The 104245-nt window shown below is 40.4% G+C and overlaps 2 protein-coding genes across 3 annotated transcripts; both read left to right on the forward strand.

Annotated features, from left to right (window-relative positions):
• The first annotated feature begins 2786 nt into the window (after positions 1-2786).
• LOC146496078 (polypyrimidine tract-binding protein 1-like) lies at positions 2787-17296 on the forward strand. 2 transcript variants are annotated; one of them, XM_085143975.1, is made up of 16 exons: positions 2787-2927; positions 3710-3763; positions 4012-4042; positions 7303-7363; positions 7511-7683; positions 8083-8229; positions 8493-8666; positions 8894-9004; positions 9196-9376; positions 9490-9567; positions 9734-9891; positions 11329-11362; positions 12424-12516; positions 12797-13013; positions 13242-13319; positions 13592-17296. In XM_085143975.1, the coding sequence occupies exons 1-16, from the start codon at positions 2920-2922 to the stop codon at positions 13722-13724; spliced, it is 1731 nt and encodes a 576-aa protein (XP_085000101.1). In that variant the 5' UTR covers positions 2787-2919; the 3' UTR covers positions 13725-17296. The 2 variants fall into 2 exon arrangements, with proteins under 2 accessions (XP_085000101.1, XP_085000102.1); XM_085143976.1 differs by lacking the exon at positions 2787-2927 and adding an exon at positions 2937-3562.
• Positions 17297-17408: 112 nt separating this feature from the next.
• On the forward strand, positions 17409-102562 carry efna2a (ephrin-A2a). The gene is made up of 4 exons (XM_085143984.1): positions 17409-21846; positions 93416-93708; positions 98730-98795; positions 100317-102562. The coding sequence occupies exons 1-4, from the start codon at positions 21704-21706 to the stop codon at positions 100439-100441; spliced, it is 627 nt and encodes a 208-aa protein (XP_085000110.1). The 5' UTR covers positions 17409-21703; the 3' UTR covers positions 100442-102562.
• Positions 102563-104245: the final 1683 nt, after the last annotated feature.

Raw genomic sequence — 104245 nt, forward strand, 5'->3', positions numbered from 1 at the left:
AAATGATCCCTTCTTACATTCCAGAGGGAAGACAACAGGCATGGATAAGTTATAGTCTATGTATAGTTCAAAAATAATTGTACAACTTTATTTCTTATATTGCCTCTCATCCTTTTTTTCTATGGTCTCTTTGCAAGGCAGTATGTCGTATTTGATGTGTGTATTTTTAAAAAACAAAACAAAAAAGATTACTACATCTGTGTATTGTTGGTGCCTTTGTCAGGTTCATTTGACTGGACTTGTCTGTCTGATGCCATTTTCAGACCAGGGTTTTTCTTGCTGTGCTCCTGGTTACGATGACCCACTTGGAAACACTGCCTTCTACTATGAAGTGTCACTAGTATATCGAATACTACACTCATTCTTTAAGTGATAACTATAAATGAACACAGCTAGGACAATTGATAATATGCAAACTACTGTTAGAGTCTCCAAGAAACTTTGTAACACGTCTTATGAACTTTTTTAAAATTGATGACATCACTTCAACTGACAGATTTAAAGGTTTTTATTTGTTGTTTTTTGTTTTTGTTTTTGTTTTTTAATTCCAGAAATGCAAGAAACTCAAAACCAACCTTGATCCGATGTTTAACATTATCTGGGGATGCAAACTTTATACAGAAGACTAACTGATAGCCTATGTATATACAATACATGCACATGTGTATGTCTGTATGCATCTGTATAGATAGAAATGCATAAAATTGGTGAGCTAAAGCTTTGCTTAATAGTGGGTCTCCAGGGCAGCAGCAGAAAAATCAACCTTGTGTTAAACCAATGCCTGTTCATCTATTCTGTGGTCGTCTAAATGTTTAATCTTGAATAAAACTATTGTTTGTTACAGCAGGTCAAATTGAGTGTGTATGTGGTAACCAAATATAAGCTGAACGATGTGTGATTTTGCCATTTGAAGGAGGCACATATAAGTACAGGACACCCTTCTGTGGAGATAAACCATCTATTTATTGTTGGGCTAACTGGGTAGAAAAATCAAGAAACAAGAAGATGAAATTGAACAATTATTAATGAAAAAAAATATGAAGCAAGAAGAAATAAAGTTAAAGGTGGGATTTAGACAGCTGAAGTAGTCTGAGCATGCGGGATTTGAATTTCTCTGTCTTCTGACGTCATCATTTTGTAGTGTGCACTACACAGAACATGCCACTAGGGAGCATACATCTACTATTTTTTAATTTCGTCATTTTACACTGTTGTAATAAATTCTATTAAGTGTGTGTGTGTGTGTGTGTGTGTGTGTGTGTGTGAGAGAGAGAGAGAGAGAGAGACAGAGACAGACAGAGGGAAAGAGAAAGATAAGAGGGTTAATTAGGGACTCTAGGAAGAGTTGGATGCATTTTAATGGCATTCATAAGTAGGGGGTTAAGTATGCATTATTCAGCATAACTATAATTGTCCTGCTTTATCCTGCATACATATATTACAATGTTTATACCAGATAAATTAAAATCTAAAAATGCTCTTGAGGTTGTTAGAAGTGTATTCCCTTTGATGAAACAAATTTTACTATCGTGTTGTTTTGAGGTTATACTGCTGACAGAAGCATAAACAAAAAAAAATGTCCCTAAATGAACCAGAAGGATATAGCAAGTCATGTAAAATAAAAAATAAAATCAAATGGTAAAAGAGAGTTCTAACACAATTATCTATTGAAGTATGGAGCAAATACATCTTGCAAATCAACACTAAAGACAAAGCAAAATCTAATTGCTGCCATGCTATCAGTCACCAGTAATTACCTTTCTTCTGTGTTGGGTAAATGGATGCTTCAGCTATCCTATTACGAGCCTCGCATTAGGAAAGGTATATAATAAAACAACATAGCTCCCTTTTTATTGTAAAGCCATCCCTACTTATCGCACTGATGAACGTGAAATTAAAACGCAAACCTCAATGCAGCAGCAATGTTTTAAACCATCAAGAAACAAATCAAAGCACATACTACATCACCAACTGTGACAATTTGCTATATTGTATGAATTAAATAAAGTAGAGCTAATTCTGTTTACTTATACACTTATTAGGTACTTTAAACTTAGTGTGTGTGTGTGTGTGTGTGTGTGTGTGTGTGTGTGGTACTTATTAGAGTACCTATATAGCTGAGAGATTTCACCTTTTTGCTTTTACTTTTGCACATTATATATTGACAATAGATCTATACTTAACTGTTACTGTTTTCCTTCAAAGTGGGCTCAATATTGACTCAGAAATGTAGTCTCTTTGCTTTTGCTGCTGTCCTCTCTGCTCTTTTATGGATGCTAATAATTAAACAATTATTTCTTCTTAGGCATGCAAGTAATTAACTGTAATTTGGCATCTGAATTGAAATATTTACTATTTATCTGCTTTTCTGTAGAACAGTACATTTGAAAATTATTGGTAAAAAATATCAATATATTTTAGCATTGAAAAAGCTTGCATACTGGTGGACTGACTATTACAGAAACATAAAAATGATATTGGCAATTGACAGTACGATTAATTTAGGACACCATAAACCTTACACGTGTTAACCTAATAAAGTTGTTAACAGTGTGTTAACAGCCGTGTGTTTGTTGGGGTATACTATTAAACACTTTTTTGATGAAATTGTGTATGAGTAGATTTGTACAATTAAAACACTTTTTTAGGCTGTATTTTTATCTGGGTGCAGCCAAAACAAACTCCTAATTCCTAAAAGAGTCTCTGATACGATGCACTGGAAATTTGCCGCGGCCCTGGTTTTTTCACAAAATGAAAGCCTTCTTGTCCAATCGCAGCTCAGGTCACCGCCCGTTTTCAGCTCTTGGAAGTTCCTGGACTAATCAGCGCTCGCCTCCGTGTGTTCAGCCATTTTGTAAGAAAATCAAGCAAGTCTGCCGCCCTACCTTCGCTTCAGACCTGCAGTTTTTTTCTTGTGCAATGGACGGGTAAGTGAAAAGAGCCACACTTAACACTTATATTTATAAGACAAACCGATCGCGGAGTAACTTCTTATCTTATTTCGGTTGCTTATGGACATATTGTGATGTTTGAAGTACCTTCGCTTAACCGTCGAAATAGAAAAGTTAACTTCAAACTGTTTTTTTCATCAAAACATGCAACAGTTAGCAGGAACGTAAGCTAGCTAGCAGCTGCTAGTCGTCGCTAGCGTTGGCTAACAGTCAATACTAATGTGAATGTTTTAATGCACTTATTTTATTTATTTAATTATCGTAAACGTTAGTAACTCTAAGCAAGAGCAACTTAATTTGAGTTGTGATAAGAACATTTGCCTTTATTTAAGGAAGACAATGATAGCCTCTTGTTTGCTACGACGGACATTAGTTTTTGGCTAACGGTACCTTTGTAACTTGGTTTCACGGGAACTCGAGCGCTAGCTAAAGCAACGTGTCTCATTTCCGCGTTCATTTGTTCGCGGAGCGCCAGGGCCATGTTGAAGATGTCTGGCCTTAACATTTGATTGAATCGGGGACTTCTAAACCGAGTTATCTAATCGCAGTAGGGTACATGATAGCGTATTGTTTAGTTCGAACATGTCCTTCTCTTCTGATCGTCTGATGTCGTAAGTTTGAAGGACTTCGAAAGTAGCTCATAGACAGCTTTGCATTCGTCCCAGGCGTCTAGTTGTAATTATAGGTGTTTTTCTTTTTCAGTTTTTTTTTTTTGAACTCACACAAGTTTACTTGCATCTCTTTTTAAACCGTTATAGCCGCCTAGACGCTGACTTGTACCCTCTGGGATCCGGCTACGTCCCTGAAATTGAGTAAGTAAATTTTTGTATAGTTTTGTCTTTGTGTATGACTCATTTTGGTTCCTGTTGCTCTTTATGGCTTTAAATAAGGAAGTCGTTTTCCTTTTGGGCTAACAGTATTGTAGGATTGTGTGTGTCTGTGTGTTTTTTGTTTTTTCGATGCAGTTGAATGTTATGCCGCATTGATAACAATGACTTAAGGATAGTTTGTGGATGGTTTTCCTTATTTTCTTACTGAGAACTTTATTTCTGTTTTGCAGCAGTGTCCATGACATATCAGCTGGCACAAAGGTAGGCAGTTTTGAGTCATCTTCCTCTTGGTTGCTTATTTCCTTTTTTATTTTACAGTATTGCACTCCTTTACTACAGCATAAGTAATGACTCCCACTTGCTGAAATTAGTATGTAGTGTTTTTAACTCCAAATATGGTCTTGTAACATATATAGTTGTGACTTTTGGTTTGTGTGTGTGAGAGAGAAATGTGTAATATTGTACAAAGGTGTGTTTTTCAGAATACAGTGACAATTTCAAAGAACTGAGCCAGCTCTGGTGGCACGTAGTGTATCACTTTGCAAGCCTCCTCCATAATACAGAATACCTTTCCAAAGCTTTTTCTCACGTGTAATGAAGTTGCAGGTGAAGACTGACTTGCTTTTTAAACATTCATGAAATAGAGCTGAATGGTCAGCACAGAGGTTACAGCAAGACGGTGGAAGCGGATTATTCAATAATTATGTTAGCATAGATTCTCAGAGGTGGAGCTTTCATGTTTTCCTGTTCTGTCTCCGCTTGCCTGTGTGGCTGTTGAAATGAAACTTCCTGTTGTTTATTTGTGTGTTCCTTAATAGTCTGTTGGTCTTATTGGAATGTGGGAAAGCCGAATTCTGCCCTGACTCTTTTTGTTGCTCAGTTGTGTTTCAATTACAGGGCTATGTAACTCTAACAAAACCACAAAGTCTTATCTAATGTTAAATCCTTAGCAAGAATTGGACTTGTAAATTAGTCACTGAGCTGTTGTATTCTTGTGAAACTGAATGTTTGTGCATGCAGACTTGACAGGAAGAAACCACACCGTTTCTTCAGCATGCTGCTGGTTGTTAAAATTCCTGTTTTTGCTGTAATCCTTGGTAACATTGCCTGGAGCAGCTCAGTGTAGGTGGACTAATTGAGCTCAACCTAGATCTGTAGCCATCCTCCCGGCCAAAGGTCTTTACAGTGTTTGAACAAGCACTCTTATACACACCCCCAATACATGGGACACACCCCACCCCCTCTATTCATTTCAGTAATGCCTGTTTCTTTTCATCATGTGCACTAATACACGATTTAATGATCGCTGCTTAATAGTGAGGGTTTAACTCCAGATGAGATTGTTTCTTCTTTTTAACTACTTCTGGATTTAAAGTGCTGCGGTAATGATGACACTGAGTTATGGAGCCCTGCCTTGCTGGAATCTGTAATTATTCCGTCTGGGCAGAGTGTCTGGCATTCCGCGGTCACATTCCAATCTCCCCCCTCCAGCCCCCTGGCGAGGCACAGCTCCCTGCCCCCTCCAAGTGTGAAGGCTGATCACAGTGAACAAACATGCCTATACCTGTGCTTCTCTCCTTTGTACTTTTCCTGAGAGAACACACCAGCCAACCCCCTATAACCCTAAATAAGGTTGTTTGCAAAAGGCAGGGCGCATACAAATAAATCATCTCAGGTTTAGTTTTCCTTACAAGATGAACTTCCCTATGTGCTGCAGTACTGTTGGAGAGTATGTGTCCCTTTCCCTCTTTTGCTGATGCAATGCAAACCAGGTTTAACTTGGTGAATGGGACAGAGAAATTGCTTCTGCTACAGGTTAACTTTTAAAAATAAAGTTCAAAGTATTGCCGTTGTCAGTGAAAGGAAGCTGAAGTTTTGGTGTGTTTGCCAGCGGTGTGTCATCACTCTGGGATAACTTATTGTTATCCTGTCCACATCCTAAGCAAACAAAGGAAGTGAACACGTTGATACATATTTATTTGGGCTGTGTTGGGCTTCACAAGCAAATGCGTGGTCAGGTCTGTTTTTCTTCTATAGGCTTAGCAAGCACTCTGACACATCCCGTTTAAATGCTCAATTGTAACACAAGTCTCCATTTTGAGAGTGACTTGATGCTCCTGCTCTGCACCGTGGACTGTCTTAGCTCTGCAGTTGTTATTATTAGAATGAGGAAGAAGGAGGAGGGAGTCGACATTTAACAGTAACCTACAGTCTCCCCAGAGGAAGTTTAGCGAAACTCTGGAAGCAGACCTCATCTTGCTGCTCTTCCTGTTTGGAACCAGTCTGCTGAGTGATAAGTGTGCCGCTGCCCGCCCACAACCAGCGAGTCAGGCTGGAGCCACTTCCTTCATTTCTCATGGTTTGCATCTGCTATTGGCTGAATTATCGGGACCAATTTCTTCCACAAATTGGAACACACCATTCTCATCTGTTCATTGTAATCAGTGTTGTCTTGTTTTTTTTATTTGTTGTTATTATTATTAATATTTCTAACTTTTGGATCATAAGTCTAAACAGTACACTAACCCATTACTCATTTATATTTTAGACTGATTAGTTCTGTCAGGCTGTGTAGAAGCCAGAGTATTTATACCACTGCTTGTAGTACTGTCTTACTGCAGTGTTGTTCTACTGTTTGGAGGCATGACCAAATGTTGTCTCTCATAAGTTTTTGTATGCAGGCTTACCTGACCCCACCCTCTATTTAGATTCACAAGGTGAAGAAGAATGCTAGCAAACCTGCATGACTGGTTGTTGTTAAAGTGCTGCGGGGCTCTTCAACTCCCAGAGAGTCCCCCGGGCTACATATGTGTGTGCTGCTGCGTAACAATGTCCCTAGTCTCAGCCTGAACAGGACCTTCATTGTAGAGTGTTGTAGAGCTTATGCTGCTGAGCCACTTCTTGTGACTGCAATACTTCATCTCACTCAGCCACAAACACACAACCATGTGAACAGCCCTGAAACAGCACTTTTTATGTACTAGAGAGGGAGTCTGTAAAAGGCAGACAGTAGTCTAGTGTGGACTGGAAGTGTCCCCATCTTGTCTTGCGATCCAAAGGGCTTCAGTGTGTTATCCCTGCTCCTGATGGATTATATGAGAAGATGGGATGTACTCACCGATGGCTATTTGGCCAAAACCTGACTGAATATTGTCCTTCAAGCTGAAAACTACCTGTTCCAACTTAAATGTGTTATGCATAATTGTGTTTTATTGCACATTGTCTCAAAAAATATGGCCTATTGTTACAGTGGCTTGAGGTTTGGCAATACTGTAAAAGGCGTTTAATGGAATGGGAAGTCAGATATTCCTGCTGACATGATAGTTCACTGGATTCCTCCTAGTGAGGAAGGTGGAGTTCTTCTCAAGTGTGTTTGCTCAGTTCTCTTTTGGTTATCAGATTACTTCCTGCTTTATCACACAATGGCTTAGTAATGTGAGAACCGTGCTCTCCACCTGCCAAGCTGTGCCTTCATTGGGTGAACGCACTGAAGTGAACCATTGTTTCCTTTCCTTCTGCAGAGGGGATCCGACGAACTCTTTTCTTCCTGCATATCCAACGGACCCTATATCATGAACTCAGGTAGGGGGTTGCCATGGAGGGGTGAATCCCCTTTTTATTGAAGTGCTTGACATGTTTGTGTTACCATGGTTATCAATCCATTATTCAGGAAGAACTGGAGCCTCCTGTTCCCTCCCTGATTGTATCTGCTTCTGTTTTCTCTTGCAGCCAATGGCAACGACAGCAAAAAATTCAAAGGTGACGTCCGCAGTCCTGGTGTTCCATCACGTGTGGTCCATGTACGCAAGCTGCCCAACGACATAAATGAGGCTGAAGTTATTGGCCTGGGGCTGCCCTTTGGGAAGGTCACTAATTTGCTGATGCTGAAAGGGAAAAACCAGGTAGGAAAGACAGTTGCCTGTCTGCTTACCAAACTGTATGACTTGCAGTTTTGGTTGAATTATTTTTTCCCAGGCCTGAGCCGAGGGATCAGCTTTCTATCCTTCTGTCCTGACCTAAAATTATAACAATGACCCTTTTGTTACATCCTTGTGACTTTGTTGGTAGATAGACACTGCTTCATGTTAAGATTTCCTGGAGGAATACAGCAGATCATGAAACACCTGTTTTCTGTTTGAAGTAGTTCTATAACCAGTAATACTGTAACCATGTTAATTGTGTTATTTATAATGGTTAATAACAGAAAAAAAGAATTGATAAGAATGTTAAATTTGTTGCATTGGGGTGTCACCTTTGTTGTATGTGATGGGATAAACAAAATAAGTATGTTTATGTCCCAGGCATTCTTGGAACTGAACAGCGAGGAGTGTGCACAGACGATGGTGAGCTACTACTCCTCTGTTACCCCTGTCATCAGAAACCACCCCATTTACATGCAGTACTCAACCCACAAAGAGCTCAAGACGGACAACTCCCCAAACCAAGTGGTAAGGGTTTTACAGCAGCGGCACAGATCTGTGCACTTTATATTTATTTTAATGGTTTGCATTTGAGGCTTCATCAGCTGTTTAATTTATTGCTTGATGCTGGGATTCAAGTTTTGGCTCCATACTGAAAAAATGCATATTGAATAACTTATTTACATTTGTTAAAAATATTGTTTTGTTTTACAACATTATGCTGCACACATTCACTCTGTGGTACTATCCTTTCACCACTGATGCTGGGAAGTATTTCTGTTTCTCCTTAGCGTGCCCAGGCAGCTCTGCAGGCAGTTAATGCCCTTCATGGGGGAGGAATGGGAAGTGTGGCCATTTCTGCTGATGCTGGTAGCATGGCTGGAGCAGCGGCAGCCCAAAGCCCTGTGCTCAGGGTCATAGTGGAAAACCTCTTCTATCCTGTTACCCTGGATGTACTCCACCAGGTAAAGGCAGCTGCTACAGTTTTTTGACTGGTCAGAGATGCTTTAAGTAACTAGTCTGGGCATGCCCCACCCAAAAAAAACCATCCCTCAAATCTTAGCTGTATAGCTACTGATTTGACCACTCATTGTCTGGTACTAAAGTGTAAAGCTATTTTGCAGTTCTCAAATTCTTATTTACTTTAGGTGTGTTAAAATTATGACCTTTTATAATCGTGTCTCTCCTGCAGATTTTCTCTAAATTTGGCACAGTGCTGAAGATCATCACTTTTACCAAGAACAACCAGTTCCAGGCTCTCATCCAGTATGCTGATGCCATGACAGCGCAGCATTCCAAGATGGTACACTTGGTTCACTTACTTTTTTTGTCAACATGGGACTAAGATTAGGACATTTTGAAACAAAGCAATAACATTATAGGGCAGTTAGTACACTTTGAGAACAGTCGCTCAGACGTCACTAGTTAAACTCGCCACTGTAAAAACACACCAGATATGTTATCTCAAGTTTAACAGAACACTGTTTTCTTCAGTCTCTGGATGGGCAAAACATCTACAATGCTTGCTGTACTCTGAGAATCAGCTTCTCCAAGCTTACCAGCCTCAACGTCAAGTACAACAACGACAAGAGCAGGGACTACACCCGACCAGACCTTCCGACTGCAGATTCACAGCCCTCCATTGACCACCAGACCATGGCAGCAGCTGCGTTTGGTAAGAATGTAGTCCATTCTTTTCTTGAATTAGAATTCGCAGGATTTACTTCACTGTCATTCTTTTAATTTATATTAATAAAAAAATCTTACTTCTATATCTTGTTGTTATAGCTGCACCAGGTATAATCTCAGCCTCTCCCTATGGTGGCGCTCATGCCTTCCCCCCAACCTTTGCTATTCAGCAGGCAGGTCGGTCCAAAAAATATATTTCCTGCTATTCTGATTCGAATGTCTGTATTTCAGTAGTTTATTCAGACGTACATATAGCAGATAATCTTCATGATTAAATTATTTCTCAGGTTTTTATCTACGGATTGCATTGAGTTGAGAGTAATTTGTGGTTTACTGCTCTTAGGTCTCTCAGTACCCGGTATTCCTAGTGCCTTGGCGTCCCTCGGTGTGGGCCCCACTGGCATGGCGGCGGCAGCGGCGGCCGCTAGCCGGCTCGGCCTGTCAGGGCTTGCTGCCGCTGGGGGCCACAATGTCTTGTTGGTCAGCAATCTGAACCCTGAGGTCAGTACACATGCTATTAAACAGCTCTACTACCTTTGCTTTTGTTTTAGTTCAGTGCTGAGCTTCATTCAACAGTTACATTGCCTTTTGTTTACGCTTGTGGATCCACTTGATCAAATGAAACAAATGTTTTTACGCCTCATGTCTTACCACTTCACGTGATTGCATGAGGAACTACCCTTACCACTATTTTTAATTACAAGGGGGTCATTAAGTCAAAACCTCTTCCCTTTCAGGACCTCTCTGTGTTTGACCAAACCTGCTGCGTTTCTGCCCTGCCACTCTGCTCACTGTGAATTTTAAGTTTATTCAAAAAACTAACTTCTTTTTTTTGTGTTTTCTTTAAAGAAAACTTACCATTTCATATCTTCATTTTTGTCCATTAGTTAAAATCATTCTTGAGTTGTTGGGGAGACAATATTACTTTTTTGGTCTTGTTTTTAAAGCAACACATCATGTACATTAATCTCGTTAATAGTGTATAAATATATAAGTAGTCTTTAAGCTCATTACATTTACTGTAGTTAATGTAGTCAATACACTTAGTTTGGTTATTTAAGGATTCTGTTTAAGTTCTTCAAGAATTATTAAAATTGATGGTCAGAATTTTATGTTTTATATCATTCTCTACGTAATCTAAACAAACATGACATTTAATTTAAAAGTACATATTGTCTCTGCCTTTTTCCTGTATTTCATTGTTAATCTTTTTTTCTCTTCTCTTTCTCCTAGTGTTCCCATAGTGACAGTGCATTTAAATTTAGCCAGTTCTACTGTCTGAAGCACTACATTTCTTTGTGTATACTGACCTTGTTTTGTTTTTTTACTTCCTTTTCTCTCTCTCCTTTCTGTCCCCCTAATCCCTCTTTTTGTTTTTTTTTTTGTTTGTTTTTTAAACCCCTCACTTTAAATCTTGCCAACTGACTGCACGCCCCATGACCAATTGTTCCCTCTCTCCTCCTGTCACTCCTCTGTTATTACTACTGTAACCACCTCCTTCCATCCACCCAACCCTTTTTCCTTCCCCTTACCATTATCCCTAATTTGGAAATCCCCCCACCACCACCACAAATTGAAAACACATACACTACATTGGCACCTCTTTGACACCCTGATTTTCATTTTATTTTATTTTATTTTTTTTGCCATGATCTACCTCTCCATCATCTTTCTTCCCCCCCATCCTCACATTTCTCTTCATCCTCTTATGCTATTCAAATCCTCCTCCTCTCCTCTCTTCATTCTCTTCGTCCCTCATGCCTCTCCTTCCTCCATGGTACTGTGGCCTTCCTGTGGACCTCGCTGCCTGTGGCCTGCGGACATGTCCCGACTCCACTCCACTGTCCTCCACTCCGCTCCGTCTCTTTTCCCCTGTCCCCTGTTCCCTCTCCCCTTTTTGGCCCCCTGCCCCGCTGCTCCCTCCTGCTGTCTCTAAAGAGCGTTACGCCACACTGCCTCTTTATTCTTTTCGGTACGTTATCATCCTTTCATCTCCTTTTTTTATTACTACTGTTACCTGGCAAGGTGGGCATGTCTTGTCTCATGTTGTTGGCTTTTATTTATTTTTAACCACTGATGGCTCATCATCAGAGTACAGGGCTATGGCGGGTGGGGGTGTCTGTTTGAGGGTTTGTATGACCTGTTTTGGTTGTTGTGGGTTTGTGTGAGAACGCCACATAAAGCTGCAGCATTTCATTTAATTTTTAAAAGCTATGATACTTGTCCATGGGCAAAAAACATTTGCACTTTTTCCATCTTCAAAGAGCAAAGCCCTTCAATGTAAATATTGCCCCGCTAAATAGAAATGTGGGAATGATTTTGTTTGGCAACGAGGCAGGAAGCCGATCTAAATTTTAAAGCATCACCATAAAGAAGAGGATAAAAGTCAAACCTTTATTGGTTTTGCACCAGCCAAATTTAGCCATAAAAAGTGGTCAAATTTCATTTTTACATGCTGATTTTTTTTCTCAGTGATTCTCTCTCTGCTGCACTAGAATAATGAAATGCTGCAGCTTTTTTGTGATTATGGGTTGACATAATCTCAGGATTATGTCACAGTTTTATTCTCTTGCAGTTTTTCTCATTTATTCAAATGTAGGTATGTGCATGTTTAGTTTATTTCTGCATGTCTCTGTTTAGACCCTCAAGTTTGGGAAGTAATCAACTCTATCTTCACAGTAGAGCAATCAAATTGATCACTACTACTCATTTTACTAATCTTTGATTTTTGTCTTCAAATCACGATTTCTCCCCTCTTAAGGCATTTTAACATCTATGTGTAGTTAGTTTTAAGAGGGCTTATGTAGGAATGGTTACAGGACACCCATGCAGAATTGAACGTAAAGATTATAGAATAGCCTAACGGTAACTTCAATCACACTGTTTCCTTAGGCTTAGTGTGAATATTTATATCTGATTTGATGGTTTAAATTGTTGTTGTTGCTGTGATTGACTGTGTGGCTCCTGGTTTAGGCATGATGCGTGTAGCATTTGCTGGACTTGCATTGTGATGCTTTTCCCCTTCCTCCTTAGGTGTGTATGGCGATGTGATGAGAGTGAAGATCCTGTTCAATAAAAAGGAGAATGCTCTAATCCAGATGTCTGATGGCACACAGGCTCAACTAGGTAGCGACGCTGCAGCCCTACAAAACACAATTTTCTGTCTTTGATCTACCACTTTCATCTTTTTTTTCTTTTTTTCCTCCTCACATTATTATACTGTGCATTGTTTGGAGCCTTTGCTTAGAAGGGTAATTCAGCTCCTCCTGTGGTAGACGGCTGATTATCTGCTTATTGTTGTGGCTGTTTAGAGTTAAATTAAGTGATGGAGAATGTGCTAACAAATTTGATAGACAACTTGAAAATTGTGTGTTGAAACCATGTTTATGTGACTTATGTTTTTCAGCTATGAGCCACCTGAATGGCCAGCGTCTTCATGGCAGGGCCATGCGTGTGACGTTGTCAAAACACACAACAGTGCAGCTTCCCAGAGAAGGCCACGAGGACCAGGGCCTCACAAAGGATTTCAGCAACTCTCCACTGCACCGTTTTAAGAAGCCTGGCTCCAAAAACTACTCCAACATTTTTCCACCCTCTGCAACACTCCACCTCTCCAACATACCGTGAGTGTTAACCTTAGCGTCATTTCTACTCTAACCCAGCAACCTTTTGCACACTAAGCTTTTTCCTTCAGGTGTTCGTGACATTATTTCTAAGTATGTGGAGGAGGGGGTGGTTTTTATATTTAATCATGCCTTGTTGTTTTACAACTTCAGAAACAAAAACTTGCAGCTTAGTAAACAAACATAAACCTACAAAGCTTTTTAACTTCTCTGCTGTTTTGCTTTCAGGCCTTCTGTGGTGGAGGATGATCTCAGGAGGCTATTTGCCAGCTCAGGAGCAACAGTCAAGGCCTTCAAGTTCTTTCAGTAAGTTTTAGTCTATTTAAACCCAATTTTCTCAAGTTGTTTGTTTTTTGCGGCTGAGTTCTTTCTTCAGAACACTCTACAGCCTTAATTTAAAGCTGGCAATTTAACCAAGAGCTCCTGTAAAGTGTTGGTGTTTTTAGTCTGATAGACACATGAACTAAACCTAGTTTTGAGAGTACAACAAAGCAAATGGTGAAAAACCCACACACAAGTGGGCTGGATCTTACACTTTGAGAACAAATTGTTCAATTTTTTTTTTTTTTCTTAAACAGAAAAGATCGCAAGATGGCTCTGATTCAGATGGGCTCAGTCGAGGAGGCAATAGAGTCCCTCATTGAGTTCCACAACCATGATCTGGGGGAAAACCACCATCTTCGAGTGTCCTTCTCCAAGTCCACCATCTGAGTGCCTTTCCTTTCATCCTCCAAGTCTGTTGCCATCTGAATGCTACCACTCTCGAGGTTGCATTCAGTGGAAATGGCCACCATCACCTATTTATAGCTGTTTCTTTGATGAATGTTGCTCCTTTCACAACAAATCATTCACCGTCATTAATAGGTTCAACATTGTTTATTCATTGTGATTCTCTTCTTAGCTTAAGAAAATGGGGGGGGGGGGGCGCAACTTAATTTTTTGTTGGTTGGTGTTGTAAAGTCTTAAGTTGATGTCAAAGCTTTTTAAATTAAAGTGTAGAAAAATGACTGCCATAAACTGGTAGATGACTTCTGTAGATCTATTGACTTTTCAAAGTGGGGAAAGCAGGGATGTATTAATGAGGGCTCCACTTAGGTAGGTCCTATTTTTAATACAAGCTGTTTCACAGTAATCATTATACCTTTGCTTCCCCACTGGGACAACTCAGAATGCCTGTTATTAAAAAAACACTTATTCTTCTGCGTTATCCTTAAAAGAAAAGCTCCTGAATTTGTACACTGGCATCCTTTCATGACTTACTAAACTTTGCCCGTTTAATTTATCTGTTTATCTGACAGCATTCATTTAGAGACTCCTTGCTTAAACTCTAGCGTTTGTTCTCACAAATCCACAACAATGACGGAGAGAGCCACAATACCTGCAAAAGACTTGTGTGAACAAGTACTGTCAGTAGCAATGCCAGCGAGGTGTAACCGCACTTTGGAATATTCTTTCTGCCATTGTCACTAAGAGCAGGGTGTGTTTGTTGCACAATGCTGATCATAGGACTGTACACCGCTCCTCCCACAGACACTCAGAGATCTCTCATAGATGTTCGAAATATGCAAAATGTTACTATCTACATTATTGCTGTTTAAGGCATTCTCTAGTGAGCTGTGCATCTAACAGATGTACAAGAGACATGCACAGTGATAATGCTGTGACTGCACGCGCTCGTGTGTTGAAAGTCTTACATAAGGTCCAACCTAGTAAGAGTGCTGTTACAGCTTTTGTGGGTTAAGTGGCTAGGGTGTTCATTTAACACAAACCCGACACCTTTGGATGCTGTCAGATTATTGGAAGGGATTGCATGTCTGAAAGGGGCTTATCGCGTTGTCCTTTAAGCTTTGTTACACTTGCTAGCTCTTGTAACAATGGAAACGCATGCATTCTTGCAAATGAAACTATTCATCTAAAACTTGATAAAAGCTTTATTAGGAGGTCGGGATCAAATCCAGTCTAACATTTAATAATATTCTCCCCCCCCCCAAAATAAGTTTGCATATGGGGTCCTGGGAAAGAGGCAACATTCTACAATGAAACATGTTTGTATTTTCATTTTCTTTTTAAATTGGAGGTAAAGTAGAGGCAGCTGTTGAACTGTCCTTTTGAGACCAAATCACTTAAACACCCTCCGCCACAGATGTATGCTTATGTGGATGAATTGTATCCGCACCAGACACACTTCAGCATTCCTTTTTATTACAGTAGTTGTGTTGAGATACGTGTGTGTGTGTGTGTTTGCCTTTTTGAAATGCCACTTAGAACCTGTTTGGCCAGTGAGAAACGGTTTGAGACAAAGGATTAAGTTTTGACTCTGAGACCATAAAACTTATTTCCCAGCATCCATTTTTATTTTACTGTGTGACTTTCCACCTATTTACTTCTGGGGATCCATACCACTATCAAAGGTTATTCAATAGTCCTGTTTCACAGCAGCTGTTTTAATGTGAAATGGAAGTAAACATAGGTGTTACTAATGATATTAATGAAGGTTTAAGTGCAGAGCCACAGTTAATGTGATTAACAACACCCTCCTATTTCATAACAACATCACTGCTATGAAAGAGGTCTGGTTGAATGCATTCTTTCGCTGTCTTTCTCTCTACAGTCTTGTGCCTTACTTTGAATTTGTTCCAGACAGATTTGCTCTGGCTTAATTTGGTAATATATGGCTCTCAATTTTTTTTTTTTTTTTTTGTCCTTTGGTTTGTACCAGCATTGTTAAAATGGGGAAAAGTGGCTCATTTAATCTTCTGTTTCTTGTTTAAAAAAAACCACAAATGTTTATCTCTGTATGCATATAGCCCCATTATATGTATCTAGAAACTATGAATGTAAGTCAGTTAGATGCTTAATATCCTTGCTAGGTGATGTAGCTCTGTTAGGTGTATCGTTGCAGGTGTAGAGCTGTATTCAGCCTTTTTTGTCTTACAGTCTCCTATCACTTAGTCCTCAGGACAGTTGTTTGGAGCCTCATTTAACCACATTACGTTCATATATATGTGGACACCTATATATTCATTTATCTCTTTTAAATGTTAAAATTTACTTGTATCACTTCTAAGCTTAACTGATAGCTATTTGTAGTAGCTGGGTTTGATCGCTATCTCAGTGCCTTGACTCCTTAAGTTTTTAATTTAAGGCTGAAACAGGCACGATTAGTTGATTTTGTTTACCTCTCATTCAGGTGTTTGTATCTTAGCCTGTCTACAAAGATGCCTTTATCCCATTATATTCAGGTAATCGTACCTGTGAGAGGGCAGCTCTGACTCACTTGTCAATTGATGGTAATAACAGTCTTGAATGGTGTTTGAAACCCCAGTATATCTATTTTTTTCCCTTAAATTTATGATACCAGAATTGCAGGGTGAGAGTCCTCACCCAGTACCCTGTCTGTGTACACTTATGCCACAGTCAGGTGCGTTTAGTGCACTTTTTTTCTCAACAATAGATCCACCACGCTGAAGTCTTACACGTTGTCACATTCCTGTGTGCCTCAAGCACCAGTTTCCACAGCCTTGACCACTGTTGTCTTGGACCAGATACAGATGTGCTCTCTCTATTTTTGTAAGATTCTTATGCATGATTTAACAAAGCTTCATGTAGCTGCAGACGGTTATTGCTGTTAAGGACCAAAGTATGTTCTACCCCTGCTGTTTTGTAGCATTCTGATTTCTTAGGAGTATTTTTTTGTCTCGTCTTTCACCCCCACGTTACAACAAATATGAGGCAGTTCCAATTTCTATTCCTCAGATGCTTTGAAAAAAGTCACATTAATTGAAATTGTCTTTTGATTAACAACATATACTGTATATTGTACCCCTTTTTCTTTGATTGACTTTACAAAGAGCCTACTTTGGTAGAGATCGCTTAGAATGAATACTTAATTTAACCGCAGTCCTAGCTGTGATGTTGTGTAGAAAAATTGTATGCCTTTCAATTTTGTTAAAAGCTTTTACTTTTCTTTTTCTTTTTTATATGGGGGGTGGGGGTATTGTATGAAGGGGGTTGATGGTTGTATATATTCATGTTTTTGTACCACAAAATCATTTGGAGTATATCCACATACGTTCAAAACATGTATATTTTGATAAAACAGCACAGACCTATTAAGCTCTCCTGAGCTGTAAAACAGAAAAAAAAACTTTTGTAACACAAAGACATTAAACCTATATGAACACAGAAGTGTCTCTGTATGTGCCCCACTCCCCCCCCTTGCCATTCTGATCTTGTCTCTTGCATCTTCTGCTGCCTTCAATAAATCTTTAGTTTGTTCTTTCTTTCATCTGGCCTCATTTGGTTTCTGTCTCTTCCTCGCTTTCCTTCTGTACCGGTTAACATCTTGTAACATTTTCAACATTTCTCATCCTGTTGACTGCTGGTGGGTTGTATTTTGTCCTTTACTGCGTTTCCAGCTTCATACTCATCCCATCTAAACTTGACTGACTGCTCATCTGGACTCAGCGCAATCCTGTTACAATTCCTTGACGAAACTGTGGTGAGTTAATTGGGGATGCAGTGCTGGATACTCACTATTCTCACTGATTCAGAGTAATCCTGTGCTCTCGTTTGACCTTTTGAAGTTTAGCGGGTGTAACTCGGGAAGGAGGGGTGTTGCTGTGGAAACCAAGGTACTGTATCTCATAAAGTTAATAATTAAGATAAAACTGGAGTATAGCTGCCCAGTATATTTGGTATCCATGTTTTATCAGAGGTACCCTGGGATGCGAGGAGAGGTGAACCCCAAACCCCTGTGAGTAATTTTAGGTGTACACCTTTTTGGCCACTAGGGGGAGGTCTTGTTCTCTGGTGGTGATCAAAGGTTTCTGAACAGAGGTGACTTTACCTGCCACTCACACAATGTCAATAGTTAGTGGCTTAATCTCAAGTGCTTCCCATGGCTTTCTGGCATTATACCCTTCTTTTTTTTCCCCCTTGTCTCGCTATCCTCCTTTTTCTTCTACTACTTCCTTACAGAGCAGTGGAGAGGATTAACCTCAGCTCTTCCTTGCCTTTGGAGGGGGGGACAAATGAGAATAGAACTGAGCCCAGTGGTGTGTATTTGTGGCTGAGACCTGGATTTTGTTGTATTGAGCCAGCAGCTCATCGAGTGCAATCGTAAATATAGCGAGCTCCAGCTTGGTTTGAATTTCACGCTCGTTTTTCCCGTGCCATTACATTGTGCAGAAAAGCATGCCTTGAAGGTCATATTGAAGAAAGATGTCAGTCGGAATATTTGATGAGCACAGCCGAAATGGGGAAAAATCTGCATGATATTTTGGCATGCTAAACTAAGGTGGTGCTAGCCCAAACTTGCATTTTCATGTTTAAAGTCATTAAAAATTGCAACAAGTCTCACGTTTTATGTTCACCTATGTTTTTGATGCTGCCTCAGAGACTTGAGTTTGCTTGCAGCATTTTTCCATTTCACTCTCTACTAAGATTAATTTGAAGCAGAGACCTGTGTGCACAGAAACCTCTTTGGAATATACAGAAACACAAAGACATTACATACTTGGGTGGAAGGGTAACTCAAAGTAAGATGATCCAAATGTAGATACGTAATGTTCTTAGCTCGCAGAATATGGTGCTTTGATCTAATTTTAAACTTTCATGCAGAACATTTTTCTTCCAAGATTGCTCTGATTCACAAGTTACTCGACACCAAAGAAGGCCTTTATTTTATTTTTTTTACTGCTCAACTCCTTTGCACTGTCTAAAGCACACAAAGTGCACTGCATGTGCACTTTAAACATAAGCGTGCAATTTGTGTAATCATACCCCACCTCCCCTCCCATTTGTTTCCCAAATACAGACCCTTGGGGTGTCCCTTGCTTGATCCCGCCAGTGCCCATGTGCATGGGACTAAATGAAACCATGTGGTGTAGTAATTCAACCACATCTGGCAACATTTATTTACATTAGTACTGCGGTCTCTAATCAAGCACGCCCTGGCAAACATAAAGGCCACACACAAATGAAAACCTCATGCTTAATGAATGGGGGCAGGGTGGACAAGTGGTTCAAGGAGCTGTTCTGTATACAATTTCTGACATTTTCAATCCCTAAAGCAGCCATTTAAGTCAGGAAAACGCTGAATTTGAATGGCTGGTTTGTGAATGAACCATTTGAAAACACATTGGACTTTTGAATCTTGGAGCTTACTCATGTCTATAATTTATTTCTCTTGAGCAGAGTTAAACTGCAGTGCAATCACAGGCTTAACCAGCAATATATTCTAGGATTTAACACCACATTAAGGAGGCATGCACCCTTATGCTGACTCTCTGACCAACACTCTTAGATTTAGGTTCACCTAAGAGGCTGTAATATCAGAATCAACTCAACACTGTTTAGTCTGTGTCACTTACATGAGCTTTAGACTCGCATTAAGAGTGTAACAGTTGAGGAGGAAAAGTATGAAACTGAGGTGAAGGATGTCTTTGGTCTATAGTGTTTCCTCTTAAGGAAGCCATCAGGAGACTATCCACCTGTTTACATATGCACGCCTCAGACAGATGTTGAATAATTCATACACAGAGGCGGACAACATGCAGCTGTATTTGGGTTATGGGGGTGCATGGGTTCTCTCCCTGCCTGAATTTGAAGCCCAAATTATAGGCATTACTTTGCAGGCAGAGCAGGGCAGAGGAAAAACTAGGCCACTTTGCATAAAGGGTCCAACCAAGAGACACAATGAGATGTGAAGGATGGAGCAGTAGAAAGCTTGGATTTAATGTAACAAGGCCTTTTAGGTTTGGGAAGTTTGGAACAAGTAATTTGGGTTTGATTTGGGGGAAACTGTCTTTTGTAGGAACATCAAAGTTGGTTAGAGGTCGCTCTTGAAAACCCTTTTACTCGCTCGTGATTCTGCAAATTGTATTTCTCTCCTTTCATTTTCTTAACGTGGTAATGCCCTTCTAAAGAATGCAAATGAACTTGTTGAAAACTGTTTTCTGCAATCAATTCTCATCTTGTTGAGACTGGATTGATCCTCGCTGGAGCTCATTTTGCACAACATAGTCTTATCAACACGTGTTCGAAAACGCATGGAGCGCTTCGCGGGAACCACAAGTGTAGTTACTATTTCGTCTTCCTTTGGGGGGAGACTAAGTACCTGCGATGGATACGTTTTTCGCAGAGTAGCCTGCACATTCTCGCAGGACAGAGGCATCAGGGGCGGCAGGGCTCTGTCAAACAGCTATCTGGAGGTTTATGGCTCACAGGTTTTAGACTCGGTGCTGCCTCCGCTTGCCATTTGGGCCTAATGGACACTGATGGAAAATGACTCCACTGTTCCAGCGATCCATCAGACGCCCTCTTTCTCTCTCCATTCATCAGAGAGCGGCTTTCAAACAGTGAACTTCGTGGGCAATTTACATGCCCCATAAGATGCAAATAAACAGTCTTTAGTCAAATTGATGATTGTGGTGAAAAATAACAAAGTCAACTTCAGCTATAATTTACCGTTTCCCTCTGGGGGGGGGGGGGGGGGGGGGGGTGTGTCTTAATGTCAACTATTTATACCAAGATTTCGAATTCGTGTCACAATAAAAAGTAATTTAACTACCTAGAATGAAGCGTTCAAGTGACTTCAGACTTTCCACTATACATCTCCGGCTGCATATGGCCAGGGCGCAGTGAGTCAGCCAGCCACGAGTCCCCAGAGGGAGCGCAGCACAGCACGGCTCCAGACCCCGCCCGCTCAGAAAGAAAAGCGAGCGGGAGATGGAGAGAGGGGGTGGGGGTTACTTACACCGAGTCGGGGTACCTCTGAGTGATGTTGCCGCTATAGGTGGAGGTTGCACGGGAGCGTGTTGGGATTAAAGCTGTAATCATCGACGGCTCCCCGCCTGCGCCGGTCAGCGTGACGCACGGAAAGACGCGCAGTAGCTGGAGTTACGTTGGATTGGAGCCAGTGGCAGCGGAGGGATCACCAAGTTGAGACGCCGTGAGAGCTTACGGTTGTTTAACAAGGATGCTCCCGTCTTGTAAATGTTATTTTGTGACAAGTTTGAGCAAAAAATAGCGAAAAGGAGCGCGCTTTTGTGTGCGGAATGCATTTTCTTGAACTGCAATAAGAGAAAAGGTCAAGTGGACGCAGTTTTAGGCTGCAAAGAGATTTGCACTGTGGAACAAGCGGAACAAAGCGTGCGCCAGGCGCAGCAGAAATCTGGGTAAACAAATATGACGGCCGGTTCTGGCGTTGTCTTAGGTCTGCTGATGAGCTACGATATCACCGACAGAATTGTAAACCTCGGATGAATTCTGGAGTCTGATTACCATTTTTCTGAAAAGGGAGAGAAAGAGAGCGAGCGAGCGAGAGACAGGACCTAATCCAGGTAGCGCATCTCTCTCTCCGGCTGCGCGTAATGGGAGAAAACTTTCGGACCTTGCAGAGGAGACGCACCAGCAGCATCCCGCCGACGACTACGCTTCCGTAAATACCATGTGAATTCTTCTGTTTTATACCTAATTGGCCAAGTTTGAGAGTGAATTTCAAACATTCAGTATGACTTGAAACACCCCCGAGGTTATCGGAACTTCAAGCATCAAGCCAGTTAACCGCCGAGCCGATTTTATCAAAAGACGCGCAGAAGGACATTGATGATCTAGAAAGGATTTCTGGAGCAGCAGCAGCGCAGTGAAAGCCTGATATCAGTTAGAAATAAAAGACTCCCCCCTAGATGTCTATGATGTTGTGCCAGCTCGGGCAGAAGTGTGTGATGGAGGTGGTGTTGCTGGCCATCCTGTCTTGGGTGTCCGTGTGGGCGGAGGAGAAGATCATATTTGACAGACACGCTGTTTACTGGAATAGCTCCAACCCCAAGTGAGTTTTAGTAGGAGTTCGGCCTGAAGGTGTGTGTGTGTGTTTGAAACATTGTTTATCTAGGCTACCTGCCTGCTATAGATGCCCCTCAAAAACTCTCATTACTCACATACACCTTGAAATCTTTAAGAACCTACACATTTCTCGGTCTGTTGTCATGAGCTGTCTGATCACATCAGTCTTATTTGCATTTCATTTTTATTTAAGCAGCGATTTGGCAGAAAGCTGCAATATTGATGTTTTAACAACACACACACACAGACAGAGGCAAATGAAAGTGTGTGTGTGTTTGTGTGAACCTTGGATATTTTATTCTGTGGCACAGGGAGCTCCTTTTGTTTTAAACAATGAGGGCATCCTGCCTCATCTTCTCAACAGTGTCTAGAGACTCTCTCTCTCTCACTCACACACACTCACACACACACACACACACACACTCTCTCTCTCTCTCTCTCTCTCTCTCTCTCTCTCTCTCTCTCTCTCTCTCTCTCTCTCTCTCTCTCTCTCTCAAAGCTTTTACCTTTCTTTCTGCTAATTTCTGGCTCCTGTGCCAGTCACACAAGTGCACATTATTTCTTTGTGAATTCAAGCACTTGTGCAAAACCCGCATCCATAAATAAACACAAAGCCACACAAGGATGCACGCGCATTAACACACACACAACACACAAATGGTTGTCTTTAGCCGGCTCTCTCTCATTGACATGGGGCAGAGCACACTGGGTCCGTCTGTCTAATGGTTTGTGACAACCTGGCCAGCCTCTTTCTCTCCATCTCTCTCCCTCCAACCCCTTCCTCTTCTCTCCCCTCTCTCTCCTCCTCCTTCTTTTTTTGCCTCCTTCTTTCTCCCAGGTAGATAAATAAACATTGAAAGTGCTCCCTCTCACTCACGGCTGAATTAGTCCAAACTAACTGCCCTGTCTCTCTGCAAAAACCAAACGCGTGCGCACACACACACACACACACACACACACACACATACATACATACACAGAGAGCGCTAACAGGCCTGTCTCTGACTGCATCACTGTTCCACAGAAGGCTTCTCAAATATTTAACAGGCAAGGGGGAACATTTTCTCCCTTTCTCGATGTCTCCCTCTCCCTTTCTGTCTTTCTTTTCGTCGTTCTGTGCACCTGCTTCCTCATCACACACATACACCAACACATTGCAAACGTCACAGGGAAAATTTAAGCTATACTGATGGTTGCTGGGGGCGCTGTTATTCCGTCAGGGTCGTATGGTGAAGCTGAAGCAGAAAGGGGGTACATCAAAAATGCATTGCTGCTAAAGCAATGAATCTAGGCTCTGGAGCCCTGGCGAGGTTGGTTCCCCCTGTTAGACTCTGGCTCTGTCACTGCTCATGCTGCGCCTTTTTCTGCACACACACATACATGCAGGTCCATCCCTTGCTGTAATCCTTTGAGGATTACAGGAAGTTTTATGAGAGACTCAAGACTGGCGAAAAGAGATGAGAATACTGACACTAAAATCATTGGAGCTTATGTAAAATTTAAAGGAGGATCTGGGTTTTTTTATATATATATTTGCGTTGTTTCTTTTTTAACAACTTTGGTTAAATTTGGAAAGTTTTTGTCTGTTAAACTAAGGATTTCTCACAAAGTTATTTGCCAGGTGGAGGATGCAATAAAGTCAAACAAGACAAGAAACAAGAGCAGACAATCAGGTGATCAGGCAGATAAAGAAACCTATTAGGGAGGGGAAATCAAGCTTATTGTAACCACTGTCATTTCAAAAATATAAAATCACTACAATGACTACAAGTCCTTTATTCAAAGTATTTATAAAGTATAGGCACATATATATTTCAGCAAAGAATAGCACTTCCTTGTGATTCTTTTTCGTGTTAAAGATGACAAGCTTTGTCTTAACGTAGCTTGTTCTTCAAGGTGAAAACAGCTTTATGTATAAAATATAATTTTAGGATGAGTATTTCAAAAGATCGCTCACCTATTAATACACTATATTGTGATTTAGTCACCAATAACCGAAGCTCAGAGAACAAATGCAACAGTACTGCACCACATCCGAGCAGCAGCCATCGTCTGAGGCAGTGAAATGACACAAACAGCTTGGAAAATGAACAGCTGTGTGTCTTAATTGATCACACAACATCAAGCACGCAGCTTGTATTGTGCGTTGCCTCTTCACATGTTCATCAAAAGTTTGCTCACACCACAACGGCTCGAGAAGGGTGTTGTCTGCAAGGTCACAAGTACTGGGTTGGAATTTGTAGAACTGATAATCAGTCAATCTGAAGTGCAGCTTTAACTTTCTGGCATGAGGTGACAAATTACTTTGGAAGAAAACCTGCAACCTAACTTTTATTCGTACATACTGAAATATACAAAGATTACATCTGTTGGGTTTTTTTGCTTTTAAACTTAATCAATGAAGCTCTTAAATCCCATGTGTGCTATTAACGACGGAACACCTGATTATTTTTGTTTCAGTCCCCTTTATTTAGCCAAATAAATTTCACCATGCACTGTGCAGAATTAGCAACCAGCTGGAGATGGTAGTTCAGCTGCTAAATGGTTGCATGGAGTATTCAGAGATATGGTCGTGCATGCTTTGTATTGTATGTGTATGTATGTGCTGCCAAAAAACAAAAGAACAGAAAATTTGTCAAGTTTGTTTTAGGATGAGAAGAGCTTTTCTACCTGAAAATGGTTTTACGCATCCAGCGATGAACTTAGGGGTAAATTTAATTGACTGTTGCATTTCTTTAAATGCTAAAGCTACTTACCCAAGTTCCACAAAAAATTGGAAGAGAAGTGGAGCATGAGGTAGAGAAGATGCAATTAAATTTTTCTGCAGAACAAAACTGCAAAACGAGGAAATGTTCTATGTTGGGCTCTCCGGCTGCCTCTGAAGTATAGTCTCTGTGTTTAAAGCATTGATAAAATTATGTCATGACATTCAATTCAACAGCAGCAGCCATCCCTAGAGATGTTGTCCCAGTTACACAGAAAAAGGCTGTAGACCTTCAATGGATTTACCTTGAAGTAACGTTTGAGTAAAATCAAAATCTCAACATAAAAAAAAAAAACGACATGGTGAAACACCACCGGTGTTAAGAACTGACCCATCTTTGTAGTTTGGGAGGCCATCATTACAAGGTATTTTACCCAATACCTGTATTTTTCAGCTGCTGTAGCAAGAGCTTCATCTCTGTTTACCCCGATCCTTCTTGCTCTACTTTTTTCTTGCATATTTCCCTGAGATTAATCATCATCCACACTGACATCTTTTAATTGTTTTCACCTGCTAATTAATTGTGCTGCCAGTAAGTTAGCTGTGCTTTTACGGAGTGCCTTGATCTCAACAAAACTAACCTGGATAAGTCGACAAAAATAAAAATAAGTCAAACAAACGTTTCTATTTAAGAGAGGCGGCATCCTACAAATTGGCCAAACCCTTTAAATCTCTGGCTGTGACTCTCAGCAGGCCCATCTCTTTCAAGGTCTTGCTGGATAATAGAAAATGTATAAGATAATCCAATTCAAATGGCTCTGGCCACTTTTGGTCACGGTGGGGAGCAACACTCGTGCACTCTCAGATTGTTGCCCATTCTGCTATTGTGATGAGATACATGGCGCTGCACAATAACAAAGTACCATAACACACATTATCACAACAATAGTGCAACATTAGAACAGCATCTGGAAATCTCCCAGATTCACATAAAGGGATTTATGCCACATGCAAGAAGGAATGTATGAGAAGCACACACACAGGCACACATGTGCACTTATACACACCAGCTAGATTTAGGTCACAAACTCACACACACAATCACATACAAGCAGAATGGCTGCCCATTGAATACAAGGTTAGGCAGCCCCCATTTTTCTATTTACTTGCTTTCATGCACACACATACACGTACACACATCAATGGAAGCTAGATATGGGGCACACATGCGCAGCCAGATTGGTTTTTCTATTCAGTAAAAACCCATCCTTTTTCCTGTTGCTGGCTTGCACACAAGGCTGCACTTGCACACACACAAATACCGAGCCCCTTTCTGGCTCCCAGGCCCATATTATAAAGCTCGCAGGTGAGGGGCTTTGTTCACCCCGAGCAGCTAATGTGCTCAGTGCAATGGGCTCTCCTCCACACACACATTCTCCGACACACACATAGAGTACACTGGCTCAATGGTCCAGAAGGAGCACCTTATCTAATCCCATGGTTTATCCTTCAAAAGACTTTCTTTTCCTTTTCTTCTTTGTTCCTCCTCTCTCTTCATCTCTGTGTCTTTGAGGAACTCCGTGTCAGTGAGAAGCGCTGATGGTTGACGACACTCTCATTCCATGGGACAGAATCTATCTCCTTGGAGACTCGCACACAGAAATACACGCACCCACACAGCCTTTGAGGAAGAAGCGACTTATGCATCGAGCACATATACTGCCCACAGAAACTTTAAAATGCAAGCTCGGGTCCGTACACACACACGCACCTCATATACATGCGGTCCGTACTCACACCGAGCACATCACAAGTCCCTGCACATAAACCCCCACACACTCACTGTCTTACCGTTGCATCCCCTGTGGCGTACTGTGATATGTGTAGTCTCTAACACTTCCTCAGCCATACCACACACATACAGACACACGCACACATAAGATTTGCATCCAATTTACATGTAGACGTGTAGTCACCCCCGCTCAGTTACTGACAGTTTGTCAGACTCAAACTTGCCCTTGGGTTAAATCTATCTTCCACTGCCACTGCCACCCACTCCACCTCTTTTTCTCTCCATCTTTCTTCCTCTCCATCTTTATGTCTCCCTATCAAGCTCCCATCTTCCACTCTCTCATCTCCTCTCTCTTTTATCACCACTTCTCGCTTATCCCATTGGGATGTGGTTTGCATGTTTTTCTTGTGCAGGACCCTGAACTGTCCACCTCGCCTCAGGCAACATTTTTTCTGTACATTAAAGCTGCACTACATCAGGTTATATGTTTGTGCTTTGACCTATATGACCTTGTATGGCTTTCTTTAAAATCTCAGCACAGCTTTGGGTCATGTTGAGTGAAACGTGTCTCAGAAGTTGTCTTTGGAATTTGTTCCCTCTGGTCTCAAGCTAAAGACGATACTTAGAGTAATTAAAGTCAGGGCTGCTACCTCGCAAATTATTTCTCCCAGCTCAGCAGGAGACACAGTTACATAAGAAGATCTAGTGTAGCAGATCTTAGTCATCAGCAGATTCAATGCAGTGACTGGCAGGAGGGGGTCATCTGAATATCCAGGGGCATCGAGGTGGAACAGTGTGTTTGCTGATATTAAAGCTCTACCAGTACAGCTGTTTTAAATATGGGTGCATGATATTTGATGACACGGATGGTATTTTACGTCTGTTGAATGATAATGCAAGCCAAGAGAAAGACAGCATGCAGTGTAATGATAAGGAACATCTGAGGTAAGCTAAGACACTTTTATATATCTAAGAGGTTCCAATCCTTTTTCATCTGACATACCCCCACAGCCCTGTCAGATGGACAAAAAGTCGTTCCTCAACAGCATCTGACATCTTCAAATGTGTTCAACTGAACTCGTTTCAGACTCGATCTGGACCAGTTTCAGCTTACCATTTCTCTATTATAGTCAGTCAGACAACTTCAAATGATTTATTACAGCAAAGGCATACAGTTAAATTTTAGCATCAAGCTTCCAAGTGCATGACTCCCCACAGCATGATACACATAAAAATAGGTGGTAATGAATAATTATCTCACCAGAGCCTACAGGAGGAAGCTGGGGTAGTGGAAGGCTTGAAACAGCAGGAGCGAATGCTGGTCAGGAGTGTCATTGACATGTCAGAGGAAGAGATGGGAAACTGAGGCTTAAATTTACCACCAGATGTGTTTACCACCTGATTTTTCCTTCACTTTTTTTATGCTTTTCTTTCTTTCTTTTTTTCTTTTTCCAAATTTTGTGGTGGAAACAAACTTCCATAAAATAGTAAGTTAGAAGAGTGAACATGTGTATCACAGGTTGATTTTCCTGACAGAGCTAGCTCATAGGCTTTTATTTATCTCTTAACCCTTTAAGACCCACCATAGAACCAAGTTCGCCAGAGCATATCTTTATATTTTTGCATGCTGTAGTGCCATTTTTGGGAACATTTCAAGTTGCTATACGTTGATACAACCGTTATATCCCAAATTTTAATTATATGTATGCATTAAATCCATAGAAAATAGAGACATTTCAGGTGTTTGAGGTATATGTTGTAAATGCAAAAAAGTTGCACAAAATCGTTTCCAGCCACAGGAAATTTATTTTGAGTGTCTTCATAGTTTTATTTTTGAGATACACCAATTTTTACATGCTGCAGAAAAAACGAAAATAAATATTATAATGCAAATTTGCAGAAAAAACTACATCTGCATCAAAATAAACTATTTCCAACAGTGCAATGTGAGTTCTAAGCCGCCCAGAAACTATGCAGAAAAGCATAAAGTCAAACATGACTTTTTAAAACACCAGTATACGTTTATAGAGGAAAGGGAAAAGGGAAAAATATGACGTCACTCCCGGTTTTGGCAGTTAACGGCGCACATGCGATAGTTCGCGCTGACGTCGTCTGTTCCAACGTAGGAAGTGCTATGAACAGCTGATCGGATCGCAACGTGCTTCTGGCATATCATGTTTTTGTTTCTGCAAGTGATTTTTGTGCAATTTTTGCAAAGCCATATGTGGTGACAGCTGAATGCATAAGATGTAAGTACAACTTCTCTTATTCCATATGCGAATAAAAAAATATTACCCTATATGTGGTTGCAGTTCTACCGGGATTTAAAAATAGTTGCGCAAAGTGAAGCAGTCTACTTTAAGGTATATTTCCAATTAAGTGTTATTGGCAACTTTTTTCAAGATTTTTGTACTTTTATCTTGCATCTAACACTTTCATTTCTTTATGTTGTTAAGTAATAAGTACTTTTATTTAGTATAATTTTAGTTTTAGGGAAGAAAAAGACTAAAGTAGTGATCAAAGTAATGACTGAAAGACTGATTAAAAATACATGAAAAACTATAGTTAAAAAAAAAAACCCCAGATAGAAATATAACTAAAAGTGTGACCAGTATGCGTTCTTATTAGTACATTTCAAGATACTAAATTAATAAATAAATTGTGGAAACAAACCTTCCATATTCCAACTTCTTCAGGTTCACTCAATTCTTTAATAGACTGGGGAAATTGTTATTAGTTTTTTATTGTGGTCTCTATTAGTGAGATAGAAATCTCTTGCCCTGATGGGTCAATACATATTTATTCTGTTCTCCTTATTCACAGTGACCATCATCGGCATCATCATCATTAACATTAATATAATCATCATCAAATGAAAACACTAACCATGACCGTAATCGTAGCCATCGCCCTCACTGTCACCACCTTAATTTTCTTCATCAAAACTTTAATCACTGCTGTTATGTTCCCTGCTGTTTTCATTATCCTTATCATCATCATCATCTTCATAGACATCATTAGCATCACATTCATAATCAACACTGATTTCAGGCATGTAAATAAACACCAAATGTTTTTTGTTTTTTTTTTAAAGTTAAGAAACACATGCTTAACACTCTGGTACGACTACCTGCTTTGGAAACTTGAAATTCAAAAAGCAGATATTCATCAAACAGCATTTTAAATTAACCTGGAGAAAAAATAAACACACAGCTGCAATAACCGAGTGCAGTTCAGATGTGGAAAAGGTTTTGAAAGTAGTTGCATGATTTTTGATTTTTAATTTTCCAACTCCTCAGCCTGGCGGTGGAAAATGCACCCGCAAAACAACCTTTGTTAAAGGTCTTTGTCCTTTGGGCTGTCAGGGACAATGACAACACCAGATGAACTATTACAACCGCGCAGTGAATGGCTGCGTACCTCTCCTGAATCTTTAATCTATCAGCTGTAGAGCTTTAATTTATCTGTTTACAGTTTCTGAGCTGAGGCTGAAGACAAATTTCCAGCCCGGATTGGATAATGATGACGGACTTTATCATTATCACCTCCATTGTCATCCTCATCCGTATGTTCATCATCACTAATGCATTCAGTATCACCTTCATCAAATCGGAATAATCAATATCATCACCACCTTTGTCATCACCTGCTCTTCTCCTCTCTTTCTGGAGGCATATCAGATTAGTGCATACAGCCCTCAGAGTCTTTATTAGAATTACGCAGGATTAGACCTGAGGTGAGGATGATTTTGCAGGTCAGAAGGAGGATTGCTGCAGAGAAAAAAGTTCAAATCCTCTCAACCAGAAGGTGGAATACATGCAGACACCTTGGAGAGACATAAGAATCAATGGACTGAATTAGTTTGCAGCCTCTGCAGCACCAAGCACAATTAAGTAGCGACAAAATCACGAGAGTGCTGCAACATCTGTTGGTTCTGCCTTATTATGTCCCATTAGCATAGTGTAAAATGGGGAGTTTATAGTGCCCCCATTCTGGATAAAACAAAGGTAGTGGGGTGTCCATAGCTGGCTGGGAATTAGACAGTTTCGCCCTGCTTCGTTTGATGGATTACATGCAAATGATTCACTCGCTCCTTCTTTTGTTTGACACTTCCACTCCTGCTGTTTGAAAATCTACCAGGGATCATTTTGGATGAAGATGATTTTTATTATTATTATTATTGTACCAACTCATGCATGTATTATATGGACACAGACATGTATACACACACGAATGCAAGCCAACAGTCTCGTGATGCTATTGTGCAGTCGGACATGCTGAAAATAACCCTGCCAAAAGACAGGTTGTTTTTTTTCTTTTGGATGAATTTGTTTGCCAAATTGCATGGCTTTAAAAAAAAATTGCTTCTCGGCGAATACCAGCATGAAAGTTGTCAGGGTCAGCTTTTACAGTTTAGCCTCACCTCGAGTGGAAAGAGAAAATGAACGAATCTTCTCTTCTTCTTTTCTAAATGCCAATTTTCTCATCCTAAAAGCTTTGCGCGCCAGAGGGCATCTTGAATATTTGGCAAGGCACCATGCTAAACGCTATTGTTTCTCCTGTAATAGCAGCTTCTCACCTGCCGAGACCATCCAACCATGTGCTCTCCGTCCAACTACACTGCTGGACTCTTACTTCCCTTCCCTCCATCTTCTTGGCGTCACAGATTTCCACCGCTTTCCCTCTTTTTTTCGCTTAATTTCTCTTTTGTTTTGACTTCCCGTCCGTTGCTTTGATTCTCAGTCCTCTTCCAGAAACTTTCATCTTCCTTCTTCTTTGTGAAAAAGCTGAAGTGGCCTCGTCTTTGTTATGCTCTCAACTTTTTGTCCTTCTTCATATCCACACTCTGGGTCTAATCCTTCAAGTAGATCTTTCTGTTTCCCTTTCACATTTTTTGTCTGTTTTTGTCTCTCAGGGCCAGTCCGAGGCATATAGCCAGACAGTGGAATATGTGTTATTATCAGTCTCCAACTGGTCTATATGAACACTGAACAGAAGGGGTCCCATCAGAGTATCAGGCAGGCAGAACTGAAAGAGTGCTATTCTTCCGCTCGGGTAACACAATCGGCACAACCAGCCGGGACCTGAGGAAAAGTATTAGAGGGAAGCAGAAACAAGGATGGAGCAGGAATGACAATGCCCATTGTTCACGATGTATTGAGTGCAATCTGGCATGTTTCATATTCTGGGCTGGTATCTCCCTATTTTGTCCTCTTTTATTCATGCTTTCATTCTTTCATCCTGTCTGTTGGCCTCTCTGTTCCTTCTTAAGATCCATGGATCTCTGAGTTTCTCTATCTCCTGGCTCCAACTATTCCATTCTCTTCATTAAAACAACAACTCTCGGGATCTCCCCCAGGTTGTTTCGGGGACTTACATCATCATCACCATCACCGCCATAGTCATTATCATCAACAAACCTCATTAGTGGAAGCTAGCAACAGCAGCAGCAGCTCTGCAGCGTAATATCCTTACTCAGTCTTTCAACCTGCTCCTCTGCATGAACGATCAAACGCGGAGGGGAAGTTAAGTAAACATTTCATATTGCATTACTGATTCAGTGCCATGCTGCTAACATACTAAACAGATCATTACACTCCTATGAGCAGATGAAATGATGATGATATTTTTCCACCAAGCACAGACTCTGTCAGGGCAGGATTGAAAATATGAAAAAGAGCAGTGTTTTGTGAAAAATGCAAAGGAAAGGTTTGATTTCATTTGCTCTGGGGGGATTTTTTTTTTCCTTTTTTGAGAAAAAGAAATCATTTCTAAGACAAGGATTATCATTCTAAGCCACTCCTTTAATAAGAGAAAGAGTAAAATAATCCTGAAGTGAAATGATGAGATTTCTGCCACTGAGAAATAAAATCGTGGGGAAGGATATATTTTTAGTTCTAATTGTTACATGCTTCGACAGCAGGCTGCAGGAAATATGGTTGGCAGAGGAGATTAGCATAGGGACCACAGGTCACCATTGTTGTGAATAGGGAGTGTCATACATTTGGTTAGATGATTTATATATATATATATATATATATATATATATCGCAAGGTAGCACTCCTAACAGATCTTCTCTTAGCAGACACTTCATCCCTGCAGAAAAGCACAGGTGTAATTAATCACGTTAATGATGCTGGTTCTGTGAGGCAGCGTGCACAGTGAGGCTAGCTCCGTAACACCTGAATGGAATGCAGCCAATTGCTAAACTGGCATTCAACAATTCAAACTGTGGACAACTGTCTTTTAATTACCCTATTTGTCTGAGAGATAAAGATATTTACTGTTCAAAAACATCATAAAAACCACATCTAAATATTATTTCAGTGCCAGTTTTTTGGTCAGTTGGTCCACCACGGCTCTGTTTGTGGATTATAGCTCTGTTTGTCCATCAGGCTGTGCATTCAGAGAACATCTTCTGTATAACTTGGTTGTAACAAATCATTATTACTGTTGCCTTCCTGTTGGCTCACAGCAATATAGCCATTCTCCTCTGACCTGTGGCATCTACAGGGCATTTTCACCCAAACAAGGGGTTGACTTGATTCACCAAGTTGCTAAAATGTGGTTCACTGATTGATTACTTTTACAAGCAGCTGAACAGGTGTACAGTCGGGGTATGTCTATAAAAAGTTAAAAAAAAAGGGTGTATGTGCAAAAGCTGATGGGAAGAATATTGTGTATATGTACTGCACAGTAAATACTGCAATAACGATCATGGCATCATGATGGCAGTGATATGCAACAGGTAGCTATGTTGTAGATAAACAGTGATAATGACGCTGATGTTGGTAGTTGTTGCACCGGTATGACAAAAACAATGTGAACGATGGCGGCATTGTTGATGAGAAGAATGAGAAAAATGGCAAAATGATGAAGAAAATGAGCACGGTGGAACGATGATGACAACGGTTAAAAAAAAAAAAAAAGCCATAATGACGGTAATTGAAGTGGTGAAGAGAGTGAGAAAAGCAGAAATGGATAAAAAAAAAAAAGAAGTGATTTTCATGGGGTGATTTTGTTGATGATGAAGCTGGATTACACTGATGCTAGAAGAGATGATGGTGATAATTCCCAATGATTGCACTGGGGTGATGATTCTGAACACAATAGCCGAGTTGTTGACAATAACAAGATTAATGACACTGATACTAAAAGAAATGATGATGACGATGATAGCAGTGATTGTGCGCATATGATGATGATGTCGAAGATAGTACGATTAGTAATGGTTTTGAAGACTAAGATGAAAGGAGCATAATGAGTCACCTCCTCTCTGCTGTTTGCTCCCCCCTCCTGTTGTCCAATTTCAAGACTCCCCACTGCATCCATCTTCACCCGTGTCCCCCTCCTCTCCCCCCACTGAGCGGGTTTGTGAGGGGACAGTCAGAGCGCTCCGTTAAGATCCCTTTTCTTTCGCTTGTGTTGCCTCTCTGAGGAAAATGAAGAAGGAGAGGGCAGATGTGAGAACATTACTAGTTTTTTGGCAGTTTTGTCTTTTCTGCCGATAGAAATGGGAAAATGAGCAGATTCACCACTGATGAGAGGCTTCATTCTTTGAGGCGTCACCTTTAACTCCCTCGCACAGCCGCCGGGAGGTGTTTTGTCACAAATGAGAGGGAGATTACTCATTTATTCTTTTGTGTCCTCCGTTTTTTTTATACTTTGGTCATATGTATGTGTGTGCACATGCCTGCCAACTCTGTGCGCGCGTGCGTGCATGGGTCTTTATTTCTTTGTTCATTTGATGTGGGTGTTTAGGTGCAGCTTAGGAGTGTGTAAGTGTGCAAAAAACGGTCCTTACACCGGTTTGAAGAGTCTAATCAAAGGCTGGCAAAATTTTCTCGCTTCTTGTGTAGTTCCGAAGCTTCCCTATTTTTTTTTTTTTTTTTTTTACTCCCTCCTCTCCCGCCTACTCTCATCTCTGATTACTGAAGGGGTTGCAGGAGGGCTCTGTTCTTCACCGAGTTTTTCGATGACGTCCTTCATAGCTGTTGCACTGACTACGAGCGCGTGTTTCCTTATAGGAGTCTTTGAAGAAGCAGAGCTTGTGAAGAAACTGTGAAGGTCTGCAGTCTTTATTTTCCAACTGTGGACACTGGTGGATAACATGAAGCCAGCTGTGGCACCAATCATCCAAAGCCTGAGGTGCAGTCAAAGACAGGAAGGCAGGAAGGAAAGGCAAGATAGTAGGAGATGTATTTATAGTACATGCACAGTGCTGAATTATATTTGCCTAATAAGGAAAATGGCTTTAAGGAGCTTCCTTGTTTTGGAGATAAGGATGTGTTAAGAAATAGAAACGAACTGTTCCAGTTTAAATAAAGTTTGAATTTTTTACAGTTTTTTTTTTCTTTTTGTCAGCCATGTATCGTAATGAGATTAGTGTCTGATGCAATTACTCCGTGATTTCTTTTTTTTAAAGCGACGAATACAAAGATGTTTCAAATGGATCCAAAATTTAAAAGGGAAGAAAGGGTGATGTGATGGACAAAAACCTGGGGGAAAGATGGATGGAAACAAGGGGAAAAAAAGTGGGATGAGAATGAAGAGAAGAGCGTGAGAGATGTAGAAAAAGAGAGAAAATTGACAGGAGGCGTGTATGGCTGTCTCTGGGTGCAGTGAGGAGTATAGGCTGTGGCATCCGCTAGTGGTGCTGCATACTCCGTGTTTGATCAAACACACTTCAAACACCCTCTCTGACTTCCTCTTGCAGAGGGTTGGGAAACGAACGTGCGCGCGTCTTCTCCTGAATGCGCGTGCGGCTGCGTGTTTGCTGAGGAAAGCGTTATTGATGTTTTGTTTTTCTAAAATGGGTCAACCCTAAACAAAACAAGCACAGTGACTACAATGGCTGAGATGTTTATTGCTGTAAACTGCGGTTTCCTTGCGCCTCCCAATCCAGTGAATAATGTTGACGAATGACCCTGTGTGTGTGTAGTTGTACTGCTCTGTGTGTGTGTGTGTGCGTGTTTCCACAGCTGAGCTTGTGTGCACTATTTCTCTATTATCTTTGCCCCAGTCACGTTTTTCACCTCTATTAAGTTATTCGCCATTAAATGCTCTCTACTTCGACTTAATCTCATGTCTTCATTTTCTCCATGTTCCCCCATTGTGGAGCTGTGCATCTCTACGTCTTAAAGATCCACGACTCCAGAGAGCTCATTAAAGCCATTAGCAGAGAGAAGTCACAGAATAGTTAGGCTTGCTCGCTGTTGTCTCATTTCATATTGCTAACAGCTCCAGTACAGATTAACCAACCTTTGACTCATCCACTTATATCTGCTTGCCCGTCACCTCCTTTAGGTCATGCATGCTGCATAATGTGCATACTGTGGCCCACTATGATTTCCTTAATTTTCCTCCATTAAAATCATGTTACCACGCTCATCCTGTCACATGAAAGTTTGATTAGGAACATTATTGAAGATTAGATTGATGAATTATTGATCAGCTAGGTGGGAAGTCTGTTGTCGAGTAGATTAGACACGAGTCAAGAAGTCCTGTTTGTGTGAGTGTTTAAAACATGCATGGGACTGTATATGCATAGGTGAAGCTGAGTGCATATATGAGAGTTTGTGGTCATCTATTTAAAAAAAAAAAGTGCATTTTATCTGCTAAACGTAGAAGAACCCAGCATGCTTATCAGTTTGAAAGAAAGTGATAACTCAGGCTGAGGTTGATGGTATATCAGTAATGATTCTGTGTTAGAAGATCATTCAAAATGCTCTGTGATGTGAACAATTTCAGAGTCTCTCACCATGTGAGTCTTGCATGGATTGCAAAAAGGCTACAGTTCAAATCTGAGACAAAACGCACAGTTTTTTGCAAAGAATCAATAGATTGTGTTCATTTACAAAACTGTGAACAGAATATACCAACTGTAGTTGCATAATTGTTGGACACTTGAATCAGCTGTAGGTGGATGTGTGAACAGTGTGCTGGATAAGGTGTTAGATAATGTGAAAATGTAATTGTTTATATGATTACAAGTGTCTGCATCTGTAACTCTGCCTGCTAGAATCCATGAAGTCAAAACAGCCGTCCCATCAGAGCCGCAGGGCTCTGTAGAAGATAGAAAACATGGATGTAGTGCTGGAGCATGAGGGGAGTACTAAAAGCTCACCTAGCTAAGCACGAGTATATTTATAAAGTGCGATCAAAACATTCTGGAACAGGTCCATGAAGATCAAAGCCTTACCTGATTAAAATTTAGTCAATCTCCAGTTCAAGGTCACCTCCTCAGGCATCTCATTTTTAGATAGCTGGAAGTCCCGTTCTTACCAGCTCCACTGTGTGTTGATTTCACTGCAGACAATTTGACCTAGATTTCATATCATATGTAATGACCCAGCAGTTTTCAAATAAAGGCTCGACAGTTTCCAAGCAGAAGACTGAGGAGCATGCAGAGTTTTTTTTTTTATTATTTATTTATTTTTTAACATGAATCAGTTCACATGAATTCATCCTCCCGGGGCGACTGTAATGTCCTAAGGGGGCTGAGGGGGAACATTCAGCAGAAATCAACTGAGCTATTTTCTGGCAGCTCTTGTTTGCACAGGGTGCCTTGTAAATAGCTTTTTCTCCATGAATACAATTGTTGGGTACCACCTTAACTAGGGGTGTCAAACATAACGTCCGGGGGCCAGAATCGTCCCAGCAAAGATTCCAATCCGGCCCATGCTACAGCCTTAAAAACATGATTTGGTGCAGAGATTTGAAACTTTTAGCTGTATTTTCATAAGTTTTACCGGATTTCCTAATGATAAAGGCCCCCCCCCACTGCCCATTGTCATGCATACAACACCAAAGTACAAGGACATTTTCTGTAAATTAATAAAAACCTTACAGTCTGAGCAATGATCTATCAGAACCGTTTCTGTAACATTACACGTTTATCATGTCGTTTCACTGGTGAGGCCCACTTTACATCAGAGTGGCCCATGATGTAAAATGAGTTTGACATTCCTGACCTAGACCATTCACAGTTTGCCTCCCTGTCACTGCTTCAGCTTCTTGAAAATGAAAATCGAGTTAAAGGTTCACTTTCGGCACACTGTGAATCTATGACTTGATTTATAGGCCACAAGAGATCGAGTGCACAGGCACAGGTCCAAGTGAACAGAACTGGACTTCTACAAAGTGATCTGAAGATTTTTGGCTTTCATAGCCCCCTGGCTGGAGCACCCTCATATTAATATATACATATAAAGCAGGGTATTATGGTGTTCTCTCATTTATATAATGTAGCACTTGATTAAACACATCTTATCATCAAGATGTTTATTAGAAAGTCCCAGTCCCACTCCAGCCATCCAAAACCAGTCAAGATTATGGTGACCAAAATAGGCAACTATCATTCTGTTTAACTAAAGTTCAATGACTTCAGTTATATAAACCTTATACACCTTTAGTGGTAAGGTTATAGGCACCAACACCAACATTAGTAGGACTTGATGTAGCCCGGAACAGCAGCCACATATTCACACACACAAATGACCAATCAGCATAATTAATCAAACATTCCACAAACATGCTCATTAACATTAAAAAAATGACATATACCCTGGAAGGGTAAACCACATAAAAGCAGACTGCACAGACAGACTGAGAGAGGGAGGACCAAAGCAATGCACCATAAAATACACTTAACAAAAACTCCCCAATAAATAATATTTAAGTGGGCAAGAGGCTACACCAGTCCAAAATTGTAAGTCAGCTTACTTTTGATTAATAAAGCAGGAGACGACCGCTGGAAGTCTTTGAGCAGTGTGATGGAACTGTAGGAAACAATTCATTTGGGAAAATATGTATCTGGGTCATGTGTGGAGCAGCTCGACAAATGATGGAAAGACCGTGTCTGCTGTCACCGCTCTTCAGCTGCTGTACAAGCACTTCATCTTCTGCATTATCCACTAAGAGAAAAGTGTGCCGCCGGTGCTGCCAGGTTGTATTAATGACTTCTCACCAAAAGCATTTGACCGAGACAAGAAAGCACCGACTCTCGTAAACTCATATTCCCAGCTTAAAAATGAGCATTCTTTCCCTTTTGAAGTGTTTATCTTTCTAAATAGTGGCTGCAGACATGGAGGGTTGGGTCAAAGGAGAGCCAAGTGCTAAGTTGCATCGTTATGCTGACAGGAAAAGGGTTCAATTAGCAGTTGAGCTGTCAGGTACTTAACAGTGGCACTTGTTGAGGAGAAACTGATAAAGGGATAGTTTTGCAGAGCTGAATTTTTCCTTCTGTTTTTCATAATGTCCTTTAATATCACAGAAATGATTTTTTTATTGCTCGTAAATTATTTGGATAAAAGCAAGGAGTGGGTGAATTATTCAAATGTTGCATGTAATTCAGGGGACCTTTGGAGGGTGCAGCTTTAAACGGGTGAAACAGAACAAAGGCTTCAAATGATTGTTATTGCCCATAGATGAAGCCACGCTTTTAACCAAGGTCATCACAATTAATTTTCTTCTCTTAAGCCTGGTTATGCTTATAAACTGCATTCATCCACTCCACAATTATGGAAAAGATATGAGATGATAAAGAACTTAAAAAGATCTCCATATTTAAGCTTAGTGATACTTTTGCACTTGGATGTAACTGTGGACTGCAGTAGAGTCTTTGATCAGATATAACTTTATATGATTCTTGGATGATGAGGTAGAAGTTGAACCGTATGATTAAATAGTAAAAAAACAATAATAATAATTTTTTGCTCATTGTGCAAAGGTTCAAATGAGTTTTTAAGGTGACAGGATAATAAATCTAACGACACTACTTTTCGTCTCATCCCTGCTAAGAGGAAACAAACTGAGTCTCAGTTACTGAGCTTTTATTTAGAAGCCCCATTTGTTGACTGCCTCTAAACACACTCTGACCAAAGCATCTTGGGAGCCACTTAGCAAACAACTCGGAGTCAGTAATGAGGAAGGTAGCATCACTCTCCGCAGAGGGTCTCCCTTTTCTTAAACCCATTTTCCAGTTTGCTGATGGCTTTCTGTCTTGCTGCATCTCTTGGCTGTGACACCGACTGTCACCATCTGCATCCAAATTATGCGTGCCCACAGAGAGGCAGGAAAGCTCACATTTTCGGCAGAATATGCCTACCAGGAAGGTTTTGGGATAATCCAAGTCAAATAGCTGTGGGCAACCACTGCAGATCAGATCCTTCCCAGGAAGGGACTTGCTTACCAGGCACGCACCCTTAGGCCACGCTTATGGGTGAGTTTTACGTTGTCGTCAGAAGAGAGAGAGAGAGGATCACTTGGAAAGTTGTTGTCACTTTTTATTGACAAAAGTCAGTTGCGCAGGAAGCCGTGTTTTTGTACTCTGTGAGGCTCAAATCGGCTCAATTACATGTGTACTGAACGCTTGTCTCGTTGAATGATGTGAATCGTCAGACGCGTTTTGTTCTGGGCTGCATTTTATTTCTAACACTAAACTTCCTCTTTTTTTCTCTCTCTCTAATGATGATTCTTTTTTCACTCACATTGTTCAAAGCGTTTCTGTGATTCCCTCCTCGCAACCATCAGAAAGTATGAGTGTGACAAAGATTCAGCCTTTCAAAACACTTCTATTCTCACTGAGAATGTTGGCATTCGCTGTGAAAATCTAAAAAAAGGGGGGAGAAATTATTCAAACATGAGCGTGCATGCATGAATTGCAGGCGGTGACTAGTTGCTTTTTTCCATGTTTTACCCACATGCAGATTATGCATGATTTCTCCTGGGACTGCATGGCACACCAGTGATACGTTTTGTCATAGATATTTAGATATTTATTATCAGCTGGCCCAAATTTTGCTGGAGAATTCAAATCTAAGCCCTTTGCACTGTGCAGATTCACCACACGGATAGAGTGCAGGCCTCAGGCACAGGCAGAAACAGTAATACAAACTTTAGTTTCCCGTTGTCATCGCCGGCTGCATCACTTAAATCAATTGCTATGAAATCTTTTTCAAGCTTAATCTGATTTTTCTTTATCTGTGCAGCGATAACGGCATTAACAACAAACAAGACAAGATGGAAATCCAGATTAAAGATTAACTTTCTGAAGGCGCAGTGTCAACCATACCTCAATTTAGAAAAATCAAGAACAAGCAAAAAACTAAACATGTAACTAAACATTGCATGCAGGGAAAATGTAACATAAAGCATTAAACAGATTAGAATATAATAATATATATAGAGAGGATGAGTCACAGAGGAGTTCAAATGCTAATTTGCGATTGTATTAAGGGACTTTTTCTTCAACATACATGGTGCTTTTGTGGAAATGGTACTAATTTGTCTTCTTTATATGTAGAGAGCGTGAATTTCAAGGCTCTGATGAAACATTGATGTGAGAGGAGAAAATACCCAATTTGGTCGGCAGAGATTAACACAAAAGAATAAGAAGCTGATAAAAGGCCCTCTCATCACTGAAAGCAAACAAATGAAACAAACATGAACGGTACCCCAAAAAAAATTAAATCAAAAGGCAAACCAAAGTAGAAAACGAGAATCTGTGCAGTAAACATCAACCGATATCACAGGCTCTGCCAGCAGATCAGCCGAAACTGGACACCTTTCAATCTGAAAATATGTGAATTTATTTTTATTCCCAAGAAGCTGACTCTTCAGAGACGTGAGGAATTTCTCTTGACAGCAGTGACAGGCAGGAAGTCCTCCCTGCATTTTCACCACAGTTGATTTGGTTTGCATCTCAAACGCAGGATTCTCTCTCACATCCCTGAAGCACTTTAGCTTCGAACTGTTGCCATTTTTCCACCAAATGGACAAATATGAACCGAGGACGGTGCTTTCAGGGAAAAAAAGAAAATCTACCCAAATCAGTTAGCGTGTGTGAGTAGGTGTGTGTCTGTGTGCGTATGTGTGTGTGTGTGTATTCCTCTCCCAGCATTTCCCCCATCTGCAGAGGAAAGAACTCGTTGAACTGTGAACCAATGAGCATCTCAGCAGCAGAAAGATGCTGCTAGGAGCGGTTCCTACATCCAGCTGTGGACCTATGCATAACACACACACACACATTAAACACACGTCTAGTACACATCCAAAACAAACACAAAGTCTCTGTCTTAAGGCCATACAGTGGAGGTGATAGACACTTTATGGATGTAACCTTCTCCTTTCCTCTTTCTTCTCCTTCTACTCCTATTCATCACAAGTTAACATGTTATATATACGGAACACGTTATCTCCTACTTTTTGCTGCCATTTCTTTTTCTCTCTCCTTCCAGCTCTCCTTTTTTTTTTTATATATCTAATACACAGAGACAGGGCGGATGTATAATTCATACCCCCTCTGCCAGCCGTGCTCCTCGCGGTGTGTGTCTGTGCATATGTGTGTGTCTATGTGAGAGTGTGCATGTTTGTGTTTGCGCTGCCACCATTACTTCTCACCCAAAGATGCAAAGCGGAAAGAACGGGTCAGCTAAGTACACGTGTGTTCCTGTGCACTTGTGTGTCTTTACACTGATATAAATCTTGCATGGTCGTGGGAACTCGCACTCGCTCATTTTGCTGTATGTTTCATTACGTGGCTCGGGGTTAAAAGGAGTGAGCGCAGGTAAAACATTTGACGTCTGTTTTCCTTTGGTGTATTTATTGGTTTTGGGATTCACATCTATCTCTGCGTAGCGTGCTCTCCCGCACTGCTTATGAAACTGTAAAAGCAGGCCAGCGTTTGCTCTCTGATGGCAGACATGCTTCTCTGAGCTCGAGTTTCTCTGAAATAGAATTTGGTAGGGCAAGACCCACCTCTCTTCTCCACTCAACCATACACTTACTCATTCCCTCTGGGGAGGAGAGAGGCAGAAAGAACGAGGTACGGGAGTGGGAGGAAGGAGAGAGAGAAGCGATGAAAGAGGGGTATAAAGTGCAAAGGAGGGAAGGGGAGAAAAGAGGGAAATGGCTGGAAAGGGACGGAAGCAAAGAAGAAGCAAGTGAGAAAAAGAGAGGACGGATACATCTGCTCGAGTAATGCATTTAAATCCCATTTTGAGGTAGATAAACCTAACCCCAGTATTTCCACAGGACTGTAATTTACTACCACTTTACAAGTGGGAGATGTTGAGATTAAAATATAGCAGCTTTAATAATATTTCTGTGACATCATAATAATTTATAACTGCAGACTAAAGGTCTGGTAATGCTGTGCTATAATACATTACTACACTATTTATATTTTAAAATGTCAACAAGTTCTCTGAAGAGACCAAGAATTAATCTGTTCGACTAGATTCACTTAAAGTCTCACTAAAGGTCTTGGATAAGCTATTAAAAGTTGTTATATACCTCAGTGGCACTGATGTCATTGAATTACAGTCAAGATCGTTTCAGTTGCGTAGGCTAATGCACTGTAGCTAAGCACAAGAAGCAACAGGGGCATTGGTCAGAGTAGCAGCAAGTAGATAGCTGAGGAAACTCAAGTTCTATTAAATTCAAATTTTTATTATGGGTTGAAGTTGAACTATATTTGAGGGTATACCCTATTGAAATGTAGGGATATATCTGGCTGTGTGAGACTACATTTCTGAGGCTGAGGTGAGGTATGTTTTTAGGTCTTTTTTTTTGTCTGGCAGTCTGTATGTTGGGAAGACAGGCTAGGCTAGACTGTTTGCTGAGGCAGGTGCTTCTATTGATCAGTGGTACCAAAGTAAAATCTCAGCTTTGAGTTTTAACAAGCTTCTGTATTTGAAGTGGAAAATGTCTCCTTTTTTAAAAAAAAAAACAAGTCCAAAATGTCAGAGCTCCTCAGTTTAACCCAAAATACGTGGCACGCACGAGTCTGCGTGGCTGTGCTGCCGCCGCACATCTGCGGCATGCAGAAAGCAATCTATGGATCACTGCTCTGTATGAAATAAAAAGAATCAAGTTTAGTGTATAATAACACAAACTGACCTTTAGTTGAGTCACATTAACATTAACTGCTTTGCCAGAATGAAAAGTTACAGCTTAATGCTCAAGTTCATGTAATGCATTTTATGGCACACTTTATTTCACAGTGATTCAGCGATGAAAGAAATCTGGAATTGTGGAGTTCGCCAGACCTATAAGGCCACCTGTCACATCCCCCCAGAATCTCTCTGAATTTTTAGGGATTGAGCTCTATTGTCAAAAAGGTAGCAGCCAGTTTTTGACAAGAAGAAGGTGTAAAATAAAGAAGACTGATTGTGCTTCCACTTTTGTGACATTTCCTTTTAAATTGGCCTTCTTCCTGACAGTATTCTATGAGTTTTATTGGTGAAGCACTACTTTATTCGATTCCCCTTTGCCATAGAGCACACTTTTCACCCATCCATTGGTGTCACAAAGCTTTATTCAGAAGACTCACCGCTCAAACACAGTATTATGTATTATATTAGTATCATGTATATGGACATTTTACTGTAGTACTGCAGAAAAATCTATCCGAATTGTATGATTCACTCTGGTTTCCATAACATTTCCTAAAAACTAGTGTCCATCTGGACTATCAGTCAGAAAGCTGTGATATTATATATTTATAACTTTTTCTTAACAATGTGGTTAGTGCTGTCGCCTTACAGCTAAAAGGCCGACTAGGGCCTTTTTAGCATGAAGCTCGCATGTTTTCCATGTGCTTTCATGGAGTCCCCACTTCCTCCCACAATCCAAACACATTTTATGCATTTTACATTTGTTTTATGTGTCCAGTGTGTGTGTGGTTGCCTGCTCTAGGGTGCACCCCGCCTCTCGCCTGGGATAGGTTCCAGCTCCCCGCGTTGGATTAGCGGTTAAGAAAATGGATGGAAAATGGATCTTCGGTAGAAACGAGTGACTGGAAGTCATTAACAGGATGGAGAAGTTTGGAAATACTGAGAGAAAGACCTGTTCACTGCAGACATTTTGACATGTCGTTACAGGGAAAGCAGAGGAGTAAGTATAAACAGTAATGATGACTGAATTCCACTTAGGCAAGCCTTTTCCCTGCTCCTGGCAGTGGTGGATTATTGGGATACACACCAGAACTCAGCAGTCATTAAGGTTTTTCATTACAGCTGTGTGTATCTTGTAGAGACGAGTCAGAACGTCTCTGCAAAAGATCTACATTAGTTAGTAAGAAATGAGCTATTTGACCAGCTTTAAAATTAAATGTATAACTTAAGTAACTTAAGTTTTTCTCCAACTTCTGGTGGATACAGATACAGAAATCCATAAAGAGAGGAAGCATACAAGAGAGAGGGTGGAAGGAAAAGAACACAGAGGAGGTATATGTGCAGAGAGCAAAGTAATGTAGAGCAAAAACAAAGAAGAAAAAAAGGAGACCAAGATGGGGAAAGAGCTATAAGCCACCTAAAGCATGTAAAGGAAACAAGATAAGAGCACGAGAGAGTGAGGCATAAAGCGCAGGGAGAACTGTTATGGGATGGGGGGGTGGTTGGGGGTGGAAACGTGCAAAAGGGAAGGCACAAGCCAAGAGGAGAACATGTAGAGATAAAAAGAGAAACAGAGAGTGAGAGGGCGACAAAAAGAAGGGAGAGGGAGCATCGACTCTTCTCCCTCTTATGGGTGACTGAGTATCGGGAACAGTCAGCTGAGTCCATGTCAAGAGGAAAAGAACCTAAACTAGAACGGAGCTTTACATGCGCAGTTTATCCCGCCGCTACAGCACTGTAGACAGCCAACGGACTAATGGACAGAACAGCAGAGCGGTGGGGAAAGATAGACGAGGTAGAAAAGAGACTTGGGGAGATGTTTCAATTGAAAAGTAGAGGAAAAAAGTGCATTCATGTACTTTACTGTAGTTCTTAGTGTAGCTGGACTCGGTGCAGGAATTGACTGGCTCACTATCTGAAAAATTGCAAACAGAGCAGGAAGAGGAGGTTCACATGGGAGATGCTTTGATTAAAAAAAAAAGTCTCAAAACTCATTTAGAGTAACTTGCTGCTGCAGCTCTGTTTAATAGATGGCAGGCAAGTAGAGGAGGGGAGGAGAGGAGAGGGAAAGTTACATCAAAGTGCAGTTGGTGATAGGAATGCATTAGATATAAGCGCTGCCCTGATGTTTGGAATTTCAAAGCTTTAATATTTTTGCTTCCTATCCTGGGATCTTGGTGTTTTTATTACTTTGAGGGTGTTTTTCACTAAGGAGAGCGGGTGACCGTGGCTAATTCTGTTCAATAAAGCAAATGATACGTGCTGCACAGCGCCTCATTTCTCTATTTAATGGACAGCAAAGCAAAGAGAGGCAGAGGTGGGAGAAAGTGTCTCCGAGCTCATTTAGTGTTTTTGCTGGCTGTAGCTGCTTAGTGCTCACTTCAGTGGACATAAGGCAGAGGGGGTTAGAGCGAGAGAGAGAGATACGATTGAAAACCCTCACAACATTTTAGTATGCTCTGCCAGAAGTTTATCAAAAGTTGTATTAGATCCATCATTAGGACAATTTTCTCTTCACTCCACTTACTGTAGTTTTATTCACAAATGGACAATAACTGATTGAGGCATGTTTTTCTTATTTAAATGTAATGTTGCAAACTTGCAAAAGTCTTTTATTATTCAATAGAATAATGTAGACTAGAATAGAATAGAATTCAATTTTATTGTCATTGCACACGTCACAAGTACAAGGCAGTTTGCATCCATCCAGAAAGTGCTTTAGCAATAATATCAACTATATTTACAGAATATAGATCTATTATAGATATGATACAATGTACACGGTATGAAGGTACCTTATGAATATACTATAACTATAAGAATGTACAGGCTATAACTGAAGTGAATGTACAAGCTATGAACAGGTTATATGTATGGTTATAAATATGAAAAGCTATAGCAGATTATAGATATACAATTGCGAAAATTAATAAACAATTGTAAAACTAAAATTAATGTACTGTACAGTATGATCGTCCATGTTATTATTGTGTGTATGATTGTACAGTCAGCGATTTGTTGTGTGTATGTTCAGTTATGGGTAGTTGCAAGTGTGTGTATGTTCAGTCTATGAGTTTTAATGTGGGTGAGGTATCAGGAGGCAGAGTTCAGGAGTCTGACAGTCTGATAAAATACCTGTTAGTATAAATAAATACCAGTTATTGCAGATCAGAGCAAAGCTTCTGTGCATTTACTCAACATTGGACTGTACAATATATATAAATAAATCATATATATATGGATATAAGACAAATTTTACTATATACATATTATTATTCAAGAAACAACACCACAGCATACAAACAGGAGCACAAGAAACATTTTGGTCACTGTTAGGACACAAAAGCAGTTTTTGCTCGTCCAAATTTAGAAACACCAATATGGCAACTCCATAAGAATAGAGTCACTGATCCAAATGTTTTATTTCATTTCTATTTCTTCTCATTTCTATTCATCGCACAGCAAACAATTCTCTGGTGATTGTGAACAACGGAGACCTGTTTCACCACAACCGTTCTAATATGAAATAGTAGGTAAACACAGGTGTTACTAATCACATTAATTACAGCTCTGCACCTAAATGGAGCAGACTCTTTGTTAATGTGATTAGTGACACCTGTGTTTATTGAGTGTTTCAAAACGGCGGCTGTAAAATCGGCTTATAGGCTCTAAAATTGTGTGGTATTTTCATTAAGTATGTTAACTTAAGCAGAATTTGTATTCAAGCATTTAAAGTATCCAAACTGTATTTTGATAGAGAGGCCTTTTTTTTTTTTTACTCCCTGAAGAGCAGAGCCCTGGGAAGGGCCTTGAAGTTTTATCATCAATACGCAACATTATATAACTCCAGGATGAATCAAAGTATGTCAGTCTTGCAGTCTAGCATACTTTGCAGACGAGAATAAACAGTGTTGCAGGAAAGACGAGGAAAGACGAGGAAAAATGTCAACAGCACAGATGTGACATTAATTAAATTTCCACTCTCTGAGACAATACACGCACACAGGTGAGCAAAACCTTTATGAAACCAGAAAAAAAGGTATTGCCAGTATTGCATCTATGAGATCCCTTTATACACAGCTGTCAAAAACATACTATATGCCTAGTGCACACAGCTGACTAGAACATTTCTAAATATGATATTTTAACAGACTTAAAGGCCCACTTTGTGCAGCATGCAACACAGTTGTAAACATTTTTGCTGCAGAAGAATCAATAGGAAAAATTGCTCTGTGGCAACTCATAATACGCCAAGGCTTTACCTTCATCTGAGTGCTCCACTTATAATGCTTAAAATGTGGCTTGGAGCTCAGGGGTTTAAGGAGATTAAGTCCCTCTTGAGGGCATTGATGCCCAAAGTGTTCAAAATGTCTTCAGGTACAGGTGTGTGAGTCCCTTCTGTGCCATGATGGACAGTAGCCTTGGTTTTAATCACCTCAATTTGGAGAGTGATCACAGATGAGGCCACTGATGGGGGTAAACACAGGTACAATTCCTCAGTGTGTGATGTTATAAAAATCTAGCTAATTTTCAGTGAGGCACCATTAGCTACTGGTGACTAGGCTATGAAACATCGTTTGACCGTGATGCTTGGAGTTATTTCAAGAAATAATAAAGATTTGTTAATGTTACATATTTATTTAAACGTATGAAATCAAGTGTTTTATAGATAAATAAACAGGAATGCTATTTGAAATGTTTTAACATCTTTATTTGTTTATGTACTTTTCTGCATTTGTCAGGCGGTGCTGTGATGTCTGACTTTTGTGACAGGGGGTGCTGCAGCACCCACAGCGCCACTACTTCCCATGGCCCTGTTTAAAAGTAAATAATAAAACAGCAACTACATAAAAGCCGGTAGTGTGCTTTAGTAATACATATTCCCATCAAATCAAGTTGCAATTCAAAATAACTGCTCATAAATTAAGATGACACCAAAAACATAACCTGTAGACCTGAGTTACTAAATTTTGTCATTGAAGATGATTTCCTGAATCAAAACTGAGCTTTTTTAAACTTTTAATTCCAAGTAATTGTTGTTTCAATGTAACAAAAACTACTTACTTAACACTGAACCTGCAGTGCCAGGTTTTAATAGTACTAAATCAGTGTGTGTTTCACACACTTTTACAAACAACACTTTTATCTCTCTCCATGCCACTGATTTTCATACCGGTTCTTGTGTAATTTAGCATACCTCAGAATTCAGTTTTCAGCTAACATTTCTTTGGAAATCACCATGTTGATGCAGTACTATTTCATTCCTGTCAAACTGAGTATTTTTTAATGAATCAGCTAAAGAAATGTGAATAAATTACATATTTTTGTGACAGATTGCAAATAGCCAAGTGCATAAGGATTCGATTTTAATTTCTTTATTATATGTAGGCCCAACAGTGGTTCATCGATTGAGTTAGATTCCTTTTTTATGCTTAAATGGCTCAAAAGTCTGATGAAAAGGGAAAAAAAAGTGAGGAAGCAACCAGTGTATATAAAAGTATATTTTAAAAAATTACAACAAAATATGTTTCCTTGGAAGCAAAATATAAAGAAATAAGGGCTGGCTCAAGACATGTGCACGGCCCTTGCATTGTACAAGATCTGAAAAACATCTGAACAATTCCTCTTAGAAGAAGAAATCCCAGTGCAGCCAACAGCGAAATGGCAACAACAACAACAGGCTTCTGCGCATTTTATCTTAGCTCCGTGTACCTGGCAGCATGCAGGGAAGGGAGGGAAAAGAGAGAAACATCCATGAAGAGATGTCAGAGAAAGAGAGAGAAAAAAACGTGTCCTCCTGCCTGTTTAGAGTTTCCTTGTCAGTGTAACTAAATAGCTTTCTATTTAATGGACAGCAAACAGAGGGGAGAAGGAAGAAACAGATACACGGTAATAGGGCTGGATATTGAAAAATGAAACCCTGCACCGTGCCGCTCACTGTACAGCACCTCTGTACATCAAAGAAAGTAAGCAGACGGTGAGAGACGGCGAGAAGAATACACACGGCAGATGCTTTAAAAAGTGTCTCCAAGTCAATTTAGTTTCCCCAAGCCACTGTAACTAAATAGCTCTCTATTTTATTGACAAAAAAGTCCAGGAGAGAAGCGAGAGTGAGAGAACGATGCAAGAGTGATGAGCTGAATGAAAAACGAGCCGCTGGAGACGTAGGAATCCTCTCAACCTCATTTGTGAGCTCTGGTATTTACTGCTGCTATCAGATGTGGATTAGAGGCAGATCACAGAGGCAAGTCGTTTTATCTCATTCACTCGCTGAGTATTATTAAATCATTACTGTCCTGGAGAAAGCTTCTATCTTTCCAGTTTGACATTTTTCTTTAACTAATTAGCTTGTTTAAAACCGCGTGCCCTGTCCAATATGTCTTCTTGTCTCGTTTCGGTACAATAACACATATTAAATGTATATATTAGCCATACAATTCTATTTGATGTCAGTGTGTGGGTAGCTGACGCCTGAGACGACACGGAAAACGATGACAGCGGTAGAAATGTTTTAAATGTGCGGATGTTCAATTAGCGATGTGAGAAGAACTGTGGGGGAGTATTAACACCGTTTTAACACTTGTCTCTCATTAAAAACTGAAATGAGCCATTTATTTTGCCTTTTATACTGCATTAAGCACACATTAACCATTTAAAACAGTGAAATATTTGTATCATCTTGGAGACAAGCATTAGGCTGTTGTGAGTAATGAATAATAATCTAATAGAATAAAGACAATTGCTTTTTTTAAACTGGGTCTTTAATTTCTTAGTAACTAATAATTACTAAAAGATTTTACGATTTTTAGTAACTTGGGTTTTTTTGTTATTATTACAATTTAAATGGTGCACTGTTCATCAGTTCATTTAACTGTAAGTGCAGGAATGCCGTCTTTAGCTTCACTGTAGTACTTTAAAGTAAAACTTAAAACATAAAGTATAATGCATCACTGATATGATGGCTGTGCATGGTCAGTTTTGCCCATTAAATTAAAATATATTTACCTTGACTCAAGGGCTTTGGCTGATGTGAGCCAACTATATTTGGTATTTCATGCACCGACGATGGCTTGTAAAAATATTTGGAAGGTAAATGAACTGAGCAAAAATGTAGTGATGGAGACGGGGATTCACATCTTCCAACATGTGTTTTGATTAAAATGCTTTTCCTGCTTCGAGAAGACAAATTAGAAGTATTCCCAGTGAACATTAACCAAATGTGCAGTTCATTAATAATATATAAATTAATACAAATGCAATTACAAAGAGCCTTGAAGATCATCTGCAGACATCTGAACTGTGATGCTGTTGTTAAGTTGTATCCAGGAAACCAGTAAAATAAAGGAAATCATCAAAGTTGTTTGTTCATCAAAGTAAAACAATAATAAAGAAATTTAAAGAAAGGTTGATGGATGAATCCAGTAGCTGTAGTAATTAGAATAACAAATTGCACCTACCACACATTAGTAGTGACAATAATATAGATATGCTGAAAAATCTTTAAAACTCTAAAAAGTATCTTTATAGAAGGATTTTTTTAGAAGGACTCAAAAGACTCTTTTTTAGGTATTAAATCAATAAAGCAAATTTTCACTCTATAGCTGTGATTATATTAGAAAGCACTGGGGCACATCAAGGGGCACAAAGGTTACCAAGTTCAAACCTGCCTGATCCTGTCAGTCTTTGCTTGCCTCCAACTTACACATACACAAAGAGAAAGCTAGGAAAATTAGCCAGTGAAAATGCTCACAGGAATACACAGTATGCTGGTTTGGGAGCAGTGTGGTGTGAGATAAATTGATGGGGTGAGAGAAAAAGGGGGAGGAAGTAGCAGGAAACACGGTAGCGAAGCAAAGGAAAGACAACAGAGAAAGAAGAAGGGAACACATGCATCGCTCCACTGGGACTAACAATTCCAGTCTTCCTCCAGACCTTCAAGTCAGAGCCGTCTACCACTTCAGAGAGAACATTGCCTCACTAAACCAACACACACACACACACACACACATAAACTACCTCCCCTCTGTGTCTCAACGCTCAGAACAGCTGTCAGATACCTCTGGACTCCTCTGGGGGGAGTGCATGTGTGTTTGTGTGTGTGCACTGTAACTGCATGTCATGCAGCTCCACTGCGTTTATCTATGCATGCTCGAACATTTGTGAGCCAGCATGTTTGCATGTGGGTGTCTTGTAAAGTTTCGATGACTAAGGGGCTCATTATTTTTATCTGTAATATTTATACCCAACTCCAGAATATTTACCGTTTCTTTTTTGTTTTCTTTTTTTGAAAAATTAAAAAGGGACAGAAAACAAGGATTTTTAAAATGCAGTCAAAGCAAAATCTGAGACCAAACTGGATTTTAAAATACCTTTTGCAGTGCAAACGTTAACCTTTTCTTTCCCTCCTTGCTCAGGCTGGCACTGGTGCATAATCAGTGGCTCATTTGTACCTTCTTTACCTTATTTCCCCTCTTCCCTGTGTTTTACAGGGTATATTTCCTCAGCTATGCCTGGCTTCACTTTGAAGGAAGCACAACAAAACATGTTTGCATGCATTTTTTATTTTATTAAACATATTGAGCTAAAAAAAAAAATCAGACTATGAATTGTAAGAGTGGTTTTCCAACATGCATTATTGTAAATCTGTATCTGTGAATAAGAAAGAGCGTGCATAAATCTCACCGTCCCACAGCAAGTGTGTATCTTTGTGTGCTACGCGTGTATTTCTGCATCATATAAGCACAGAGGCGGGGTAACAAGGCATTAGTGGTCTTACTGTGCTTTCTGTCACTTTGAGTCTTGTTAGAGGCTGTTTTAGCTCTGCTAAACTAAATCAATACACAATAGCTATTGCCTTACAACACATGCATGCACTCCCCAGCAACCACAAACACACACACACACACACTGAGGCTGCAAGTGAAATCGCCCAGTCAGCTACGATGTCCAATCAAGAGCTGTTTAAGAAGACAGAGAGCGCTGTTTAGAAGATGTGTGTGCTGCTCTGCAAAACGAGAAAGGCATTTAAAGAGGTGTCGCTCCTGTTAATGACCGGTGCCGCTTGAATTCACCTGCTGCTGTTTCATCAATAATGTTTTAGTGCAGCTGCCAACATGTGCAAAAGTATGTGTACCTTACATTATACATATTAGGTATCTTCTAATTTAACCCCTATTCATCTTAAATGAATAAAATAAAACTATTTAACTAACTCTTTGATTCCACAAGTTTTCAATAGTTTTTTTTTTCAAAGACAGTATCTGCAGCAGAATATTTTATATTATATTCACAAGAATTATTGTCAAATAATAGAAGTGTTTACTTTTTAAAATTCTGGATTTTTTTTGACATGTTTTGTTTGGGGTGCGCCGGCGCAGAGAGCAATTAAAAATGCATACTTTGCTATTTCTGGAGTTGAAACCTCAGTGTGGTACTTCATAACCCGTTCAACCATAATAGTCTGGTGTGTGTGTCAGTGTGTGTGTAGGAAGAGAAGGTTGAACATGTGTGCACCAACCTCTATGTGTATGTGTCCATATGTGGGTGTGTGATGAGCATTTGACTGCTAAAGACCTGAAAAACTGTGAATCAATACTGCTAATGAGAGTCTTAGAGCTGGGAGAGGAGGGATATAAAACCTCTCACCCTGTTCTTTCAATTTGTCTTTCCCTCCTCCTTTCCCACCTTCTTAACTCCCTCTCCCTCCTTCTGCATCTCCTCTCTCTGTCTCTGCTTCTGTCTCCGTCCGTATGCTTCTTTGCTCAGTGGTGCGCACCATTTTGTTGCTTCCTATCCCCCCCCCCCCCCCCCCCCCCCCCGCATTTCTTAGACCCACAAGTATAGGTGATGCTAAATTGTGCCATCATCTCCTCCTCTCAAATGCACTTTCCTCCACTCCTCCACCCTGACAAATTGAATATTCTCTCTAAACACTTTTTCCAGGAGTGGAGGCATCTCATGTTCTGCTTCCGCGGATCTGCAAACTTAACCTCAATGCCCCAACAGCCCATTATCCACACACCAAAGATGTATCCTGCAGCATCACAATCCCCATGTAGCAAAAGACCATCCTGTGGAGGATTTGCAGGGTTTTTTTTTTTGCAAATCATGTAGACTTAACATAATTTCAAATGCAGAGCAATTCCACATTCATTGCTGTAGCCCAGCTAATCCTCCAGTTCTTTCAAACTTTAAAAACTTGCTTATTTGTTTGTGTGCATCGAAGTCTAATCATTCTTGTCTGTTCTATAATTATGGTGAATTATGGTTGATTGAGGTGAAACGGCATCACAGTAACAGCTGTATAACAAGAATCCAAGCCTGTTACAACAAATGTGCAACATGATGTGATTATTTCCTCTTACTTATTTTCCAAGAGATCCGTAGAAATTGTTTGTCCTCAGTTTGAGAGTACCGCCTCTTTGCAAAACGTGACTCCAACATGATTTGTGCACAGAATAAATACTGAGCACACAGGAGACTAATCTGGGACTTCTGTAGTTTTGCATTATCATAAGGTTTTGGGTTTGTCTCCCTGCATGCATTTCTGGTCAAAATTTATGCAGCAAGAGACAGAGATTGATATTTTCTAATGCTGTAGAACAGTTGATCAAATGTTGTATGTGTAAAATAAAACAGCTTTTCAGTAAAGAACCGCTTACCATAGATGACAACAGCATAATGTGGAAATACTTATCTAATGTACTTTAATGTAATCTACCAATAAATGAATTCACACTTAATATTAACTCTAATATACTACACAAGTTTGTGCACAAGCCTAGTTGTTAATTTTTATATTGACTGAAAATGGGATAAAAAACAAAAAACAGTGGATACCTGAGAGCCAAATGCATAAAAGATCTATGGCACAAAGGTAGACGTGTGCATACAAATCACCTCTTTGATAAATCCCAAACACTGGGAAATTGTACACATGCCTAAATATCTGATTTTCACTCCCACCTCTACCTTGGCATGGCTACAGAAATTTTCTTATTTGATCGACTGCATATAAAATTGCTGTTTCCACCTCAAGTTATCACAGTGAGAGAAAAAAAACAGCCAATAATAAATGCATTTTTACTTAATGTGAAACTGACATGGTTGATGGAGAAGTGAAGAAAGAGGAATGTGTGGTTGGTGGTCTCGGTTCTGAAATAAAGAACAGCAGAAAAACTATGTGAGGGGGAAAAATAATTAAGGCTATCAACTCTGCAAATTCAAAGCAAAGGATCCTGGCAGAGTAAAAAAGAAAAAGTGAGAATAGAAAAAACAGGAGGCAAGAAAAAAAGCACATCAGTTCACACAAAAAAGCAGACCATTATGCACACTCACAGCTATTTATAGCACAATTAATGAGAATCATAATAATAATAAAATGGAAACACAGCACACAATAAATGTTTTCCATTTAGGTACGTAAAAAATAAAAATGATTATAAGAAGTTTAGGCCCTTGTTGTATATCACAGTCTGTCCCCCTTTATTTTTATTTTTTAATCTCCACCCCACTGTATTAGGCTTCACCTTCTCTTAAAACATGTGCACATGTCTGTATTTTCACCCCTCCTTTATAAGTATTAGCTTATGTTTTTGTGTGCACACATCGTTTGTGCAAGAAACACTTCAATTTGCATCTGTGGTTTACAGAACATTTAGGCTTATTTCCAAAATGATTTATAGTTTATATGATCAAACATGCAAAACTCAAAATAAGGTCCTGTAAGAAAAAAATACCGCCCATCTAATAAAGAAGTTATGGAGTTGCTGATTAACACAGTCAGAGGAAAAGGGGGGGTGGAGAAACGATAGTTCAGAGCCTGGTTTGCAAGCAGAGGTGGGGTGTGTTTGATAAATGGCTGACTGCGCGCAGCATCGTTTAGAGTTATTAATAAAACACAGACACTGTATCGATCCGTGACAGGCGGGGCGCAGAGCCGGCAGATATGCTCTCTCTGATATAGATTTACATATGGCCCCTGTTCCTCCATATGGATTTAGCAGCAAAGCCCAGAGTATCTGCAAGGCTTTGACTGATTAGGGCTGTCCAACCTGCTAAAGGTGAGAGGAGTGATAGAAATGAGTGGGAGTGAATAAGACATATTTACTGTATATAAAGACAGGGAGGGAGAGGGCAGAAGGGAGATGCCCCCGTTCCCAAATCAACTCGGTACAATGCGGAGAGCTAAGCAGACCAGACAGGTGTCAGCAGCATGGTAAAGTCTCTCTCCCACAGAAGCTATCAAGGGGTAGAGCTGTCGGCATTGAGTTAAAATTTCTAATCATTTCCTCTGACTCCCACAACTTACAGCCCATCGTCGCCATTCATCATCTTCCACAAGACATCTCAGAAAGAAGTTCTTAATTTACCGTGATTATGACTCTGTTTGCATATAAATTGCGGGTAATGATTGGAGCCCTAATTTGGAGGGAGGAGAATGTGAGGAGGGAGGATTTTTCTTTTTTTTTCCCTCCCCCTTCTTTTTGTCTCGCGAAAGCAAAAGAAGAAGAAGCGGATCCCACGGTTCAAGTTTCTTGCTACTTTCACACATACACCCACCAGTATAAGCACATGCAAACACATGCATGGCCTATCTTCTTTCCCCCCATGAAGGCACGTGCAGGGGTCCAGGGATCACCCAGAATGCTTTGCCCTGCATTGTTGAACTGTTCTTTTCAGTGCATTAGAGGAGGGTGAGAGGCTCCACGTTGCCAAAAGATGGGTCAGGCCCTTTCACTGCCAGCATCCTTCTTTCACCCAGGCCTCTGTCTCCCAGGGCAACTCTCTTTCTTGTCCCCTGCATGCGTGTGTGTCTCTGAAAGTGTGTGTTTGCGTATGCATATGTGTGTCTGTGTGTGAGGAAGAGTGCAAGTGAAAGAGGAACATGAAAAGGAAAAGCAGGCTCGATGACTCGCAGCCAAACCTTCTCCAATTTCCTCTCCACGACTAATCTGATTGGCTCTTGTGATGCTCCGACGGTGAAAGGAGAGCAGGATTGGATGATGCTGGTAGGAATTGAGCAGGCAGTACTCCATATTTGGCTGGGAATGTTGGGATGAGGCAGGAATTTGGGCAGATTTCCCCCTATAGAACTCTTTCGGGGAATCACAATGTGTGTGTTGATGCGTTTGAATAATGTAATGTATGTTCAGAGCATCTTCCTTGAAGTGCCTATTTAGTGTTTTCGAGTTAATTCGCAGCTTCACATAAGCATCCTGTCTGATTGAAGGGCAGAGGAAGCTTTAGATTTAGTGGGGAAATAAAAGAGAGAGGCCAGGGGAGAGAATGAGAAAACTCTATCTTTTCACTCGATTTAGGATTACCAAGAAAAGCAGGGGGGCAGTCGGAAAGAAGGGGAGGCAGAGGATAACAGGGAGAAAAAGAGAGAAACACAGGGAATTAGCGATGTCGAGAGAAACAGTGAGGTCCAAATAAATCAGTCTGAGCAAACCAAATCAAGAGGGGTCCTGGGACTCTGAATCAGGTTAATCAGCAGGTATATTTGCAAGTACATGACCGCACAAAAATTCAAAAGAGCTCTTTTTACTCCCACTTTGACCATCCATACTCATTGTGTAACTCTTCTTCAAATTAACGCTATACGGCAAGAAGACAAAAACCCTTGTTAGTCACTTTTTGCGGTGGTGGTGCAAGGGCACAGTGGTGCTAAAGTCAGCAAAACAGCCTCGCAATATCATAACAGCAGCACTTACATGCTGATGTTTAGCAGGAACAGTGGTACCTATGTCACTTGTCTTACTCTTAACATGCTTAAATTTGCTAATGAGCACTACACAAGAGCTGCAGCTGTGGTTAAAAGAACGCCATTGCTTTGTTTGTATTTATCTTGTCGACAACTTGATTGTGTGTTAATTTGGGGGTAACGTTTATTCAAGTTGCTGAGACATTTTATTCACAACTACAACTTTAGCCATCCATTTTTTATTCTTAACCAATTCAGCCTATCTGCCCATCTGCCATAGAGTGAGAGGTCAGGTACCATGGACCGGTCGCCAGTCTGTCACAGCGCTAAAACAAAGAGACAGAAAACCATTCGCACTCATATTCACATAATTTAGAATCACCAATTAATCTAATCCCCACTAAGTGCATGTTTTTGGACTGTGGTGGGACGTGGGAGTACCCAGAGAAAACCCCACAAAAACATGGGGAGAATGTGCAAACTCCACACGGAAAGGTCCCGGCCAGATGGTGGATTCAAACCCAGGCTTATGCTTATGCAGCATTGCTAACCAATGCATGTTCTTCTCTCCAACTTCTCCAAACAGCAACCCAAAGATAAAAAAAAAATGAAAACCTCCAACTTAACAATCATATCTGAAACAACCAATCTAATCAGTTTAGCCAGCCTGTCAAATAACACCGTTTTGTCAGAGCAGTTTGTATATTTCAGTCATGCACAAGGTGTTATGGCAAAGTTACTGTTCTAAAGGGTCTTTTTCCCTCAGCCTAACCAGCTATTGCAAATAATTGTAAAAAGAAAATGAAACAGAAACGAAGCAAAACCGAGTGGAATAAAAGAAGGTCCAAATGTGAACTATAGTGAACTAACTGATAAACCTGCAATCAAAATCAGCAGGATTCACTATCCTGATGGGCCCTAACTGGAAGAAAACGGCCTACCACGCATAGATTATTTACACAACGAGTGTCGAGATACTTGTAATTTAAATAAAAGTGTTCATTAAACTGCATGCACTATACATTAGGACTTTAGCTTGGAGAGTTGGTGTACATAAATAATTGCAGGAAAGTAAACAGTCATTAACTCTGCATTGCAGAGTATAGGCAACAAGATGTTTTACACAGCAAACAGTCCAAATCCAAACACTGATACAGTGCAAGGCACACATAAAGTGATGGAGAGAAAGAGGCAAGTACGATGTGAAAAGGAGAAGAGAAAGGAGAGGATCAAAGGCAGAAAACGAGCTAAGAAGCAGATGAGTAAATAAAATGGATATACTCGCCAGTTCAGCGGAAAAACGCGGCGAGGATTAGGAGGTGTGCAGATGTGGAAAAAGAGAGTGGAATGGAAAGACAAGAATGGGAGATGAGTAAGGGGGGAGGAAATGAGGGAAACAAAGACCTCACAGTGTTAAGAGTGCTGCTGGGCATCCTCAGAGGAAAACAGAGCAGACGCCTTTGTACTTGGAGTGGAAGCTCCAGGTCTTCGTGGATGTGTGCATTAGCTGGTCCTTGAATTAGTGGCTCCCCAAGGTCCCTCTTTCTCTCTCTGTACCCCAAATCTATCATTTTCTTCATCTTTCCAGCTCTGTAAAGCCATCTATTTCCATCGGTTTATCTCTCTAGCTCTTCACCTTTCTCTATATCTGTCCATCTCCACCTCTTCCACTCTTTCAATTTCTCTTCCTCAATCTCCCACACAAACTTTATCTCCTTTTCACACACACAGAATAAACACCAAAATAGAAGCATTCGCTGACCCACAGTAATGCACAAGTTACACAAGCATATGTACACACACATACACACAGGGAAACACAACATGTTGGGGTTTTTTTTTTAATTTTTTCTCAAAGGCTTTCTCTTACACTCAAACTGTCTTTCCAAACCAAGCTGCCTTAGCGAGTCCCCAGGTGCACAACTCTGCATCAAAACAGACTCCTTCTTCTTCTTTTCTCTTATTCCCATTTCTGTGTCTGCAAGAAGCTAAAACTAAAAATCCACAAACTGGAATTGACAAATTACTCACAGCATGTTACACCCAGTTCCTCCTCTGTCTTTTTCTGTTATCCAGTTTCTTTCTTTCTTTTGTTACAAGTTTTATTTCCCCCATCTTCGAAACTCTAATGCTCTTATACGCAAACCAAGCTTTACTTTATTAAAAAGAAATTTTAAAAAGCTTTGCTTTTAGGTGCTTGTGTAAAAAGATACTTTTAACACTGTTTGTATACTTCTCTACTTTTCAGTGTTTGTGTTTTCTTTTCTTTTCAAATATCCACAATAAGCTTGAGTTTGGAAGTGTTCTAGCCAAGCGCCACTCATTTAATAAAAAGGGATCACTTAAGCTCCAAACACTCTTAAGTCTGGGAAATTTGGATTTTTCGCTCAGTCCAGTGCATTATTAGCCCAGTATCAACAGTGTGTGTGCATGTGAGGTTAATGAGACTATAAATTATCTATTTGCAACAGTGAGGTATAGTATAAGTTCATAGTGGTATAAAATAAGAGTAAATTGTGAACTTTTCCCTCAAACTTTTTCACGTCTTTATCATTCATGACACACTGCCTTTTATTTTTACCTGATAATCTTCTCTTCTTTTTTTAAAATTTTTTTTTGTCATTGGTCAGTCTGTGAATTAAAGGGCTATTTGCTTCAGGTCATAATTAACATCATGGCTGAGCTGAGAATGCAGCAGGTCACCAGTCATGATGACTTGATGACCAGTTAAAAATTATGGATACCCATCAGCTAGTTTGCTGAATTTGCCTCTAGGGACTGTTTACGAATGATGATTAAAAACTTAATTAAGGTCTTGTTAAAGATAATAAGAACTGTCATCAGGTAATGGACGATGGTTTCGAGATTTTGAAGATATCAGTGTCCTCTTTAGATGCAATCAAATTTTTCTCAAGCATGATTGGTCCATAGAGCGTTCATGGTTTCCAGGGTTTTTATCGGTTTTTATCATTATTTTTTATCATTATTTTTTTATCATTAACTCGATTTCCCTTTCCTCTTTTCCCGTGTGTTATGAATAAATCTGTACACTACCGTGTTGTGCCATCCCTCCCTTCTTTGTATTTTGTTTCCAAGTAGTGTCTATATATAACACCAACTTAGGCACATGATTTATGATCATTCATTTACCTAATCTAAAAACAATGCCAAAGATAGAATAGTCTGACATACTAAATTCTCAAGGAGCTATTGGCTGAAAACATGACATATCACAGCATGGTGTGTAGTGTGACTTTAAAATTTAAAAGAATAAACTAGATCAGGAGATAAAAGAAGAAGTAGCAGGAATAGAAACAAAAATCTACAGCAGGTGAACAGTAACTGAAAGTCATGTCCTTAAGTAACATGTACAGATGAATAAGAAATATACAACTGTGAGTGTCTACAGCCGTCTGTAAAACACAGTGAAGCTCTGTCATGGTTTGAGGCTACATTTCAGCCAGTGGTGTATCTGGACTATTATTAGAGAATCAAACAAAAGGCAGCCAACATCATCAAAAAGAGAGCATTGAATTGGGGCTGCTCAATTAATCGAATTTTAATCACGATTACGATCTGGGCTTTCAACGATCATTAAAAATGACTGAGCCGATTATTAGCCCCTCCCTCGTGCTTTACTCTCGCGCTACTCTGTGTGGCAAATCGAGTGCACCTCTCTGCATTTTGAACACGTGTCACAACAATTAGGAGCAGCGGTCCCCAACCTTTTTTGCGACCGGTTTATCCCCGACAATATTTTCGACCAAGGAAAACTGAGTAAACGATAAAAACGATAACAAAATAACGCTGAAAATCGATAAAAACCCTGAAAACTATACATTTCACACCTGAGCCTCAACTCTCGCGGCCCGGTACCAAACGACTCACGGACCGGTACTGGTCCGAGGCCCGGGGGTTGGGGACCGCTGATTAAGAGGACCCGAGGGAAGCTCGGAAAGCTAAGCAGAAGTTATTTGGAGAGGAGAGTGACTGCCGTTAGTTGAAAAGAGAGGTAAAAAAAAACTTCAGTGGTGTGGAAACATTATGGGTTCGCGGAGTCAGACGTGGATCAAGTAGACATAGTGTGTAAACTTTGCTACAGTGTTGTAGCTGCACCACAGACCAACACTGCAAAGTTCACTAAACATAGATGTTTACATTTTTCATTTATTTTTTATATTGCAAACATTTGCACTGTTATCAGTATTTGCACACTATTTTATATTATTTTTTGGCAATCTTTATTCATTCAAGTGCAGTGTAAGTGCAGTCATTATTCAATACATTGTTATTGTTAAATAAATACCGTCAAATAATCAAGATCTCAATTTCAGTGAAAATAATCGTGATTATCATTTTTGCCATAATCGAGCAGCCCTACATTGAATATCCTTCAAGAAGCATGAAAAACTATTCCCAAAGACTACTTAATGAAATTACAAGAAATCCAGCCTATTTCCCATTTTTATAGCAAAATATAAAGCAGATTACAGACAATAACCAGAAAGCCCTAGTACCAACGATCTTTCTACTTGCCTATTGATTCTACATATTTACTGTGTGTACAGACTGTAGAGATAGAACATGATAAAACAGCTCAAACTGAGCTGAGTAAGGTACTGAATTCTTCTATCCTAAATTTATAACATACATTTCTATAGCTACCTCTAATAGTTTTAGGCATCAGACATATCTTTAGTTCCCTCATTATGGTCATTGGTGGAAAGTGAATTTAGGTCCATCTCACTAACGTTGCCAACAGGTCAACTGTAGATTGTGCATCTTTTATAAAGTTCGCTAACAGATTATGGATCTCAGACACTTGTTCCGGGAGAAAATGTTCCACCAGTCAGTGCTGTGTGTATTTTTCTCAGGACAGCTGGCATATTGAATGAAACCCTCTCCACAAACCTCCAACCCCCTCAAGCCTCACACGCCTCCTCCTTCTCCCTTTCGCTCCTTTGGCTGCATCCTCCAGCTCCCCTCCCCACCCCTCGCTATTCAACCGAGCTGGCGCAGAGACAAGAAGCAAGAAGAGATGGGATGGGGGGGTAGGGGAGGTGTGTGAGTTGGGAGTTGCTCTGGGGGAGGAAGGTTAGAGAAAGAAAGTTGCACCTACGGAGAGCGCCGAGGGGCAGTGGGCAGAAATAGGGCCATTGGTGAGGGGTTACAGTCTGAAAATGTGAAGTGTGAGCCACTGAGCTGGAACAGTAGACGATAAGGGTACGCCTGTCCTGATGAAGAGCTCCCTGTTGAGTTATCAATCTTTGAGGGTTTGGGGGGTTGTTTGTGTTCGTATTGAATGTTTATGTGAAAAATGTGTCTGACAAGGCTTTGCGATTGTGTCGGTGCACATGAACAACTGTGGATCATTTGGTGTGCTTATGTTTTAGTGTGTGCATGCAATTTGTGTATATTTGTGCATCTGAAAAGTTTGTGCTCCCCCTCGAATGTCTCGGTGCGTGGCAAACATCTCGGGGCGCGTCTGTCAAATGTCTGCGTGTGTGCGTGTGGCCTCCTCCACATCTGTTTATCTCATTGTATCAGTCCCAGCAGTAAGGGCATGTCTTCAGCGAGTCCCAGTCTGCCCATATGTCTGCCGTGATCCGTGAATAACGCTGCCTAGCAGTCTCAGACAGGGCCGGCCCTCTGCTCCACACTGCACTACTCTCTGTCACACAAACACACACACAGATGCTAATGCCTACCCGCACTTATTTATGCACGCAGGTATTCACGCGTCTTCTGATGCAAGCACTCATACACCCACGCAAGTGCGTGCACGCGCGCACACACACACACACAGACGTTTGCAGGCACAAAATCTGTTCAGATAGATAATTGAGGCAGGAACACGCGTACACCAAGACGCACACCTGCACACACAAAATGCAATCAAATCGCTCACAGATGGGTAATTGATGCAGGAACACAGGCAAATATACACATAAAAGCATCACACACATGCACACACAGACACACACACACACACACACACACAGACAACCCCTTCAGCATCACCCTCATTTCCTCCAGGTTAGAACGCTGGGGGTTTTGACATTGAAGACAGGAGAGGGAAGTAGTTTATAAGATTTAATAAAGTCAGATAATAAGGGGTAAGGTAAATAAGGGTAAGGTTAATAAGCTCTGGGCGAGAAGTTGTGTTAGAACACAGAGCTGAAAAAGCAAAGAGACCCAGGTTCAGGCAGATCAAAGTCTTACATCAAGATTACTCCTCTTGGAAAATAAACCACAACAAATTGGCGGCAGCCGAGGACTTCTCTCTGATTCTAACTATGATAGCATCAATTAGCACTTCAAAGCAGCATAAGGGTTTTCTCCAGCTATCTTTAGATGCCAGTAGGCGTCTTTCTGCCTTTCTGTCAATAACACTCAAAGTTGCTCTTGAGGGAGAAAGATATGGGTAGTTTATTGCAGAATGAGAGGGGACATGTTCGTAAACATTTCCAGTATAATCACAGAGGTCAGTATCTCTTTCGTAATTAATTAACATCACTATAAAGAGAGTCACACGTTTAAAATATTGAGACAAATGAAAGGAAGAAAAACGGTGTTGTTTTCTTCTTTGGATTATTCTTAGTGTCACGCTCTTCTGTTATAATGATGTGCATGACTTCATCAAAGATTTACAACATTCTCGCAGACACTCAGCATTTAGATTTTCAGAATCAGAAAAATCACCACCGTCATCAAACTGCACCATAAATTATCTCCGTCATCAGCACCCTTACATTTAACTCCAGACTAGAGTTGTGCGCTCAGGATTGCTGCGTCCCATGCAGTGGGAGGGCAGCATGACCCTAATATTTCGCCCTAGACAGTCTGATTGCCGCTGATTGAGATGAGATTGCAGTAAAGCAGGGCTTGCTATGGAAGCGTTATGATTTCCTCCCGCGCTTTGTCAGCTGTACAGATTGACTACTGCTGTTCATTATCATGGAGAGGCTGTCGACTATTTGGGGAATCCAGTGGGAGGCTGGAGGGAGGAGGAAGGCGAGGGAGGAAGTAGAGGGAAGGGAAAAGGAGGGGTAAATCAAAGCGAAGTTTGGTAAACTTTCCTGAAGGTCGTCCGAGAGCGTGGCTGGGACGGGCCCAGGGGGAGGGCCAATCAAAAGACAGCTTTGTCAACCAATCAAACGGCAGTCACCGTATCATCTTCAATCGACAAAACACGCCGGAGGAATGAAAGAAAGGAAGCGCTAGTGAGCATGCTTCACTCTCTCAGAAGGTGGGTACAGAGAGATCCTAACCTTTATCCACATACTTTATCAGCGACTTGAGCAGACTTTGACCTCCACGGCTATTAACGAGCATTTCTCATGCACACACACACGCAAAATGCAGCACACATACAAATGCACTCTGTCCCTGCCTTTGTTTTTCTCTTCACAAGCACACATAGTAGGAAATTTAACGCTCCTTCTCACATGCATGAACCCACACACACACTGCTTGGTGCTATGGGGCTGTTTACATAAGGCCTTGCCCTGGGAAAGCACTGTCATGCTGCCAATGCTGCCAGCAGCGAAAGAGCGAGTGAAAGAGATGGAGAGTGTGGAGGGGAGGGAGATGGCGGGTGATGGAAGATAGAGCTTTGCCAGTCTGATGTGCTCACAGCCTCGGGGACCAGCGGTCACTCAGAATGAGGGATAAGGATGGATGGAAGGAGGGATGCAGAAAAGGAATGCTAAATGAAAGGAGAAGTGTAGTTGAAGAAAATCTAAGCAAGAGACGGACAGATTTGGATGGATGAGAAGATACGCGAGTGGGGAGGGGGAAAAAGGGAGATAGATTTAAGCGGAGTGAAACAGGCCAAACTAAGCAGAGCAGAAGAATGGACCGACAAGCAGAGAACAAAGGAAGTTAGGGAGAGATTGGCAGGAGGGGAGGATGGAGAGACAAGAGAGTGAAGCAAAAGGGAGGAAAAGAAAGTGGAGAAAGATGGAGATGGAGAAGAGGAATCCCAGAGTCCCCGCAGTTTGATGCCGTTTCTCTTTGAGCCTCTTAATCTATATGAACAAACGCATCAGCCTCATATTCACACACTTTAAACCTTCATGTCCATACTTCAAGCTTAAAATAAAGTTTATTTATTTAGCCCGTAGAAAAGGGAGTGAGGGGGTGAGGGTTGGCGGTGGTGGGGAGACTGGTTTGAGAGGAAGGGAAGATGTACCCAAGGTCAAAAGCACTTAAGTGTGTCCCTCTTTCTTCTTATGTAACCTCTCTCACTCTGTATCTGTATCTGAGCTGCATACTAAGAAACACACTCAAAACACACACACGGGCACACACACAGAAGCATACTAAAGCAGGCGGGAGTGTATCGATTTAGCATGGTGTGCAGATTCCCACCATTGCCCCTATACGCAGATTAAAGGGAGAGGAGAGGAACACACGCACACACACCCTTGCTCCCTTGCGCGCGCACACACACACACACCTGCACACATATGCAGCAAAGCAGCTTTTGCTCTCCAAGCTTTTTCCTTTATCAGTGCAAGCGGGGTATAGTTATTATGCATATTAATTTTACGCATATTTATAATTAGTTCTCAGCGTTAAGTGGTTGTGACAGTATTTTCTAAACATGCGAGTTTAGATGTGCAACTTTTTAGATTTAATTTAACAGGGATGTGCAGGAGTGCGTGTGTAGGTATGTGTGCAGGGGCGCATGTGTGTTTGCATAATGATCATTCCCCTATGCCACAGCTTCTTGGTGCTCTCAGCGTGCCAGCTGTTATCCCCTGCTGAGGGACTGCACACATACACAAACACACACGCTACACCTACGCTCTCACATGTCACACCCTCTCCATTTCAACATTCAACAGTCAACAGTGTGCTTCTGTGTCTTCCTGCATGGCAGAGTGATGTGCGTCAGCCTCGAGAAGAGCGTGTGTGTTGACACAGTCCTGTGTGATCTCTGTGTTCGTTCCCCTCTGATGGCCTCTGTTCACAAGCCACCCCATTAGTGGCCCGCTGGACTCTCAGAGATACTCGGACTACAAACCCAAAAGGAGCTTTTACTGGCTTGCACCAAAGGGACAAGGCACGCTTTGCTCCATTAAACGCATTTAAACTTCTTTTTGTGAGCCTGACAGCTTTTTTTAAAATTTATCTTGGGTTCTGCACTCAGCCTATCACATGCAGTTTGGGTTGTTTCCCACTCTTGCTGTGCATTTAAAAGCACTGAAACTGTGTTTCTTTCAAACCGTGAGTTAGGACCCAAACATCACTCATTTGGTCATTTCTTCACACATAGCATTTTTTTTTCTAACTCAGACTGCAGTGCAGTAACTTACAATGCTTAATTGGGTATGCAAACAACCTATATAAAATTATCATTGTTCTTATAGCCAAACAATGATTGACACTTTTTTTCTGAACTCTTAGACAAGACCACAATGTGCTCTGAAGTAAATATGGGTAAGAAGAGCATAACATGATGCAGCACAATGCAGAAATGATAAAACAGCGAAATTGACAAAGCGAATTGAAGGCTTTACGAGCAGCTTAGGCAATTCTCAAGTCCGTGTTAAGTTGTTTTCCACACTTTACAAGAATGAATGGCACCAACAGGGTTTTTTCAGCAGGTAAGAACAGAAGCTCTGGTATTTCCAACATTGTTGAGTGACTGTGCAGACAATCACTTAACAGAGAAAGTCAACCCTGCCCTTTGGCAGAAGCTTTAAAAAGCAAACATTTCAGGGAGGTTTCTTCAGCTCTGTTTAATAAAATCTCTCCCTGTTTAAGAACATATTCACATGTATTAACCTTGCTGCTGATACTGCCCAAATTCGGTATAGTCACATTATCAGTTCCACTCATGTAGGCACACTGAAGCGATTTTGACAAAGACTGTTAACCATCACTGTCATCGTGCTTGCCTTATTGTCATTTTGATGGCTTCCAGTTTACTTAGACTATAATAAAAAATCTCTTGTTCTCTTTGTCTTGGCTGGAAGCTGCTGATGCGTCCATAAGTATTTGGACAATGGCAGAATTTTTTTAATTTTGCCTCTGTGCAGTGGATATTAGATTAGTCATCAATGAGTTAGCATTAGCTGTTTAGGAATTATAACCATTTTTATACATGATACCCGATCAGAGGCTTAAAAGTTATTTTAAAATTGACTGACATGTAGTTTCATGGCCAGGTGAGGCCTGTTTCCTTATTAATTCATGACAAATTAAGAAGATAAAAGATATGGAGTTAATTTATCAAGTGCTGAATTTTCATTTGGTCTCTTTTCTCTGGAACTCTTAATATCAGGTCCAAATAGATATTGATGCAAATGAGGGAGGCTGTCATTAGGAAGAAAAACCAAAATAAAACAAAACTTGAAGAAAGGCCAATTCAACAATCTGGTGTTTTCTGAAAATGAAGAACTGTACTGGCAAGCTCACCAACACCAAGAAGCCTGAAAGACCACAGAAAGCAACTAAAGTGGATGATTGCAGAATCCATTCATAGAAATGGAGAGAGTTTGGAGCAAGGTGCAAACAAGTCCAGATTAGCCAGAAAACACTTAAAGGGTTTCTAGAAAAATAATGGGAAGAAAAAAGTATGGAGAAGGAGAGAAACAGCTCATGATCCAAAGCACATATATATCATATTATATCTGTTAAACACAGTGGAGGCAATGTTATTACATGGGCATGTATGGCTGCCTGTGGGACTGGGTCACTAGTGTTTAGTGATGATGTGACTGCTGATAGAAGTAGCAGGATGAATTGTGAAATGCACAGGGCTATACTCTCTGATCAGAATCAGGCAAATGCTGCCAAACTTAGCAGACACTGTTTCATGGCGCAAAAGGACAATGAGCCAAAGCAAGCTGAGAAAGGAATCCAAGAGTTTCTCCGGGCAAAGATATCAGATATTCCTCAATGGCCAGGACAGTCACCTGATCTCGACCCAACATGCTGTTCACTTACTGTAGACAAAACTGAAAGCAGAGAAACCCACAAACAACCATCAACTGAAGGTGGCTGCACTAAAGGCCTGGCAGAGTATCTCAAAGGAAGAACAGCATTTAAGGATGTCCATGCATTTTAGATTTCAGGCAGTTATCGACCGCAAATGATTTTCATCCAAGAATGAAAAACAATCCTTACTGCATATTTTAAAACTGAAGCTAATAAATTTTTGTAGAAAAGACAGCTTTTATGAAAGATGTTAGATCTATCTTATATATCTTGGTGGTTTATATTGCATTAACGCAAGAGGGATAGCAGAGAGGGACGAGTCCTTTGAATCACCAGGATGGCTGTTGACAGAATTTGTCATGTGAGGATTAAATTGCAGAAAGATGCAAATACTAAGCAGGATAACTTAGAGCTTTTGGAAGACACTGTGACTTCGAAGATCATATTAATGCTGAGTATTTATGTCATCATTACGATATCTCTGATATAACAAGGTTTTAAGTGCATCAGTCCAGCACTGCTGGAAGCTGCCGCACAATAAAACTATTCCAGTGGTTTGCTGTTGGAAAGTCTTTGATGCTAAAGCAGCAGTAGGAAGTGTTCAGATCATAGCACAGCAATGGTATGTGTTAGATGAAAGTAAGTGTAGCATGGGGAAAAAATCAGCTCCATTAACAGTGATACACTGGCCATGTTTGCTGCTTTGATAATATTTTTCACTACTAATTATGCCAAGACAGGTCTGTTCTTCAACCATTATCATCAAAACGATTGAAATTGCAACCACTTATTCATCCATGCATCCATCTTCTCCTCCATATTAGTCATAGCTTACACCCCATCCAGGGCGATACTCAGGAATTCCCTAGTAAATAAAAAGAGATGAACTGCCTGGCATGCCCTTTGTCTCCTGCCAACACCTCACTTAGAAGAATAGGCATTTTAGCCAGATGTCTGAACCCCCTCAACTCCCCAATGTGAAGAGTCACTTTCTGAGTGATTGAGCTCCTTGTGAAATCTATAAGAATAATATTTAAGTATCTCTCTCGCTTGCATCTCAAATCTTATAATTTTGGTTTCTGTTCTCAGCTGGTGTCCATGGGTGCGGGTAGGAACATAGATCGACCAACCGACTTTGCCTCTCTCTTCACCACATCAAACCAGCACACTGCCTGTATCATAGCAGACACTGCACCGATTCATCTGTCAATCTGGCATTCCCCTCTTCCCCCACTTGTGAATAAGATTTAAAACGGCAAGATTTTGCAAGATAATCCACAAGTAATACAGGGCATTGTAATAGCAGGCACATATTTACATCCACTTGAGATGCACACAGACATTTTTAGGCCAAATATGTGATCTCCCGAGGTGTAGATTTTCAAAAACTGATCTCAGAAGCGTATCAAAACAGCCGCTATAGCCGCTAACAGTCACCTGACAAAGCCTCCACACAAAAATGGCTGGCTGTCATACTTGTCAGGTTGACAAATGGTTGCATTTGTGTCTCTTTCACACACATGTTGACCATTTGGGTTGTTTGAACCAACACTGATGATAAGATCTCAGCTTAGCTTATATATATATATATACACAGCTAGACTAACTACAGTCAGGTATGTAGCTGCACTTTATCTTAGAATAGAGGCTGTTTAGTATTCTGTCCTACTTTGAGTCTCGCCTTTGTACTTGGTTTCATATTTTGTGCTTAGGCTTTAGGAAAAAACCTAACCTTCTATAACTGGTTTTGTGTCTGTTTGATAAATTAGTCTTTGGTGAATGTCTCTAGTAGCGAATGCTTTAAATAACATGATAGGAAAGGAGGACTTTATAACAGAACGGCCATCAGTGTACCTGAGACCGCCTGATTCCCAGCTGATTTAGTTAAGACTAGTGTAGAATAGCATAACTAATAGCTACTTATTATGTATTCATTAAGTGTATACTCCCTGTTAGAGAAAAGCTGCAGGTAAGAATCAGTCTGGACAGTGCAAAGACTTTATTTCTATTCTTTTTCCTTTTTTTCTCTCCCTGCTCTAATTAGTCATTGGCGAAGATAAACGAGACCTTTACCGTGAGACCTTTACTTTCTGGCAAATTTAAAAAGCATTGATAAAAAGATACCTTTTTTGTCTTTCTTGCTTCCCTTCTTTCCTTCCAGCTCCTTATTATAGAGCTGAGCTGTGTAACAGAGCTACTAATGGAATCAGAAAGGCTCACACCATCATGCTAAGATCAATGTAACATGACAGGGAGCTTTTTGCCCAGGTATTTATAGACTACAGCATTATGGCCTCTTGCTCTCGCGCAGACAGTTCATTATCAGGAGCAAATCAAGTCGCTCACAGTGTGTGTGCGCTCATGCTCAGGGATGTAGGGGAGCCAGTCAAGAAAGTGGAAAAGAATGTCGGTGGCTCTTGCTTGCTTTTTCAGCCTGTCCCTGGTCACACTTAGCATGTACCGAGGTGTGGGTGGTCAACCATTAGCCATCTTCCAATCACGCTTCATACCTTTTTCACTAAGCCACCTCTGCACAAAAATCCACTATATTCATTCCATTTAAAATTGAAAATCAGGCCATGTCTATGACATCTTAGTAGAAACCTACCCTGGAACTGCATTTTGATTCCCCACTCTTAGTGTCACTTAAGGAGCAAATCCGAAAAGAAGATTCCTGAGAGAACAAGTAAGAATTCAGTTACTTAAACTCTATTTATAAACTTCGCTGTGCTGATTGGCCACTGCATAGCTGCTCTTGTCTTCATTGGATAAAAACACATGAAAGAATCAGAGAGCATGCACACGGACGCAGATGCTGGTGAATGCACTCACACTCGAGCACACCAGTACGACCACGCGCCCTCAAATGTGCACAGATACCTCCACCAGCTTAGCATGCATGTCTCCTAATTAACATCCAACCCCCAAGCTGTAACGTACAGTACAGACTTTAACAATAAACTCATCCGCCCTTCTCTCTCTCTCTCACACACACACTTCTCTGCTAATCCTCTACGTGTTTGCTGAGAGGCATCCCCGTTTCCTACTTCCCTCCCTTCCTCTCTCACTTGCATTTCTCTTTCCTCATCATGCACACACACACACACGCACACACACACACACACACATATATATCCTCCTCACAAACAGCCTTAAAAGAAAAGACTTTTAAGACTTACGGATCTTAACAGTTTCTTGGGGTGGCTTAGGGGTGTTAGAGGGTGTGTACGTGAGAGGATATGCAGCACTGTAAATGTGTGTGTTACAGTGCGTCTGTTTGTGACTAGGAGTTTGTGTGCATCCCTATGTGTATGTATGAGTGTGTGTATGCATATGTGGGGAGAGGAGGCACGAGGGGAGGGTTGGGAGTGTTAAGACTTCAGGGTTTAGAGGGATAGAGGCGAGGGAGAAGAGGAGAAGAAGGAGAGGCAGCAGTGTGTTTGGCATATTTGTGTGTGTGCACGGAGGGCGTGCGTGCGTGCGAGAGGCAGTGACGGCGGCGAAAAAGCAGCGCTAGCACTGCTTAATTAATCAACATCAAAAGACAGCATTAAAAATGAATGGAACCCGAAGCAACAGTTTGGCTAAAGTGAATTATTCAGGCATGGAGCTTACCCCGCTGCCCAACATTCTATTAAGAGCTAAAATCTTGATTTTTTTTTCTCCTCGTGCCCCCATTTAGTCTCTGTTTGTACCAAGGCTGCAAAGTTTGCTGCTGAGGATCAATGCCTGCCTTGCCAAGGGAATTTTAGGCAAACAACTCCCAGTCCACTTTTCAGGCTCTTCTGTTTGAGCCGAATGCCATTAGTCTCACTGCTGACCACAGTTACGGGCCCTTAGTTCCAAATTAAGGCTCTATTCCTTTTTCAATTAATTGTATTCAAGGAAGTGGTTTTCAATTAAATGAAAAAGTCGCTGAACTCTGAGATGAGGAGATCTTTAACCTAAGTGAAAATCCATTCTCTTTTTCATTATTTAACTGTAATTTGAATATCTACTCTAATCACATTGAATTAAAATCATGATAAGACACATTTTAATCATTTAGGAAGCACTGTGTGCTGTCCATCATGAGTCATGATAGTGAAAGCTCAGGGACATTCCCATCATGTGTTTACCCTGCTTCTCTATTAATTTCTAAGCTCTAAATTATTGCAGTATCCTAGATTCATTATTTAACAGTGTTATTAAATAGATTTCGACAGGCTTGCTGGTGCTGAAAAATAGTGTTTCCCAATCATATAATATGCCCTCAGTCAGCTAACAACAGAGCAAAATTTACATTTTGCTACTTCCTTCTCTAGGGGGGCACAACATCAGTTGTATTTCAGTGTAGCATGAAATGAAAGCAGTAAAGAAGTTGGGACCTCTATGCAGGCTACATCTTTGTTTAGCTGGTAAACACAGATGTCATGCCCTGCCAGTATGCAGCTGTTCACACAGCTACAGCCACACAGGAGCCGTAAACTCCGTCGACCAGCCGGAGGCAGACTGCTGCATTCTGGACTCACTTCCTTTTAGGCTGGCCTGAAGGAACGCCTGGTGTCAAGGGGATAACAAAGGAAGAGGAATTATGGAGAAGAGGGATAGATGAGTGGTTTTGGGAAGACGAACCAGAGGAAAATGAGGAGAGAGTATTGTGAGCTAAAGCAGTGGGACTTTGTTTGGATGCTTTTAGAAGTCTGAGTGCCATTCTCATCAAAACCAGATTGTTGCATGAATCGTATTTTTATAGAATGGCTCACTGCCTCTAGCTGAAAAAGTATTAGTGAACTTTGCATTTGTTTTCAAGTTGAAAGCACGCCAAAACATCTCTGATATGCAGCATCACTTGTTAATGTTTTATTAACCCAGTCCTCTGTGTTAACTGTCTCCAGGAAGGAAGCTACGTCGATGGAGAACATTGAATCCAAACTGAGCAGATGTGAAGTGTTTCATTTTATGTTGCTCATTTATACTTATTGACTTTAAGATATTGCACAGGAGTAATGAGAGAGTCTCTGTGTAATTATTTTGGTCTTCTTGCTGTCAAATTACTGCATCACATGGCACAGAAATACATACTTCAGACATGTAGACCAATCTGACACCTTTCTATACAAATCAGCATGAACTTTTTTTGGCAATTTGAGCTACAGTAGCTCATCTTTTGGACGAGACCACATGGGCCAGCCTTCGCTCCCAACATAAGTCCTGGCCACCCATGATCCTGTTGCTTTCTTGGACTACTTTCATAAATACTAACCACCGCGGACAGCAAGAACACCCAACAAGAGCTGCAGCTTTGGGGATGCTCTGACCCAGTCTAACCATCACAAAATCAAACCTGGTCAAACTGGTTAAAATCCTTACGCTTGTCCAGTTTTCTTGCGCCTAACAAATCAACTTTGAGGACAAAATGTTTGCTTACTCCCTAATATATCGCACCCACTAACAGGTGCTATGATGGAGAATAATGAGTGTTATTCACTTTACCTGTCAGTGGTCATACTGTAATGCCTGATCAGTGTATCTAGCTGGTGAGTAAAAGACAGTAAGGTACAGTACACACTCAGTATTTGCGCCCCTATAGGCCGATCTCCTGGGACACTTTGGGTTAAAAAAAGAGGAGAAAGAGACATTGAGAACAACAGTCTGGGTCTGTGACTATGGGGGCTGTATATGTGTGTGTGTGTCTGTGTGCTCTCCTGCGTTTTACTCAGCAGTCGACAATATGAGTTCACCTTCTCCCCAGAGTGAAAAAGTGGAAAACCATGCTGTGTGCGTGTGTGTGTGTGTTTGTGTGCACTATATCCATCTACGCTCAGGCAATGGGGAGTGAATGTGTGCGGTGAAAGGAAAGGCTGGAGGCTTTATGTGTGTGCATGTGTTTCTTTCTTTTCCTCCCTTAGCGAATGCCTATTTCTAGATCGGTTTGAGGGTCAAGGTTTGGCCACCGGTGGAGAAAAGCTGTGTTCCCATTTAAAAGGGAAAAAAAAGCTCTTGCTCTCGCCTCACAATGAAAAGAAGTCCGAACACACATCAACCCCTTAAAGCCTTAACCCTTGCTCTGCCACATAGCGTCTCGCTACACAGATCCTCATAAGTGCGGCTATGATAACAGATCCCCTATGAAAGGAATGAGATAAAAACCGCAGCTTCTGCCATGCATGACATTTCACTGACCATTAAGCCAAGCTGTTAAAATTTCAATTCAAATGGATCTTTGTTTGCACAGGCTGGAGGCAACAGAGCAAATTGATGCAGCTATGATTTCATCAGTGAAAACGTTGACGCTTTAACTCTTCACCTGCCTCGTAGCTCAATACAGAAACTTTTAGAATATGATTAACCCACGGTAGACCTTCAATATGCTTAACTGTGATGATACACAACCTTGGTCGCTTGGCTTAGGATTCGCTTCTAGCATTTATAAACTAAGAGTCATGATTGTGGTGACTCAGTCTCTGACTCATAGCTTAACCCTGGCCTGAAGTCCATTAGACCATAGATAAACAGGGTTAGAGCACTGGTGACATCACTTTTTAGGTTTGTGAAGAGTGATGTGAAGCCTGGGTCCATATTTATAAAACTTTTAAACAGGCAGATATTAATAACACTCCGACACTTTCATTTCTACTTAGAATTAAAAGAAAGAATAACCTTTAAGACCTGTTTTAAGCATCACATGATCTGGAAGTTATAAATTATTTTTCACAAATCAGCTGAAAGTTAAAGAGAGTGACGCAAAAATATGAAGAAAGGCTGAAATAAACACAGGTGACAATTATTTCTAAGCAAACAGACTGACTGAGAAAACACAGGGAGCGAGGCAGGATATGATTTCAGAGATGTAACTGAACGCAGGTGAATTAACAGGTAAAATTAACATACCCATTTTTTTTTAAATTTTTTGCTATAAACAATAGCAGAAAGTGATTTTTTTTAAAGGTGGACAAATATGCCTGCTGAACATTAGAACTCTTAAATTTAAGAGCATATTTCTGTCTTAAAGGTTTAGTGATAGACGTAAAGTAGGTGGTTTAAAAAACAGAAGGTCAGTAACTCAATCCCCAGCTCCTCCAGTTAGCATGCTGAACTGTCCCCTGCAAATACTGAGCCCCAAATTGATGATGCCCTTGCATAAAGGCATAGAATAAAGGGGTGTATGCGTGGGTAAATGTGGTTTTGAGTCAATTTACCATTTAGTTATACTGACAACGGTTTGAGTAAAGCAAAGGACAGAACTAAAAGTTATTTTTTTAGTTCAATTTCTTACTTTAACACAAAATGACACTTTTAGCTGTCTGGTAAATGGGTAATGATGGCATTCTGACTTTATGGCATCAAATTTTTAACTAAGGGGAGGCGTTATAGGCCTAGACAGAATGCATATCTAAACAATGCTTTTTTAAGACATAACATAATGCCAGATTTCAAAACTGGGGCAAAACTCTCCACTTTTAGCTGCTGAAGCACTCAGTAAGATTGCATGAGCATTCATTCTGTAGTGCAGCAGAACTGGGCAGAGATAAATGTGCAATTCACCTTCTTGCTCATAAGAGTTTGAACTCAAGAGAATGCAGAATCAGACTGAGCTGGACAGAAAGGATCATCATCATCATCATCGATATTCATGATCGAGCCAAACACATATACTTTTAGGTGAAAATAAAGGGTCTGAAATAATTGCTGTTAGAATGCTAAACAAACCCCAAACTAAGCAGTATTTATATGACGGATAGTGTCAACTTTCCAACCCTGTTTGTGACGCTCTGTGGAGTATGCAGCATAATTGCCCCATTCCTCTAGCTGGTGTAACCTGGCAGTTTTTGTAATGGAAATAATGGTGTGTGGCAAGTTAAAAAGGCCTAAAATTCAGAAAATGCAAAAAATAAAAAACCTCACTCTACTGCACCTTAAAGTTTCATGAAAGCGAGCAGTGCCTTTTGAACTGGTTTTATTTTGATGATCAGTTGTACCTGAGATAATGACTCCCAGCCCTAAAATTCATCCCCAAACTAGCTGGCATGTCATTATTAAAAGCACAATGATAATTAGAGAACCCTTGAATATGGAGGGAAAAAAAGTTCAGTTTTGCATGTTTCTGTAATATTAAAAAAAAAAAAACATTCGTGCCCCACAGATTACTCAGGGGATGACATAACATTAAACCTTTATATGCTAAGATAATCTTTTCAAGCCCTAACACAGTGCAATATATTGATCTCAGCACGTCATCTAAAATAGCAATGTCCTTATCAACAAGCTGTGACCTGTTGCTGAAAGAGCACAACCATGTTCTGGATTCTCAGGGGATTCACAGCATCCACGTGTGATCTCAGCTGTGAATTTTAATGCCGTATTCAGCTCCAGCCTCCATTACAGCTGAACCTGCTGCCAGCCAAAAAGAAAAAGAAAAAAAGATTGAAGGTCCATTTGATAGCGTAAATTCATAACCCAGTTAGTGATTTGCATTGACTCGGCTGTGATGGATGGACTCAAAACAACTTTATGAAAAATATTACTGCAGGACATCTTTGCACAGTTTGTCCCCGGTATTTTTTAGCGTACTCTGTGAAAATCAGCTCTCTGCACACAACAGCAAGTTTTGAGATGGATGAAAGACTTCTAGCATCACAACCAAAGGAGCTTTGGGCTAGGGTGAAATCATAACCAAGATTGACTAATGTTTATGGATTTCTTTGTGTGTGTGTGTGTGTGTGTGAGTGAGTGAGTGTGTGTGTGTGTGTGTGTAGAGGGTGGGGGCTATCTGTGACTATTTGAGAAAAATAGGAACGACACTAAGGAAGAGAGAAGCAGCTCATCTCTGTGGAGTTGTTTTGGTCATGGTGCTTGAGCACTGATTAATGCTCATAGAGAGACACCAGATGGAAAGAGAGAGAAAAAGAGGGAGATAGAGAATGAAAGACTGGAAAAGGAAATTTGGGGGAGAACAGCACCGTGGAAGGAGAGGATCAGAGGGCAGGAGACGGAGGAGAAAAGGGCGAACAGAGGCATGGGGGGGTGAGGGGGAAAAAGATTAGCATTAACAAATGGAGATGATGAGAGAAAATGAGAGAATGAACCTGCACTCCAAGAAATGTGGATTCATCTGTAGATTCTGGCTTTGGCAAAGATTTGTGAAATTCCCCTGATTAATGAGTCATTTTTGTAAATCTCTTCAAGTTGATTTTTAAATTCATCTTTTAATAAAAACAAAACGGTCTGTAAAAACATGGTCAGGCTATATGACTTAGATGTAGAACCAGAGAGACAACTGCATCAGTACATTTACACTGACACAAAAACCACAGTAACAATAATTAGAATAACTCGGTTGTTTTAAATGTGCAATCAGTGCAGCTATGAATTCATATAATCGCTTAAACTGTGTTAATGAATTTAGACATGTTTATTCTACATCCTGAGTGTATATGCACCCACTATGAAATTGTTGCCTATTATAATATGTTTACCCAAATTCATCCAGTTTTGGCCACATTTCCAGATTCCAATGTAATTTTTGTTTTTTTTTGTTTCAATTCATTTTGTGCAATAAAAAAACAAACAAATCTTAATCATTAAAATATAACCAAAGTGTTAAAATCTCATCATTTAGCAAGACTAAAACTGATGTGAGGCAGTATTAAAAGTAAATGTTTAGCTGACTTATAAACGCATCTCTGCGTACGGCTCTTAATTCCCTAATTTTTCATCCAGCACAACAACAACATATATATGTTTTTGTTATATATTAAACACTGGCCACTGACCTGTTGACACCTAACTTTTCGGTTTTCTGGATAGACTACATCCTTGTAAAAGAGATTTTCTAATCTCAGTGGATTCCCCCCCGGTTAAATAAAGACTTAAAAAACTACATGTGAAAAGAAACTTTTCATAGGACTAACTGAAGTTCATCCTTACCGCTTCCATAGGAATTAAGAGGGTCAGTAGCAGTCAGTTGCTGCTAATAAAACGATTAATTGATCATCAACAAGTGTGACAACGTCTATAAAAACAGAAGTTGTGGCACTTTGCTGGTCTGGGACATTCAGGTGTGTAATGAAACAAAGCCACAATCTTACCAAGAGTGAAAAAGAAGAGCAAATTCACCCCAAAGTCAAATCGGGCAATTCTCAGAGAAAACCCAAGAGCTAGATCTCAGACTACGTTAGCATATTTAATTTTAAATATTATGATCAGACAATAAAAAAAGACTGAACAAGGTTGACTTGTTTGAACGGGCTGCCAGGAGAACCCTTCTTCTCTCTAAAATCAACATGGCAGCTTGGCCTAGGTTTGCAAAACTGCATCTAAACAAACCACAAGATTTCTGGAACAATGTCTTTTGGACAGATGACATCAAAATATAGATGAAACACAGCATATCGGCAGAAACACCTCATGGAAACACAGCAGTAGAAGGTTGATGGACTCCTCTGTATACCAAAATTATACAAAAATATTCTATAGTCAAATGTGAGGTCATCTAAAACTTTGCAGAAACCGGATCAAGATGTTGCAATGACCCACTCAAAGTCCAGACCTAATCCTGATCTAAATGCTGTGTTGGGGATTTAAGAGAGCCGTGCATCAAGCATCAATAAACTGAAGCAACCTTGTAAAGAAGAATTCCTCCACAATGATGTGAGAGACTGATAAAGTTACACAAAAAATGAGTTAAATGAAAAATAAAAACATTTAGGAAAAAAAGTTCAGTGTGTGTTTTAGTTTTAAAAAGTTAAGTTTAACATCAGCATTTCGTAGCAAAGCATGTCTGTCCTTGATATCCGACAAACATGTTGCACTTGCTGTTTTGAACGTGTTACAAACAATTCAATTATGCATTGTTTACATCAAAGTTTGTTTGCTTGTGTTTTTGCTTGTATCATGCATGCATATCATTATGAACTTGCATGACATGAAAAACAAAATTAAACACTGGTCCACCAGTAATCACAAACTTGACAGGGTGCCTTTGAGCGCATAGAAAAATATAAACAAATGCTAGCTAGTAACTATAGCTATTTAGGGGATGTTCGATGGGTAGTTTTCAAGACTGCAGACTGATGTTGGAAATGCACTTTTCTCCTCACGAATGCTTGTTTGGTCTTTTATTACAGAAAATAACAAACGGGTCAAAACTTTGAATTCACTGGAATGTTAGTCTTGTGTTATGTGGTGTTGTGTAGCTGTCTGATTCTTACTGTTATCATCATCTCATGGCAGAGAAACAAATAATTTAAAATACAATGGTGTGATTGCCTACATGCACATCGTACAGTCAAGTGCAATGCTGCCGCTCCAAAACGAGGCTACTGTCATAAGGCTAAAGTATATAAATGATAGATTTCTCCCTTTTGGGGAATTTATTTTTCTTAAAAGAGGTTACAGAATAATTTTCTTAGAGCAGATCATGCTGTTAAACTTCAGTTGGACTTCAAAATTACAAAAACAGAAAATCAAAGAGTAGCGCTTTAAAAATGCACTTTAAGTATGCTGATTTTGTAGCGTTTGCATTTTTTACAGAAAAATGACGATGTTGTAAAGGGTCTGTGCGAACGGTTCGAGTATGACCCTACAAAGAGCATTTGCAAAAGTGTTCATTATGGCTCTAAAATGGGGTTCGGGGCTGAAGAATCTTTTTTCGGTTTAGAGCGCAGTTAGAGCTGTAACATTTGCAGAGGAGACATTTTTTTGAAGGAGAGAGAGCGCAAAGAAGAAGAGTGGGGGGTGGAATTTTTGGGAGATCAGTGGCAAAGAAGAAGATGAGAAAAGAGGGTTTGGGCACAGTGGGATTACTCCAAGACGTGGTGAGTGGGAGACAGGAATACAGAAAGACAGAGAGGGGGGGGGGGGGGACACCAAGACAGCAGCACTTCTTTTTGATTTGTAGTAAAAAATTAAAAAATAAAAAATGAAGAGGAAAGAGACTTCCTGTTTATAGCAATTTAGGTTTATATATTAACTAATAAATGGAAATGTGTTGGGAACAAGAGCTACTTGGCCTAATTCTTTTCTAAATTGAAAGGTCTTATGAAACCTTTCACCATTTTGTAAACGTACATACACTGTCAAAGCTTCAGTCTCATAGAACCGGCTAACTTTGCAGTCAAAATCAGTCTTTCCCATTAGACAACACACAGACAAGAACAAGCAATCATACATTACTGATGACCACATGACTGAGGTATTAAGTGCTCATTAAGTAATAAGTATTTTGAGAATCTGCTCTATTTTGAATTTGAGAACATTTCTTTATTGACACACCTTTGCAAGATTATCCAAAACACTGCTTAAAGAGAGCAGAACATTTTCAACCCTTTACTTCCACAAAAGCAAAGTGTCTTTCTGTGTGGAGCTTTCGCTGTCTGGCTCTCCAAAGAGCACTGATTGAAACTCACTTTAGATGTGGATGAAAGCGTCAATAATCTATTTTAGCCTTGTGATTCACTGGCAAACTATCCACCACCTCTCGTCGAATGTCAGCTAGGACAGATAAAAAGCAAAACACGGGGTTAGAAAATAGATGGTTAGGTGTACATAAGATTTTCTTTTAATGTAATTCTAGACTGTAAATCTATTGGAAAAACTACTCTGCATCATCATCTCTTCTCTGTTCCTGATCTGGTCTCAAAATATAATCCACCTCACAAAGGATGCTCCTTTGTGAAACCTGCTCCTGGAAGTATACCCTGGCAAATCCAGCTTTGAATGCCTTCAATGCATCCACATTAACCTCAGCCACTGAAATCAAGAGGCTTTCTCTTATGCAGGAATTTCCACCGCTAAAAAAAATAGAGGAATAGAAAAAAATGCAGGGGAAAAAATAAGAGTCTGTGAATATGACACTGAAACAGCCAGCCTCACATCATCCAGCATATGAGAACATCGAGTAATAGATGCATACAGTGCTGGGGAAAGTTATTCCCATGCAATGAAAAATTATACTTTCTGATTTTTTAGATTTGCCATTTTTCTTGCACTTAAATGTTTCAGATCATCAGAATTAGATATATTGAAATTGAGGTTTTGTTGTTTTGTTTTTTTTAAATAAAAATTGCGTTTATTTCAGCAAAAAAGCTATCCAAACCTGCCTGGCCCCACGTGAAAAACATACAAAAAAACAAACAACTAAATGCAGCTTTTTGAGTGACCTAGCCAAGGTCTAGACTTAAATGATGGACTTAAACAGGCAATTCATGCTTGAAAACTCTCCGATGTGACATAATTAAAACAATTCTGCAAAGAAGAGTGGACCTAAATTCCTCCACTGTGATGTGAAAGACTCATTGCCAGTTATTGCAGTGGCTTGATTACAGTTCATGCTGCCAAGGTTGGCACAACCAATCATTAGTTTTGGGGGGTAATTACTTTTTCACATTTTTCATAGCTTTTTTCCTTTTAATAACATAATTTAATCCATAATATATCTACTCTGGTTATTTTTGTCCAATCTTAAAAACTGCTTCATGACCTAAAATATCTAAGTGTGAGAAATATGGAAAAAGAAAAAATCGGGTAATCATGATACTGTATACTGCATCGGAAATAGATCGTCTTAATAATCTCCTCGGTTAGGATCCATTGTTCCAGAGTACTGGCAAACAAATAGCCCTATTTGTAGAGCTCGCATGATTCTGATTCAGTGGCTTTGTTTTTAGGAGTGCACTTGCAGTGTGGATGGTAATGACTCGAGTGTACTGCACTGGTTTCATGTATTTGTTGAATGAAGATAAAGTGCAGTAAATGATTTCTTTGTCCAGTTTTAAATAGTACTTTGCAGAAAGGTGTTTGCACATAGGAAATGTGAAAACATGGAAATCGTGTTTACAGTTATTAAAAAAGTGTGTCTCTTTTGAGAAATGAGGCAGAGCTTTAGCCAGTTATGTGTTAGAGGCCAGAAAAACAACTGTTGTTAATATCTTACAAATGACCCAAATGAGAGTTTTCTCTTCTGGGTGGCAAACAAATCCATTATAAAAGGCAGTCACAAAATGTGTCTTTTATCTCTTCCTCTGGTTTAAGCAGATTTAGCAGAACGTCCAAAAGTCAGAGGTTTTGTGAAACGACTATCAGGTTTTGCTATGCTGTAAAGCTGTCAGTATGCTTCAGGTTAACTTTTGCATCTCAAAACAGTTCTGGTTGTGTACCAGCTCCTTTGTGGATTCTTGCAACTTTAGTGCTATTTAACATATTTCCAACCATTTTAATTTAGACCATTGTAAGGATCAGTGTTAGTTGGGTGTTTTGCACATTCTCTCACTCCAGCATATTTGACACACCCATTCCCAACTTCAGCTCTGCACTTGAAAACCTGTTATTTTCCTGGTCCCACCTGAACCAATTTACTTTTGGTTGAAATGCTCCAAATGGTTCGAAATGAGGCTATCAAACTACTGCAGAACCTGTTTTTCGTCGGTGTGAAAAGGTTATCAGTGTTTGATCAGGTATGTGGAGAGAAATCTATCTAAAGCTCACCTTTCACACAACAAAGCATGTCACTTTCCAGTACAAACAAGCTTCCTGGAAGAAACCACCAAAAAGTGTCACCTGTTTTCCCTCAGTGTGTAGCAGACTTTCTTCTTTTTGTGTCTGAATGCATTTCTCCTTTTGAGTTAATGCAGAGTGTTTTCCTTACCTCTAGCCCGAGAACTAGAGGTCCTGACTAGTCAACATAACCATGGATCCAAAAGACAATGCTGATGTTGTTCTAGTCAGGGCAATCTCAGTTACCCAGCTATGTGGGTTTTTTTTTCTTTTGTCTTTTGTTTCTTGGAATTGGCCCTGAGATTGAATTGAAAGCAAGTGACAGAGAGAGAGAGAGATTGATACAAAGAGAAGTGGACAGAACGAAAGCCAGAGAGTTTTGAGGAGGGAACCAGAAGGAGATCAAGGCAGAGAGTCAGACACATATGAATCAGAGAAATTGAGAGGAGGAGGGAGGGAGTCAGAAAAGAGATGCTTGCTATTAGAGTCAGACAGCATTGACCTTCACTCCATGCTGAACCACGTACAACATTCAGCACATATGGCTCCACTTAATGTGGCGAGACCTGAGTCTGTGTATGCGTGTGCTTTAGTATATATATATATATATATATATATATATATATATATATATATATATACTAAAGCACACGCATATATATGTATATGTATATATATGTATATATGTATATATATATATATATATATATATATATACGTATACATATATATATATATATATATATATATATATATATATATATATATATATATATATACATATATATATATATATGTATATATATATATACATATATATATATATATATATGTATACACGTTTGTGTTTCTATTTTTGATCTACTCGTAGGAGTGTGACTATTAGTATGAGTGTGCACGCTTCTGTATGTGTGTCTTTGATTTTGTTTACATGCTGATGTTTGCCTGCATGTCGACACATGGATTTATGTGTATGTGTGCGCGTGCTCGGCAGCATACACAGCGTGTATCTTAATTGGACTCCATTCAAGTGTTTAATTACTCATTAGAGATGCTGCAAAGCAATCTATACACCAGCTTTCCCCGTTCGCTCTCTCTGCCCTCTGTGACTCGCAACCCACAGAGGCTCAAACGCTTTGACCCAAACTACATGGATTAGTTCACCTCGTCAATCTGGATCAACCCATCCATATTAGATGAAGATCCTTAAGCCAGAGGGTGATGCCAAAGCAAGGCAGACAGTTAATATGTCAGTCAGTCTGACACTCCATCAGTTTATTCTGGTGTAAAAGTAGTTGTCAGGCAGACTGTTTTTTTTTCCACTGAAAGATGATAATCAGTCCACTGGTAGGCGAATAAGTCAAACTGGCTAAACTAGTCAGTTACATAATCACTTTGTTGATCGGGGCAGAAATCTGAGAGCGGAAAAACACTCCAAACCTTTTGTTTATATATGAAAGTAACAGTAGTATTCCTTAAGCACAGACTAAATCCAACTCGGTGGTCAAACTGAAAAAAACATGAAAAGAATTGATCTGTAACTTTTAAAGTGAAGGCTCTTACACCAACATTGAGCTAAAACAGTAAACACATTTGTCCCAAGTCTATATCATGAAGAATTGATATTTTTGGTTTTTTGTAGAATTATGGGGTGTAAAAAAATCATAAATGTACAAAATAAAGTTAAAGGTTTTGGTTTTGTAGTTGTACTCCCAGAAGACAAACTGTATACCCCTGGCCAGATGTAGGCTGGCCATTTTTGTGGAAACACTTTGTTATTTTCATCATTCTTAACAAAATGTTTGCGGTCCGTTTTAATGACAGCCAAAGATGGCCCCCAATCTGTCAGAAAAAAAAGAGTTGAACTCAAACTTGAAGAATGCATGAGTATTGATGGAATAAAAAATGTCAGCCAGTTCTTCTCCCTTCTTTAAACATTGACTCTGTGGATACGTGACATTTCTGCCACTCCCCACCCTTGTTGAGAGATTCCCATTGGCGAACTTGGACACCAGCCATCAGCTCCTTCATTCGTACATCTTTTTGAGCCAACCTTGTCGATACCAATAGAGCCCCAGTGCTGTTTGTGCTGTCGACAGTGCCAGCGTTGGTGCTGCATCATGGTGAATGCCCCTCAAAAAACAAGGAGACTGATATAGGCATATCATGCACTCTGCCTGTCAGCTTGTCAGAAATACCGCGTGTGCCCGAGCTCTCATCTTGTCCGTCTGACTAACTCAACCTGCTTGCCCATCCATCAGTGGCTTTGTCTCTGTATCTGACTGCCATTGGGTCTATTCTGTCTTTACTTTTTGTGTGTGTTTTTTAGCAAACACATCACCAAAGTGGTAATTATCCTTCCCGGGTGGGGGGCTCAAGAACAAGGTTTGTTATGTTAATCCAGTCAGTGGGCGTTGGGTTGTATGTGTATATGTGAGTGATGGGCAGCCTGTTTTATGTCTGACTGTGTGTTTGTGTACATATGTGTAAGAATTTCCCAGGGATTGACACAGGCAGCACTTAATCCGCAGGGGGGCTAAGTTGCCTGTCTTGGAGAAATACATAATAACCTTTCAGATGTGCTGAATGTCACCACAGTGATCTATGGGCGACATTATTCAGAGTGACAGATGTGGAACTTGTCAAAACAACACAGTTTGAGCTGCTCAGGAGTGTGTGCCGGTTGTGGGTTGAGGCTTTTGATGGTTTCTTTTTCATGTTTGCTTCGGTGCATGTACAGTGAGATGTGCATGTGTGTGTTATGTGCTCTATTCCATGCTGTTTGCATGTGTTTAGCACAGAAGTGAGGATCAAGAGCTAATCTGCATAATTAAACATGTACATCTGTGCTTATGAATCCCAGTACTTCGATGTGTGTTAATTTGGCTTTACATTATACTGAATGCATTAATGCTTTCTGTGTTACACGTGTTATTTTGTTGAGATGAGCTTGTACTCTACACTATAGTATACATCCATGTGTTGGAAATGTCTAGATATGTCAGCCTCAGTGTGTTTGTTACCAGGGAGGTACCATATTTACTTTTCCTAACGTATCTAAGCATCAGCAGCAATGCGATGGGAGACACAGGAGAAGACAACAGCATGAGGAACACCTCATGCTGGGGAAAAAAGCAACTAAAGAGTCCTAGCCAGAGGATGATGTATGTGTGCGTGTGTCTGTCTGTGTGCACGAAGGAGTCCTTTTAAACATTCAAACAGAATGAGCAGAAAGCAGATGATGCCATGGTGAGGGAATAAAAATACAATAATGGGGGAAGAAAGTTAAGACAAAGGAGAGAACAGGAAGAGAAAAGAGGCGGGTGGGGGCGTTGACAGTCGCGAAGACTGAAAAGAGGAGATAGCAAGAATGTCAAAAGATGCTGGAGCTGAGCTCCAGAAAGGAAAGTGCTGGGAGAAGAAGAAAGAATAGAGAGGGAGTAAATGAAGCAGAAGTGACTGGAGATGAAGATTGAGGGAACGAAAGTAAAGAAAAGGAGGAAAAGACAGAGTAAAGTCAGGAGAAGATGAAGATGGAGAGATAGAAACAGAGAGTAATGTGGAGTTAATTGGAGAGATATTGAGAGTGACTGGAGTTATGGTGTAGGAGACTGAGACAGCAACATAACTGAGGCTACTTTCAGCCACACACGTCTACAAAAGCCTGCAATTTCTTCCTGCCAGAAAGCCAAATGAGGTGAAATCGTGCCTGTTTTGAATATGAAATGTTACATTTAAAAGACTCCACATATTCATTTGGCTAACAGTGCACATAATTTGCCAGGGTTAGGCAGCAATACTGGTGGAGTCTCTTTGTGCTGGTGTGTGGAGGAGAGCAAACCGGATGTTCATTACTCTCAATGAGAAAATGGTGATAAACTGCGTCAAGATAGGAATTGGCAACTAAAGTTGGACAACAACTTTTGAGTTGACTGAAGACGTGACAGTGAATTGGATTTAAAAATTTAGCCAAATCCAATTCTTCCACCTATCCTGCTTGCAACCAAAAAAAAGAAAGAAAATCACCTCTGTGCAGAAAAAGTATCTACAGAGACCCAAAACTTTTTTGTGTTATTTTCATGGTGTAAGTTGCGCATTTTAACATTAGAGTTGCTACATGTGTTGACAGGTCATTCCCGTCATTTCAGAAGAAGACAACTTGGGTTGCATCATGTGCATTCTTACACATGATGCAACCCAAGCAGAGATTCACTCATAAATCTTCTGCCCCGTAACGCTAAAAGAGCCCAAACATCCTCATCCTAATTCTTCAGTTCAATTTGCACCAAATATCAACAACAACAGCCTCCTCAAGGCTCTTTATATTGTAAGGTAAAGATCCCAAGTTATCAGCTAGCAAGCAGCAATGATAAGCTGAATGGGTGCTACTCACTAAGACACATACATGTACCTGCATGTTAGTCTCAGTAACAGACAAATAAAATACTAGACTTGTTGGCCTGATTGTCTACTACTACTACTGCTGCTGCTACTACTAATATGAGCGACTGTGCGTCTCCCAGCAGGCCATATTTCTTTGTTGGATAATTCCATTAGAAATGGTACAAAATGAACATACACCACAAATGTGGTTGAGAGCCTCAAATTGTTGGCTTGAATAAGCAATGATGATGTTCAGCAGAGAGCAATCAGCTGTCATGATTATTTATAACAAAAATAATAATAATCATACCCAGTACAGCTGTTATGGAAAATTAACTATAGCGTGAAGGCTCTAAACGTGTTATTTTATTGGCGTAAGTTGGGCATTTTAACATAGGAGTCTATGGGGAATTAATTCCTTAGTCAGCCTCAGGTTGCCGTTAGAGGAACTGCATGTTCTGTCACTTGGCAGTTGGCTTAATTTGACTGCCCTATGCTTTGCACTCTATTTGGGCACAGATGCTGCACACACACACACACAAAAACAGCATGCAGACGGAAAACAAAGTTGTTTACACAGTAAAATCTGAAAGCTGTTCCCTTAAGTAAATCAAGCGATAAGTTATTTCAAGAAGTGAAGAAGTGTCCAAAAATCAGTGTCGAGAAATGCCTACCAAATGAAGACGTTGTATTTTGAAATGGTGCCTCCTGTAGTTTTTGCGGGTTTGTGCAGCCCGTCTCTTTTCTCCTTTGAGCCCCCTTTTTTACCAAAAGCAACTGGATCAGAATTTGACTGACAGACCAAGAACGGAAGAAAGAGGTTTTTCTGGGGTTTTTTTTTTTTTTTTGCAGGCCACGGTGTGAGTGCACCATAAGTGGGAGTGACAAAGACAGATCAAGTAAAGCTAGAGAAAAGGAGAAAGTTATAGAATGAGAGTGGGATGACATAGTGGGAGAGAGAGAGAGAAGCATCCTTTGATGTTTGGTGGTTGATGGAGCCTGCTGTTTAGGACGCAGGCAGGTATGGTAAACATCCAAGGCTTCTCCAACCAGAGGCTTTGATCACAGCCATATTGAGAGAGGATGTTGATGACTCACTGTTGTCAGAATACTAAAGAGTGGCCACTACACGCAGGAGTACAGTTACTACTGTATGGAAAAATACAGAACTTGCGATTGCAGCAGATACGCACATCCAGAAAAAAAACCTCAAAGACGCGTTTTCTCTCGTCCCCTTTCTGTTTGGATCTTTTATTTCAACTTTTAAGCTCTCCCATTTCTATTTTCTTTCATCCTGATATGTGCACACAAAACCATAAAACACTTTAACGCAGATCCATTTCCACTGATTATGGTCCAAGCCTCAGAATGATCCTTTTATATCCAGATGAGAGCCACCAGCCAAAAGCCAAGTCTTTCAGCTGCGTCTGGCTAACATCACCAGACAATTCAATTGCACTGAGAGAGTGAGGAGAATTTGTGAGGCATCAGAGGATTATGAATGATATCATATTGCTCAGGTTCATACACAGACAATATTAGAAAGAAATTGCTTCAAGCGGCGGAACAAAAAAATATGAAAAGACCATGTACTAAACAACATGCACTCCAACAGCAGTCTGTTTAACAGGCATAATTTAAGACAGTGTTTTCATAGACACTGCTTAATTTCAAAAGCATAAAACATAAAGTTTTAAATCTTTATCTTTCTACCCCTTCAAAACTTAATTATCAATATGCTAGAAATACAAACACATATCTTTCCCTGGAAATGAAAGATAATCAAGTTTTTTCAGCCGTAAAATAACAAGCATAGACATTATTTCTTGTACCGGTTGTAAAAGTTTACACTGAATGAGTAAAAGGATTAGTGAAACTTTATAATTTTGCTCTGTACTTTGTTGTAAGCTACCTTAAAGCTTCTTTTGTGGCGAATGTTGAATTATCATGATGAAATAGGGTTGGGGGAAGTTATTGTTTGTCAAAAATGAGACACTCTATGAAAATTGGTGCAATCCATACTGAATTCTGTTCAGTCACTTGAAAGTCCCTCTAAGATATTCCATGATCCACGAATTGGAGGCATTTAGGAACCACAGAAACTCAGCGCATGGTCGCGTAGTGCATAAAAGTCATCAAAGCTCTGCTGACTCAGTAACTGCAGAGCTACAAATCTCCTCTGCCATTAACAACAGCCTCCAAACTGTGTATCAGGAGCTTCATGGCATGGGTTTCCATGGTGCAGCTGCTCCTGTAGGTATAATGTGTAGGTAGCTCTGATGTTTTCATTGCAGCCAGTTCACTAACTCTGTAAATTAGATCCTTCTGCATAGCCCAGTCACTGTTTGTGCAGATGCTTAATTTATGTAACTGCAAGTAGTACCTGAGTAATAAGTACTGAGAAAAATTTTGCCTATTTAGAGAGCGTACAGAAAAGGGTGGTGGGTTGATCTAATGCTGATTGGTTGACAAATGGGCCGGCACAGGGAAGGGAGTGACAGCGGAGTTCATCAGGAGTGAGAGAAGCACAAGAAAAAATGTTATAATTTAGATTTTCTCCACTGAATGGCCAACAACAACACAAGCAAGAGTAGCACACAGACTGGTTGTACCACATATTTTTGACACTGCCCCCATCTGACAACAGATGCTCTCTGCAGGTAGATGAGCAGTCCGAAGCTGCCCACGGATCGCTAATAGTCTGCCAATGTGCTACCACAGCTGAGCCAGAAATTCCCCATGAGGTTTGCCATACTTGCTGCAGTCTTTTCCTGAATTCTCGGTGTCCGCACTTTGAAAAAAAACTCCACACTAAAGGAATAAAAGAAGCCAAAACAGGCAAACAAAAGCCATCACAATATTTTGTATGAAACTTCACAAAGTTTGATACTTTTAAGCAGAGAGGACTGTATACTTGTGTTTACAAACTAGCAACACAATCGAGAGGCACAAGCCAAAACAGTGCCGAGGAGATGTCACAACTGATGGCGCACCCTTCAAAAAAAGCAAAAATGACTATATTTAAAGAGGTTTAAGCCTCTAAACCTGAACCACTGAACCATTCGGGTGTTAATATTCGGGACTCAAGCTGCACCTAGATATTTGGGAAATGACTATGTGTTGTTTGTCGGTTTGTCCAACAGTTTACCTGCATGCAACCTAGGCTTGCTCAAACGTGGGTGCGCAATGGTACTTAAACAACAAGCAGAAACCACAAAACATTTCATAATAAAGCTTCTTGGCAGATTTTGCCAATAAGGGACAAGAAGATGCCCGCTTATAGAGATTAAGTGTGTTTAAAAGACTGGTCTATTGCAGATGTAACAATGATGTTACAGTGTTCTGACTATGAGCTAGTACACTTTAATAACACTAAGAAATTAAAGCCCTGATGTTCAGCGAAATGTAATTTTCAAAACTTAAGTTGCAAATAAATTACATCATAAATAGAAACATTTATGAAGCTTCATAATGTCAGCTTTTATTATGTTAGGAGTTCTTTAAATATAATGTTGCACAATACTGTTATATCACTGCTTTCACAGCTTTGAAATATACGCACATACAGATTCAAAGACATCCCATTAAAAACACCAATAACACACAGACACACACACACACACACACAGCTCTTTCTCAAAGAGCCGTGTCTTATATGTGAGTGCATTCCCATGTCTTTTTTGGCTAGTGCAGTGTGTGTGTTTAATTCCAAATGACACTCAGCCTGAGAGTGGAATATACGGGACACACAAACTGTGACACACACCAACATGCGCTTTTAACTTTTTGCAGTGGCACACCTGCACGTTCACCCACTCACCTGCACACGCGGTTTCGGCTCGCCTCGGCAAATTAGGAATGCAGACAGTGTCACAGGAGCAGGGCAGGGCACTGATACAACCTAATGTATCCTGGCACATTAGCCCTTTCTTGGATTGAGCATCCTCACCGAGTGAGACCCACTTTGCCATGTTACCATTTAACCGGCCACACACACACACACACACACACACATGCTTGCCTGCATGAACACACACACATCCGTACTTTGCTGCATATCCAATGTACTAATGCTCAAGTGGTAGTCATCCATAAATGTATCAGCGCACAATCAATAGGCAAAGCACATTTGTCTCAGATGAAAAACCATAGTCATATAAATTGAAATGAAATATAGAAAACTCCTCTTCCATCTGCTCTTCTTCCATCTGGCCTCCACCTCCTCTTCTGCTTTTTCTTTCCTCATTTTTCAGCTTTATTCTAAACTAATTTCATGCAATCTCATTACCCCATATTTGAGTGCCGCCCTCCTCTCTCTGCTTTTTCTTCTCTATTGTTCTAGCTTTGCACATATTTCCCTTCCTCCCCCACCTTTTTTTCTCTCTATTTCACCCCTTCTGTTCTTTGCTTTCAGGCTTTTTATTCTCATTCTATACATCTCTCCCTCTGTTTCTCCCTCTGCCTTCCCCCTTTAGTTGTTAATAAGAGTTGATTGGGAGCAGAGAGAGCCAAGAGGAGCTCCCTGGTGGATCAATGCCTCTAAATGATCTGTTCAAGGATCCCTTTAGAAGCTGCAAAACACACTCTGATAGGGCACCGAAGCATGAAGACGCTCATTTCACATCTAACTCACTTCCTGATTTGCCCTCTGGGAGAGAGATAGGACTGCCGTTATAGGGATAATTTGTCCCAAAGCTAAATATCCCACTAACCAAGAGTGCTTAGACCAAAATGTCTTCATTCTAGGCAATCAATTACTGCCAAGGTGAGGGAGAAAATGATGAATTTGTTTAAAAAGCCCAAGCCGCCTGTGTGCGTGCTGTCTGTGACAACTAGATTGCACGACAGCTTGGTTTTGTTTAGGCTATGCTTATTTGATTGAAGACATTTTCCTGCGTCTCAAATTTACCGAGCTTCGACATACAAGATTTGATAACGCGGTGTAATGAATTTTAAATGTACTTGAGGTGGTACATTTGGAATTGAATTGATTATAGCTGTGGTGATGATAATGAAGGTAATGAAAAAGACCGGAGGACGTGGCGGCTGCAGACATCGACAGGTTTACTTGACCACAAAGAATAAAATGGATATTGCACTGAATATTTAAAAATGCATCGCAATGTTAGATGGTTTACTGAAAAGATGTTTATACTTTTACTCTACAGAGCTCATTTTTGCCCTGCTTTTTAAAACACATCTGCTGTGCTCTTTAATAAGGTATTGGCTACTAATAGAAAGGAATTAAATGCAATTTCCTACAGGAAACAATACATTACGTTTTATTTTAATTTAACTTAACTCAACTTAACTCATTGCCTGTTTAACTTAACTACTGAGTCAACATATACTCTGTCCTGCTGATATAAACATCCCAGAGCAATCAGCACCAGTTGCCATGTTTATTAATCAGCAAACAAAAAAATAGCCTCCAACAAATGCAAACGATTCATTATAAACACACCGTGCATTATTTGAAATTTATGTCTATAGAAAAACACGGCAGGGAAATCCAGAAGTGTAGAGAGGCAGGCTGCACGCTGTTGGTTTTAGTCCTCATCGGCATTTGTTGACAATAACAAAAATATAGAGTATCTTCAGCCTCAGCCTTTAAAGAGAGACTGTTTCACTTCACTGACTTCAAGATTGTAAACAGAAGTTAAGTTCTCTTATAAACAGCACTGGCACCAAAATATAAACATAAATAGAGCCTGTATTATAAAGGGAAAATATGCAGCCATATGTTTTTAATGTATTAAAAGTGACTAGCAGAGGTTGCTGAAAAAGGATGAAGGGGCCAGCATCTCATGCGTTTCCATATCACCTGCATTCTATGAATATTATAAGGGACTGCCGCAGTGTAGAAACTCCAGGATGAGCATTTTAATACCGATAGTTTTTTTTCTTTAATAACTTGTTTCGGTTCATGATGCCAACCTCACTGATCTCCATGCTTGCTGAACTAAGTGGACACCTACAACAGCAATGTGTGCTCTCTACCACGATGACCTACTTCTCTGAAGTATCATACCACAAGGTTCATTCAAGCACGCCGACTGGAAAAAAAACCTGTGTTTGAAACATGCCTCAAATTCCCATAAATTGTAGTTTACCAAGCATTATTAAAATAAAATTGGTTGCTATGTAAACTGGCATAACCAGAGGGATCATCATTGATTTTTCTGGCTTTAACAATATATTGTTTTGTTTTTGTTTTTTTTTAAATGCCCTCTAGGATTATTTTTTTTCTTTTCACTGACTCAGGTGGTTTAAATCAGAAAAGCAGTTTCAGTGTCCTTGAGCAATATATGGAAACTCTAAGGAGTGTTGTTCTGCGACCTTTGATTTGCCTCTAAAGATGTGTAAACACAAAAATGTTCCAACAATCGCACAATTTCATATGGTTACATTGCACCGGATGACTACGCTAGGCAGATAGTTTCCTTTGTGCTGTGCAGTCATACAGAAATTGTAGTAAATATTGATTGTTTTTCAGGAATATAAAGATTTTTCTTAAAACGTAAGTCTTCCACAGTCTCATTTTACCACAGAAAGCACAGCTCCTCACAGATTCTGTGCATATCCCTGAGTCTGTTCGATTATTTTTTTATTCATGAAGAATGTTTCCTTTTTTCTGTGTCTTACAGGTTCTGGCATGGAGAGTACAGGGTGGCAGTGAACATCAATGACTATCTAGACATCTATTGTCCATACTACGAGGGGCCTCCATCCCACGGACGCATGGAGCGCTACATCCTATTCATGGTCAACCATGAGGGCTACACTTCCTGCCAGCACAGGATGCGTGGCTTTAAGCGCTGGGAGTGCAACCGTCCCACCGGTCCCGATGGGCCCCTGCGCTTCTCAGAGAAGTTCCAGCTCTTCACTCCTTTCTCCCTGGGCTTTGAGTTCAGGCCTGGACACGAGTACTACTATATCTGTAGGTTATCAGCCAAGTAGAGTGTGTTTCTCTGTGTTTGGGGAAATTGTGTGTGCAGGTAAAGATGTTTGTTATCTGCGTGTGTGTGTGTGTGTGTGTGTGTGTGTGTGTGTGTGTGTGTGTGTGTGTGTGTGTGTGTGTGTGTGTGTGTGTGTGTCTGTCTGTTTGCATGATATCCACGCTCCTGCTCAATTTGCATTTGTAAACAATATATAAATATGCAATCAACAGAAGCTGATTGAGAGAGTTCTCAAACACAGCCCGCACAAATACACCTTCCATCTCTCATTCGCCCCTCTCACTCCTCCCTCACTTTATTTCTTAGCGCATCTCGCTGCTTCTGCCGAGATCATAAGTGGTGTGCTCGGCAAAGTGGTAAAAATGTCAGCAGGCGTAGTTTGTAATCATTTTTATATTAGCTCTATTGATGTTTCTCCTCACTTCAACAAGTGATGTATTAGTATTACCCCCCTGAGACTACTTTTTTGAACAAAGCTATCATTCCCCCAGCAGGCGTGGGACATATAGTAGCTTCAAATTGCTCTTAAACATTGTTTTCAACTTCCCAGTGTGGGATGGATTTACCGCATCCGGACTGTTTAGTGCAAAATCAGTTGGTAATCACAGAAAAGCAACATTAAATTGACTTTGGAAAGCTTTACTGTCAATGTTCAAACACAGGAAAGCACCACTTTTCCTTTTTATGCTGTAGGAGCTGCAGTTGTCTGTTTTAGTATCCAAACCACCTGGGAAGAAACGTGTTTTTCACAGAGCGCACAATTACAAGGACACCAAAAGCAATTGAAAAAACTATGTATGCTGTGTTATGCTTTTTTTTTTTTTTGCTTTCATTTGTTTGGTTGGCTGATTTTATTTTTCTTTGTCAGTCTCAAATGACCGTACAGTCATTTGATGAGTTATGTAAACTCATCATTAGTTTTTGATCAATTTAATTTTTAATAAGTACACGTCAGTCAGCAAGAGAAAATACTTTGCACTTGCAGGATTCAGTTTGCCAGCAGATAGCTATAACGACTGAGGAAAGTCATCCTACTCTTTTTTTTTCTGACTTGACCTTTTACGATTCTCTTAAGAAAAATCGTATTTTGTCCAAAAGATTATTTTTTTTACTGCGTGGAATTCTGCCAGTATGCAGCCTGACACGGGTCTCTTCATTTCTCCTTACATTATCGCTGCACAGTTGGCTGAAAAACTGACCTTGACCTTTTTAGCAGGAGATGGTGCATTCTCACCATGACTCATAATGGGAAGAAGGTCCTGTAGCACCAGTTTCAGGTCAGGTTATAGAGGGAGTTTTTTTGTCCTTGGATAGTGATTCTCATTTTACAGTGATATTGTCTTCATTCTGAGAGTGCAAGGAGACTTTAAGCAAATAAAAAAAAGTTAGATATAGAAAGGCAGATTCTGAAACAGGTTTAGTTTTTCAGGTTTTATTTCTCATGCAGTAACAATAACTGTTTTTGCAATGCAATTAAAATAAAAACAAATGCACAATTGCGAAAATACAACAGTTTTGCATTACTGAAAAGTTTGCATTTAAGACTATTTGTAGGTAAAGAAACTTTTTTTAAATGCTGGTTGTCATCTACAAATATTTACCCAAGTCTGTTGTCTGCACAACCACAAAGACACAGCAGGCGAGAGTCAGGGAGCTGAAGAGGCAACGATAACAGCCACCCGATGTCCCGATGCACTTTTCCCAGTTGGCACACATACACACAAGCACACATTCTTCTGTTTTCAGTCTCATGTAGGGATGGTTTGGGCCCCTCTAGTTAGTTGCTGACTATGGTATTGTGTTCACGGGACCCCTAGGGATAGTGTGTGTTCCACATGACTAGAATGCTTGTGAATGTGTTTCAATATATATCTCTGTGTGTGTGTGTGTGTGTGTGCTGCAGGGGGAGGCCTGGTCATGGGGGTCAGTTGTCAAGCGATTGTGAGTCCGTGAAAGGGCATGTCCATCATCTTGACTGGCAGGCGAACACACATTCTTGCCTCTCACCGTCACTCACATGCTCACATTAAACACACTCATGCACAGGTCAGTACTGATGTGGAACGACAACGTGCCGACCGTTTTAACCACCCGGCCTTTCCGCTAAGTGCCTTATTGTGTGCGTCCTCTCTGAACATACTTGTGAAGCACATATTTGATTGGCATTTGTGGTCACATCCATGAGAGTGCATCCCTGTGAGTGCACACTGGTGTGTGTATTTGTCATGGGGCTGACATGTTGACAGGTCAGCTCCACCCCTTGCTTCTTCCAGCTGTCATCTGATGAGGCTGAGTGGTTTTCAATGGGATTTTAGGAGACTTTAGATTGCGGATGTGCTGGGAAAATGAGTCACTGGGTGAATTGGTGTGACTTTTAAAAATGACACAGGTGGAAATTGTTGGGGGTAACAAAGAAGAGGCAAAAAACCTTTCTAGCCATTTTGCCTTTTTCAGTCAAGCCAAAACAGAAACGTCCACTAGGGCAAGCTTTAATGCTAGGCCCAAGTTCTTCTGCCCACTACAAGTAGTGCAGGGAGATAATCTGAAAAAAATTGATGGATAGGAAGTGGCCTATAGGTAAGGCCTTACAGGGTAAAGGAGGTGAAGGTCAGAGAGAAAGATGGAGGGAGGAGTCGTGGGCTAAAAAAGAGGGAGGAGAGGGCAAATGAGGGGTCAGATTTATTTCCTGTGCACTGTGGATCTCGAACATGATTCTCTATGGGGTCACTACTGGGTTGTGGCTTCCTCAAGGGAGAAGGCCAGTAGGTCTCCACGCACACTTCTGCAACCAACTGTGCGTGAGCACATTCTTTTACACATCTGCGTATGTGTGTGGGTGGCTGTGCTCGTCAGCATGTCTGACTGGTCAGAGACTTGGACACAATCTCCTTTAGGGTCTCCAGCTCTATTTCACATTGGAGCGAGGTGGGACTAAAAACCCAGATTCAATTTCATTTACTCTACTTTGAAGTTTGAATCACACTAACTTTTACTAACATTTTTTTCTTTTTCTTTTTTTTTTGGCATTCAATCTGGGCAGCAAGCTGGCTCAGTGGTTTGCACTGTTACCTCACGGCAAGATAGACCTGCGACTGTGGGGAATTTGCATGGATTTCCTTCCCCATTCCAAAGACATTCAAGCCAGGTTGATTTGAGAGTCAGTTATTTCCCTTAGGAATGTGAGTGTGAATGAATTTCAGTGATCCCTTACAAACTTGTTTACACTGCCTAACGTGCTTAGTGTGTTTATGGGAGCATATAGTATGAGGACATAATATATGAAACTCTGCACTTGCTTAAACTGCAACTGCAACTGCAAAACAGTTAATTAATTAATTACTGGATTAATGCTAAATGTTTAACATATTAACTGAAAAAATGTATCTTTTGGATACATTTTTATGTCATCTGACATATTCAGTTAAATTAAAGTTTTTAAGGGCACACTGCATACCAAGGTTTTGATAATAGCTCTGCAGGAACCACCTTGCTGTTGCAAACATGAACCATGCTATCTTTGGTATTTTTTGTAGACTCGGCTAAAGAAATTATGAACAAAAGATGTGTTTTTGATACAGGCTGCTAGTTACAAAGTGCATAAAGATACAAATTGAAATTGTTTTTTTGCTAAGTTATCTGTGTAGACACAACATCTCTGGTTTGTTCCTTGAGTTAGGTGACTTTTTTATGCCTAAATAATTCATTGCTCAGTATTAAGTGGCTTAAAATTAAAAATTCCTCTGAAAATGCTCAGGTATAAGGACTGAAAAATAAGTGGGAAAAAAAACATGTTCAAAGAAAAAACTGAAAGCCTTTTTAAAGGTCTTTTGAACTTTTCATGGGGTTTATTACAAATGAAATTCAACACAGCCGGGCTTTCTTTGCATTCTTTCTTTCTTTGCACTTGCTCAACAAATCACACCAGTGGTTATCAACTAAGCCGTTCTCTGTTTCACATGTCCTGTGACTCTTTTTCAACACAATAATACTGCTACAGATAAGAGAAAAGACTAATGCTAAGGAAAGCCATCTTTGGATTTATTTCACAGAGCAGTAAAATAAGCATTTTAATATGTAGGCATTATTTTATCGTTGCATGAGCCCTTTAAGTTTCAGTTTATATCTATGGTCATCAAACCACATCTGTATTTGTGTATATATAGAGATGTATCAAACCTCGTGATTTAGGTTAAAGGGGAGGTCATCATCAAAGTTACTGTCCTATAGCCTAATAAAGGAAAGGTTATCTGCAAATCAAAGTGATTTAATTGTACTGATTGAACAGGTATTTTTAGTGTGTGTTCTGTGTTCTAGTAGCTCCAGTTCCAGCAGTGTAAAAGAGACTTTTACAATTTTTTGCAATCAGGCAAAAATATTTCTTTACATTTTCTGCATTAGGCAATGCACAGTTTGTGCTTCATTCAGTGATTTTAGTAGGGTAAGACTTAACAACTTGCAAATATAAAATGTATGCCACCAGCAGAGATTCTCAATTGCACATAAAGAATGCTGTAAACACGAGAATCAGTGAAAACGTGGCACTCCTAGCCAATTTAAAACCAAAGCTCTGAACATACCCCAGCACAAGATACTACAATGATTTAGCCAAGTAAAAAGACAGCCACTTTCGTGACACTGAAAACTCTGCCTTTAACCTCAACATAGCTCACTAAGCCATTGATCACGCTTCACAGTACGCCCCTCTGGAGAACTATGGCTCGTGACAACTTCTAAAACTTCTAAGAAAGTTTGGCTCCTTGGAAGCAAAGTCTAAAGAGCTTTAAAGTATCTCATGACTTTCACACAATACTGTTGGTTGTTACTGGCTTGCACTATATCAGTTATAAAAATGAAAAAATTCTGTCAAATCTACTTTTGGTTCACATGAACACAAAATAATCTTGTTTTTTATCTGGGTTATTAAATGTATTTGGTTTGCAATCAGCAGCAAAAATCACGTTATCTCTAAACTAATCTCCACTTTCAATGTCTCTTCTCACAGCATCTCCTCACCCAAACCATGTGGGGCGGGCATGTCTAAAGCTGAAAGTGTATGTCAGACCTCCAGGTAAGTCACGCTCTATCTACACACACACGCTCACTCACAAACACACAATGACATATACACACAGAGGTCCAGATTGGCTATCAAAGTAAAATTAGGGGGAATAAGAGGTCTGATAGAATGCCCCGGCAACAGACCTCGCTCTGATTCACAGACCGGCCAGGCAACACTTTAACACCTTTACCCACAGACACGCATGCTAAAAACACACGCGCGCGCGCACGCGCATACTGACACATTCACACATGCGAGCGCACACGACCGTGCGCAGATGCAAGCACACACTTACAGGCACAGAGAAGAGTGCACCCACATACACACACACATAAGCAAAAATTGACATACGCACTTCACATCAAATCACATCACATCACACTGGGTGTGAGGGAGACCTTCTGTCCTTGTAGAAAGAGAACAGAGCCGACTGAAAGTGCTCTCTAAAAATGTTACCAAGCCTCAACATCATCAGACTTGCTTGAATCACTCATAGGAAACAGAAATCAATCTAATAATAAACCAGCTGCATGCAGTAGAAGTTGAATTTAAAGATTTAAAGTTTTCCTAATGTTTCAGGTTTGTTTTTAAAGTTGACAAGGCAGATGATGAGACGATGAGGGATGACTTGCTTGCCACGTCACTGTGCAGCTTGCTAAAACACACACCTTTGAAAAGTGCTTCCTCATAGGCAGAGCGCAGCGCTGACACCAGTGAGCCATGTTGTCCAATGATAGCGCTGTTTAAAAATAACTCAAGAGAAGCCTTGCGTACATGGGGATCAGAGTATGACAAGCATTACATTATAGTTGCGTTATCTTGAAAATCTACCTGTATGTCTACGAATGTGGTTTTTCAACCCCCGCCCCAGCTTAAACCCCACTAAGGAATCAAACCTGGGTAGTTACACGTCTCCCTGGATAATGACATGGCTTTGAAGAGCTTCATAAAAGAGAGTCAGCTTACACAGCTTTCCAGGTTCAGATCATTCCATATCTCGCTAAAGGAAAAGAAAATTCTCTCCTCCTTCATAATTACTGAAACAATGTACATTCTGTCGTTGCTCCAGCTCCTCTTTGAGTTGCTGTTAAAGCAATGTGTCTGACATTGCAGCTTCCATCTTTTCTGTTAAATGTTGTCATTCGATTGAGCTCTGAGCAGTTGTACATGTGTGTGAGTGTGTGTGTCTTTGTGAGTGTGTCTGTGTGTCAGCTGCTCCAGATTCTGAGTCTCTGTGATTAAACTGTAATTAGGTTGGTTAAACCCCCTGCAGAGCTCAGTTGCCGTCGTCTTCTCTTCCTCTTCCTCCTTTGCCGCTCCTTAGCTGTTAAAGGATGAGAGTTTTGTGCTTTGCTGCTTGCTTTCCACCTCTCCCCAACTGTAATCGTTTCACTTGTCTACCATTTCTTTGGCTAAATCCACCCCCTCGTTCATTTGCTGTGTTTTAGATTGTTTTGTCTTTGTCTGTGCGTCCTCTCTCAGTTCAGATGTTTTGTCGTTTTTTTTCTCTTTCTCATTTCTTTGTTTCAGATGGGTCGGGATATGATTCTCCGGAGCCTTTCCTGACTGATGGAAGTTCAAGCTGGAGGGCAGGGTGCATGACCCTCTTAGCTGCTCTGGCCTCACTCTTCTTGGGACTCTTCTACTGGCTGTGACCCTTCTCTCCTTCTTCATGGAGCTCCCGCCCAAGGATAATGGGCTGGGCTGGCTGTCCCTCTCAATCCACCACCCCTCAGGGAAGCCCTCTGTCTCCGTTCCGCTCCCACCGCCACCTCAATACAACCACCAACCACCCCCACTGCCAGCATCCTTTATGGCCCAGCCACGGACACCCTTCACAGGCCTGACTAAGAGGGCTGGGTCTTAAGCTGTCTGGGAAGTTTATCTCTGGTCCCTGAATTCCAGGTGGAAAAGCACCTCTCAGCTGAAAAACACAAGAGAAATGCCTCTGCACTCATATCAGAGGGTCCTTTTGATTTGACTATTGACTCTTGGCCACTGATGGGGTAGATATCGCCATGGCTATGATTAAACTTGTCGTTCTGGGGCAATTCCAATCATGCAATCACGGCAGGATGCATTAAGCGATAGGCCTGGATGCACAAAAATTGAATTTTGCTCACATTGCTATCCCATCCTCAAACCAAGAATTGGAAGTGGCCAAGCTTGCATTGTAATTGGAATTCTATGCTATCTGGACCAATTCCAGCTGCAACAACAATAAGAGCAATTGCATAAAGGAGAGGAGCACAGTGGCTCAGGCTGTGCAGAAAAGAAAGGGGGAAACAATGCGAGCACAGATTTACATGAATACGTCCATATGGGAAATGTAATATTACACGTGTTGATATTTTCAGATCCAGTGTAGAGTCACTGCAATGTGATACAAAACTCATGCAGTTTTAGAAGAGACTCAGATAACGCATTTAAATGACAAGTATAACCATAGCCTGTTTCATTGGGAGGGTGTGGGGGTGTTCGGGGTAGGTTCGATGAGATGTAGATCTTCAGGTGGGATGTGTTCTGTCTTATTCGTGTTTCTAAACAAAGCATTTATCACAGCCTGGCCAGCACAGGCGTCTTCAGCACTGTCTAATGTTGAATGGGTCGGGTGACTTTTGGAACCATGATTTTCTCATGTATGAATGTACCACTGGTCACCCACCTCTTTGTCTTTCTGTATTATTATGACTGTGGTCACTTACAGTACCTTCTCTCAGACTGGCAGGATGAAAGAGTCGGGGATTTGAAAAGATGACATGTGGGAGTTGGGGCGGGGGGTGAAGTAAGGATGAACGGAGGACAGGTGAGAAAAGGAGGCGACACTTAAGTTGCATGACCACTGTGAAACCTTCAGATCAATCTTGTTTCTAATGATGATATATATTTTTTCATGGGGAAAATCAGAAACACCCTGCTGCCGCTCCTTTGCTCTCCCTGAGACTTTTTCAGACATCAAAAGGAAAATTTAACCTCTCTCCTCACACGGTTTCTCCTGTCTGGCTTTCAGTCGTTGATGGATTAGCTTGGGCCCGGAGATAAATGGACCCACAGGGTGAAACTGACTGGAAATCAGCCCTCAGAGCCCAGGCCAGATCACAATGGACGTAAACACTGACTGAAGCTGGTCCTGGGTCTGAGGGTTAAACCAATAAGGGAAGCGCATAGACTGTGGCAAATGAGGCGAGATGTGTGTGTGTGTGCGTGTGTAAGTGTGTGGTAGCATCACTAAATAACACATATGGGTGTATACACACGCACACACACACACACACACACATATTCACATACACATGTTTAGTCTTTGATAACGAGACTGTTCCTCTGAGATGGTGGGAGCATTCATGGTCATGACTATAAAGGGAACAGCACAAAGAGAGAGCGAAGAGAGGAGGGAGGGGGGGAGAGAAAGCATGTGTGTATGATGGGACTGAGACCTCTTTAATGTTGGGAAGTGAACATAATGAGTAAGCACTGTGAACACACACCTGCATACACACGATGACCCATGTACAGATATACACACGTAAAGACATGTAGAAGAGCGAATGCAGATCTAGACTTTTACAAAGACATGGCATGAACATACACACATGTACAATCACACACCACACACACACACACACACAAGAAAACACAAACAAGGGGAAGCACTTCTTTCCCAACTTCATCTTATTTTTGTAGCATTTAAAATCACTGTTAATTACTCCTGTGTGGAAAGCAGTGATGGGGTATAGCCTGTGGAAGATTAAAAAAATGTGTCTTCTCTTCTTCTATTCCACTGATGCTGTCCTTCTATTGTTCTTCTTCTTCTCTGGTTTGTGATCCATGGTTGGTAGTGGTAGGATGCCTCCGGGGCTGAGCGTCATGTATGAGTTTGTCTCCTTTTCTGTTTGTTGTGTTCTTGTGGACGCTGACCTCAGTCATTAAAGTCAGTCAAAAGTAAACACAGAAGTCAGAGCAAGGAGAGAAACACACAAATAAAGATTGTCTTTTTGTCTACTCGGAAATCAAGCCAAGTGAGTGGAATTTCTTCAGTGAAAATGTGAATTAACTTTGTTTGTTTTTTGTTTTCTTCCTCCAAAGTGCGAATGATTGTATTCATATATTAGACTGCACCTGGGTCTTTATTTTGCCCAGTCTATCTTCCTCTGACATCAAAGCTGTGGGACGGTGAGCAGTGAGCTCTGCCAGTCAAAGCATGAAATTATTCAGATGAAATCACCCTCTCCAATCTTCAGCTGTTTCTCCCTCAGTGATGTGACAGCTAATCTGAACTGCTGACAACAAGGAGAGTGAATAACTTGATAGCCTTTCCTCTTCTGTTTCCATCAGATTTCAAGAAGGGTGGCCTGCAAGTGCTAATAACCAAGCAGTGTCTTCGAAGTTGACCTATTACGCTTTTTGTAATTATAAATGCTGTAGCAATGGTTTGGGGTCAGGTCAGGCTTCAACCTGCTTTTTCTACTCATGGCTCTATATGAGTAGAGAGGGGAAATCATTCAAATGATCATTTAAGGTACTCAGATCTGTCTATGACAATAAGAGCTTCGAAAACCTGGTGTTAAAACCTTTTGTTTGGGAGGGGCAGCTAATCGGGAGAAAGCTGGCTTCAAGCGGGGTGGTCTTTCAGAGAGAAGAGCTCGTTTCAGGCAGTGGATGAAATAAGTGGCTCCACAGTAGCTTAGTATAAGATAAATTATTTTGAACTTTAAATTATTCACACTACCATAGTCCCAGAATAAAAACATTGAGCTAGAAACGAGCATAAAAGGAGATCTCATGTACTGACTGCACTTGCACTTTACTGTATGTCCATGGTCTAAACTGCATTACATTTTAGAAAGAAAATACTCCACTAGATTTCTGATTTTGCAAAAGACAGATAGAGGAAAGACCTCCTCTACACACAAAGCTGTGTCCAGATAGATTTCAAGTATCTCTAAGTGCATTTTTGTGCACTTGCCTTCTTTCTTTTAAAGGTGGAAATGAATGAGAATGCAAACTGAAGCTGAAATATTACACTCAAGCTTTAAACGAGACCAACACTTGCAGTGGGTAAATGTTCAGATAGAAGTTAAATTACATTAAAATAGATTAAAGAAATAATACATGAAACAAACAAAATCCACTTGAAATTTGCTCTTTTTAATTGCATCATCTGTTTATGATGTCTTCTTCTGCACTGGTTTTATGGCATCTGAGCAACTGTCTTCAGCTGTTTATCTCAGTAGGGGGTTATCTCAAATCCTTAATATTTCACAACAGTGTGTCTTAATATTTTACTTCTATTTTTAGACTGTCTTTAAATTCTATAACATTATAAGCCGGAATTGAGTGGAAACTTTGAGCCGTTTGTTTACGACTTGTTTTAATTTTCACCAACATTGCTGATGATTTTCCCTTTACACAAGGTGTCATTTAAGTAAGTGTTAACTGTTAAACTGTTTAAAAGAAAG

This window comes from Neolamprologus multifasciatus, chromosome 19, assembly GCF_963576455.1.
Source record: "Neolamprologus multifasciatus chromosome 19, fNeoMul1.2, whole genome shotgun sequence".
NCBI classification, from domain to species: domain Eukaryota; kingdom Metazoa; phylum Chordata; class Actinopteri; order Cichliformes; family Cichlidae; genus Neolamprologus; species Neolamprologus multifasciatus.

Excerpts from the sequence above, each read along its gene's own strand:
- LOC146496078 (XM_085143976.1), top strand. The coding sequence starts at position 3,534 with ATGTCCTTCTCTTCTGATCGTCTGATGTC. Across the intron at positions 3,563-3,709 it reads TCTTCTGATCGTCTGATGTC|CCGCCTAGACGCTGACTTGT; the intron begins GTAAGTTTGAAG and ends AAACCGTTATAG. Across the intron at positions 7,364-7,510 it reads ACCCTATATCATGAACTCAG|CCAATGGCAACGACAGCAAA; the intron begins GTAGGGGGTTGC and ends TTTCTCTTGCAG.
- efna2a (XM_085143984.1), top strand. The coding sequence starts at position 21,704 with ATGTCTATGATGTTGTGCCAGCTCGGGCAGAAGTGTGTGATGGAGGTG. Across the intron at positions 21,847-93,415 it reads TGGAATAGCTCCAACCCCAA|GTTCTGGCATGGAGAGTACA; the intron begins GTGAGTTTTAGT and ends TGTGTCTTACAG. Across the intron at positions 98,796-100,316 it reads AGTGTATGTCAGACCTCCAG|ATGGGTCGGGATATGATTCT; the intron begins GTAAGTCACGCT and ends TCTTTGTTTCAG.